This window comes from Musca autumnalis, unplaced genomic scaffold (genome assembly GCF_047663935.1).
Source record: "Musca autumnalis isolate F117 unplaced genomic scaffold, ASM4766393v1 scaffold_2, whole genome shotgun sequence".
NCBI classification, from domain to species: Eukaryota; Metazoa; Arthropoda; class Insecta; order Diptera; family Muscidae; genus Musca; species Musca autumnalis.
This window is the reverse complement of record NW_027411755.1, coordinates 127,937,233-128,081,411: the sequence shown is the minus strand read 5'-3', so window position 1 is coordinate 128,081,411 and position 144,179 is coordinate 127,937,233. Positions and strand designations below refer to the sequence as shown.

Here is a 144,179-nt window from a genome sequence, read left to right as displayed (position 1 = left end):
TTTTATCTATCCTAGTATACATGATTTTACAAATACATGGTTGTATTTTTATCGTACTAAGTTTTATCGATATTTGTTTAATTTATAATGGGTGTGTTCGTTGATATTTCTACTACAGCTCGGCCAACCTGATAAGAGTGACCGCCCCGGTCACATAGGGGTTAATTTAAACATACTGAATATAGTGTACTTAATCTATATGACTACATACTTATCCTACTTAGTCTACTACTATGTGCAATCAATCTACTATTACATATACTACTGGGCAGAGCAGCCCTGGGTTCCACTAATGGGATCACCGGTCTTCCATAGTCTCATGTTGCAGGCCTCTATCACTCCATCATAAGGGATCTGAGTGATCTGGCAGTTTTCAATATCGCCGACGACATACCGATCATTTGGTAGCACCTTGCGTACAACGTAAGGTCCCTTGAATTTCGGGATCAACTTTTTGTTAACCCCTACTGTGGTGTCGACGTTCTTGATAACCACGAAGTCACCTTTTTTGAACGTGTTTACCTTACACCCCTTTTCTATAGCCCTCTGCTCATTATACTTTTGCGCCCTCGCAATAGCCGCCTCCGCTTTATCTCTAATTTCCTTAATGCCCTCCCCCCCGGGGTGCAAAAAGTTCTCCTCAAGGTATTCTGACAGTTTATCTATTATTTCCCCTCTTTGATTAACTCCGAATAAAACTCTACTTGGAGTATCGCCAATGGACCTATTTACTGTATTGTTAAAAGCAAACTCTATTCTACTCAGTTGCTTCACCCAATCAGAGTGTGCTACTGGCTCACTAAGCTTAGCCAGCATTCCTACAAGTGTTCTATTTACTCGTTCAACCTGACCATTTGCCTGAGGTGAGTGCACCGCCACCTTTACGTGGTCTATATTTTTCTCTTTCAAAAATTCCTCGAACTCTTTTGATGTAAAACAACTCCCCCTATCTGTTATGCATCTAACTGGTCTGCTATAGTAATCAAAATACTTCAATAGTGCCGCCTTTACTTCTTTGGTACTCGTTGTGAGAACCGGGTATAATCTGACAAATTTGGTAAATGCGTCGATAACCACTAATATGTGTTTTCTTTTTGACTGTAGTGCTGGTAATGGGCCCAAATGATCTAGATGGACTGTGTGAAAAGGTCTAGGTTTTTTCGGGATACTGTGCAGTGCCCTCGCATTAGGTCTATGGGGGGCAGAATACATCAGAATACTATCCTGGATAGTGCATCAACATGCCCCATTTTCGCTCCGGACCTGTGCACAATACTGTAATTATAGTTTTCTAATTCTAATGCCCATCTTGCTATTCGGGTATTAATGTTTCTCTTGGCCAGTGTCAACGTCAATGAATTACAATCAGTCACAATTTTAAACTGTATCCCTTCCAAGTACGCTCTAAATCTCCGCAGGGAATAAATTATAGCCAAAGTCTCCAATTCAAAACTGTGATAACGTGTTTCGGCGTTTGTTGTCCTTTTCGAAAAATAAGCTACAGGATGAAAAGCACCATCGTCCTGTTTTTGCATTAAAACAGATCCGAATCCTACCGCGCTGGCATCACAGTGTAGCTCTGTTTCTCTCTTAGGGTTATATATGGCCAGTATCGGGCCCGATGTCAGGCGTTGCTTAAGGATTTCGAAGGCCTCTTTACAGCTGTCCGTAATTATGTATTTAACTCCTTCTTTTGTTAATTCGTATAATGGCTTCGCTATAAGAGAAAATCCCTTCACAAATTTTCTGAAATATGAGCAGAGTCCTAAAAATGACTGCAACTCTCTAACAATTTTAGGCATTGGATACTTTCTGATTGCTTCCACATGTCCTTCTGACGGCTCTATACCTTTTCTAGAAACTTTATAACCTAGATATTCGATCTCGGTGTATGCGAATTTACATTTTTGCATCTTAAGCTCCAGTCCATATTTGGCTAATCGATTCATCACTCTTTCTAGTAAGTTGACGTGTTCTTCCAGTGTCCGAGGCTATCACAATATCGTCCATGTATATTACTATTTCATTTTTTTCTAAGAAGTCCTGGAAGATTCCCGCGATAAAGCGTTGAAATACCGCAGGCCCATTCTTTAGTCCAAATGGTAGCCTTAGAAACTCGTATTGACCGTTTGGTACTACGAAAGATGTGTATTTTACCGAGTCCTCTTCTAACCTCACGTGGTAAAAACCCGACTTCAAGTCCATTATAGTAAACCACGACTTCCCTTCTAGGTACTCCAGACAGTCCTCAATCAATGGGAGGGGGTAATTATCCCTTACAATAATCTTATTGAGGGACCTATAGTCCACACACATTCTAGTTTCTCCGCTTTTCTTCTTAGTGAGTACGATTGGCGACGCGTACGGCGAGTTACTGGGACGTATAATCCCTTTACTTAATAGGTCTGAGATAATCTTACTCACTACCTGCTTTTCCGCGAACGAAAGTCTCCTGGGTGAACTGTAGGTCGCATTCCCAGAGTTCACCAAGATCGACGCTTTAAATTCAAACGTTTTCGGTTCATCCTCCAGTTGTGCATAGTAATTTTCTCCGATTAGGTTGCGTATCTCTTGTCTTTTATACGTGTTCAACTGTGGATTGATGTCCCATTCTTCCTCGGCATACTCTTTGTGTACTCTACCTATTGCCTGCAGGTTGTTAAAATTCCCCCCCTTTTCCACCTCTTCAATAGCGCACACGTTTGGCTTAGTTCGTAATAGTTTGAAATCTATTTCCCTGTCATCCATTTCCTCTTTCATCCCTTTAGGATGTTCTATGGTCCGCAGTGGGTTAATGTCCATTACCCCTTTTATACCTTCAGGATGTTCAACGGTCCGCAGTGGGTTAATGTCAATTACCCTTTTTATACCTTCATGAAGATCTACGTTCCGCAGTGGGTTAATGTCCATTACCTCCTTTATACCTTCAGAATGTTCTACGGTCCGCAGTGGCTTAATGTCCATTACCTCCTTTATTCCTTCAGGATGTTCAACGGTCCGCAGTGGGTTAATGTCCATTACCCTTTTTATACCTTCATGAAGATCTACGTTCCGCAGTGGGTTAATGTCCATTACCTCCTTTATACCTTCAGAATGTTCTACGGTCCGCAGTGGGTTAATGTCCATTACCTCCTTTATTCCGTCAACGTTCCGCAGTGGGTTAATATTCCCTTTTCCTACTGTTTCCCCAAGACGCTTTACCACGTGTTGGGAATCAAACCCCCCTTCCTTTTTCCGTTGATTAACCCCAGCCAAAGCAATGCACAGTTTATTTTCTTTTTCATCGTTTATTTCTAACGGCCCTTTTTTGAATTCAGGTTTTGGGTCCGTATACAAAAATAAGTTTACAATATTTTTCCCGGATCTTTTCGAAAGTCCCTCTGGGTCCGGATTCTCATTCTTAACACATAAAATAATAGAAAATGACTTTAAGAAATCTCTACCGAGTATCAAAGTACACGGGGCACTACTAACTAAAACAAATAAATTCAGTTTTTCTTTTTTTCCTCCAAATTCTACAATTGCTGCTATTCGCCCACACACCTTTATCCTCTCTCCATTCAAACTTCTAAACTGCGAAATAGTTTCCTCCTCCAATCTAATCTTTGGGCACAGCGATCGAACCACAGCACAGCTAACAAAACTACAAGGGCTACCAGTATCAATTAAGAAATGAGACGAGAGTTAGACCCATATATTGTAGAACCCAGAACCACTCTTACCTTTGTATCCCAGTTCAATTCTCCTTCTTCTTCCGATAGGGCTGCAACCGCTCGGAGCGGGCAATGCATGCGCAAGTGGCCAGTTTGCCCACATTTGAAACAGGCTCCCATAGGCCGCATCTCCTTTCGGCAGCTAGTTGCATAGTGTCCGTATTGATGGCAATTAAAACATCGCACCTTTGCCACAGGTTGGTCTGCTGGAATGGTCTTGGCTTGACGCTGACTTCTCTCCAAAACCATTTTTTCATATTTCGGAATTAACTCCTTGAATTGTGCCAATGTTGTTACGCTAAAGAATATTGATGCGGCCACAGACTTATCTTGCATTCCGTCAACGATATATTCAACAAGTTCTCGTTCAACTATCGGGGCATCTTCTGACAGTTCCTTCATTACTAAAGTATATCGATGCAGGCTCTCGGTTGCCTTATTCCATTTGCGAGCGTCCAGTCTTTTTAACACCTCTCTTGTTCCGACAGGTTTTTGAAACTCGGCACGTAGTTCTATTTTTAGCTTTCCCCACGTATCGGATTTCGTGCTACGTAGGAACACGGCGGCGCTGCCTGCCATCATACGTCGGGCATAAATGAATTTTTCAGAGGGGCCACAGTTCATTACATCAGTCACTCTGTCAAATTCTGATATCCATTTTATAACCGGGTATTCGTCATCGCCCGTGAATTTTTGCAGTACTCCTTCCACATCAGCAAAAGTGGCCACGCACTTTTTCTGGCCTTTTTGCCCTTCTAACTCCATTATTTCTTTCTCTAGCTTTAGAATTCTCAATCTAGCCTGCAGCTGTCTTTCAATGGCTTCTGTTTCGTCCAACTCGGCTAGTTTTTCTTCTTTTGTATGTTCTGCTTGGGCGTGTTCAGCATGTTCATTTGTATCTGCCGTTTCGGCTCGTTCAGCCCGTACATTTTCTTTTGCATGTATATACACTTTTTCACTTTCGTTTGTTTGAGCCGTTGACGATGCTGGCAGCATCGCCGCTGCTTCTTGTTGTAGTGGTGGTGGTGACGCTGTTGCCCCCACCACTCCTCTCACCAATTCCCGTAGCTGCCCTATAGTTGCCGTTGGGGGAAAATCTATTCCAGCTTCTGTTAATTGATTCACCAGAGTATCACGTACCATTTTATTTTCATGTGTTCGCTATACCACCTTTAATAATTTTTCAGCTCAATTTTTTCCGTTTTTTGTTTTACTTCGCTGGGTATCAACTGCTTTATTTCTTTTTTCCTTTTATTTCTTCAGTTTTTTCCTCAGTTTTTTTTTTCAATTTAACATTCATTCACATAGACATATATTTTCCAATCTTCAGTTTTCTTTTTCTATTTCACGTTTCAATTACTTATACGATTTTCAGAACTTTTTCTTCTAGGTTGGCTTTTCCTTATTTCACAATTGTATTTGCGTAGTTATTGTCCACACCTGAAGCTGAAGCAGTCTTCTTCGTTCGCCGGTTACACAAGTAATGGCTTGTATCTTTATTTCATTCTTTTTTATCTATCCTAGTATACATGATTTTACAAATACATGGTTGTATTTTTATCGTATTAAGTGTTATCGAAATTTGTTTAATTTATAATGGGTGTGTTCGTTGATATTTCTACTACACGATCAAAATTGTACCTCATCGAAATGATGGCTTTAGACCCCATGTATGTTTGAAAAAATCTGTTTTGGACAAATTTGTGTTGATTTAGCCATGTTCGTCCGTCCGTCTGCCTGGTGCGCGCGATAACTCTCGAACGGATCAACTGATTTGTTTCAAATTTTGGGTATCGTAATATTTTGTGCAAACTTAGTTTATGTTTATGTTCGAAGATAGGCCATGTCGCTCTCTCCTTTCCCCACAAAAGTAAAAAAATTTACTTTAAAATGGTACGCCAGACAACTCTCGAAGGCAGTATCGATTTGGTCATAACATTGCATGTGTTGGTATTACGGCATACTCCTTCGTGTACCGATTGCGGATTTTTATCGGTGGCAAGTCCATACTTCCTGAGATAACGGCACGAAAACTCCAAAAAGCCTGCCGGCATGAAGTAAACTAAGTAGTCCAAACGTTGTACATCGGACCACTCTTTCGGGTACCTCCCACACAGAGTTTGGAAAGAGCGCAGTTCAAGGACTCGTCTGGGATCGTTTTTAAATTTCTGGCAACATGTTGTGTATGCGACCCTAGCTAAGACGGTACCTTTTTTCTGGGGCAAGTCCATACTTTCTGAGAAATTGGCCCAAAAACTTAAAAAGGCAGTAAAGTAAACACAATATTTCTGAAGTCTATAGGTCAGAAATATTGTGTTTACTCATTTTCTTTAGGTCCTAAGCTGAGGGTGGCTGATACTTTCTTACTTTTTAAATATCGGAGATATTAAATGGTCTGTTCCAGTACTGCAAGAATCTACTAATTTGCACTATTTTTTTCGATAACATAAAGGAAAACATTTTATCGTAGTTAAAAAAAGTAGCTTCTTGCAGGTTCTGGAACAGAGTATATAAGACACTAGGTTATGGTAATTGAATTAAAATTTTACAGTGATCGCCGCGTTAGATCTCTTTATAAGGCATTTGCCATGGTTGATGGCATTATGGATTGATTGATTGATTACATTATGGATTCACATTTCCTCATGTAAATTCAACCGACAGCTTATTGAGCATGTCGAGATGTCGAGGACCAGAAGGCATCTAAAGCGTTGAAATCTGACCCAAATGACAATGTTGACACAACATGAATCGGGAGTTGATGTCCATCCGTCTGGCTGTTGCACATGTGCAGCTAATATGGTACAAACGTTATCATTCATGAAATTCCAATTATCCCAGCCTAACCTAATGTAGGGACTTTCAATCATACAAAAAATTCATAGTTTCATCGATTTTATGTATTGATTTGTTTATATTATAATTTATTTAAAATTTTTAGAGAATGTATTTTACTTAGTGCCTCAATTTATATTTAATTATTTAACTATTGTTAAATATATTTATTATATTATAGTAGTTGTGCATTTGCTTCTGTTAAGTAGACATCATTTGGAACTCTGTGATAAGCTATGTATAGGTATTCACTTAAAATAACATTATTATGTATGTATGTGCTTTGTGTTTAGATAAAATACGGGCGTAAGTTATTGCAGAAATTTTATATAAAAAAAGTTATTCGATAAGAACCTTCTTCTTCCTTCATTATGTAAACAATTTCCGAATTTATTACCCCCTCCGTTTGCTTTCGACATACGATCGATGATTGGCTGCTGCAACAGGCCAATATTATCCTCGTGCAGGTGGTGGTTGTAATCGACGGCGACGCGCCTGCTGGCGATCCTAGGTTCTTAATCAAATGTTATCCTCCAAAAGCAAGTCATTGTCATCGTTGCGATCTGGCAAACATACAAAGAATTCCAATAGATTTAATATGGGTCCACGCGAGAAGGGATTCTGATAACGTCCACGTTTATCACGCAAATAAGGATAACGTTTGTAATTGAACATTTCATTGGTGGTGAGATTCATGCAGGCATGTAAGATCTGAAAAAATCAATAAAGGAACGAATAAGCCACATTAAATCTTCAAAAAAAAAAAATATATATAACATTCATACCGAAGTACAAGTCAAAATCCATCCCAAACCGCAAAAAACAACTGCCTCTATTAGACCCAAAACATACAGCAATGTAAATCCTTCAATCATGACACAATAACAAGCAAAATAGATGGTAAACGAACAGTTGACGGCCACCGACAAGACAAACAGGAAGAACCACATACGATTGCGCAAACCAACACAGTTGTAGATAAAGGGACAATGATGATCGAAATAAGAAACACAACGATTGCAAACACGACAATGTTTAGCCCTCAAAGGACGTAGACAACGACAGCTATGACAGAGTCGTGTTAAAATCACATTACGTTTCTTGAGCTTATCAAAATATGGTATCTGCTTAATTGCCCTATAATAGGCATCCGAACTTAAGGGAATATAGCCGGGATCACGACGATTTGCAATAATCCAACTAATCCACATAACAGCATTCCAATATATGAAGCAGTAATGGGAACGTCTTAATATGTTCCATGTAATGGGTATGGCCTGTGAAAAAAGGAAAAAGGAATCCGTAGAATTTATTACTTATAATTTGTTCAATTTCAGTTTATTTTCAATTTTTAACGCCCAGTCTTTCGATCTTAGGGCTGTATGCTACATTTTATGTTAAAATAACAATTGTATGACTTAAATATAGTAACTTAGAAATATTAAGGACGGGATTCTAAACTACTCCAAAGCAAACAAAACACTGTGCATAATTAAAAGTAAAAAGAAACTTTTTTAATTTAAAATGAATGAATCAAACCTACTCAAGGAAGGAGTGAGCGGAAGGGATATTAAACTACTACAAACAGAACTTACTATGTTTATGAATAGTGGTAAAAAAATTATAAATTAATAATAAAATAATAAAACACTGTAATACATAAATATTAAAAAACCTACATAATAAGAAACAAACTTTATCATTGAGTTTTTTTTTAATGTGTGTTCTGTACTTACCCTTATCATATACATGGGATATCCCCATAAAAGAACCGAGAACAAGAACAACAGCAGCGGCCCCTTAGAATCGCCTGCCCCTCCAAATAGCCAACCCCAAATTTCCGATATTGATGGTATCCAACGTGACTTCTTCTTCACTTCAGTATAGAGCAGTCGGACAATATCCTGATGCTGATGGGCTTGGGCCAACATCATTGGTGTTTTGCCATTTTTATCCCTTGGTTCCAAATCCATGTTGGATTTTTCACACAACAAACGTACACAAGACATATTTCCCGATAAACAAGCCAAATGCAATGGGGTGGAACCAAAGTTGTCAGTTTTTTGCAATTCCACTCCAGAATACATTAGCAAACGCATGAGATCTGCATGGCCTTTATAGGCAGCCCAATGCAAAGCTGTATCACCATTTATATCTGTCAAATGATTGAGGGCACCCATACCCAGTAGATATGCGGCAGTAGCTGTACGTCCATACATACAGGCCACATGTAATGGAGTTAGGCCTTTGAAATCTGCCGCATTTACATTTACGCCTGCCTGTAGCATTACCTGCACAACAGCTGCATGACCTTTGCGACACGCCCAATGTATTGGACGCGGTCCTTGGGTTCCCAAACACGGTAGATCGATGGGTGCCAATCTTTCGATTAAGTAACGCATCATTTCAACATTGCCATTCAAGGCTACCCAATGAGCAGGTGTGTAACCGTGACGATCACGTGCCGACAAGCATTCTATGCCAAATTTTTCCGTTAGCTTTTCAACATCACTAACTTCTCCATTTTTAATGATATCGAATATATCATCCAAATGGGCCACAGAACCATCAACTCCTTCAAAAATCAAAAGATTTTCATCCACTGCACCATCATCGCGTCCACCTTGGCCAACACCTCCCCCGGAACCATTGGGGTCACCTACAGCACCATCTACTCCTCCGCCAGCGCCCACTTCCACTACACGTGGTGTATGGGGTCGACGTGGATCAACTTCGTGGTCAGTGTGTGCCCCATCTTCCTCAACCATGTTGCAGCTATCATAGGTCAGGGGCAGGGCCCACACACTACGGGCTGTGCCTATAACATAAATGATTTCATTGAATTTATTTTATGACAACCACCTATACTATACTTGCTATACTACATACCTGCCCCACTTGGATGAACTTTACTGTTTTGCGTCCTGATGCCGTCCGTTGAAGCCACGTTAAAGAAATCGTTACGCTCCACAACGACGTTGGACGCCGCCGTTAATAACGTCGTTGATGATGTCGTCGAGACCGCTGCTGGTGATATTGCTCCTCCTACTTGGTTGCTGTGGAGTAGCAGCAACGGATTTTCAAGTAAGTGTGAAATTTTGTAGGCTTTTTTCTCGCACACCTTTTTAAAATTCCTCTAACAACACACTTTTCACAGTGTCGACTTCCTTCGTTCTACTCCAAATAAAATGGACTTGATTCCAATAATGTTAAATATATTTTCTTCAATTTTATTAACTAGTCGACGCAAAAGAAGGCCAGTGAAAAAAATTATGTCAGCTTTCTTCTATAAAAATCGATATCCTTCTCGAAGAGAGAATTCGTAAGGCAAATTAACGGTTTGTTTACATCATAAAAACTCTCTCTGCGCATACAGTTCGCCTAAAAGTATGCCACATCAAACCATATGTCAACTATTCATGTGAATGGTCATTGTTTATGATGCGAAATTCCGTCAATAGATGGCGCATTGTAAAACTACTGAACACATCCCCCTCGGATTCGTATGATTTACTAATACTAAGTCTGTCTGGTTACTTTCCCAGCAAGAATTTTCCAGCAAGAACTTTCTCAGAGAGTAAGGGGTTTTTATTCTCTTTTGCTAGAAAATTGTAAAAAGTAAACAGACATTTTCCCAGCAAAAACCAGCAAGCAATCAGCTGACTTGCCAAAACAGAACAATTTGTCCGCCAATAAAGAAACCAAAGGAAGCAAACATGTTGTATTTTATTAAAAATAAAAAAGAAAATGAAACTGCAAAATGATTTTTCCACTTTGCAAATTTGTTCTTTAAAACACAATACAATTAGGCTTTGCCAAGGTACATTTATAGAAGGTAGAAGTGACAATCAGCTGTATTCTTACTTTTTTTGTAAATTTAGTTTTGAAAATGTAATAGGGTCTACTCATGAAATTTGAAACATCGAAATTTGCCTCCATAAAATACTGTTTTTCTTCCTAAACTTGTAGTAAAAATGACCTACGACAGTTCTGAATGCTTTATATTTTCATTGTCATATTTTCATTGTCATTTGTTCTATTTTGGAGCATTTTCAAAATGTATTTATGTTTTTCCTGAGAATATTTTTGGAATGACCCTATTATTCAATATTTTCGTTGACAATTAATTTTCAATACCAACAATGTTGTTTTTGTAAATTTGTTAGTTGTTGTAATTCATGCACATACCTTCTATAAATTTACCTTGGGCTTTGCTAATTCCACAATAAAATTGTTTTTCATTTTCACAAACATAAATCAACAAAAAATTAAAAACAGATGATTGATTGTTTTCAGGAAGAAGAAGAAGAGTTGCAAATGTTTGCTAGAAGAAATTTTTCCAGCAAGAATTTGCAAACTCTCAGTGAAAGAACTGTCAAAATGTCTCTCTCGAATCGCTCTCTTTTGCTGGTTTTTTGTGTTAACAGACGACTTCCAGCAACAATTGGTACAAATTGTTACAAATTTTAGGGTAACCAGACAGACCTACTGATGTATTTATTAATTTAGAACAACTACACATTAATTAATCAATCCCACGGCAGCGGGTTCTTTCGTACCGGATTGACCCGGAACCAAAGTGTTTCGGCCAGCGGCTGCCAACCCAGCATTAAACTTATGCTTCTACGTAGGTTTAAATGCTGCTACAACAACAACAACACATTAATTAAAAACTAAAAACCATCAGGCAAAAATTGAATTCAATCATATTAGGCATGTTCGATAACTTTGCAAGTAAAAAGTATTTGCAAGTTCTTGCAACTACTTCTCATTTCTCTTTTAAGCATAGTACACACGGTCCAACAAAACTGACAGTCATCGAGGTTTATTTCGTTAATATCAAAGTCTAGCTGAATAATTACTTTCCTAATCACTAAATTATACCTTAAATGTTGTATTTCAATCATTTTTAGCTAGGTTAGGTTAGGGGATGTGCAGTCACTAATTGTGACTGCGTCACTCGGAGACCTTCCGGTCCATTGTGATCATCCAGTAGAAAAGAGCTACAGGAAAAAAGGAGGTGAAAAAAGGGAGGATAGGGGAAAAAATAAAAAAAAAAGTTGTTAGCGCAGTGAAAGAACGAGTAGATTACAAGAATGTTTAAGAGTGGAGTGAAAGTTTTAGAGTAGGAGAAAAATTTATTTATTTTTTATTTTTTTTTAATGGTAGGCAGAATAGTTGAATTTATTTACGCGTTCAGGTTGCGCTGTCCCAGCCACTTCAGATTTTTGATGATGTTGTAGATCACAGCAGGCTCCACAGTTGAGTAGAAAGTTAGACACGGTGGGAAGTGAGCACCTACTAACCTATGCCGTCTACCAGCCATTGCTGGACAACGACACAAGATGTGCTCGATCGTCTCTAACTCCTCCTCGTCCTCACAGAGTCTGCAGTAGTCAGTAACATCCTCATCCCATTTGTTGGTATGGGCCCTGATGTAGCAGTGTCCAGTAATGACTCCCGTCGTTACTCTAACTTCAGCTTTACTCAGGTTCAGCAGAGAGTTCGATCTTTTGACTGACAGAGCGGCCATATGGATCTTGCCACAATGCACCTAGGTTCATTATGCCACAATTCAATGGCTCTTTCGTCAGAGAACGTTTTAAAATTTTGAAAGAAATGACAAATGGGTGGTTTGATAGAGTCAGCGATAGCTAGGTCTGTGGACTGCGATCCTCGCCTAGCTAATTCGTCTGCTCTTTCATTACCCAGATAGTCGCGGTGTCCTGGTACCCAGCATAGCCGGAAGCCGTTAGTTAGCGCTCCCAAGGTTGATCTACACTTAAGGACGACATCGGATTTGATGTTGCAGGATTTGATGGCTTTAAGAGCCGCTTGACTATCCACAAAGATAGTCACCGGTTCAAAGATTTCTGCATCCAAACTTTTTATCAATTCCGCTGCCCTCCAAATCGCGAAGACTTCAGCCTGGAAGACACTACAGTTGCTGTCTAGCCTGTAGGTGTACTCAAGAGATAGCCTTTCACAGTAGACGCCAGCCCCGGTACCTTCCACCATCTTGGAGCCGTCTGTAGAAAGCCAGACCGTCCAGAGGGGGGTTACTGCGGTTCCAGTCATCTCTACTAGGTATAACGACGTCTATATCGTCAAATCTCAGGACTGGTGATATATAGTCGCTCAGTTTTCCGCGTTGGTTCACATTTATGCCTGATTCATTCAGGATACAACCATGCCCATAGGCACAACTGCGCCAGAGATCCTGTTCATGCAGCCGTAGGGCACTGCGAGTTGCCTGACACTTAATGCTGAGACTCAACGGTTTTAAGTTCAGCATTGCGTTCAGAGCAGCCTGTGGTGTGCTCCTTGTGGCTCCAGTTATGAGGATCGAGGCTGCTCTTTGTACCTTATCGAGCCTACCCGATGTCGATTTTTGGCGCAGTGGGTGCCACCACACAAGAGAACCATAGGATAAAATGGGTCTAACCACGGTGTTATACAACCAGTGTATAATCGATGGGCTTAGGCCCCAACTTTTCCCAATGGAATTCTTGCATGAATAAAGTGCAGTCAATCCTTTCTTCGCCCTTTCCTCAGCATTCCTGTTCCATCGCAATTGACAGTCCAGGATAGTGCCGAGGTACTTTGCCTCAGGCGAGAGCTGAAGCTGCACTCCATCCAATGTTGGTGGTACAAATACGCCGAGCTTACGCTTTCTCGTGAACATTACCAGTTCTGTCTTGGTTGGGTTTACTCCAAGGCCATTGGCCTTAGCCCAGCGCGACAGCGTCGATAATGCTCCTTGCATAAGCTCCGAAATGGTTGACGGAAACTTACCGGAAATCAGTAGTACAACGTCGTCCGCATAGGCGACAACTTTTATACCTTGATTGTCCAGGTCCGTCAAAATATTGTTTATAACAAGTAGCCACAGTAGCGGTGAGAGCACCCCTCCTTGGGGGGTGCCTGTAGTTACTGTTTTCCTAATTTTTATCTCCCCAATGCTGGAGTTTATAATTCTGCTTTCTAGCATATTATTTATCCAGCAAGTTAGGGGTTCAGGTGTGTTAACTTTCTTAAGTGAGAGTTTTATGGACTCAAGTTCTACGTTATTAAAGGCTCCTTCTATGTCCAGAAAGGCAGCCAAGGTAAAGTTTGAGTTTTCCATATTCCTCTCAATGAAGCCAACCACCTCATGCAAGGCAGACTCCACAGATTTGCCTTTAATATAGGCGTGTTGTGAGCTGCTTATAGAGGCGGTGTCTACATGACTCCTTATCTCCAAATCGATCAGTCTCTCGAGAGTCTTAAGGAGAAAGGATGATAAACTAATGGGTCTGTAGTCCTTTGGTGCAGAGTGACTAGGTTTCCCCGCTTTGGGAATGTAAGTAACTTTTACCTCTTTCCACAGACCCGGTACAAATGAGAGTGTCAAACACGCCCTATAGATCTCCTCCAGGATTTGATATAAAAGTGGCGCTGCAAATTGAAGCATCGCCGGCGTTATACCATCCGGTCCAGGTGACTTATATGGCTTGAAAGTGTTGACAGCCCATTTAATCTTATTTCTGTTAACCACCTTATTAATGAGATCCAAATCCCTAGGCTCTTGAATTTGGAGGTCGTCACATTCATTATTGACGGTGTCCGCATCCTTACAGCCTGGGAAGTGGGTCTCTGCCAGGAGGTTAAGAGTCTCGGTAGCAGAGTCAGTCCACGCACCATCTTGCTTCTTGATACTTCCAATGGATTTAGGGTCCTTGGAAAGTATCCTACGAAACCTAGCTGCATCGTTGACTCCTTCTACTGACTCACAGAAATTCACCCAAGATTTTTTCTTAGCTCGCTTGATCTCACTCTTGTATTTATTGAAACTCACCTTGTAGGAGTCCCAATCAATGTCGAGTTTAGTCTCATGAGCCCTGTTATACAGTCGCCTGGTAGTTTTTCTAAGCTCGCCAAGTTCCTTGTTCCACCACACTGGCTGAGATTTCTTCCCAAGATAGGTTAGTGGACAGGATTCCTTATGGCAACGGAGAAGAACGTCTGTAAGATTTTTAACGGTCCCGTTAAGATCCTCAGCTGTTTCCACATTAATGTTAAGAGCCAGTTGAGAACTCGTTAGTTCCGTGTACTTATCCCAGTTTGTTCTTCGCGGGTTCCTATAAGGCATTTGGCGACCCCCGTCCAAAATGACATCAAAAGATGTCTTCATATGATCCGAGAAGGAACATTCTTTAGATACCCTCCAATTACATAGGACGGAGTCATCTAGATTAGAGAGGGTTAGGTCGATGACCTCCTCCCTATCCCTTATTTTAAAAGTTGGATTATTACCCCTGTTACATATTCGTAAATTATATGATAAAATAAAGTCGAATATAGACTCACCCCTTTTGTTGGTGTCCTTGCTGCCCCATTGGAAATGGTGAGCGTTTGCGTCGCATCCCAGGATCACGTTACAGGTACCCATCATGTCATCGAGCAACCGTCGGACATCCAAGTTTGGTGGGTCTGGGGCCTCAAAAGGCATGTATACGGATGACAGCAGTGTGGCCATCCCCGTACCATGCTCCAGCCTAACCGTGCACATGTCACCGTTGCTGTAATTAGATAAAAAGATTAGATTTAAGCTCTTTTTACCTACTATACAAGTCCTCACCTTGTCCCCCTCGGACGCGGCGAAGATGTCGAAATTGGCATTGCTTAGTCCAGAAACCTTATTTTTATAGATATACGGCTCCTGGACTAAGACAATGTCTACTTCAGAGGTCGTGAGGGATCATCATCATCATTTTTAGTTAACAAAAAGTTTTTATTTGCCAGAAAATTGTCGTAAAAGTACGTTGACTGTCAGTTTTGTTGGACCGTGTGTACTATGCTTTACTGAACAAGTTTGTTATCGAACAGCATCTTGTAAAAGTTTGTACAAATTTGTACAAACTCTTGGGTTATCGAAAAGACCTTTTATATACGCAAATTGCAATGCTTTTGAAGTACGTTTAATGACAATGTTGTTCCTGACAGCAGTTTTCATGCATTTTAGGTTAAACATTTCGAGGTAGGATAGTTAATCATGATCCCAGAAAAATTAAATGGAAGTGGTTCCATGTGAAATAATGATTTCACTGGTTCTTTTGTATGAGTTCAAATGAAGTCGTGAAATATCAGATCTTTTTCAATTCAATTTTCAGTTTATTTCAATTTTTAATGCCTAGTCTTTCGACCTTAGCGCTGTATACCACATCTTATATTAAAATTACAAATTTTATGACTTAAAAATAGTAGCTTAAAAATATTAAGGACGGGATGCTAAACTACTCCAAAGCAAACAAAATACTGTGCATAATTATATACATATGTATGTATGTAAACTGAGGTGGCAGCCGCTGGCCGCGGGGCCACATTCGACACTACTTTTACGTCGTGCGCGCACGCCACAGGCATATCAAGCAGGTTTAAATAGTATTCCCACGGATGCAGTTGCTAAGGCCATAAGCAAATATAGTGTGAATAAAGTCTTCGAAATACATCCCCCATCTATTGCAGCTGAGGAGTGTCAGCTGCCACGACAAACTAGAATAGTTTTGGCTCAACTACGATCGGGATATTGCAGTCGCCTAAATTCTTATTGGGCGGAAATCTACCGCGCCGTGCAAGACATCTGCCCAGTATGTGGCGTGGGCACGCACGACACAAAACACCCTTTTAACTGCCCAGCCAAGCCTACTCATCTAACTCCAGTGGATCTGTGGCAAATGCTTGTTTTTTCGTAATATTTATAATTTCTTACATACAAATGAACTGTTTTGTAGGATCTAGAGGGGGGCAGCTGCCCCTCCCTAGCTATTCCTGGCTACGCCCATGCCCACAGCACAATTTCTTGGAATATTACAATAAAAACAAATTAATAAAATTGCTTAATACAAAAGATTTATATTTCGCGTCTTTTACAAAACACATTGTTAATAAAATTGCACGATTTGTTCCTTTATTTTTGTCTCTTATTTTGGGAGGAAAGTAAATAACCTAAAAATATTGTGTATTTTGGTAGAAAATACAGGACAATAAAATTTATGTATTTATTGACCTGGCGATAATGTGCGTTTTAAAATACGTTTATAAATGATAACTTTGGCATTTCACATTTTGTTTTTTGAGATGAATTGAATGAAACTAACGTTTAAAAAAGATACATACTTTTGATCGATTAGAATGTTACAATAGGATAAATACTTTTTTTCTGTGGAATATATGGTTATAAATACTTTTAATTTTCAAAACAAAAATCATAATTTTCTGGATCTTCGGGTACCGGTGGAGGATCTTTACTAATATCAACACCTTCCGTATCCAATAGCCGCAATTTAATTTCCATTGAAAGTAATGTATCGAAATCATCTTTCTTTTGTTTGCTGACCATTTCTTGGCCCAAGAGAGCATTTATACCATCAGTCCAGTAATTGAAAACGGTTTCATCGGGGGCCACAAAATCTATGGTTGAATGATCCATGTTTTCAAAGGTTATAGAGAATGCAAGATTGACAGCTGATTTGCGAGTACGCATTTCTTTCATATGGGGACACTCCTTGCCCTCCAGTAATTGTTTGATGTCAATTACCGAAACCTTGTTGGGCAATTCTTCCAGGGTAGGTATTGTTTTTTCATCACAATCACCATAATGTATTACCTTATGATTTGGTGATAAACGTGCATACCAAAATTTATCCTTAGATCGCGCACCTCGCGAATATTTGGAAAAGCGTGTACCTTATAAAAGAAGAAGAAACAAATGTTATTTTTATTATTCCAACATGAAGGTGTGTGACATACCCTCCACCAAAAAAGCCAATCTCTGTTGTTTTATCAAATCCAAAATGTGAGGTGATATTTTCTCCTTCAGTTTTACTATGGCCGATGCTGTGGAATCACATTCCTCCTTGGAGGTCCTTTCCTGCTGTCTTAAATTCGTTATTGTCTGATACGTGAAATGGGCGATTTTTCCACGAAAATCTTCAAAATTGTCTGGCTTTTGTTTTAACGTACGTGTTATTTGTTCACGTACAACACTGAACACCTTTTGAAAATCCTCACCTGTGGCACGCATATCCTTCCACGTACGATTCAAGGTGATTATACAAATGCAAAAGAACTCCTCAAAGGGATGGTCATGATTAAAAAACATCGGTTGAAAATCCACCGATTGATCAGAAGGTGGTTCTCCTATCCGTAGAATGTCACACAACAATTTAACCAACTCAATGGAAGTGCGTCCAAAAGGGCATTCATGTTCATCACCCCGACATGAGTTTTCGTGGACAATTTTCGTATATTGTTGGGTAAAATTTCGTGCAAAATAAATCATACAGTCCAGCGCCAAAATACCCGGTGGAGTTTCCATAAAATCTTGGGCTGGATTCATGTCACATTTAAATCCCAGTTTTTTATAGTATTGAGCAAAATTCACATTGCCCGAACCGGAGCAATTATTGGAGTTACCCGCCATGCCGGACATAATCCCGGAATAATCATCAAAGGCAATTTTCCTCAACTCTTTTATCTTTTCATGGGCATCTTGATCTTGATTGGTGACTTTCATGCGCATACGTTGCTCGAGCAAACCCAATGTCAGTGTCTGCAATACGTACAATTGATGGGTCATTTCTGTTGTGGCCACACAACTATTTATAAGTGCCAATCGATATTGTTTGGCGCTAATGGTGTGGGCAATTAGTCTCTTTCGTCCATCATCGGCCTTCATAAAGAGAGCATTAATTAGGGCAATGGCATTTTGCAGAATCACAGATGACTTGGCATCTTGCAACAGCTTCAATAGGTCTTGCAGAGTAACCTCTTGCTCCACCAAAGTATATTTGGAACTATTTTGCACGATATTTTCTAAATTCGATAAGGCACTTTCTGTGCATTTGGGATAATTCAAGAAATTTCTCACAATATGTATGTTGCGTTGCACAAAGCTACTCTGTAAAATTTCCCATGAAACTGTGCCGTGTTCCATCAGTTCGACAAAACTCTTTAGGCTATATATTAGAATTTTATCCTCCTTCTCGTCGGGATCTTCAATCATGCTAATTATTATACCCAGACCTTGCTCTTTAATAAATTCCAATGCAAACGTGACATCGACTGAAAGTGTTGCAAGTTTTTCCAAACATTCTGCCTTAACACAAGGCGAGCCGGCTCTAAGCGTTTCTAAAATGTCATTGGCAGTTTTCGATGGTGAGTATTGCAGCCGTAGAACGGAGCCATTCTTAATTTCATTACGATTCTTTTCTGTAACATATTTCAAATGATTGGCTTCGCAGAATTGCAGAGCATAATTTTCTGGATCAGCAATGCCCCAGCAATTGCAGATTTCTTGTATTTTACCTGAAAAAAAATCAAAATTAAACAATTTTGAATTTAGTAATATTTCGCAATGACAAATGAATATTTTATCAATAACATGACACATTAAATCCCAAGACAGCAGGTTTGACGACACCGAATTTAAACGAAATCAGTCATTATGTTTGTTTTTGGCTTGATTGTCTGTATTGGGAGCGGTACCCCGTACCAATATAGACGAGTTTGATTGTTCAATGCGTATCTGACTAACAATACTTCACAGATCATACTGATAGCATTACGTTTGGCAAGAGGAATAAGGATGCTTTCACTGAATAATTCTAGTTCGCCAGCTATGGGGTTCTGACAAACAAAATCACTTGACTTCATCCATGTATTGAATTCACTCATTTCTATTTCCCTATTATTAGAGATGGAAAATTGGTTAATATCCAAATGGTAAATACCCATTAAAATGGTTAAATTTGGTAAAAATTTGTAAATATCCAGAAATTTACTTTTCGATTCAATATTATAAAGATTATCTTATTTGCATATGAAAAGAGTTTAGACATGACCTATTTTGGTCCATATTTTGATAAAACTCCCAAAATAGCAACAGCACAATTTCTGGTATATTAGACTATTTAGAGCAGTTGGTTGAAATGCTCCTTTCTGGAAAACACCAATGTTGAATTACGCTTCATCATATTCCTAATATCAAACGGTTTTATCCTCGATTTCAGTTGATTATCTTGAAATTTGGTCATCTTCGGTAAAATTGAGATTTTTTGCAGCTTACATGTTTTTTCACGTCACATATAAATTGAAAGCTCTCTATGAAATATGGAAATTTTCAAGATAGCGGATTTAAACCGTTTTTCTAGTCTTCTTGTTGCATATTGGATTTTCTATATGACAGAAAAACAAAATGTTCATTTGAATATATGTATGTACATTTTTAAATACCCAATACACAACCAAAAAAGGTATTTATTAGTATTTACCTGGTTTTTACATATGCTTTGGGTAAATACCGGGTAGAATCCCATCTATACCTATTATAGTTTGTACCAACAGATCGACCGACGTCGTCACCTTTGAACACAGTACTTTCATATATCCTGAGAATGCTAACTGTCCGAACTACAGAGAGTATGTCAATCACCGCTTCAGAAAACTTTCCAATTGTTTTGATGCAGGGTAGCATTACGAGACTGCAACCCGTCGCTATATACATGCATACCTGCTGGTCGAATAACAGAAATGACGCCCGATTTTCCAGCAGAAGCTATCGGCAAGAGAACAACAGCCGGGTTGACACTGAAGCAGATTTATTTTCTGAAGTGTTAAAATATTAAAGCCACCATCACGTTATAATAGAAGAAAAAAAGGGTTGGTCACAACTAAACCCTTTGAAACCGCTAACCATTTCAAACTGTTTGAGGCCATATATTTGAGGCACTGGATTGGGCTAAAAGAAATCTTAATTCGTAGCCAAATTTGTTATTCGAAGGTATACTCGTCACACTGATACAACTATGTAAGTCTAAACAGGATATCCTTGATGTCAATTATAAAAACGGTACTTTGATAAAGCTGGCGTATCATGAAAACAGGAATTGTGTGTGTCCTATATATAGGAAATTGGGATATTTGGGTTAAAAAAGAGAATTTTTTTAATAAGCTAGGACGTAAAGCTCATCTGCTTCATTCATCGCTGAATGTCGGAATTTAGATTCAACACAAATGCATACTCCGTGTCACTTATCGCCTGTAAACAATCACAAGTTGCAAGGGATATACAATTTTATGACCCGCTTCCTTCCTGTCATGTATGCAGAATATTAATTAATCACGACGTATGTGGGTACGTATGTTGTCAACAAAACAATCGTCGGTAGTTGGTATGGTTGAATAAGGGCGTTGTCAATCTGGCTTCTCACAATTTTACAGCTCAGATTTATACAAAACGAAAGCTAAAACTAAGCTGCTTAAATTTGCATTTAGGATTACAATTTTATGAAGAAATCATGAAAAGAAAATAATTTTACCTGTCAATGGTTGTCGTTGGTCCAAATTTATTAATTGGGCCATATGATTCTCGAATTCTACTGCAATTTTCACAATGTGTGCATCCTTTACGGGCATCTTTTTTGGTATCATTTTGATGCCGTATATTTGCCGTATTTATATCAAATAATTTATCTAATTAAATTTTTATAGTTTCCCTTAATTTGGTGGACGAAAAAATCAATCTCCGCTGTATTACAAATACAAATAGAAAACACTGACAGACAAATACAATAGTTGTTATTTTCATAAACATTCAAAGTTGTAGGGACAAGGTGATTCGAGTAAAACATATTTTTTGAGATGTCAACGTGTGTGACCCTGTGTAGTTACGACACGTTACTGCGCGTTTCCTTACTAGACGTTTACACCAGACAGTTTGTCTTCAAATACAACTCTGATTTACTAACACATACATACATTTGTAGGCTGTCTTCCAGCTGTCCATCATTTTTTTCATAGACAGTCGGTTTAACAAATTTTTGACATTTTTGTAAAAATAAATGAGACAATAATTGAAATGTGTTGAAAACAAAATAACATGAACAAAGACAAAATATGTGAACGGAAAACAAACTGTTTTTGCAGATGTCTGGACGCCTACGCACCGTTCGAAAACATCCCAGTAAAAAATTTTGGAAGTTGTGCAATTGGAGTTATGATTTCACAACATCTTTCGATGTAGTCCAACAGAGTTATGAAAAATGCACTCCGTTCGATACGTTCTATAAGCAGTTGCTGTAGAGATCCCTACAGAAAAAACAGTTGGTTGATCCCTACACATTTCTTCAAAAGATAAACAAGAGTGTATACCTTACGAAGAATTCGTTATAAAATAAAGAAATAACAACTTAAGTTGCGAACATTTTTGCGGTATGTTATGTACCGCCTAATGCGGCTTTGTTGCGGGTATCTTATCGGAGGTTTAGTTTTTCAGCTTTTCTTAAAAAACACTAAACGCCGGCCATGTTCAGAAACGTGGTAAATGAACCAACCGGCAAGTTGAAAATGAGGAGGAAACGGTTGTTGTAGAGTCCACTAGAAAATGAAGTGTTGCCACTTCCACATTGATTTTTCTTGAGTTAGTGGACAAGTAACGCACTGTGGAAAATACAACACTGTCTCGTCATATGGGATTTTGGATAGGGTGAAGCAAAATGAATAAACAAAAAAAAAACCCATGAAAATCCATGAAAAGCGCGAAAATAAGCGTCGGATTTTCCGAATATAAAAGGCCTGCCAAGCAAGAAAAGAGGTAGATTGCGAAACAGAGCTTAACCAGCAAAGTTATCCATATTGCGTTTCGATAAATCTTTGCCGTTTATACTTACTAGATAACCAGATACATACCAAAAAATATATAAAGTGCCAATATAAAGAGAAATAAGGATTAAATCGACCAAAACTTTATTAAAAATCAAGAAAAATTAAGTTTTATTTAAAATATATGTTGTGGGCGCTAGACCAGATATGTAAGTGTTGCGTAGTTATGTTGAAGTGTTCAAGTGGTAATCGTTATGTGTCAATTTACTTTAAGATATCGCCAAACGAGACTTAATTAAACCGCTGGTCTCCCCCATTAGAAGTGGCGCAAGGGGGTCGGCTAAGAATTTTGGGAGAAGATCCGAATTTTCCGACTGAGTGCCTTTTGATGTCTGGAAAGAGGCATTTTTTTTTATTTGTTGAGAGCCTGGATGCTTATAAAAATCCTCTGGAAGGTAATGTCAGGAAACCTGTAAATATATAGAGGAAAATCCTGCATTAATATTATCCTGTGTTGAACAAAAGGTAACAAAGCTGAAACAAACAAAAGATTAATTAACTAAACGGCGGAAAAAGAAAGTTTGAATCAAATTAAGAATAACTAAAAAGGGCAGTGCCCCGAAACTAAAAAAAAGGAAACCCGAAGCTATGAACTAAAAAAGTTTTAATTAAGAATTAATTTAATGAAAAAGAAAATTTTTTATACCCCGGATACACTATTGAAGGTTAACCCACTGGGTTTAATAGATCCAGTGGGTTAATCTTTGATGGTTACACTTAGCTTTTCGAGGATATAAACTGTCAGCTGATGTTTGTTTACGTATACATACAAAATAACTAATAAAGTCGTGTTTAACACTTTACAATTTCTCGCATGAGATATCGTCCCCTCTTTGCTCATATTGGTATATTTTACACACAGGGATACATTTTTGTATCAAGGTATCAAGCGTTCTTTTTGTTAAAAAAGTGTCTAATGTAAAAAAATAAATAATTCTATGATTTTCAAATAACTTTAGATTTGTTAACTCCATAAAATCTCATGCGACCAATCGTAAACGTGTAAAACACGACAAACTCTGTTGCAAAAACAGTTGCAACTTTTGGTACTTTTTGAGTAGAGTTGGATTTTTTTGCACAAATACCGAATACAACACTGTATTTTTGGTGGATTTATGCCGGATTTAAAATAAACCCAGTCGTGAGAGGATTTAATTTTTGTATGGCAAATCTGGTCAGATTTGACCAGATTAAGCAATAATTCCTCAAAAAGTGGGTTAACCCGGCAAAAAACTGTAGTGTAACCGCACTATTACGGAACAAAAAAAAAGAACGACTTCGTGTCTTTAGATTTAAGTTGTGTTGTTAGTAGATAGTCATCTAATTTTTGTTTGTGTTTAGTCTTGATTTGTAAAGAATATTAACTCCAGAAAGAACACGAGTGTAGGTTTTTCCTGTGTCAACATTCGACGAAATTATTAATTCTTTCTTGTGGACTCTAAATTAAGGTCCGAAAGTCCCCATCTAATAGAGCTCTTTTAGGTAGGCGTGTAGTGTAACTTTATTTGGCCAGATTGGCGTCGTCCTCAAAATCGTGAATATGATATAGGTTAACCCGAGTTAATGACTCGTTTAATCAATTACTGGTGTTAATGTTTTAAAAATATTTCTTTTTGATGTTGTCCAAATAGGTTTAAGATCATAATGAACAATTATAATAAATTATTTGTATGTTTGATTGTTAGCATTTTAAATATGTGTTGAGTTTTTTGTAAGAGAGGAGATTAAGTGATATTGTTGTGAGGTAAGTGTCAGTGGGTAACGGGGCCCTTAGAAAATGATGTCTAACTTTGGATTTAAGGGTCAAGGTAGGGCGGGCAGAGTGTGGGAGGAGATACACCAACCTCCCTTGTCGACGATGTGCGCAGTGTTGTTTGTTTGTTTCTTTTTGTGTTCATTTTTGTTTGCAGTCACACATTAATTGTTAGTCCCTTTGGGCTGTCAGTGGTAGGGTTGGGATTCCCCCCTGAAGAAAAGTGTGCCGTCCTGAACTAGCTGCTGGACCACTACAGCGCCGCTTTTACGAAATCATAACAATATGGCGCCCAACGTGATGTTCCAGACATCAAAAGGCACTCAGTCGGAAAATTCGGATCTTCTCCCAACATTCTTAGCCGACCCCTTGCGCCACTTCTAATGGGGGAGGCCAGCGGTTTAATTAAGTCTCGTTTGGCGATATCTTAAAGTAAATTGACACATAACGATTACCACTTGAACACTTCAACATAACTACGCAACACTTACATATCTGGTCTAGCGCCCACAACATATATTTAAAATAAAACTTAATTTTTCTTGATTTTTAATAAAGTTTTGGTCGATTTAATCCTTATTTCTCTTTATATTGGCACTTTATATATTTTTTTGGTATGTATCTGGTTATCTAGTAAGTATAAACGGCAAAGATTTATCGAAACGCAATATGGATAACTTTTCTGGTTAAGCTCTGTTTCGCAATCTACCTCTTTTCTTGCTTGGCAGGCCTTTTATATTCGGAAAATCCGACGCTTATTTTCGCGCTTTTCATGGATTTTCATGGGTTTTCTTTTGTTTATTCATTTTGCTTCACCCTATCCAAAATCCCATATGACGAGACAGTGTTGTATTTTCCACAGTGCGTTACTTGTCCTAACTCAAGAAAAATCAATGTGGAAGTGGCAACACTTCATTTTCTAGTGGACTCTACAACAACCGTTTCCTCCTCATTTTCAACTTGCCGGTTGGTTCGTTTACCACGTTTCTGAACATGGCCGGCGTTTAGTGTTTTTTAAGAAAAGCTGAAAAACTAAACCTCCGATAAGATACCCGCAACAAAGCCGCATTAGGCGGTACGTAACATACCGCAAAAATGTTCGCAACTTAAGTTGTTATTTCTTTATTTTATAACAAATTCTTCGTAAGGTATACACTCTTGTTTATCTTTTGAAGAAATGTGTAGGGATCAACCAACTGTTTTTTCTGTAGGGATCTCTACAGCAACTGCTTATAAAACGTATCGAACGGAGTGCATTTTTCATAACTCTGTTGGACTACATCGAAAGATGTTGTGAAATCATAACTCCAATTGCACAACTTCCAAAATTTTTTTCTGGGTTGTGCTATGAACGAAAATCAGCTGACTGCCATTGAAATCCTCCAAAGGTATATCTAAATGCAATGAGATTTGCACTGGATTTATTAAATCAGTTGAGGATTTAGGGTTAGTCTAAATGAGCTTTATAGCCCGTTTAGACTATACCCTTATACGATGATTAAGGCCATTATCTCGATTTAAGTGCTTAATCCACCCAAATCCACCCTGATTTACCATACAAAATTAAATCAACTCAAAACTTGGATTTGTTTTAAATCAAACTTTAAATCGAAATATTTTGATATACAACACTGTTTTTTGCTCCTAAAAATGCAACTATTGCAGTCTGTACCAATATTGGCAACTGTGTTCATGTGTCGTTTATTTACTAGGGTTATGACTTTTTGACCTTTATCTCAAAAATGATTTCCTGTAGCGAGAGTAAATGAACTTTTGGCTATTAAAAATTTGCTCCAAATTTTTTTTCATGTTGCACAAATAAGTGACATTTTGCCTATTAATGACTAAAAAAAAAGGTCCCGCACAAAGCACTTTCAATTTATGTGATACATGGAATAAAGCTATATATGATATAAGATGATATATATGTAATAATATGACGATAATATTGGTGAAAAACAAAAGCTTATGTCATTCTGGATATGTTGTGTGGCTTTAACGATTGTTTTGAGTTATTTATGTGCTTAAAGTGACTCCATTTTTTCCAAATAGCTCATCTAGAAAAAACTTTAAAAGCTTTTTGTGCGTGAGCTTGTAATTAAGATTTTATCTAATCTTATGCAAAAGCTCATCAAAATATGACACGGATGTGGGGTTGTAAAAAAGTCATAACCCTATTATTTACATTTTTCAAATAACTGTACACAAACACACAAAAACAAACAGAAGCGGAAAAATAGAAAAATATTAAGTAAAAATAAAATGGATGTAGCTTTAATTTAATATAAATTGTAAACAACATAGCAATTTGTCAGATTATTTTTTTGCAGTATTCCATTCCATTTTTAATTTTCAAGCAATTCTTTTTGCAAATTCGCGTATGTATACGTAAACAAAGATCAGCTGACAGGCATCTTATACCATTTTAGGCTAGTCTAAACAACTAGGATTTGAAAGTTGGATTTAGAAATCGAGTCGATTTAAAATTGCTAGTCTAAACGGGCTATTACCCCTATAAACAGCATATTATTTTTGTATTTGAAATCTGGTAGATTTTGGCTGGATTTAGCAAATAAAAGCTGATAATGTGTTAAATCCGGCTAATGAAGTCATATCTAAAATAGCTATAAATCCTCGTATTGAGTGGATTTGTTTTAAATCCGGCATAAATCCTCGTATACAACTCGGTTTTTTGCAACATGTTGCTAAAAAATACAACAAGTTGCATGCTGGCACAAGAAACAAGGTAGATGCATCGGTGAATTGCTATAACAAAAATAATTTAAAATGTTAAAATTTGTAAACAAGGCGATAAAATTAATTTTGCTTTGATATACAAAGTTGATTTTAGTCAACCAAGACTAATATCTATGATGTCTAAACGATAAAATTAGTTTTTATTTGCTCATTAGTTAGCATTAGTAGCATAATGTGCTAACATTTTCAATATTAAACAATAAATTTGTAATTTGCCGTATGTTTTTGAGAGGAAATCAATTTACAACAACTTCTTTTGACGTTTCAAATACGATCGAATGGGCTGATGCAACCTGATGCAATTACCTTGGTAATCAGCTGACCGCCATTTAAATCATCCAAAGGTATATCTAAATGAAATGAGATTTGTACTGAATTTATTAAATTCAGTTGAGGATTTATGGCTAGTCTAAATGAGCTATAAGATCGAGTTCCATACTAACCCTGCGTTTACAAATGACAGGACAGTTGACTTCATGTATTGATTGTCAAAATCCCACAACTTGCCTGTGTGACGTAGGCGTCCCGACAACTGCAAAAACAGTTGTAAAATTTTTAATGAAATCATCGATTTCTTTTTGTTTTCCGTTCACATATTTTGTTTTTGTTCATGTTCTTTTGTTTTCGACACATTTCAATTATTTGGTCTGTTCCTTTACTTCTGAAAATGGTAAAACCGGCAAAAGTAGTAAAAGTTGAAAACTGCTCCCATATGAATTGTATTGTGTCTGAAGTAAAGGAACGCTTTTCGAGTAAAAAGTTGTAAAACTTGAAGATTCTTGAACGTAAAGGAACAGGGCTATTATATTACTTACATGGTATAAGTAAAAAGGTAGATTTAAATGAAAAAAATCTATAGAAACCTTGTTTTTCTTGAATTCCTAAAACTTCAAAATAAAAGCAACAAGTGGGTTTGTTTACAATGCATTTTTTGAGCATTTTATAAAAACCCCGAAAAATGAATGAAGAGTTAAGTTTGCTCCTCATAATCGAGTTGTGAATATGATAAACTGATAGTTTCAATGCAAATCTCACCAATTTCTTCCATACAAATGGTCTAAAAACAATTTTAAAAATCATTGAATTCGATTGTTTTTAAAATTGTTTGGCATATTATTCAAACACCACACACACATACACAGTTTGTTTATATTGTTTTGAAGTTTTAGGCATACTCGAATGAAAAAATTTAAATTGACATACAGCTATGGCTAACCTTTCTTATTAAACCATGATTACTTATTTTTACAAAAATGCCAAAAATTTCTCTTCCCTTCTGTCTGAGAAAAAAATGATGGATAACTGGGAGACAAACGACAAATCTATGCATGTGTTAGTAAATCAGAGTTGTATTTGAAGACAAACTGTCTGGTGTAAACGCCTAGTAAAGTAATTTTATGAAATTCTTGGTCTGTTCCTTTACTTTTGAAAATGGTAAAACTGGCAAAAGTAGCAAAAGTTGTAAACTGCTACAATATTAATTGTATGGTACCTGAAGTAAAGGAACGCTTTTCGAGTAAAAAGTGGTAAAACTTGAAGATTCTTGCACGTAAAGGAACAGAGCTTGTGTGACAGCCACCTAGTAGCTGTGATAAGTCCCGGTCCACACTAGCGTGAATTTCATTAGGTGTTCTTAAATCGAATTCCCCACTAGAGCAATTTTATGATATTACTCTACCATGGAGGTCGATCTAGAGACGCATAATTTCATGCAACTTTTTCAATGAAATCACTCTAGTGTGGACCGGGACTAAATAATCCAGCAACATAAATCATTTTTTTTTTTTTTTGTTTTATTTCTTTCACTTTTGTCTTCCTTTCGTATATACCCAACAAATGATTTCGGTGTTGTGCATGTGGAGTTATGATTTCATTACATCCTTCGATGCAGTCCACACTGAGTTATGAAAAATTCAGTCCGTTGGATACATTAATGATACACTTGCTAAATGATACCTATAAAAAATCAATTTTTCAAATCATTTGTTCCATAAACAAATAAGTCCCGGGCCACACTACAGTAATTTCCTTGAAATTTTGATATGAAATTATGCGTCTCTAGATCGACGTCCATAGTAGAGTAAAATCATAAAATTGCTGTAGTGGGGAATTCGATTTAAGAACACCTAATTTCATGAAATTTTTTAATGAAATTCACACTAATGTGGACCGGGACTAAGAGTACAAATTTCTAAGAAATTTTTATAATAATAAAAAAATACATTTTTTGCGGTAATTTTCGAGACCGAAATTTTTAATGGAGTGGAGTCCATGTCGAAGGCTGAAGTAGTGATGGGAAAGCAACAGAGCAGCTTATGTACGCATGCCTTAAGCCCTCTGCACATACGGCGCGTTTAGCGTCGCGTTACAACCACATTAAAACTTCAAGAACAAACTTGGCATCACTTACACATTTTTCATGTGGTTGTTGTTTTCAACGCGCAACGCGTGACACAACGGACCGTGTGTATTTGGCCCAATAGGGTGATGAAGCAAAATCTGATGCGCTTCGATTAAATGGAGAACGAAGGAAGTAAGCTCAATTGCGATAGAATTTAATGGATACTTCTTTAATTTGTGTTTATATAATAAAGTTCTTTGCATTCTTGTTTTACACCAATAATGAATGCATTTTATTTATTCTGGTATATTGCATTTTTATTGCATTTTTATTGCATCTTTAGACGATTAAAAAAAACACAATTTGAAAAACCGTGATTTGGATCGGAAATGGAGTGCATCCTAGATGTGTGCTGTGGAAGCAAAAAATATCGAAAATAATTGGTGTGTTCGTTCAAAGACATAGTACAAATAAGACTAGACAAAATGCATGCAACAAAAGATGTTTGTGAAACAATGTACAGCAAATTTTGCTGGCCCAGCAAAAAAATTAGAAAATTATTAGAATGTAGGAGTTATGGAATTATTCCCAACCACACAAAACATACAACAACAAAGGTAAAGCACTTGTTTCCAACTAACACAACAAAAAATCAATACTTGAAAATAGAAAATAATTTTCACACCAAAATTTTAAACTTGGAAATCACACAAACCAATGTAAATATCAAATCAACAAACAAGATAATACAACGATTGGATCAAAACATACAATCCATACTCAGCTCAGAAGATCATACAAAATTAAAACAAAAGCAACAAAATAGAATTTGGGCGAACAAAAATGTGCAACATGTTTGTCGGCTTCTGATTGGTTGATTCGGCGACTTTGACATCTGTTCCAGTTTTTCACGCTTCTGCCATTTTTCCGTTCCCGTACATTTTGGAAAAATGTGTATGTGCAACTCATTTTCGACAGTTTGCTCTTTTGACCTTTTATCATTAAAAAAGTACTGGTACGAAGCTTTATGCTTGGTTTACATTTACGAAATCCACTCGATTTCAACTGCCAAATCCATAGGTTAAACGTCAAAAGGAATCAAATGGTTTTAGATGAGATTTCATTTGACGTTTGAGCTATGGAATTGACAGTTGAAATCTAGTGGATTTCGTAAATGTAAACATATGCTTGGTTTACATTTACGAAATCCACTCGATTTCAACTGTCAATTCCATTGCTTAAACGTCAAATGAAATCCAATGGATTTCGGATGAGTTTTCATTTGACGTATGTGCAAAGGAATTGACAGTTGAAATCGAGTGGATTTCGTAAATGTAAACCAAGCATTAGCATTAGTCGAGCAAAAATGTGCAACAATGTCATGGTACAATTAGAAAGGTAGATGCCTCAGCCCAGCTGATCGAATCTAAAACGTCAAAAAACTATGAATTCGCCATGACAGATCAAAACAAAAAACCATATGATTCGGTAAGTAAGAGATAGCATGTCTACACTTTATAGACAAACACAAGCGATAAAAAGAGACAACAAGAGACCATTTGGCGAAAATTTTGACAGTTTACATTACAAAAAAAGTTGCTTTTTTGTAGCAATTCGCCGATGTTTCTACCTAAGTCCCTGTTTATACAGGGAAAGTTGATGGGAAAGAAAATTGAGTTTATGGGCGAGGGAGTAGAGAGGAATAAGAGGGGGTACACACACCTCTGTACTGGCAAATTCTGTTTTGTTTCGTTTTTCTTCGTATACAACCTGAAGTTGGCTGCAGATTTGTTTTTGCATTTTCTTTCATTCTATTTTCTCTGTCGAGAAACAAACAACAGCGGAGACAATTGAAAAAAAAAAAACCATTTGGAGGAAAAACTATTTTTCTAAGCAAAACAATTCGAAATAAGTAGAAATATCAAAATTAAAATGCAATTCAAGGGTTCCTTTAATAATTAATTGTTTATCACACACGTCCATTTTTACTTTTCATTACAATTTTGCCTTGGCTTTGTTTTTGAACGGCGCAATGAGAAAATCATGGCATAATAATATAGGTAAAGTCATTAGAATAATGACAATACAACTCTGTAAATCTGTAACTCATCAATCAAAAAAAATACAAATACAGCGATGCGTATATGCGTCATCGTTTTCAGATATGACAAGAAATGACAAAAACAACATCCAATTGTAAATAAACAAAATACTGGCAGAAATAATTTGTAATGTAATCATGTATGAAATTGGCTCCAATTACTTCAATGGTGTGTAATAATAAAAATTGTTGGTGCTCAAGTCATATAACTTTGAAAGTAAAATTTTTTTGCAACAAACAATAATACAAACATTAGTATGACATGTGATATATGCATGTAAAAAAAGTGAAGGTGTGCAATTAATCGCCTTTAAAGCATCTAAAATATGTATTTGGTGGTTTCAGACATTAAAAACCCAGTAGATATGTTTGCACCAAATAAGTTTGGCGATAAACAATGAGCAATGTGTAGTATTCTGGTATTCTACCTATTTAGGGGGTAAGATGTTTGTAATTGAAGTCAATCTAGTGCATTTAAGTCTGAATTTTTAATAATTTCGTTTGTAGCTCTATTGGGTTGATAACTGCGACAATGAAACAGTAAAAAACTCCATCCATACGTCCCGAGATATGTGCCTCTGAAGTTCCGAAATTTCCGTTGTTTACTTGGAATAGAAAAGTTTGTTCTCATGTCCCAGATTTGCACCTGTCCATAGGAGAAAGTCTTACATCCCGGACCGAAGCCCGACAATATAGATATACATTCATGATACAATGATACAAGGTAACCTCACGCTCACAGCTCGCAGAGTTGTATTCGCTTTGCCGTCCCTTCATTGACAAAATGATTCCCAGTTGTTCGGGTAACTAGGGAATAACTAGCAATTTTGCTGGCTACTGGTAAACACAACTAGTTACCACCCAATCTACTCGCAATGCTATAGACTGGTGAATTTAACATGGGGATGTCATAGGAAGGGGTCTATTGTCCCTTCACTGCATTACCAGTAACCACCCAATTCGATAGTCGTGTGAGAGGCAGTCGTCTCTTCATTGCATTACCAGTAACCAGTCAAATCGATAGTCTTTTGAAACCCAATTGTCCCTTCACTGCATTACCAGTAACCAGTCAATGCGGTACTCAGAAATGATAGCCAAAAATACTAGTAACTTGAAGTCATTTATTTTATTACATGGAGTGCAAATATTTTACAAAGGACAATATAACCTTTTATACATATGTATATATCTTGATGCTAGATACTGCAACCAGTGTATGTATGACTACTTGATACAGCGACTTATGTTTATTTGGTCCTCGAAATGTTTTTCTCGTGGGTCCTTCAGATCATTCAAATTTTCCTGGAATAAAATGTATAGAAGTTTAATGAAATGGCGCGATAATGAATTGTGTCAAGATATGTGTCAATACTTACCACATATATATTATATATATTCTTCTTAAATTAATCATTCCTTCTATGATTTAGCTCATACCACGTTCTTTTAATTTTTTTCACAACAAACGCATGAATATTTTTTTTTAATTATGACTAAACAAAATGACAGAATATTTTTTTCTATTTTGTTAAAAAAGAAATAATGTTGACAAGAGATTACAAGAGAGAAACATTGTCGATTACACTATCCATCGGTAGTCTATTAAATAGTCAATATATTACATGCCGCATTACCTGTAACTAGTGAATTGACCTGATAGGCAGGGAAGCCCATTTCATGTGGCAAAAGCAGGCTATAGGCTATTTTGTGTGCCATTTTTGGGTGTAAAGTAACTAGGATCAATGAGTAACTAGTTACATGCCTATGTCAAAGTAGACAATTGCTATTTATTGAACAACTGGGTTTTGACTAACTTTGTATGTATATGTTAAAATATACATATGTATGTATGTCAGTTCCCAGTTGCTCGGGTAACTAGGGAATAACTAGCAATTTTGCTGGCTACTGGTAAACACCCCTAGTTACCGCCCAATCTACTCGCAATGTTATAGACTGGTGAATTTAACATGGGGATGTCATAGGAAGGGGTCTATTGCCCCCTCACTGCATTACCAGTAACCAGGCAATTCGATAGTCTTGAGAAACTCAATTGTCCCTTCATTGCATTACTAGTAACCAGTTAAATCGATAGTTAGAAATGATAGCCAAAATCACTAATATGTTTTGATCAGTTAAATGGGTAAATGCTTAACGTGTAACGGATATTATATCAGTTTAAAAAATATAATTATAACAGTTAATCTGTATATGCGCTAACCACGCTTTATTTAATTACAAGACGTGTATATACATACATATATCACAAAGGACAATTTAATGTTAATCTTTAAATTCCTTGATATTGAAACTTGTGCGTGAATCCTTGATACTGGGACTTATGTTGCTTATGTTTATTTGGTCCTGGGAATGTGCATCTCAAGTGTGCTTCAGATAATTCGGATGTACCTGAAATAAAATGCATAAAAGTTTAATGAGATAATTAAAGAATGTATTGTCCCAAGAAAGTATCTATACTTACCAAATATTCTTTTTTTAATTTAGCCCAATAACACGTTTGTTGCATCTTTATTTAACAATAAGTTTTTGCACATCAAAAGCACCAAAAAACTTTTTTTTTAAATTCGGAATAAAAAATAAAATTTATACAAAATGACAAAACATTTATTCTATTTGGTTTTCAAAAAGAGAAATTATGTTGAAAAGAGATTTCAAGAGAGAAACATTGTATATTCCGCTATCCATCAGTAGTCTATACAATAGTCAATATATTACACGCCGCATTACCCGTAACTAGAGAATTGACATGATAGGCAGGGAAGCCCATTTCAAGTGACAAAAGCAGGCTATAGGCTATTTTGTGTGTCATTTTTGGGTGTAAAGTAACTAGGATCAATGAGTAACTAGTTACATAACAATGTCAAAGTAGACAATTGCTATTTCCTGAACAACTGGGTTATGTTTACATTTTCAATATCAAACCCACTTTTATTATTTCAAAATATTCAATTCAAATTTTTCTCGTCGATTATTCGTTCGTCCAGACTGATACCTGCCAGAAGTGAAGCAACTACCTACTAGTGGAAGAGTCCACTCACACCACCTTCTATGCCCATGGAATCGGAAGAGGAAAAACAGCAACAAAAGGAGCAACTTTACTCGAAGCAGCCAAAGACTCTATGAGTGACGAAGAAACACATGCCACATCTACTGCTGCCCTCAAGCCTTGATCACATCCGGTTCATTGAGTGTCGCGTTACAACAACCACATGCAAATTTCAATAACAAATTTCGCATCTTGCTTACACATTTTTCGTGTGGTTGTTGTTTTTGACAAATGACAACTCACAACGGACCGTATGTGCCGAGGCTTTAAGCGCTTTTGAGGATAAGTTAAAGGCTTAATTAATGGGAGGACGTTTCCGTTTTCTCAATGAACAACCCCAAAATGACACAATGTTTAGGGCCACTCCTTCATATATATCTCGCACTAAAGTTTTTTTTTATTACAACGCTATAAATGCATTTTGTTTATGTTCATTAGGCCTGTCAATGGAAAAATTAGGCCCGCTGTTATAATGCCTACCCCACAAACGTATAAAATGACGGCCACGACGGAAGACCTTGTTGCGTGGGCCAGGGAGCATCTTGCAGATTTAAGAAGGCGAGACAAATCGATGCAGTCCATCTTGGGTTGAGGAAGGTTGTATCATTCTTTAAGATAGAAACAGATATCCAGCTATCCCAATAAAAACGCATAAACATTTTTAGAATTAATTTTTATTAATTTCTCGTTGGACCTAAGTTGAATAGTCAAGATTTTTACAAATGGAAATAAAGATAACAAGTCAACTAAAAATATCTTTTGTTGTCTTTTCCTTTTGTCCCTGATTCCAACGGTGTACAAAATGTATACTTCCCGAGATATAGACCTCGAAGGTTCCGCAAAACCCCTAACAAGAACTTAAGTTACATGTTTTTACTAAATTGGAATCGTTACAAATTTTGTTATTACAGGTATGGCTTCTCCCCCGAACACAGCAATATACAATATGCATTGTCTAAGTATAAGTTGGAGTTTTAGACGAACTTTCTAGGCATATATCTCGGGAAGTATACATTTCCGGAACAAAAGTTATACACCGTACCGAATTATGACCGAAAGGACTACCTGTGGTGATAATGCCGAATTAATCCGCAAGGTGCACCTAAAGGGACGATAAGCCAACATCTTCTTACATGTAAAAGTTCAACAGACCCATAGTTTCAAAGCCGGGAATGTTACAGAAGGCACAATGAACACAATGAGAGGTGTACGACGGGAAATGCAGTAGTTTCAAAATTAAAAAGCCATTCCCAGAACAGAATTATCTAAAAGTAGGTGGTGTTTTTATCTTCGTGCGTCTGGTTAAACCTTTAGATTGGACTGGGGTGGGACGACAATAGCAGCAACTGCAAGACCAAAGCGTAGCGGAGCCGGTTTACATTGGCGATAAGTCTTTGTAGGGACGAACACGCTACCACCACCGCACATCCTAACGAAAGCACCCGGACCATTATTCAGCAGGGTTTCGGGACCTGTAACAAGCAGCACACATTCAATATAAATATAATCATCACTCTGGCACAATAACTTACCAGCTTGTTCGCTGATAACATAAGGTTGACGTTTGTTAGATATAGTTGACATCAGGGCGAATGGGTTACTTGAGCACTGCTGGCAAGTAAATGTGGTCTTCCTTGATTTGCTTATTATTTTCCGAATATACGGAAAACTGACCTTGATGGCGTTGGCTGAACTCTTCAATAACGAAAATAACAACATAAAAACAGTTTAATGTTGTATTCCACAATTTCATTTCGTGTCGTGAGGATACAAAAACTGAAAAACGAAGTGTCGATCTGCTTTTACATTTAGCTTTTATTTTAGCGAATTTTCATACCGTTTCACATTTTTCTTGGCAATTCCTTCCGAGCTTATGAAAATATTTAATTTTGCAGCCGCAGAAACGTCCTCAATTGACCAATGAGGGATGGAAGATAAAAACTTAACACAATTTCTCCAGAATTACGACCAAATATTTCGCTTGACTTATTAATTTTCGCAATCGTTAGATTTTATTCAATTATGTACAAAATATAAAAAAAACGTAAACAAATTGTTATTGACACTTACAAAAACAACATTTATGTATACTGTTTCGATACAGGGTTGTATTTGACAGCTCAAGGACGGTTTTTTCAAATGAGATTACCTTGTATCATTGTATCATGATATACATTATACTGTGTATGATATTCCTTAAAGTTTACGATGGTAATCATATTACCAGTTTATGTCGGTAACGTGAAAACGAGCTAGAAAGAGTATTTTGTTATAGTTTTAATGTACACAACAACTTCGCTTTTACAAACTCATGCCATCAATGGCATACAACTAAATAGACATGAGTGCTAAATATATAGAAGATTAAGCATTGTTTGACGATTCTTTATGATGATTTTCGAGAACCTTCAAATAAGAAACTCACTGAGTGAATGAGCGATACGTTGAAAATTTAAATCACATTTGACACAAGGTATTGTCATGGATATGCTGTTATATGAGACTTCAATAAAAATATCTTCGTAGAACTAGTTTAATTCAATGGTGGGGGTATAGAACGTCTGTAGGCCATATGTCCGAACATGTATGGTGTAAATGGAAGTCTGAATATTTCGTGGTAGATGAAAATTCGACAAAATACATGAATTTAAAATTAATTCCGCGTGACACCATTATCAAACGCACGTACCTCTTCTTAGATTATTTTAAAATGAATGCCAACAGAAAAATTTTTGGTTTTTATATACATATAACATTTTAGAACAATATATTTTTATTTAATTTTCAACAGTATTTCATATCGGATATTTGTATAGTTTATGCGTTAGATGACAACATAAAATCCTAACCGTACATTTGAAAAGTTTTAGTAGTTTGAAGATAAATTTAATAACGATTATAGTTTCATTTTTGCCAATTTTGAATATCCTTTCAATTTGCTTTTTGCTTTCACTATTCCTAAATTGTTATTTAAATGTCTAATTCTAAAATGCATTCGGCATTTAAAAAATAATTTTTTTACCTTCTCTGGTAAATTTACTTGATTGCTAAGTTGCAAAAGTCTACGCTGTAAATTGTTATTATGATCTATTTTTGAGCCATTAATAGATGCAAAGACGTATTCAAGAACTCTTGATTAGGGTTTTTAAGGAAGCCCAAAGAAATTTGATCCACCCATGAGCCGGTTTTCTCGTGATCTTCGTATTCATTCAAATTCAGTTTCCAAATAACGTACCCAGCCATTTTTTCGAGAGCGTCTCCCTGGAGTTGCCCGACATCTTCAACTGGTTCTCTTTGTACATCTTCAAAGCCCAACATTTCGTTTTCAATACCTTCGAAAATAAATGGATCAACTACACTGGGATTGATCTGAACATTGGATTCTAAAGCCACCAGCTCGTTTTCAGAACTTTCACAAAGCAAGGGATCAATTTCACTAGTATTCATCTGATCATTGAAACATAAAGCAACATCTTCATTTTCAGCCTCTTCGAAATTCAAGGGATCAATTGCAATGGGATTGACCTGATTATTTGAAGATAAAACCACGCCTTCGTTTTCAGGCTCTTTGAAATTAGGAGAATTCATTATATTCTGGTTGATCTGATCATTGGATCCTAAAACCATAAATTCAGTGGGGTCATTTTTAACATTTTTAGTTTCTTGAAGAATTTCTGTATTTCGAGCTGGAATAATAAATGACGAATGATGTATTATAGTAAACAAGTGTAATGGTACACAATCAGGGTCGCAAATGAATATTTCAATGCGTTACAAACGGAAAAACAAACTTAATATACCCTCCATACTCCACCATAGTATGGAGGGTATATTAAGTTTGTTTTTCCGTTTGTAACGTGTGAAAACAAATAATAAAGACTAGTCGCAGAAATATAATTTTAGTATACGCCATAGTGACTTAGTTTGTTTCGATGAAGACAATGTCATCGACATAAATAATCATGTTTTAAATAAATATTTACCCATTTTCAATTGAGTCAACGGTATCATTATTTTCCAAGAATTCACGTTCCCCATTCATACCCATAAAACATTCCGTATTTTCCAAGAATTCAAGTTCATCATCTGAGCCCATAACATTTTCAGTACTTTCCAAGATTTCACGTTCTTCATCTACGGCCATAAGACATTCACTAATACCAAAAAATGCTCGTTTAATTATTTCTTTTCTTGAAATATTTGTAATCTTACTCATGCTCGTCATATCCGGATGTAACAACAAATGGTACGGCAGTTGGTAATAAATAACATCCTCTGGAAATCTTTAAAATATCAGATGGCAAAAAGTGGTCTCCGCATATAAATTCCACATGCTTCTGACCACTTCAAGCGCATTACCTCATCTGTTGGGATGTGGTCCTTTTTTTTCACACAGAAAGCAGTGTCTCATTTTGAAAAATTGAAAATATTTCGTTTGAAATCACAATTTGTAAATTCATATTAATTTTAAAGTTAACTGTCATAAAAGTATGTATACATAAATACTATTTGCCACAATTGACAATTGCATGTTTTCATTTCATTTGAAAGTTGAGTGTTGTCAAAGACAAATTTTTAAAAAAATTGTAATCATATGTTTGCCTGACTTTACCTCTCTTATTATGCCATGTGAGAAAATTAGTGTGAAGAAGAATAAGAAAAATTATAAAATTGACACAAACATGATTTCCGTGTCTAAACAACAAGGAAATTTTAAAAGAAATTGAGAAGAAAAATTTTCTTTCCAGTTTGAATGTCTAAACACGGTCTAAGTAATTGTACCATGCATGGTACAATAATACAGGTAGCATTATCATGCCAGCTGATGGTAACATAATGTGTCAATTGCATTGAATTGATGTCAAATTTTGACATCTTATGTTGCCAACAATTGCCGATGCGGCTACCTGTGTATTTGTACCATGGTACCATGGTACAGTCATGGTACAATTAAAAAGGTAGAAACAACGGCGAATTGCTACAACAAAGCATCTTTTTTTGTAATGTAAAATGTCAAAATTTTCGCCGAATGATCTCTTGTTGTCTCTTTTTATCGCTTGTGTTTGTCTATAAAGTGAACACATGCTATCTCTTACTTACCGAATCATATGATTTTATGCATGGTACAATTACTTAGGTAGATGTCTCAGCCCAGCTGATCGAATCTAAAACGTTAAAAAACTAGGAATTCGCTGTGAAAAATCAAAACAAAAAACCATATGATTCGGTAAGTAAGAGATAGAATGTGTTCACTTCACATTACAAACACAAGCGATAAAAAGAGACAACAAGAAACCATTTGGCGAAAATTTTGACAGTTTACATTACAAAAAAAGTTGCTTTGTTGTAGCAATTCGCCGATGTTTCTACCTATGTAATCATGGTAGAATGATAAAAGGTAATCTCATCTATGAAATGAATGTTTATGCAACTCTGTATGTCTGTACAGGACCGTGTCAAATAAAGAACAACAAATATTTGACATGACATTTCGTAATAAAAATAAAAACAAACTACATTTGTTTCTGATTATATTTTCGTTCTTCAAAAAAATTCATTGAAAATTTTAGTAAATCCGCTGGCTGGTAAGGCTCCCTTATAAAATCCACTTTTGACACCACCGAATTTCAATATCCCGCCATTATAGATACTATGGAACAACGAAATCTGCAGGCAACAACACCAAAGGTATTTACCAAAAATGAGTGCCTTTGCTGAAGTCATTGATGACATTAATTTTAGAAACACACGAACTGTTTGAAAAATCATGCAGATGGGGATTCACGTTAGTGTGATTAATATTGTAGCAGAAATAACGACGGAATTCTGAGAATTCTATTTGCGACAAGATCGGAAGGAGGAAGAAAGTGCTTCAGTCGCTGGTAGGCAATATTTGGGATGCTGATAAAGAAACCTTGTTAACCTCTTATTAAGGCGGCCATCAGACCATCTGCTTTTTCGTATGTATGTTGTCACTTTGGGTGTACTAATATACAGACCAGCTGATTCATACATGTGAAAAAGCAGATGGTCTGATGGCGGTCTAAAGGCCTCTGCACATACGGCACGTTGAGTGTCGCGTTACAACAACCACATGAAAAATTCAAGAACAAACTTGGCATCACTTACACTTTTTTCATGTGGTTGTTGTTATTAACGCGTGACGCGACGCACAACGGACGTATGTGCCGGGGCCATAAGCAATAGATTGGTCTGTGGTATGCAAATGTTAGCGTCACGCAATCGAAGAATATTCAAACCTGCCAGAATGCAGCTCCGACTGCAACAGGGTGGATCCTCATGATACCAGTGGACCAACTTGTTAAGGAGACCAAGATTTCACCAGTACATAAACAAAACAAGATGTTGTCGATGCAGTAACTGCCTGTGTGTTACCTCCTTAAGCATCACTGTCACTATCTATAGAACAGACTACCCCCGCTTCCATCAATCGCAGCAGACGAACGCCAACTGCCCAGACAGTTATGATCCGGACTATGCAGCCTCAATAGACATGGCCTACATGTGGATTGGGACCGCCCCCAATTTATGGACGCAGCCAGTCCAGGAAGAATTGAGTCTACACACAGATGAACAGGTCTTGTAATTTTAGTTACTTTTTTATTAATAAAAGGTTTTAAACATAACAAATGATGTTTCACTTCTGTTAAATTTATTACAGATATGGTTTAGTTACACACTATTGAAAGAAACAGGGTTTCTTGATGTCATCCAAGGCTTGGGTTTCTACTCCGAAATTCTCGTTGACAACAATGGAACTGCTGTAAACGGCTTGCATTCCTTACCACTTTTGCCGGTCTGTGCATTCGCCAAATTTCTTTTCGTGGTGAATGACAATTTCTTGAGGTTTAGTCCGTCATAACTCAGCCAGAATTCCCAAAACAGATTGATGTTTGTCCGAATCTTTGCATGCTGGTTGGGTGAAAATCATGACCAAGCCTCTTTAAAATACCTAGTTCCCCTTTGCACATTTGTTGCGTACCGCCTAATGCGGCGCTATGGTGGGGTTCCAACTGCTCAGTCGGGGCATCACTTCCAGGGGGATTCATAACCCTGCCACCATCAGCCCTAGGGGTCGAACAATAATGAAAGAGGGACTCAACATAAAAACAAACAAAAACAAAACGACACAACACTGCATACAACCATGATGAAGGAACTTGGTGTTATAGTTCCCCCACTTTGCCCACCCTGCCTTGACCCTTTCATCCTGGCATCTTGTCACCATAACATTTTTTTTTTAAAGGGCCCCAATTTCCACACACTCTTACCTCACATTAGCATCCTCCTATTTCCCTCTCTTACGGAAAACACTTAGCAATTCATATTGAAAACAATCAAACATAAAAATTATTTATTCTCATAGTTAAGGTTCTTAATTCTAAACAAACAACAATCATGTCAAACACTGAATTCCTAACTGCCTTTCTCTTAGTGAGCCAATCACTCAGGCTACCACCATTTATCAACAGACTATTGCCAAATCTGGCCACTTTAAAACACTCAACCCCTTCCTAAAAGAGCTCTCTTACGGAGGAATAGTGGACGTTACCATATGTCCACACAAGAAAACAAAATAGTCCTATTGTATTTTTGGGGTAACCCTACACTCACGCACTGTTCCTGGCATTAGAAATTCTTACAAATATTCCTTAACTTAACACTTATATTCTACAGAATTACTAAGGACGTTCACACTTAGATTATTTTTATTTTGTTAGATTAGTTATATGGTTTTTATCTATAAATTTTTTTTCCTTTTTAGTTTTAACTTATGTCATCATTAATTAATAAATTTATTTCTTTTCTCTTTTGCAGTTTTAACAATCCTTCTGGCGCACAGGTTAATGGCAAAACAAGAACACACTCGGGATGAACAAAATATCAAAATTTTACCTGGTTGCTGACATTTCACAAAACAAGATAATTTTTTTGGTTTTTAAACGTTACGGCATCTTACTCCGAGGACCTTCTCTCAAACAACAGGGATTTTCTCCACTAAATATCGACCACAGAAATATTAAGCCGTCTCATCAAAAATTCACCAGGCAAAGGCTGCCGTCAACAAAATTATGCGTTTTCTCTTCTCAATTAAGAAATATCGGATTTATATCAACATCAAGATTTTTTGGCCAATTTGAAGTACATCAATAAAAATTCCTCAATAAACGGTGCTGACCTCCTCCAGGCATATACTTGGAGGGGTCAGAGTTCCTTTGTGTTTCTTTGCCGATAGAGTAGGCGAAATCTTTAATAAGACAAAAAAAAGGACACATTCAATAATAAGCCATAAAATGGCAAAACATTTTTTTCTTGTCTTACATGTTTTGTTTTTCGCAACACAGCCAAATAAACTGGCATCACCAAAACACAAATAAATTTCGCCACTACTTTGGTATAACAATTAAACTGTTTACACTATTTCTTTATTCTTTTGGGGTCTTTTTTTATATTTATTCAGGATGTTTAAAACTGGTTCCTTGCCACAACCAAAAGACAAATAGGAGAAATATTTTCCCCGTTATGCCTTTTATACTGCCAAAACCAATGCTGATTTTCCCATTTTCGCGGATTCTTCGACATTTATCGATTTCATTTTAAACCAACCCACTGTCAATCTACAGACACCTATTGGCCCCCTCAGTGTTGTATTTACCTGCCTCCTGCTTTTAAACTGGCAACACTGTAACTTTATGTATGACTCGGCCACATTCTGTATCCGGTTCTCTCATTTTTTTATTCGCCGGCAGCAACGAACCACATCCATGGAGAAATGCTGCCGGTTTTTGTTAACTAATAAAAAGAAAATTAATTTTCGTGCCACACGCAACACATTTTGAAGACCAAAAAACATAATGTTTAAACAAAAATTTTTCATTTCAGTTTATAAAAACAAATCAATATTAAAAGACTGGCACTTGACAAACACACATACATACGTACTGTGTCAAATTCAGAATGACAATGAACGTACTTCAAATTCAAAATTTGAAAAAAAATTAAATCAGTTGTTAGCATGAAACTACCTTTATTCTTGTACCATGCTATGTAATTGTACCATGGTTTTATGTTTTGATTTTTCATGGCGAATTCCTAGTTTTTTGACGTTTTAGATTCGATCAGCTGGCCTGAGGCATCTACCTTTCTTATTGTACCATGGGTACAGCATGGTACAAATACACAGGTAGCCGCATCGGCAATTGTTGGTAACATAAGATGTCAAAATTTGACATCAATTCAATGCAATTGACACATTATGTTACCATCAGCTGGCTTGATAATGCTACCTGTATTATTGTACCATGGGGTACAGTGAAGTCATGGTACAATTAGAAAGGTAGATGCCTCAGCCCAGCTGATCGAATCTAAAACGTCAAAAAACTAGGAATTCGCCATGAAAAATCAAAACAAAAAACCATATGATTCGGTAAGTATAAGATAGCATGTCTACACTTTATAGACAAACACAAGCGATAAAAAGAGACAACAAGAGACCATTTGGCGAAAATTTTGACAGTTTACATTACAAAAAAAGTTGCTTTGTTGTAGCAATTCGCCGATGCATCTTCCTTTCTTATTGTACCATGAGTGAAGTGAAACATGCTATCCATGGTACAATTAAAAAGGTAGAAACAACGGCGAATTGCTACAACAAAGCAACTTTTTTTGTAATGTAAAATGTCAAAATTTTCGCCAAATGATCTCTTGTTGTCTCTTTTTATCGCTTGTGTTTGTCTTTAAAGTGAACACTTGCTATCTCTTACTTACCGAATCATATGGTTTTTTGTTTTGATTTTTCATGGCGAATTCCTAGTTTTTTGACGTTTTAGATTCGATCAGCTGGGCTGAGGCATCTACCTTCTTAATTGTACCATGATGCTATCTCTTACTTACGGAATCATATGGTTTTTTGTTTTGATTTTTCATGGCGAATTCATAGTTTTTTTTTTGGCGTTTTAGATTCGATCAGCTGGGCTGAGGCATCTACCTTTCTAATTGTACCATGTTCCGGCTTCTGATCGGCTCATTTGACATTTGTTCAAGTTTTTTTTTACGTTTCTGCCATTTTTCCGTTCCGTGAACTAGATGAATGAGATGAACGGATGAAACTAGCTGAATGAAAGAGTTCTTTCGTGGGAATAGTTCATTTGAACTAGTTTGTTGTTCTCCAGACGACAAAACTCTATTTTTTACCGCTAGAGGTTTTTTGATTATTTTTGTTGTGGATTAGATTATTGTTTAAAATATAATACATTTACGGAAAAAACAGTATTAAGTATAAGGCGACATTCGCAATATCCAACAAAATGCTAGTAAGTAAGAATGCGTAGCGGCGTAGGTACGAGTCAAAGATTAACTAACTCAACATCCAAACTAGGCACAAAAAGTCGAGGAGGCACTCAATGATATAAACAAGCTCCACATAACTGTTTTGGAACATGCGGCAGAAATTTCACCATTCGTTCATGGGAGATCACTTGGTGCTGATGTTGAAAATAAGGAAAATTCGGCAAAAAAGAATCATTGTTCCAAGGAGGAAAGTGACAGCTTGTCATCTTCATCAAAATCTAGTAAAACTCCAATCAAACAGCAGCAATCACATTCTTCCAAAACGACGATACCAAGCAACATTGATATGTTGGAATTTAATAGTCTGCAGGTGGGAGCAAAACTACAATGTTGTTTTAACAGAACTTTATAACTATCTGGTTTATTTCTTTAGAACTTGGATGTCAATGCGGTCAACTCTAGTATTTTGTTACGTGAAGCAGAGGAAACCCGAAAACGTACAATACGACAGCAGGTTCTTGAGATGCATGAAAAACATATGACAGTAATGCACGAGTGCCTCAAACCCATTGAGCAACAATGCAAGGAGGAGAAACGCAAATGGCTGGAAAAGAAGCGTCAATGCGATGTCAACATTATTCTTAAGGCTAAAGAACAATCTGAATTGGATCTCAAAGAACACCAACGACAATTGGAGGCACTGCGTCTTCAAACTCAAAGACAATTACAGGTAATATCGTTCCAAGGAATTGCCCAATACCAATCAAAATTTCGTAGTAAATATGAAGCTATAGTGAATTTACTAATGTCCATTGATAAGGCGGTGTTAATGTCATGCAATGAGTATAACAACAAACTTAAAGAACTCATTAAAATGTTTGAACAACTAATAAATAAAATAAAAGGTGGTACATGTGGTGGAGAGGAACTGAAGACTGCTGATAATCTATGTAAATCACTGGCCGCTTTAGAGATTGGCATATTGGAAGCTCTAAAACAGGAAAAAGAAAAACAAGAAAATATCGCCAAGGAACAGCAAAAAGCGCAGAGCGTAATTGCTGCAAGCGAAAAAGAGCCTGGACAAGATACGAAACAGGAATCACCACAACCAATACAACAGTCACAGCCACCGCCACCACAACAACAACAACAACAACAAAGTGAACCACAATATACTGAGGCTTCCGCACCAACACAACCCCACAAAGAAAATCCACCCACCACAGCATCTAAACCCACCAATGAAACAGAAACAAACCAGTCGAATATTTCCTCCCAGCATGTTAGTCAAGAACGTTTTGAATTTTATACAAAAATCAATACGTTTTACTTGGAAAAGGTGGAACGAGTAAAAGTTCTTCAATCCGATGAATCTATGAAGAAATATCGTTTCGATTGCCAGAAATCCATCAATATACCCGTCAATGCCATCTCGGCTGTTAGCCCCCAACACATACAGGACAAATTTGATAAATTATATTCCTTTGTTAGTTCCCAGCCAGCACTGGGGCGTGACTACTGCATTCTATTAATGGCTAAAAAGTTTGTGGGTCAGGGAGAAACGACAATTTCCAGTAATCCTCAGGCAGCATTTCCTGTTGCTTCGGTTATTGTTTCTCTATGGAAATGTATACCAGAATTTGGTCAACTGTTTCTGGCCTATTGTTTTAAAGAGTGTCCATTTCTGGTGCCCTATTTTATACCGCAGAAAAAGGATCAGTCACCCGAAGAATATTCAAAAGTACTCGGCTTTCGCATGGTTGATGGTCAGCCAGAAAAACAGGAAATGTATTTAAAACGTCAGGCAGGAATAGCACGTCTATATGCCGCAGTAATGGTAACAAATGGGCGCAAACAAGATGATGGTACACCACATCCGTATGGTTTGGAAAATGCCTGGCGTTGGCTGACAAATATGATGGATATTGCCCCACTGCCATTTCTTTCGGCCACACTTATAATGGAAATTCTTCAGATAGTTGGGAGTGATATGTGGACCACTTATGGCAAACAATTTGTTAAGCTGTTAATGTACATTCAGCACCATTATTTTGCCAAACTGTCCGATGGTGATACGGGTGGACCAAAAGCAAGGCTGGAATTATTGCTGAATAGCTTTTTGAGAGATGGTCAAATACAAAAACCAGCTGGAATGTTACCTGTGGGATTTTGGTGAAATCATGCTACATATGGTGAGAGAGAAGATGTTTTACTAATGTTAGTGTTACAAAAGTGTATATTGACAATGACATTAAGAAAATATAAAAACAGTTATTTAATTATTACACGATATTGGCTTTTAATTCAAACCATCAGTGAAATTCTTGGAAATATACGTAAATATGTGTGTACCTCCCTAGAAAAAGATTTCTTAAAATATCATAAAAGATGTGTTGTGTTACTTCTATTCTTAGTAATGGAAGTCCGAATGGGTGCCCGCGTAATTGAATACAGATTTGCTGATAACTTTACAGATGCCAAAAAGTATCTCTTTGCTTTGCTTTGTAGTGTCCGTTTTCTAGGCCTCTGTTCTGCTACCGGACCAGTTTCAACACCTCTGCCACATACGAATCTGGAGGTGACACCCATCTTGTGGCTGCAACTAGGCAGTATGGGTCGCGACCAGCTTGCAGCCCTCCCAAAGTGAGTCAGAGTCATTTATTGTCTGGATAAGGAAATCTTTCTATTCCTTATCCTGACAATTAATGGCCTGACACACAGACGTGACGGATGCCCTGCCAAAGCCAGTCCTCCTCGTCGGAAGGTATGTCAACTCCCCGTGAGTTTTCTCACTTTCTCCTTCAAGGGGAGTTTACATTCATGATCGGACTGATGACAAGACAGTGGAATCCTAGCAAATGCGTATATGGTTGGGATGGCCGTAGAGAAAAACTGATTAGACAGAAAATCGTTTTATTATAAAACGAATAAGATCCAGAAATGCTTGCTTATTTTGCATATCGTGCATATTTTGACATTTTTAAATATTTGCATAAAATGAGCATATGCAAAAACATATGCAAGGATTTATATCCCACTGAAATTTGGTATTAAGACTTCGATGGGTCCACGTCTTCATATAGCCCCCATAGAACGGAACCTCCCGATTTCCGAACATCACCCCGAAATGACTGAAATTTGGTATTAATGGGCCGATTCCGTACAGCGAGGCGAGTCATGTCGCGTCGTCTATCGTCTCTGTGACAAAATTTAAAAAATGCACTACGTACAGCGATAGAAAATAATCGTCGATAACAAGTTATTTTTATTTTTTTTTTTTATTTTTATTCGTTAGTAAAAATGTACGGCGACAGCTAATTTGTTGTCGCCGGAACATTTCGGCGACAAAATTTGACGACGTCAGGCGATATTGCCATACGGAATCGAAAAATTGCATTTAGCAACGCGACACGACTCGCCTCGCTGTACGGAATCGGCCCATAAGTCTTCGTTGCTGGTATAAAACTCTCCACCTGAAATTTGTCGGTATAGGTCCACGTCTTCGTATAGAACTCATAGAACGGTACCTCCCGATTTTCGGTATTTTGAAGGTTGTGGCTGTGGTTGTACATTTCTCTATTTTATTGACTTGTCTGAATAGAATTTTAAACAGAAAAATTGTATACACAAACATTTTTGTACCTATTATTGAAATGTTTGTTGCACATGTCAATGTTTCGATTGCAATTTAATCAGTCCCAAAGTTTGACATAAATCGGACCAAAAATAGGGGTTGCGTAAATTTCCAATATGCAATCATCCTGGCAGATCTGGGTGTAAAGTCCTCTCGTTAGAAGTTATGACCTTCCTCATACGGCTTTTCACCAGCAAACAATGAGCATAAAATTAGGATCAGATTTATCAATGATTGCTACCAGGTCATCTGGTCCTATCATCCTCTTAGCACCTGGCTGTGGAGCATGGGAAGACCTCACTCTCTTTACACACACCTGTTGTGAAGTGGTAGTCTTCAGGCCACTAGCCTGCTTTAAGGTTGATGGACCGTCAGTGGTATCAGCAACTTGACTTCCCTCATCACCATCCTTCCTCCTCAAACCTTTACTGTTCTTCCCCGAGGAGCTGGAATTTTTGGGTGCCACGGAGTTACTGTTATCGATGTTTCGTCTGTGTCTGCCCCTACGACTTCGCAGCGGGAGCCACCTTAGTATAGTCCGATCATGTCGTTGCGGCTGATTGAATCAAGATGGCTGGTTCACCGGTTTTTCGAACTTGATAGTCTCCGGTGTAGTCAACGCAGTTTTGGATTGGTGACTACCTCCGGACCAGGGAGCGGAACCCGTTCGAAGAGCCTCACTAAGCGAAGCTTCAACCTTGGAGGTTATTCTGAATGAAAACTTCCCAATGTGACAAAACTCACGGGGAGTTTTCATTCAGAATAACTCCTCCTTATCTCCCGGAATTCCACCTGTGAAATTTTCTCTAGGGGATTTATACACAATTTGAAGCAATAGTTCACAGCTGTTTATAGTCGTGTTTGTCCTTTCTCTTCCGTGCCTTACTTGATTTGCTGGTTGGGGATGTGGGAGGATGCCTGCAAATGACAGGTTAATCGACAGCGACCGATGTTCCATCTTCTGAGGGGGTTGCTCCCTGATCACCTGGATTAGTGCTCCCTAGACAACCGCAGGAAGAAGTGTGTATGTTTGATTGAAATGGAATGACCGTGGTGTAAATCTTATCGTCCAACAAATGGACATCTTCCAAGTTACTCGCGGTAAATTCACTGCTCTGCGTCTCAATTGAATCACTCACAGCGTCCATAGTCGGTGTGGAGCAACAGATCTGTGGTCGTAGGTGGTCTTTAACGATGGTATTTTTTGTGTTTAATTTATGGGTCGATTCCGTATTGCGACCCGAGTCATGTCGCGTCGTCAATCGTCTCCGCGAGAAAATTTAAAAATTGTACTACGTAAAGCGATATAAAATAATCGTCCATAACAAGTTATCGGTGATGTAGCGGAGCTTTTTTTGTTTTGATTTGAATAAATCAGAAAAATATCAGAACAAGTTGTACACAAAAGTTATAGTTTTCTAAAATGATAAGCTCAGTGGAACTATTAGCATCTATCAGGAAACACTTAATATATAAATCGAATCCATTGGAATTGCCATCTGCACTGTAAGTTGAAATTCATGTTGGGAAAGTCTGTATAATCAGTATATTATTTTAGGTTTAAGGGCCAAACCTATAGCTCTGCGTGTTGGTTGTGCATTCAAAAATACAAAAACAAAATACATGTATTTCAGTTTGAAATACAAATAGTCAACAATTGTTAAGAAAGTGTTTTTTCTTTCAATTTTACTTCTTGTTTTTTCGAAAATATTCACTGCAACTGAAAATAACTGGTTGCTGAAAAATAGCCGGTTCGTCCACTTAGATTCGCAACTTCAGTTGAAGGTTGCCATACATAAAGTAATTTTGACAACTGGCAACTCCACTCAACGATAATTGCTATCGATAATCGACCCCCAAATAGTACTCTTAACGCATTTAACTTTCGCATCGCAATACAGAGTAACCCCCTGAAGATATTTGTGTCGATAGACGCCAATCTAGGAACTGCTCCTAGGATCAATGATTTATGCAACTGATTTCTCGTACGCGTTTTGTCGATTTCCATATTACCCAAACCGAGTCGATTTTTGTCGATCGTTGTCTTATAGGCATTAAGGATTGTCCTCCCCTCTTAACTTCGATTCTGTCGGCCGATGTCTCATTTGAAGTAGTGGCCTGGCTCTGTTAAATACCTTTCCATCACAACTACATACTCATACATTTCGAACATAAGAATAATTTAGTGATTATTTATTATTATGTGTGTATTGTAGAGTACAATTAATTTGATAAAGTGCATAAAGTTCATTTTGCAACAACATTGAGAAGCAGTTCGTTTATGTTTCTTTTTTTTAAGCCGATCTACTTAAAGAACTTCTTTTCGTTGCTCAAAACAAACTCTGTTACAGGATTAGTAATGAATTCAATATTAATTAGATATTAGTGAAGTGCATATTTCGTTTTTAAATCGTATATCTTTCGTGGTGTCTTATTTTCAACCTCTCAACCACTTGATGTTGAAGAAGAACCGGCTGCAGCAGCAGCAGATGATACCGTTGTAGGTAAAGTAGACAAAACATCCTCAATAAAGTTTTGGGGATTTTCGATATCGCCAAAGAGACCTAAAAAGAATAATAAACCATTTTTGTTAGTTTGAGAAACATCTCTCCATACAATTCACCAACTTACCAGCAACATCGCAAAACTCCTCAAATGACGTACATGGCAGGAAATCATCGGTAAATGTCTCCAATATCGAATCGGTATGTTTCAACATAGTTTCATCGTTTTTGCGGATGTAATTGAACAACGAGATCGACCAGTCTTCTTCTTTGGGAGTTGCTACTGTTTTGAACAGGGTGCTATAAAGCAAATCCAGCAAGGCCCATATCATAAGGTAGGGCTTGTAAACAGAATATTCTTTTTCTTGGCGGTCGGCAGGTGATAGCAATGCTTTACACAGTACCGATGGAGATACATGACGCGCCTGGGCCACCGCTATTAACCGCTTCAAATGGGCTGTGCGATGCTTTTGCCATGTTTCGTGTGAGTGCAGGGCAAGCGAAACGGTCAACATGTAAAGAGGACCTTCAACATCGTAGGCACTTTCAAGCCATTTTTCAGATGGTGCTGCTGTCAAGTAGGAGACCAAAGTCTTACTATCCCTCGCAGCTGAGCGTGAGGAGAGCAGTAGATAAACGGCATAGAACAACAAGTATGGGACAAAGTGCATATTAGATTGTGGACCACCACCGCCGGCATCTTCATGGAAACTTCGTTCCCATGCAAAACGCATTAGCAGCAGTTTCAAGTCATGTATGCTATTGTTATACGATATATCGCAACGTTGGGTACTCTCTTGCATATAACTGGCATGGCGGGTCATGCATGCCGAAAATGCCGCCTCGGAAACCTCAGGTCCCCAAAGTGGCAGCAGACCATTACAGCGGGTATTGGCATTTTGCAAACTGGCTCTCTCCCATTCATCGCGACCACGCGCTAAACGAATTGCCGAGGTGTGACAGTCCACATGGACTACATTGAAATGGGTAACAGTGGTGTAGCCAATTGTCTTGCGCGACTTTATTTCAAATTCCTCCACGTTACAACGTTTGGTGAAAGTATAAATACCCAAAACTTTGGTGGGTTGACAGGCATAGCCTTCGCGACAAATGAAACAGGTGAGACCGGTTTCATCCCGTAGCTTTTCAATTTTTTGTAAAATTGAACCCTTGGCCGTCACTTGACCCTTTTCATTGGTACGCATACCCAAGGCATCCAATTGCTTTTCTCTGGTGGCCATGGCCAAACGTTTCTTTTCAGCCCGTGTAAAGTCTCTGACCTCTTGTACCCTCGATGCTGTAGCTGCATCGGTGCACAATGCCTCTAGGAGATTTTCTGCCAAACTGCCGACATGTTCATCACTTGACACTTGTTCCAAACGATGTATTATGGGTATAATATCTTTGCTTATTGCCAGTTGGGTAGCTTCATGTTTGGTAGCCAGCCCGGTAAGGAAACGCAAAATGTATTTAAGGCTTGGTCGGGATATAAACTCCTTCAATTCATCGGAGTCTGTTCTCAATAGAGTTGGTTTGACGCAGGGTGCATAACGGGTAATATATTCAATAGCCTTTTCCACAATGCCCAGACCCACGATATAATCCTTGAGGGTACCTCCAATACAGTTATGTTCAATTTGATTGGTTAACACGCAGAACAATTCCAATTTGAATTCCTCTTCAGCGGTACGTTCCGCATCGAATTTATCAAAGTCCAGGGTGTCTTTAAAGTAGTCACAAAGCAAGGCCATTTTAACTTCGTTGCCGTATACCAAGGCGGCCAAAACTCGAATAAGATGTCTTAGTACTGATGGATTATTGCGAACATTGGAACATTCGGTACATGAGATAAGAGCGGTGACATATTCCGGTCCACCAAATGTCAAAGAGAATTGTAAGAAAGAGTCCAGCGTATCACTTGCAGCCTTTGATAAAATCGTCTCCATGATTTCCAAAAGTTGTTCGGTAACGGATGACTGTATGGAATCCGGTTCGGATTGTAGACACATTTGCAAGACTTTAAGTAAAGTGTTGACCGCACCCAATTCCGGTTGGCAAAGGACATCTTGACAGCGTCGCACTTTTACACAAATTAGGAATAGTTTCAGCAGGACTTGTATCAACTCTCGAGATCTAGTTATATTTTGAAGGCTACCAATGCGATCAAGCATTACCTTTAGGCCATTACAATCAGCCAAAACATTTGCCAAACGGAACAATTGTTCTGTGTCAACTTCCTCCTGTGATTTGTTATTCAAAGTCTCGACAAATTCTTCGGTGGCATCACCCAACAGACCACGCATACGATATACGATGCGCATGGCATCCCTTTCACCACCTTCGGCTAGCCAAATTTTCTTATAGACATCTTTAACCGGTAAATCGAGGCTAATGATTTTGTTGTTAACCAACAATTCCATGCCATTGTCATCTTCCAGCAGGGCAATCAATTCACAGTCGGTGCAAATTTTATTTTTAATATCACGCATTAGTGGTCCCAGACCTTGTTCGGTGGAAGGATAGGGATTACCCAACATGCGCCCTTGTAAGAAATCTTCCTGCTGGGGATCTTTTTCGAGTGTCATGAAAAATTCCGATTCATCATTTTCTTCGGGGTGTATGATCGAGTAGAGTCTTTCGAATATGAAAACTGGCGTTTTTATGTCCTTCATGGGCGTCTTCTCAACAGTGTCTATTAGAATTTCCATAAAGGCCCTTGTCTCCTCCTCAGTGCCACTGGTCATTTCTTCCAGCATATCCAATAGCTTCTCCTGGGCATCATCAATAAGACGGGTTCTTTGTACCACCAATTTACGCAGAGACAAATAACCCTCAAGTACTGGACCCAACAGGCGTGTCTTGTAGACCTGGCGTATTTGTGGACTGTCTAAGAATAGGGCCAGCAATTCAACAAATTGACGCAATGCATAACCTTGGGATAAATCCGAAGAGAGGGTGGTTTCCTCCAGACGGTGTATTTTTTTGATTTCTTCAGCCAAAAGCTGGGATATCTCCACTAGAACGCCTTTAAGGGCCAAGTATTCGCGCCAAGGTGTATCAACGGCCAACAAACGATACAAAGACAAGAAGTCTGTACTGGCTTCGCCAGCGTCACCCACATGTTTCAGGAAGGTGGTAAGTAAATTGAGAATCTCACGTTTACGATCATGAGTCCTACTCAACACAGTAATCAGTGTGCAGACCAGAGGCCTTCTAAAGCGGGAGTTATTGTTGAACAAAATGGGTTGCAACCATGTTGCTGTCAATTGCAAAGGTTTGTAGGGTTGACCACGATTAAGATGACGCAAACGCCAACGTTGTCCGTATTTTTCGCGCAGATAATTTTCCCGTAATGTTTTTCTACGGCTCTCTCGACTTTCAGTCGTTCCGCTGCCAGCATTGACATTACCCGAACTAGCCGACTCATTGGAAAGTTGCCTTTCCGGGGTAGGTTTATGGGACGACGACATTTGCTCTGCATGCTGAACCGATTGCAGAACAGCAGCTAAGATATTTTCGTCCTGTAGAGAATTTTGTGCGGCAGCAGCAACAAAGGCTTTGTAGCTCTTCGATTGTTGGGCCAGAGAACTGGAGGGCATACGTGATTTCCAGGCCTCAAACGAATGTTGGGGATCGTTTTGTAACCATTTCTGGAAATCAACACTGAGACCTTCTACACAACTGATGGATGATAGGGTGGAGGGACTTAAATCACGATTCAACTTCGTTGAGGGTATTGTTGGTGATATCAATTTAAGCATAATGTGTAGACACGGTTGTATGACCGAGTAGACAGGACCTCTGGGACAACGACAGGTATGCAAGAAGAGTTCAAAAACTATTTTCAATTTCTGTTCCCAACAGAAATCGTCTTGTGATATTAGGACTCGGAGCAATTCCATTTCATGGTAAATTGCTGAATCTATGTTGGTTAGTGGTATGGACCCTAGCAAGGCTGATTTAACACGATCACTAATCAATTCCAATAGGTTCATGCAGGCATCTTTATTGTTTTTAGTTAGCAGTACAAGCAAATTCCGTACTTCATCCTGTATTTGAGCAGTGCCGCGGCGCAGATTATGCTGTGCCAACTCCTCAACCAATCCCTGGCTGTACAACACCAATCTGCATTCATAATTTGATGCCATGGCCCTAAGCAACGTCAGGCATTGCTCGGTTGAGGCCAAGGCACAACCATAACATTTGTTGATATTAAAGTTGTCACGTTTGTCGGGGGTATGAGGCAGACTGCTTTGATCCATTTGACTGCGGTCATAGGCCACCAGTTCACTGCGACAGGCCTTGACTTTTTGCACAATTTTCGACAGCTCCTCAAACGATGAACGCGATTCCACACAATATTTTTGTGCCAAAAATTGTATGATCTTATTAACCTGTGAATTGCTATGTATGGTGCCCAAACTTTCATCCATCAAACGATCCGATGATCCATGTTCGGCATATTTTTGCAAAAGCAATTCCAACATCTGTTTGTTAGCCAAAAGTTGGCGATAGATACGATCTGCTCTCTCCAAAGAAGAGTGTATAATGTGTACAGTTTTGGCTCGATCCTCAGCCGATTCAATGGGATCCACGGCACAACAGATGCGACCATAAATACTAAAATCAAATTTCGCATATTTGCAGAAGCCGCATGAGTGACACAAGAAGGGATCTTTCTCATCATAGTTAATGGCTCGACACTTGTGGCATTGGAATACATTTTCACCACAATTAGCACAGACACCGGGATATGAGGGTACGGCTGCACTACATCTGGGACACTGGAGATTTTCCGAAGAACCGGTAACAGTTTCATAGAAATCGGCATATTCAATCATTAAATTACAAGCCGTAATGGGTAGAGGGAAATCCACCTTAACTTCAGTCTGACCAGATTGCAAAGTCACAGTGCGTGCCTTATGCCACATGGCTGGTTTATTCTTGAGCTCCACAACAGCTTGCACTGTTCGATTGTTGTAGTAAATATTAATGGTCCTCACCATTTTGGTACGTTTCAAATCGGCAATACGCACTATGAGCTTCGATATGGTGTGACATTGTACCAGTTTTACAATCATCGTACAGGTGGTGAATTTCGAATCCGATTTTATTGATGGTAATTTGATATTTGCCATTGGTACCTCGGGATTATTGCAAACCAAACATGGTTCCGATTCCAAATAGTAGCCATTCATTTGTAATATTTGTTCCAACGAAGTGTAGATAGAAGCATTCGGATGTTTGGATAGCAAATCGTTTTGTTGTCTCAAAACTTCGACAGCCTTTTCGGTGAATTCCGGTAAGCGTTCCGTTATTGTTTTTGTGCTTAATGTCAAATAACCCAAAATATCAACGAATTGAGCTGTACGTCGACCAAATTGTGGCACCAATGGCCACATATTCCACAAGATATTAATCAGTTTCTCCTTCTGCCGTTCATTGGCATAGTCATAAATGGCATAGACCAAGGAATGGGCTTGCCATCTAATCGAAGTAATGTTGGTTTCCAATAAAAAGATACGCACAAACTTATTCAGAAGGGAGTCGGAAACAAAGCGGAATATTTGATGGACAAATGTTGAGCAATGTGTTGAATCGAATTTCGAATCGAAAGTCATTTCTATTTCCTCCGATTTGTCACGATCGCCACGCATTTTAGGACCCGCAACACTGGATGAGCTGCTGCCATTTTCAGATTGCTGTTGTTGCTTGACAGCTTGTATATTATTGCAGAGAGCAGCTTGTAATAATTGCAATATAATTGGAGATACACCATCATCCAATTGGTAGCAAGCAATTTCAATAAGAACCGGAATAACATCTTCATGAATGAGACAGAATTTCTGCCAGTTTCCAGTACGTATTTGTGAGATTTCTTGGCATGTACGCAAATGTTCAGTTAACTCAACCAATGAATCATAACTGAGGATGGGAATTGACTGATTTGTTAATACCATATTCTGGAAAAGAGGAAAGAAGAATGCAACGAGATAAGTAATCATAATACCCATTACAATTTGAATCCGAACTCACCTTTGTATTATATAGATTACACAAATCTTTGACATAGTTGAAGTGTACATCCAATGAATGACCATCTCGGAACATTCTGAACTTCTCCTTGTTACCGCAAATGTACATCAAGAGTTTCCTAACTTGACGTCTCAGCAATGCATTCAAATTCAACATCATGTATTCACACAATGTGTAGGTCATATTTTCACAATAGCTGTGATACCAATCATATGTGCCCGGATGTGTGGCCGATAAACGTAGAATTTGATAAGGCAAACGTACAGATATTTCAGTAAGCAGAGCATCATACGATTCAAATATGTCGGGATAATTTTTCAAATAATTGTGGGGTATTAATGTTGACAAATCTGGTTTGGGGCCATAACGAACTGGCTTCAGTAGACTATTCTGGGTTGGTGTAACGGCCGAGCCGCTGACAACGGGTGTACTAACACTATTGCTAGGACCTGTGGCAATGGCACTAACCACACCACTAGCTGCCGCAGCAGCAGCTGAAGCTTGATTTTGTTCACTAGAGACCCGTTTCCAGTGTTGCAAAAGAGATTCCATAACCACCAGGCAGAATGTAAAGGCTCCATTATTGCTCAAGATGCTAGCTGTGGTACTGGCCACAAACGATGCATTATCCTTGAATTGATGAGGGGGCGACGTTGTACCAGCCTGTTTGGATTTGGTTTTACCCATCAGCACGCCAAAGAGGGACAACAAGGCCAAACGTACTTCATTTTTGAGGTTTTTATCTTTCATCTGGAATGAAAAGAATGATTTTGAATATCTAATTCAATTGTTAGACTTTTATTACACATACCTTTGAAGCATTTGAAATGGAATCCATTTCAACATATTCAACCAGAGCTATTAGCAAGTCATTCAAAATCTTTTGGTCACGTTCATTGTTACCATTCAAATCTGTGGTAAGCATTAAAATTACTTGGATCAATGGTATGGCCTGCAAACCATTACAATCATCAAGGGTCTTGATGTTGGCAATGATACTACCCAAAATTGCAATTCTAAAAAAAAAAAAATATTTGCTAAATTTTAAAACTTATATCCCTCTTTCGTTTAACATACCTTAAATCATGTAATTTGGCCAATTTGTCATCTTCACTAGCATCGTTGTCTTCTGTATCATTGCTCTGACTAGCCTCTAAGGCAGCCCGACTTGTTGTTGGCATATCAGTAGATGCAACAACGTTGGTTATGGCAGTTGCTCCGATGGTTGATCCTGCTGCTGCCCCCTTGGCAGAACTACTTCCTCCGCTAGTGATGCTACCACCAATGGCGCGTGGTGGTGAAGCGGTAGCACCACCACCATCACCTTCATAGGTACTACTTCTGCCCGAGGTGCCACCAATTGATTCAACACCACTGCCTCCACTTTCTGAACCCCCACTTCCTACCGGTTCAGCTGGTGAAGTGCGTAGGGTTGAACCATCTGTTGCCACATTGGAACCTTCATCATCGGAGCCAGCAGCTGAGGATACTGCTGCACCACCGCTGCCACCACTACCGCCGCCAGCGGCAGCAGCCACAGCCTGTAGTTGTTGTTGTGCATGTTGTAATTGAGCGGCGGCATTACGCATTCCCTGTAAATTCGAAAGACCTTGTTGTAAATGTTGTAATGCCGGTTCGGCTCCACCACCATCGTGTTGTTGCAAACTCAAGGCAATGGCAATATCCATTATGGCTTCATCATCAGCATCCTGTTGAAGTCCCAATAGTTGTGGGAATCCACCACCCATAAAAGCTTCCAAAGGATCGACCAAAGCATTGGGATCATTTGCTACGGCACCGGGAACGGCAACATATTCTGCACTACCGCTGCGTTGCACCGATGAAGGAGGCGAAGAGCTACCGCCACCTCCTCCACCAACACCAGCTGTCACGGGATTAACTATGCTGGCAGCTTCATCCAGGCCATCATCTTCATTGGCTACCACAGCTGTGGCATTAACCATGGATGCAGTAGTCGATAATGCTGGTGGTGTTGGTGTGGAACATAAAGTTGGTGTTATAATTGCCACTTTTCTGCGCTTAGAACGTGGACTCAGCAGCAAAATAACAGCTTCCTTGGCACTGTGTGATATAACACTTGATTCATTTTTCAATAGTTTTATAAACATCAGTGTAACTCTCTCCACTTGAGAGATATCCGCCAAAGCAAAGGCATGCATTATCTCAACCAGACAATGTACTATAGTCTCAGTATGTGATAGACCTTGGCGAACAATAGAAGTTGGCTCATCTATGGCTGGCGTTATTTCGTATAACTTTTCTACAAATTCCATTAAATCCGCCACTATTTCAAATTTATTATCCAAACATATTTTTGTTAACGTCATTGGTCTTGTTGTGGCAATTCCACGAACCATAAGAACCAAACGATAGAAGGCTTCAGGATCAATATCTCTCAATGTTTCACGACTGGCTAACTTGGATTTGAGAACCTAAAATATAGAACGCATGCCAAAATCAGCTACGATATCTACTATTTAAAATACAAGCAACTTACCTTCAATTCATCATTGACATAGACCAACATTTCGTAGTCCTTGTAATTGTGATAGGCTTGGCGATTGCCAAAGAGTGTGGCCAAAACATATCTTGATTGCACCTGCACCTGATTGGCGGTTGGCAATAACAATAAAGAAGTAGCTGTATTTGTGGCCTTTTGTTTTATGGTACCCGTCAAGGCGTTGGTACCCAACAGACTTAAAGAACAATCGAGTACTTCCAGAAGCATTGTAACCATTCTATCCAATTGGGTAATTGAGTTGTAACCCTCATAGCATGTACTGGACGTGCCCATAGCACCATATGATGTAGCTGTACCCGAACCAGTACCGGCAACATTCGCCGAAGATGATGGTCCGCCAGCAACCTCATCTGTATCGTCTGGCCAACCAACTAAATCTTTAGATTTACCATATACCTCTATGGAATCAAGCATACACACATTGTCAGGATCTCTTGATTTGCCAAATACCACCTTAAGGCATTTGTCACATTGCAACATTTCTTCTCGAGTCAAGGGAATATCAAACCATCTGGCACGACGCACTGGCGTTGGTATTGTTCTTCCCAGTATTGTTACACTTTGTGGTGCACGATGTGGATCTTGGGTGCCCAATAGTACTCGTATACCCACAATGACCATATTATTCGGATCATTGTTATATATTTCCAATGTAAAGCCGGTAGCCTTTGTGGAGGCAACATACATTCCGGTGGAGAAGAGGCGAATTTTCAGTTTCTGTTTGTTGTAGATCTGCAACAAATCGTTGCCGCCAAAGTCTACATCCGGCAACATGGTGCAGTGTTCAAAGAAGTCAATGGGGAAAATGGGATTGCCATTTGGTCCTGTAGTCTTTTGCTGATGGCTTGACTTACGCTTCGATTTCTTACTGGCTCCACTGGAACAAGAGGATTTACTGCTCAAGTTTGAGGTGTATAATTGATTGGTTAATGGTTGGACCTGAGGTGATAGCCAAAATGATGTTGTCTCTTGATTGGCTGTAAAAATACGCAAGCTTCCATCTTCACAGAGCAATATCAATGTGGTCTTTTCTACTCCCGCCACCGTATGACGTATAGCAACCATATCCATAATTCGAGACTTTGATGACTGAGCTTTTATTTCTTGCATTAGAATACGTTCGGGTGTAAACATGAAAATGACTGGATTGTTTGATGTGTGCATCATGGCACAAATAAGACCTGGATGTCCGGGTATTTCTGTCCATTGACATAGAGGCTGTGGAGGTCCCTTGGAAGAATTCTTCGACGAGCCCGGTGAGATTTGTAAGTGAGTAATGCACTTAACTCCCTTGTTAACATCCGTCAAGGGGGCAACAAAACTTTTACCCACCGAATAACTGAAGAACAACAATTGTAGGGTGTGGGAATAGTAGATGGAGACACCACCACCTCCCTCCTGCCCATTGACATCTTTAATTTGTGTATGGTTCAATTCCAGTGTATTGGTAACATAGAAATCTCCATGCTTGGCCAATGATTGATCATCAAGTTTCTGATAGTATATATAGCCTGATGAGGCTATGATGAGCATGTAATAGACACCATCCTGGTACACAAAACAGCAATCGCGAATCTTGCCAACTGCTACTAGGAAGTAATATTTCGGACTATAAGCATCCTCCGACAATTCATAGATTTTCACATAGTCTGCGGTGACTAAAGCCAGCATTGTTTGTGATCCTGGCAGCCACAAAGCTTTCTTAATAAAGTTTCCGTTCTCCAGTTGAGGAGTTAAAACAATGTGCTCACTCGTGGCTCCCGTATTGGTAAATGTAAGTATATGACATTCTTTTAAGCCACATACTGCCAAGCAATCTTCATTTGCTGGATTGGCCGTCAAAGAGAGCACGGTACATGGTATGGGGGCTGAAGAGAGTTGTGTCAATGTCAACTTTCGTTTGGCAGCATCCTGTTTAAGCAAGGCAGACAGCTGTAGAATTGTTACTTTGCCTTTTTCATGTGACACAGCCAAATGCTGGCGTTTGCCATGTGGTGAAGACAAGCAGCACAAAGCCACGCGGCGCACCAGTCCCGATGATAATAATTGCTTAATGGTCTGGCCTTGATCACCAGAATAACTCATGCGTACATTTTCAAAGGCACCCTCCTGCGAACCCAAGGTGGGTAACATCAATTGATCGGTATGTTGGAACGTCTGTTCACCATGCAGGCGTAAAAGAGCCGCCTTTGCTCTACGATGACAGCCCACAATCGAAAACAGATCACAATTCTCTTTAATGGCTGGCATTATAACATCAAAGAATTCCAAAATGCATTTCACAATAGTGGTCCATTGCTCGGGGTTTTGTAAGGCTTCCTTGGAACCCTCCAATAGTTTGGAGAGCAAAGAAATGCGCTCGTTTGTCGCAGAGGAGGACATTAGGAAATTATTTGTTGTCAATTGCAAAGCTGAATTGGAATTTTGTTGTTGTTGCTGTTGGTGATGTTGCTGTTGTTGACTGCTTTGACTTAAACAGCTCTGAGAGGGTGGTGTTTGTGCACGTTTCGATTGTGACAGAACGCCACTCGTTCCACTGCTATTGCTACTGGAATAAATTCCCGATGTTGAATAGTCGCTTTGTTGTCCGCCGCCACGGCCTTCTCCGGCCGTTGTACCGCTAGATACACGCCTTCTCAGCGCCTGACAAGAACCATCCTCTTTGGCACCACAGTCACAAAAGAAATTTCCATATTTAGCATAACTAACGTCGTGTCCCTTGTGACAAACTCTGGCACATACCGAACAAACCCCGACTGTATTGACCATATTGCAGGTGTGGCAATGATACCAATGCTGATTCATAAATTCCTTTTGGGTCAGCGAGAACGTACAAAGCTTATTATTTAGACTATCCTCGTCTGAGTCTTCAACAAATGAGTCGTCGTCTCCCTGTTGATCGTTGGCAAGATCATCCATTAAATCTTCCAAATCCGTTTGAATATCATCATCCCAGGCAGGTTGCTGCTGATGTTTACTGCCCCTATGGCCCAAACTTTGTAATAGCTCATGCAAATACTTCAGCAGGGCATTGACATTTTCCAAAATGTTTGATGACATTATGAGGGTGTTGTGTAGATTTTGTGTCTTTTCTAATATCTGGAATTTTGTAATTTCCAACCACATAATGGTGGCATTAAAGAGTGTTGAGTGTCCTTTTCCTTGGGCACAATCGGCCAGGCAAATCATTATTTGTAGAATATCCGAGAAATCATTGGCCTCGTGTGATGAAGGGGAAATCAAAGTTTGTCCCAGTTGTAATAAAGATTGGAATAACAGCATGGCCACAGCATTATTGGTGGTTGTGTTGGCTGTTTTGCCATCGTGGACTATGTGCTTGATGACACTTAGTAGTAGGGCGCCATTTCTTTCGGTTTGTTGTTGATTTTGTAATTGTTCATCTTGAGTGGTAGACAAAGGTTCCGACTGATTGGTGGCCAAGAAACTGCTGTTACCTGCAGTTGTGGGCTGTTGAGGCCATATACTTAAAGATTGTGCGGCTGCTGAACTGTTTTGTTGGGTGTTGGCTGCCGCCACTGCCCCGGAGGGTTGATTGGTGGCATTATCTTCATCTATTGCCTCTGCATTGTCCAACGTTGACGATTGATTGCCAAATTGTTCCGATAATGAGGCTATGGCAGAGATGGTAGCCATATTTGTGGGTGTCTGGGCATTACTGGATGAAGTGCTGGATGTTGTGGCTGGCACTCCTGTAGCCGAAGATTGCTTTTCAACAGGCGTTTCAGTCTGTTGAGACAGTACACTTTGTGGGCCATAAATAACATGAGTCAACCAACACTTGATCCGTTGTTGCTCAACATGTGCCAACTCTCCAAAACAACTTCTTAATTCGTCCAGAGGGAATGCCGAGTCTGGCTGTTGTGAAATTTGGAATAGCTTTTCAACAAATTCCAAAAGCTTGCGAGCATAAGACATTGACAGATTAGTACCAGTGAAAGACAACAATAAATCTACTAAACTGGATTTATTCACTGCTGGTGTGGCAGACAGGTCGCTGCTTTTCTGTGTAAAGAATTGACGTATGGCCTTGATGCCCATGGGTTTCTCCAACATAGAAGACATTGATTTGACAACCGCAAATAATAGCGATTCATCGAAAATCAAACTTTGTTGAACCGAAGGTGGGAAGTTCTTTGCCTCTTCGGCATACTCCATTAGGAAACGATAATGATATTTGAGTAAGTAGTTATATGACATGAATTGTTGCTGTTCTGATGCCTGATCTACTCCCTGCATTAAAGTAAGCAAACATTTTTCGGCTATGTCGAAAACATATTCCATGCGTGCATCCATCATTGTCTCTATGAGCATTGGTTTCAGTTGTTCTTCAATTAGAGACTTACATGCACTATCCTGTTGCCACTGTTGTTGTGATGACGTCAACAGGAGATTCATCAAACTGAAGAGACTCTTTAAACAGTGTTTGAACGAATTCAAAGTTGAATAATAATTGTCTCTTGTCAACTCAGTAATATGGGCTTCAATCACGGTAAGTGTATAAATGTCAGCAGCATATTGCTGCTGTGACGATTGCTGGCCGTTGTTGGATTTATTGAAAATAGCATCAGACACCGGCAACGATTCACACCAATCACCAGTTATGACTTCCTTATTTTTGTTGTCCAATAGTTTCAAGAATTGCGAACACAAATCGGTGCAATAAGAATTATTTGAATTTACAATTGCCAAAATGCATTCTAGAATATTATCTGGTGTTACATTGGCCAATGGTAGAACTTGCACCATTTTGTGACGCAGCGTATCACGCAGTACCTTGTATGTGTTGACTAACATTTGAAGTAATTCTTTTGTGGATTGATAACGTTCCTGTAGAGCTATAGAGTTGCTTGCATCAGCTTCACTCTTTTGTTCATTGTTGTCGAATGATGTTGATGCGTAGGACGAATCATCGGTACCTGCACCAGCTGATATTGGAGTAGAACCAGTAGTTGGACTTGTTACGCCTGTAGCACTATTAGAGGAAGTAAATCGCGCTTGCTTAATGCCTTCTTTTTCGGTCCATGCAACGGCTTGCATATGTGCCAACAAAGCATCCAATAAAATTATATATGAGAGTGGTGCATTGGCTGAAAATAGAAAAAAATATTCATCACATTCATTCAAAAAACCATTCAGATATGTGATGAAAACCGAATCGACTCGATTTGCAGAATCGAAATGGTAAAAATTTGGGGTGCCTTTGATGATATATATAGTTTTACTTCGCAAACGCTCCTTATTTGAATAATATTTTTAAAATCCATTTTCAATTTCAATAAAATATTCACCAAAATTCGAAATATACGATTTCGATTTATAGCAAAACGAGTCGAATCGTTTTCCATCACATACCAGATTCTTTACATTTACAACTTACCTTTGTTAATATGTTCATTGCATGATTCTATGCCCAACAAGGTCTGTTTCAAGCTGAAGCGTACATCAGTGACACGATCAGTAATTGTATTCCACAATGCTTCGGCAGCTTGTGTGTACATGCCCTGTTTTACCAGACTGTTTATAATAAGATAATGCGAAGTTGGACAACGAATCGACCACAGAAGTGAATGCAAATTTGGTTTCTTGTCAACTTGCAATTGTTCGACATGTACTGTCGATGGTGGTAGACCCAATAACAACTTCCAGCATATACTAAAACAATAACGAATAGCACATAAGGTATGGGTGCTATCACGAGAATGCCATGATAATGTCATATCCGTAATACCCAAAATGTCAATGAGAGCATCTACCAATAGGGGATACTTTAATTTATCCGGAGTGCACAGTATGAAATTCCATGCCAAGCCATCTAATTTAAAGTCTTGATTTGCAAATGAAGTATCGCCCACGAGTGTTAGCGAATAGAAGGTAGGTCGTATGTCTAGAAATGCGGAGATACATTAAAAATATCTGTATAGAAAAATATATATCTCAAACTTACTTGACATACAATCTGCAGCACTCCTTCGGAATTCATCTTCGATATCTTTACGTACAAATGATGTTAATTTCGTTTTATTGTTCAGTAAATCGGCAATTTTTTGATTTTCATGCATAGTACTTATGCTGAAAAGATTCCAACGCACCGAATCCAATAGCTCTGGAGGGGCATTGTACAGATGTTTCATAAGGTATTCCAAGAAAAGTAGTAAACGGGATAGTAAAATTATTTGACTATTCCTTATGGGTTTATCACTGGAGATATCACGACAAACTTCGGCACAGCGTATAACGCCACCAGCTGTTAGAAGTAATATGGATTTCTTTTGCATCAAATTCAATGAATGGAAGAGGAATAACAATAGCTGGGCATGTTCCATATTTAGATCTTCATAGTCTACATTTGTTGGAGGATTTGTCGGGGAAGAACCACAAACTCCCTCTACCAGTGTGTTAATCAAACGATGCCAAACAGAAAGGCATGCTGCTTCTTTTTCTTGTGTGGGTTTTAACAGTAAAATTTGCACCAGCACCGATAGGGTACTTGGATACACTTGTAACGGCCATGTATTGGTCTCACCGGACCATGGTGATACTCCCAGATGTTGCAAAAGATTTGACTGCAACGATTCGCTTAACAGAGAGGCTGATACCAAATTGTGTAGATAACGACCAACTGCTCCAGAAAAACGTATCATTGCAGATTGCCATTTGTTGCATGTATTATTTTCATTTTCATTTCCTCTGGCTGAATCACGATCAAGATCTTTCAGTATATTTGCCATTAACATCATCTGCTGATCAGATAGACCAGCCTTAACATATCGTTGTAGATAGCTGTGTTTTTGTGAGAAAAATTGATCCATAAAACAGAAGATTTGTGCAGCCAAGTCCAAGTACTCATGCGGTTCATCCAAGGCTGGTACCAAATTAGATTTCTGACCTTCATTGTTTTTATCCATGTTTTCAACAGATTGATTCTCATCTGCCGATTCAGGCTGGAGAGTTTCTTTAAACCAATGACCTAAATAACTTTCGCTATCGTCTTCTTCCGAATTGTCGGAACACGAAAGTGTGTCGTTAAAATAGGTTGTAGAATCGGAATAGCTTATAGGCTCACATTCAGTGCGATCTTTAGTATTTGCCCGTTTTAAATTACAGGCTTTACGATAGGTAACTGTGGCCAAAAAGGTAAAAAGCTGATGTAAAGTGGCTGTATTAAGGACACGCATAACTCTTTGCAATGTTGTGTAGTTTTCTAATACATCAAAATTAGCAGGTTCCGGTAAAGGAGTTGTGGAACCCAGTCCTTGTTGCTGTTGTTGTTGTTGTTGAATGTCCATAGATGAAGTTGTTTCGATTTTCAAATCGTCTATAAGTTCTGTCAAAAGTTTGATACAGTGATTAGCAATGGCAGCATTTAATACACCAAAGCCCTGTTGAACTTTAAAAAGATTTACACGAGCTGAAGCTGTTGGTTGGGTACTTTCACCTGATTTACTTTTAGCTTGTTTTGCCAAATCATCTTTGCTCATACTTGTACTGGTACTACCTGAAGCTCCCAGAGCTCCTTGGATACCACTCACCAAAAGCCAAGCACCGAAGCACAAATGATTTTGATAAATATGGGATCGAGCGGATTCTTTAAACATTTGACCTATAGTTGTATATATTTCCAATGCCTTATCAACTACTGTACGAGCATTCTCTTCATTATCATCGGCATCTTTGCCGGAGGATTGTGTTGATAAAGAAGCAGTTGAGCCACCAGATGTTGCTGATTTTTGTGTACTTGCTGTGGAGGACATGTTCAAAACGCTGCTAGCAATTGAAGCCAAAACAGCACAATATAATGCCGAAATAGCACATTTCGATAGTTTGGCTATTCGACTGGGTGTCAATGGTTGTAAAATTGGTAAAGTCAAGGCTTGTGACAATATGGATATATCGGTAACCATATGTGTTAAAGTGTTGCGTATTTGTGTTGCTTCTACTTGTGTTAAAGGCAAATACAAAGGTTTGCCCACCAAGTTAGCAATGGTCTCTTGGTATTTGAGACGATAACGTGTCAAAATCGGCAAGGAAGAGCAAACATCCAATATAATGTCTGCACCATTTAAAGATTGAAGATATGCTGTGTTTGAAGCAAATACCTCCTGAAAAATACAAGTTTGGTAATAAATATAGCGATATTCATTTGTTCAATTATTACTTACCGAACAATCTGTCAATTCTTCACTCAGAGGAGCCCATGTCATTTTACCGGGTTCCAATGGAGCTGTTAGTTGATGTATAATTATAGAAGACAAATCGGAACGTGATCTCTTTATCTCTGATTTGGGAGAATCTTTTTCGCCAGCATTGCTGCCACCACCGGTTGAACTACTTGCAGTGACAATACTTTTTGTAGTTTCAGGATATTTGCTGCTTTTCAGCACAGCTGCAACAGCATTATAATCAAATTGCAAAACATTTGCATTACCACCACTAGCATTTGAAGAGTTTGCATTATTACTGCCTGCAGTCGATCCAGCATTGCCGGCCCCAGCTCCACTAGCTGCTGTAGATGTTGGCTTTGTTTGTGAGGACGTTGACGGTTTGCCTTCGCAAAGGCTTTTCAAAGCCGGCAATAGCCATTTAATCTCATACACACTGACCTTGCCCAAACGCAGCAGTATAAAACGTATGAGTATGGAACATGCCTCGTGAATTTGTGTTTGAGAAACTATAAGAGGAGGATGAAATGGTGTTTAAGTTGGTTTTGGTATGCAAGATATATATCGTCACCAGGAATGCCCGGAAATGTTACACTCATCAATAATGAACAGTGGGCGTCATCGCTTATACGACGCTCGAAAACACCACCATTTGGTAATTAATATGGTGTTGTAGGCAACGGATTTTGGGAAATTTCAGGTGACGATATGTAATTCAAAATATATTTAAAAAAATGCAATTAAATGCATATTTGTTTTGTTATATCTATAACTAACTAACGAGCTAATATGACTCCATTATAACATGTTTTTTCATGATCATAAGTATCCCATCCCTGCAAACATTTCTCAAAATTGTGGAAGATTTTTTGGCTTTTAACTTCACTTCGACCCTTAGACCACAACCGCTACCACCATAAAGCCACAAAATGGTGCAAAAGGAGACGGTAAAGATCCAATACTAATTCTGCAGACCTAGTCTGCTATTTGTTTAATTCCGTTGTCTTCTTGTTTTACGTCCACGCGTTGGTGTTGTTCCGGTGATACGATTCAGTTGTATACTTGTAGCAGTTTGTTCTTACGTTTCTTCCTCCGCGAAGAAAACGTAACTTGTATGGGAATTATCCACTGGTTAATAAATGTGAGACACAGTCTCCGTAATCATTAAATTAATCCGATTGGACTTCACTTGTTACGACTTTGCGTTGGTTAAATAATAATTTTCAGTAAAAATTTCAAGGCACACAGCCATTCAGTTTATACGAGTTCTCCCTCGAAGAAAACGTAGCAATTTCTGGAACGTATCCTTGGTTAAAAACGTTAGACACACAGTATCTGCAATCATTCAATTAATCCGATTGGATTTGTTACGACTTTGCGTTGGTTAATAATAAATTTCAGTAAAAGTTTCCAGAGGCACACAGCCATTCAGTTTTCCAATTTGTGGAACATATCCTTGGTTAAACACGTGTTTGTTAAACGACTATTTAACAAATCGCCATTTTGTATATTTGTCTTTTTAAAGCCCGTAGGCGTAAGTCACAATTTAAAATAGGTCAGCTTTGTGAGCCGTCCTGGGACGAACTGAATGCCATGCTTCTTATGTGTCGAGGCCTTAAGGAATAATTAAAAATCATAAGACAGAAAAGAAAACAAAAGGGGATAATAAAACTCAAAGACAACAAATGAAAAGAAAAATCAAAGAATAATTATATTCTTTTTTTACTTTACATTTTAATCTTCTAAAGATCTTCCAGATGATTAATCTGTGATGAGAGAGTTTGAGATTCGCAGAAGATCTTTAGGTGCGATCTTCCGCGATTAAATTGATCTTCCCCGCGAATAGCAGATTTTCATTAAGCGATTGAAAATTTAAAAAAAATGTTTGCAGGGATATTACGTATTGTGGATACTGCGAATTCTGTTGTGATTAATAATAACGGTGCATTCATCAATATCCAAAAAACACCCTGTGTGAGACTTTCATATGCAAACACACTCACACACACTATTGCATATACACAATTTTTTCTAGTAAACCACTTACCATATTTGCATTGGCTTAATTTATCCGCAGCTAGGGCAGCAAAAGCCGTATAAAATTGCAAATAATTATTATCCTCATCGAAAAATTCATTTTCACTGTAAAATAAAACAAAAACACTCATAAAAATTTAGAATGAATTTCGCAACAAATCGCAAATCATTCGAAGAAAAATTTTCTTTGTTCTGCCGACGCATACACACAAACATACAAATTTTCAATTGCTTTTTTCTCCGTATTTACAAAAGATTTTGACAAAATTCTTTTTGACTTACCTTCGCGTGATGGCTTTAATTATATTAAGTATTTCATTTTTATTTGTTAATGCGTAGCGGTTGTTTAAAAGTGGTTTTACCACGGAGCTCCATTCTCCGGCCCCACCACTATGAGCAGACATTTTTGATATTAATAAAAATAGGAATCACAAGCAGAGATGGAGGCGAGTCAATCTTCAGTCGGCGGCGCGCCGCCAACACTGGTTTTTAAAAGTCAGCCGCCGCATATGTAAAAATCGCCGCTGTCAACTTGACTGGAGAAGGCGCCCGCCGATAATAAAAAATAAAAAATCCATTGAATTTTCTTACAGTACGTTAATATTTACGAAATCGAGTGGATTTCAACTGTCAATTCCTTTGTGTATGCGTCAAATGAAATCTCATCTGAAATCCATTGGATTTTATTTGACATTTAACTAGGCGTTTACACCAGACGGTTTGCCTTCAAATACAACTCTGATATACTAACACATACTCTAAAGCCACACGCTGAAACTTTCATACGAAATTTTCCCATTATTTTGGCGTTCTTATGGGTACTTTACACGATATGTATTTTACATATGGGTTGTCACTTTTTATATACAAAATGTATACGCAAAGTGACAACCCATATGTAAAATACATATCGTGTAAAGTACCCATTAGGTCGAGTTCCCCAATACAGTCATTTCATAAAATCACTTTAGTATCTCTAAAGCGTCGTATGAAAGTTTCATCGTGTGGCTTTAGAGTATGTTTACATTTATGGGTACTTTACACGATATGTTATTTTACATGTGTGCTGTCTCTTTGCATATACATTTTGTATATAAAAAGTGACAACCTATATGTAAAAACATATCGTGTAAAGTACCCATTACGAAATCCACTCGATTTCAACTGTCAATTCCATTGCTCAAACGTCAAATGAAATCGAATCGATTTCAGATGAGTTTTCATTGACGTATTCGCAAAGGAATTGACAGTTGAAATCGAGTGGATTTCGTAAATGTAAACATAGTATAATATAATGTACTATACCACCAATTACATTAAGTCCCAATTTACATTAGGCGAGTTTACTTGCGGCAATTGTCAGTTTGATGGAGAGAGAGGTGAGGCATATGGTAACCCTTTGCCTCTCAGCCCCCTCTCTCACCTACAAACTGACAATTGCCGCAAGTAAACTCGCCGAATGTAAATTGGGACTAATTTGTCGAAGGTCACACCAAAGAAGTTCCGTAATAAAATTGCGTTTAATAGGTGTTTACACCAGACAATTTGCCTTAAATAGAACTCTGATACTACCACATACATACATTTGTTGGATGTCTCCCATGATACAATAATCTAGAAGGTAGGTCAGATTCGAACAGATTGTGAAAAACAAGGCCTGGGTGTATTTGCTTATAGTACGTTTATATATAACCGGATTTAACAAACCCACTGGGTTTCAAATGTCAATTCCTTTGCGTATACGTGAAATAAATCCTCATTAAGACGGTTAACCCTGCAAAAGGCTATAATATAAACATGTTATCGAAAAATAGTAAAAATTAGCAGATTCTTGCAGTACTGGTGCTCAATTCTGTTTCTATGGTATGTACAATGTACATACGCAATGTACATACGATACGATTAAAAAGGGGATAGGCCATTACAAGAAATTAGGGATGCGAGTTATAGAATTTTTAAACATGAGTAGGGAACATAATATCAAATTAAAAGTAGAAATTACATATTTTTTTCGTGGGAAAATACATAATAACTAAAAACGATAATAATAAATAATAACTTGTTCCCCAACACAGTGGGTTTGGATTTCAAATGTCAATTCCATAGCGCAAACGTCAAATAAATCCTCTCGAAGTGGGTTAACCCGGAAAAAACTATAGTGTAACCGTACTATTACGAATTTGAACACAAAGAATAATTTCCGGTTACAGAACCTTGTGTACAGAGTTTCACCCCCTAAACTCATTTTCATGTTAGACCGCCATCAGACCATCTGCTTTTTCACATGTATGTTGTCACTTTGGGTATACTAATATACAGAACAGCTGATGTCATACATGTGAAAAAGCAGATGGTCTGATGGCGGCCTTAATGAAAATTTTCATAGTCTGGCATAACCATGCGTTTACAAGTGACAGGACAGTTGAGTACATGTATTGATTGTCAAAAACCCAAAACATGCCTGTGTGACGTATGCGTCCAGACAACTGCAGAAACAGTTGTAAAATTATGAATGAAAATCGTCGATTTCTTTTTGTTTTTGATTCAAATATTCTGTTTTTTTCATATTCTTTTGTTTTCAACACATTTAAATTATCACATCACTTCTTTTTAACAAATATGTCAAAAATTTGTTAACCCGACTGTCTGTGAAAAAATGACGGACAGATGGAAGACAGCCGACAAATGTATGTAGGTGTTAGTAAATCAGAGTTGTATTTGAAGACAAACTGTCTGGTGTAAACGCCTAGTAAGACTTACACCGACCATATGACCAGTTGTCTACGATACGTTTCCACTATTTGTATGGAAACATACATGTTTGTCGTGTTGCATTGCTGTCAGCCTTTGGCATGTTCGCATGTTCAATGTTGAGAAATGTTTATTTTTGTTTAAATGAATTTTTACTGAATCCTCTGAAAAAAGAATAAAATAATGAATTAAAAACCAATGAAGAACTTTATCTTCTTTAGAAAAAGCTAATATTGGATCAGGTGCAATGGAATCGACTGCAGAGCCTGTACAACAATTGCAACAAAAGGTATTAATTTCTTGTTTTCTTGAAATTTGTTTAATATTTTTGCTTTCTTTTAGAATAATCCACATGCAAGTATACTACCTCAACAACCAGCATCCGCACCAGTTGAAACCAATGAAGCACAACATGATGTGAAATTACAGTAAGAAAATCAAAATCTACATTGTCAATGATTCACCATTACAATTTAACAATCCTACTTGCTTTTAGGAATGTTGTTGCCACTGTCTCTTTAGCATGTGAATTAAACCTTCAGGACATTAACAACCGCACAAGAAATTCGGAATACACCCCGTCCAGATTTCATGGTGTTGTAATGCGAATGCGTGATCCTCGATGTACTGCTTTGATATTTAGAACCGGCAAAATAATATGTACCGGAGCACGTAATGAGGCCGAAGCATCCCTGGGTACGAGGAAATTTGCTAGAATTATACAAAAATTAGGATATCCCATCAAGTTTACAGATTTTCGTTTGCAAAATATTGTTGCAACTGTCGATTTAAGATTTCCAATTCGTTTGGAGAACTTAAATCAAATTCACGGCCAGTTTAGCTCATATGAACCAGAATTATTTCCAGGACTTATTTATCGAATGGTTAAACCACGTATGGTATTATTGATATTTGTTAATGGTAAAATTGTTTTTACCGGTGCCAAGGCAAGAAAGGATATTTTGGAGTGCCTCGATGCAATATATCCGATTTTATTGAGTTTTCGTAAGAATTGAGTAGTTATGAACATTTATTTAATTAATTTAATTATAAACACTTTTTTATATAACAATAATCTATTAAGTATTTTACAATCTGATAAAGGCAACATCTTGAAGTTGTATATAAAAATATAAATTATGTAAAAAATAATAATTTGAAATATCATCTGCATTTTGTTCATTAAATCCATAGATGGGCTTTCTCGCACGCCAGCGTTGCTGTGGTTTGTTTCTCTTTTTCGTTGTAACAACAACAACATTTTTAATAACATTTGTTTTTTTGTAATGTTTAAGATGCCGCCCGTTTCTTAAAAATATTTAAAAAGTAAAAAATTCGATCAAAAACGCTGTTTTAATTTTTCCCTTAAAACATATTTAAGAGTATTTTTGACCATCTATGATTAAATCACACTTTTGAATCAATTTTTGCTCTTAGACGGGTTTATGCTTGGTTTACATTTACGAAATCCACTCGATTTCAAATGTCAGTTCCATTGCTTAAACGTCAAACGAAATCCAATGGATTTCAGATGAGTTTTCATTTGACGTATACGCAAAGGAATTGACAGTTGCAATTGAGTGGATTTCGTAAATGTAAACCAAGCATAACTCTATGAGGTTTATAAAACGGCATTTGCATTACGCTGCAGTTACACATGCCAGTAAATTGGGGCCAATTAAAAGTGTTCGAATGGCATGCAGTTTTCTTGTGTGTTTACACATGCCAGTGCAAGTTCAATTTCAATATTATTTTATGCCGCATATAACACACAAAATTGCATTATATTTCAGATTTAAAACACAATTCACAACATATTTTATTATTTCTATTTTATTTCGTTTTAAAAAGATTGTTTTCAACCATAAACATATGGTCTGTTCCAGTACTGCAAGAATCTACTAATTTTTCCGATAACATAAAGGAAAAAATGTTACCGTTGTAAACAGTAGTAGCATGGTATAAGTAAAGAGGTAGATTTAAATGAAGAAAAAAATCTATAGAACCCTTGTTTTTCCTGAATTCCTAAAACTTCAAAATTAAGCAACAAGTGGGTTTGTTTACAATGCATTTTTTGAGCATTTTATAAAAAACGCGAAAAATGATTGAAATGTTAAGTTTTCTCCACATAATCGAGTTGTGATTATGATAAAATGATTGTTTCAATGCAAATCTGACGAGTTTCTTCCATACAAATGGTCTAAAAACAATATTCAAAATCATTGAATTCTATTGTTTTTAAAATTGTTTGGCATATTATTCAAACACCACACACACATACACAGTTTGTTTATATTGCTTTGAAGTTTTAGGAATACTCGAATGAAAAAATTTAAATTGGCATAAAGCTTTGGATAACCTTTTTTATTAAACCATGAGTAGTAGCTTCTTGCAGGTTCTGGATCAGACCAATACTGAATCTGGTGTTGCCGTGTTTTCAATATTATTTGTCAACAGATATTCTCATGAAAAATATCAAAATTATGTCTTTATTTACCACTAATATATGGCAGCTACCGAGATGAATAATTTGTATTTCATAACCTTTTTAAAAATACCTTAAAAATATGCATGCATAAAACAAACAAAAATGTATATGGATTAAAAAATAGTCTCGGCAACTCTTTTTTTCATTTTCGACATATAACTGTCAGCCAGTTTAAAATTTTACTGGCATGAAAAATCTAGTGCCAGTGGAGTCGACAATACAAAAAATGTATTTGTGGTAGTATAATATTGTGTATGTATTGAATTTTTCGAACTGTATAAACGCTGGGTTAGAGCTTTTGCTGGGTTAACCTTCTATATAAGGATTTATGTTACATTTGTGCTATGGAATTGGCATTTGAAACCCAGTGGATTTATTTAATCCGGTTAAGTGCAAACGGGGTATAAGCCTTGAATAAAAAGTTTAAGTGGGTGCCGAGAATTTTTTATGAGGAAACTTAAAATGATGTTTAAACAAACTTTTTTCTCTAAAATGTATAGTTCTCCTGCAACCGGACCTTCTTTTAAAAGTGCAGAAAACGTTGAGGGGTAAAATAGATATACTCTATCATTCCTTGGTTTTTGATTTAGAAAATACTCTTACTACATTCCTAACTAGGCGTTTACACCAGACAGTTTGTCTTCAAATACAACTCTGATTTACTAACACATACATACATTTGTCGTTTGACAGTAAGGAAGACAAATTTTTGGCCTTTTTGTAAAAATAAGTGAGATAATAATTGAAATGTGTTGAAAACAAAATAACATGAACAAAAAGAAAATATGTGAACGGAAAACAAAAAGATGTCGATGATTTTCATTCAAAATTTTAGAACTGTTTTTGCAGTTGTCGGGACGCCTACGTCACACAGGCAAGTTGTGGGATTTTGACAATCAATACATGAAGTCAACTGTCCTGTCATTTGTAAACGCAGGGTAACAAACCTCTGACTTTATATGAATGTAACAATGGGTGTGTTCGTTTACTCAATAATTTGTACAAATTTGTAAAAGTCCAGTAACTTCTTGCAAACGACTAAGGTATTTTACATTGTACTGTAGAGTAAACGAACAACATCCAGTAAAAAATCATACAAATTTTGAGTTAACGAATATACACAATAGGTGTGTTCGTTTACTCAACAATTTGTACAAATTTGTACAAGTTCAGTAACTTCTTGTAATCGGCTAAGGTCTTTTGCATTGTACTGTAGCGTAAACGAACATCATCCAGTAATAATTTGTACAAATTGTTACTGGATGTTGTTCTTTTACTCTGCAGTACAATGCAACAGACCTTAATGTGGGGTACACACGATCAGTATTGACTGTCAGTTTTGCTCAAACTATCGGTTGCTTGCCAGTGTGGCCGTTCATTGTTGTCAGTCATCATTTGTAATTCGAATTGTTCCATTTGTAAATTGAAATCGATTTACAAATAGAAAAATTCAAATTACAAATGGAAAAATTCAAATTACAAATGAAATAATTCGTATTACAAATGAAAAAATTCAATTACAAATGAAATAATTCGAATATCAAATGGAATTCTCAAATTACAAATGAAATAATTCGAAATTCAATTGGAATTAACAAATTACAAGTGAAATGTTTCGAATTTCAAATGAAATAATCAAATAATTACTGAAAATCTTCGAATTACATGTGAAAATGGTCTAGGATTTCGTTGACTTTGTTGCGGAGACCGTTCCATTTGAATTGCAGGAATAACACATTTTTGAATAACAACCTGTGATGTTAGATGCTGCGTTTTTGTTATCGGGGGTGTCTCGTATTCGGACGGCGAAGTTGGAGACACTCTGGGAGAGGAAATGGCGCAGCAACATAACTTATATCCTCCGATTCAATCCGATGCATAGGGTCGATAGTGCAAGGCATTGGAAGTACTGTATTCAAACTCTATGTTCATATTTGCATGGTAATACTTTCCGATGCGCATTTTGTTAACAAATTTGGGCAGAGATTTCATTGGTGTCGCGCTGTTAATGATATTTAGTATTGATTTTTAATCAACTGATTAAGAAACTGGTGAATAAGGGGTCGATTATGGATAGCAACAGAACTGTAATTGCGTTGCCCGAATAGAAAATCATGCAATTAAAATAAGTGAAATTAATTAAATTGTTAATTTAAATGTAAAAAAGTATGAATTTCATGCGAAAATGGAAATTTCTCTTAATAAATTTGTTGTCGGCAATGCAACTGTAGTTGGCTTGCTATCCATAATTGACCCCTAAGAAAAATAATAGCCAAAAAATCAATTAGAAATATCAGATTAAAGAGGAGTGTTGTTCATGTTCCTTGTGCATCTATAGACCATTAAAGAATAAAAAATGTCATAATTTTTTAAAAAATATTTTTTATTATTTTAAAAGTTTTTGTATAAATTGGACAAAACAGTTTTTCTTTTAAAAAATGTATTTATATATTTTTATTTGTTTTTTCTTTCTATATATGTATAAAAATAATTCAATTATAATAGGACGGAAGGATTTCAATTGCCTTATTTCGCAAGACGGTAAGTAGTTTGCAATTAAACGATATATGATTTTACTCTTGTTACAGAACGTTTGTGGTTCATAGATATGTGGATATATATAATTCTTTTGTAAAAAAACTCTATAGAAACATTTAGATTAAAGCTTAGCAACTAAACTACATACAGTACAATACAAACAAATATGGGATATGGAGATTCGTTTTAAATAATCATATACGATTAAATGTGTTTGGAAAAACATTAAGATATTCAAGTTCTTTGCAATAACATTTCAAATTATTTTTTATCTCTATGTGTATATAGTAAGAGCTATGATTTCTAAAATCTAAGGCATATGTGGTAGGTTTTGATTTGTTTTGTGTATGGAAAAAATTCGAAAAATAAGACACTTGTGGCATATTATGATTTGAGACGAAAACAAAATAGAATAAAAAACGTTACAACACACTTCGTGTGTTAACAAAATAGATAGATAAGACACGAAACACAAGTAGTATTTTTTCATGGTTAAAATTTTGTCATTATAAAGCTTTCAAAAAATTGTGAATTTTACTTGTTTTATATACAAAAAGATTTTAGAATTCGAAAAAGAAACAGATTCAAAAAGCGATTATTCAAAGACATTCACCTTGAGGTGATACAAAATCCCATTTTCTGTGATTTATGATCTCTGCATTTTTAAATATTCTTTTGAATTATTTTGTACATCTGAGATTTCTGTTTTTGTTTTTTTTTTCAACTTGTTAAGAACTTAAAACTAAAATTTATGTTGTCGTTTTCTAAAATATATAGCTGCAAACAATCTGGACGGATATGTTTTCAAATTTGCAAGTAAAAAATAATATATTCGAGATGGAAACTTGTTTTTGCATTACGATTTTGCAGTAATCGTTGGTTGTTGTTGTTGACTTTTTGTTTCTTAATCATAAGTTAATAAAAAAAAACTAATAATACACTTGATTTACTACTTCTTGGGAAATTATTGTGGTATTTTGGACTGGCTATAAATCGGCTAAACGCCCATTAGATGTATTACATTGAGCAGAACATGTGTACGACTGCGCATTAAGTAGACAAACACGCTAAACAATATCAATGACACAGACATTGAGGCTCGCCATCCCATATTATATATGGAACAATATGGACACTGCGAACTTCCACATACTTCACATATATTTAAGAGGTATGTTGGTAGGGCATCAAATATAGTTTCATTAAAACGTTCTGATGATGATAAAAGAGAGAAAAAGAGATTTGGAAGACGTATTAACTTCATGTTATAGATTGTGAATAAACCAATTTCCAACTTACCAGGAGCATAGTAATCATAGACACGTATGGGCAAATATCTTGACATATTGGCAACGGGGTACCAACGTTCTATTGTGAAATTGACGCAAACATCTTCTTGATCGAGCTGAAAAAAAAAATATTATGTATATAATGTTATCGATCTGGTACGATATCAGTGCAAGGAATATTATTTCTTTCAATACTTATTGCACCTACATATAACAAAAATTTTTATTTTCCCAATGGTGATCATGAATTCGAAGCGATTTGGGGGAGGGGGGGCTTAACTGGTTTTGAAATAAGTTCATTCTCCCAACGAAAATCGTTCTTTATTTAAAAATTTTTACTGCTAGGGAGGAGTTCATTTTAATATTAATTTTGATTAATTTTTCGTTGGAGTTGAGCTGAATTATCGACGTTTTTTGATAGTGAAAAAGAAAACCTGAAGATTTGAACCCACACAATCACCAAGTAGAATCTTCGGCTTTCCCTTTTCTCTTGCCAAAAATAGTTCTTCTTCGACGAGTTTTTTTGCTGATATAATTGGTTACAACACCACTAACGGAATGATTCCTGATATGTCTGGTGGATCCATTTTATATATGGGTTCTCTCTAGACCTTTGAAATATTCCATTATGTACCTTGTCATAGACATTTTGTTGTGTTGACGAATTGGCAAGACCTTCGATTTCTATATACATTTTTCAGTGGGATCATATTATGGCAACTTGTTGCAATTCGTACTGAGAAGGCAGAATTTTTTTCAGTCGATAGGGTATTAATCAATACGCGATCATAACACATAACATAAAATCTCAATTTATCCCACACAGCATCCAAATAACTTGATTGAAGGCAATTGTGGTCGTACAAACGATTATCCGGGTAGCGGGTTCATAAAAGAAATTACACTATCGGCACATCTTGAATGTTCCTTCAGATTGGGATTTCTCACATATCTTACATAGAACCCACGGCCTTGTTACGTTAGTACGCTTAAATGGGTATGGACGGGTCATTCTAAATCTTCTTTTGTTCAACCAATTTCTTCCCTATCCTTATCATTGTTTTACGTCAATCCATGTACCACTTTCCCGTTTCCCTTTCCTCTTCTTTTCTGGATAAACACAATGGACCTCTGGTCGCCTACTGAAGTAGCTGTCAACAAGAACGGCAGCAGCGCATTCTACAATCCAACTTCAATCCCATGGCGGCCCATTATATACAGAAGAACCCCGGGCCATGAATCTGTTCCGTTTGTCATATCCGCATCCACCATATGTTAATATCGTTGAGATGCAATGGATTTATGGAATGGGTGCTCTTCCGAGTCTGCCCAGGCCTTAGCCGGCTCCAGGACTACTGCGATAAGAGTTATGATGCTGCTTGCTGCCCCAGATCATCTCCCAGCATGTCTAAAACTACAGATCCTCGGGTAGCTGAGTGAACTTTCCGGAAATCTTTACAGCCGCAGACGCTCGCCACATACCTGCTGGTCGAATACCCGAAATCAGACCGAATTTCCCAGCAGAAACTACGGGACCAGCAAATGAGCGTGATTAACTGCGTTGTCGTTAATACGAGGCCGCTTATATGGTATTATTCTCAGGGCGTAGAACTGCGTCCCTTCTCTCACTTTGCAAGTCGGAAATCAGAATAGCTACAGGGGTCATAACTGGCCACTGTAGAATAAGATCTTTGACATGTAAGTGGGATGATAACAACATTGAGTACTGTAGGTTATGCGAGGATGAGGAGGAAACGGAGACAATCGAGCACCTTTTGTGTAGATGCCCTAGACTTATGGTCAAAAGACATAGACTATTTGGTGTACATGTGATTGACTCTCTATCTTACTTTTCCTCTATTGACCCTACTATCTTGGTGACTTACTGCAAGAGCCTAAAGTGGCTCTGGGGCGGGACAGAATAATAACCTCTCTCTTCTTAAAACAATCTGTTTACTTTCCCTTACATTTACTCATTCTTCTTATTTTTTCTCTTTTATCTCATTACTTTCTCCTTTCCTCCTTCCCATCTCTCCAGCTTAATCCACCATCTCCTCCCACACAGCTCACTGTATTATTGCCAACAACCTCGCACCATCATCTGCAGGCTTACATCAACATCTAGAATATTACCATCAACACATCACACTTCTACCATACATCATCATCATTTGTATGTGCACACAACCGTACAGTCGCATCCGAATCTTCTCAAGTACACAGCACCATTCAAAACATCATCACCGTATGCACAAATCACCATATACTCATCAGACACACATCACCATAAGCTGCAGTCACGCAACACCATAGAGCCTCGCCCACAACAAGAAACATATCATACCTTCCACTACATATCAGCACCATCTGCACTAACACATCGGCATATAGCTGCATCTAAAATCTCGTCCTTAGTCTACAAATCTCACTCTTTTCAACACCATCCATCAAATCCATAGCCGATACAACTCTTCAACAATTACACATAGCCGCACTCTCCATCTACAAATCAATACCCAACCATCACAGAAACATCATCATCTTCGCCACAACACACACACACTTCAACAGTCAGGATGATCACAATGGACCACATGGTCTCCGAGTGGAGTAGCTGCCAGCACGGCAGTTATTCATCCTAAACCTAACCTAACCTATATGGTATTATTATATAACTTGGTATGTATTGTGGTGTCATTTGAGCCATTTTTTAGCTGAAAGTTACAGCATAAGAATGGTTTCAGGAAATGAAGAAGGTGTTGTCGTTTCGCTGTCGTTGGAAATCCCTATCCTTACAACACTGTCTGTCATGGGCGCATCTTTTATAGGCACAGTATATTAAACAAAAATATTATATATAATATATAATTGTTCCACAAACATCCCATAAGGGACAAGGGAGACTTCTCTCATATCAATGAGTGCACCCCGATTCATATTAGCTCAATGATATGGGACCTACAGTTTATCGCCGAGTCCGAACGGCGTGTCTAAGACACCACTTTGTAAAGAAGTTTAACATGGCTGAAATACTCAGGAAATGTCGCCAACATTACTGAGGGGTATTTTGCCACCGTTGAAAAGTGTTTTGATGTTGCCTGGCCGGGCAATCGAACCCACGACCTTATGTGTGCAAGGCGGGTGTGCATACCATTGCACCACGGTGGCACCCAAAAAAAAATATTATGTACTTACATAAATATTAATATACTGCAAAAATATTATATACTTACATAATCAAAGTAGAAAATAACTTTCGAATTTTGATATTTAGCCCGGCGTAGATTACGAACACGATTACTCAGGACATATGAATCTAATTTTTGCTGTTGTATCCAATAACCAGTTGGTATGGTGACATCTAAAACAGCCATGCCTGAACGTTCTGATTCTTGACGATTAATCCAGCTAGAAAGAAGAGGGAGAATTGGAAAAATTAATAACTTGGTTTGTTTTGAAACCGTCAACTTGTTCTTACTTTTGACATGCCAAATATGAAATATGAGACTGATTTCTACCATGGAATAAAGGTTTAACCTTCAAACCAAATGCGGGAACCGGTGGTTTAGTTTGGAATTTCTCAATATCGACATTGTATTGGACATGCATTTGAAGAATGGCAAAACCGGCACCCTTGGCCTGTACCTTCACTGTACCCCAAGCATCGGGAATCTGTGGAAAAATAGACAAAAATTATTAAGGAACTTAACTGTATGGTTTCAACGCATTCAAACCCCACCTCTATCGACTGTAGTTGGGCCAAATTCTTATCATCAATGTGCAAAGTTTGTGTTTTTCCACCTTGCGAGGAGGCTTCTATTTCCACGGTCAATGAAGATACCTCACGAATACGTGAATGAACGGTGTATTCAACAAGTGCCCGCAAAGCAGCACTGGTATCCTGCGTAGAGGCCCAGCCTCCATCATTCAAACGTTGAGCATTCAACCAACGTGCTATTGGGTCTATAATGAATTCACGTCGTGACACATACACCAGTAGGGCATAGGCCGTGGTTTCTATATTAAGTGAATCGTATTCATATGGCAACCTCGGCAGTGAGAACCATTTTTGATTTTCCAATTTTTTAGGTGGTGGCGGTAGTTCGGTATTACCCCAATACATAAAATCACCCACAATCCGTGCATGCCTTTGCAGAATGCTGAACACATGTTCAGCCATTGGTGACTTGTTCAGAAGCAATGCATAAGCGGTAATGGCCACATCAAAGGGTTCCGGTGTATCCTGCAGGAATTGCATGTTACGTTCGATCCATGAAATAGCTCTTTGTTGGGCCAATGCAACACGAGCTCCCAGCGATCCAGACAAATCCTTGACTGTGGCCAGAGTTATGAGCACATGTGAGGTCAGTGTTATATTACGATTTTGCAAAGCTGTATTATTGGCAAAATTAGTACGATTCATTTTACGATCCGGCAGCCATGTGGTTTCATAAAAACCACCCTCAGGTGTTTGATGCTGCAACAGCCATCTTATGTTTTTCTCAATAATTGTCGAGTCAATGTAGATAAAGTTTTCCCATTCATAGAAGGAGGCTTCCTGGAAAATGCGCACACAATACGCAGTCAACCATACCGAAGAGGCTGAATTATTCCAATCGGAACGGAACAACGAAAATGAACCATCTGGTTTCATATAGCTCAGCTGGCGTTGATAACCAATGTTCATGTGATAGAAGGCATTCTTCTCTAGAGTTTTGTTGCGTTGATTGATGAGACGCATGTAGAGCAGGGTATACATATTCGCGGCAAATGAGAAAGCATTTTGTTCGGCCGATTCCATAGGCAAATACAGCAAGGAGGTGGCATTTACTGGCATAGTGGGGAAAATGGGACCCACAACATCACCCACAACTGAAATACGTGCCTTATTCGAACCATAGACAAAGTAACGATCGGCCTGGTAGGGAATTTCGGGAGTTTGTGTAACATTGACGTGCATATATTCAAAGACATAGGCACGATTGGATAGATCGAGTAGAATAGATTGATGACGATATTGGGGTAAACCATCAGCTTCAACATGTAGACGTCGCGTAATTTCATCTGTACCCAAAAGTGTGGCCGCATGCAATGTGACATCAATATCACCCAAACGTTGCGGTACAATTGGTATGTATACAATCGAGGTACCTTGGGCTTCCAAATATATAAAGAATTGATGTTCTCCAAATGAGGTACGTGGATTATAGGATCTTACAATACCATTTTCTTCAACATGGACAAATTTATAATCCGGACTGCCGTGTAACACCACAATGGCCTCAGTGGGTGTGGTCATGTAATTGAAGACAGTAACACGTATACCAATCTGTTCACCCTGACGACAATCTGTGGGCATTTCTACATTAATGAAGAATGGTTGTACACCCACATATTCGATGGGTTGTTTGGATATACCAAAACCTTTCGAGGGACTGACACTAAATGCACTAACCATCCAATAGGCCGGTCTATCAGGTACTTCAATGTTAAAAATGTAGCGACCATGAGGACCAATATTCACATCACGCCACAGCCAAACGTTTTCATAGTGTCTGAGTACGCGATTAAAGCGATATTTGCGATAATTCGCCAAATCAGTATCGTTGCGTACATGGCAACCAATTTCATCGGTACCATCATCACAATCGAACAGACCATCACATTTCTTTTCCAAACGATAACAGCGACCGGACAAACATTCACCATACCCGAGGGAGGCATTGCAGTTGTCAAAACGCCTGGGCACATAACCATCGGTAAACACCACCAAACCAGAATATTCAAAGGTGCGGTTGGCATCAATGCCAAACGAAGAGGCAGGATAGTAAACTAATTCGTCGGGATTACCAGCATGAGAGTGCCATATTTGTTTATATGTTCCATTGGTTTGTTCATCAAAGGTAGACATTTTGGTAATGACTTTGGCATAGGTCAATTCATTGCCTGCCTGCATGGTATAGAAAGCGGAATCAATACCCGATAGACCCACATAAGAACCAGGTTCACCAAAAATGGCCACTTCCACCTTTTCACCAGTCCTTGCCTTGCGATTATTGATGTAAACAGTGAAATTATTTCGCGATATACCATTGACGGGGAAGGTCAGCGAGTCTGCAACAATTTGTCCCTGTTGGGTAATTTTCCACACAACAATTGTGGCTACTGGAGCCATTTCGGCACTCAACACAACTGCAATGGTCTTAATACCTTCACGTATCGATTCACGATCATTCATCAGTATTACACCCTTGGACATGATCAAATAGTGGAAATCTTCCAAAAAGAAATTTGTACGAACATGGAAAATGATATACTCGCCCACGACTGGTGATTCGGTACTTGTTGTCACCTTAATATGTTGATTACGCGGTGAATAATGAGCCACCAACAGCAATTCACTTTGAGCCCTTTCACCTCTGGGATCCACAAATTGCGCCTGTAAGCGCATTTGTGAAACACCGTTGAGGAAATCTCGTGATTGTGCTCTTTCATCCAACTGAAGATCGTGGCGTAAATCAATTTTAACTTCCCAAACACCCGGTGATTGGGTCATCATTTTCAATCGTTGTGCTGGCCAATCACGTCGTCCACCAGACTTGCTTTCCACAAAACCATTAACCTCCATAAAACCTTGACGCAATATATTCTCATCAATGGGTGATCCATCATGATATTCCACCGTCACATATGTCGTAAATGGCATAGCCGGTTTAAAGACTTGCGGGGAATCTCCCAAGAATTTAGCACGTATACTTGAATTGTATACTCGAGCAATGGAATATCCGGAAATGATTTCATCATAGAACTTCTCTCCCACGGTGGCGGTAATCAATACTTCCATATTGGCCAAGTTGGGCACCATTGCTTCCAGCTCCCGCATGGGCCATTTAAAGTTGAATGTACCGTTGAAATAGCGCAAATATGGCAATGTCTTTTTGTACTCTCCTGTCCAGGTATCGAATGTTTCCGGTACATCAGGTTTCTTTACCCAAAACGGCCATTCTTCATCGAATTGATAATGCCTTTCGATGACATATTGATTGAAATTAAACTGTTGGTCTTGTGGCAATTGTGTAGGATATTCGGGATTTATAATATTCGGATTATATTGTGTGGGATTGTAGTTTTGATTGTAACGCAACTGATGTTCATGTTCGAGTGTTGTTGACATCTCCAACGGGGATCGGCCCAAACGGAATTTTTCATTTAAGGCCTGATTACTAAAGTAACCAATGGGTCGTAGGGATGCCTTTATCGTCAGATTACCCTTAACTGGTGCACCACTTGTAAAATTGGCCATAATTGTACCGTAAATATAGGGATCTGTATTGAAAAAGTATGCAGGCATTGTTACATTAACTTCAAATCGCGTTTGATAATATTCCTCGACCGTGAAGTGACTCTCTTCTGTTTGACCTTGAGCAATAGCACGGATTGTCCATTCTCCATAGGTTGGTTGATCGGACAGTTTGTATTCCAAAGAGACGGAACCCAAATTTGATTGTCTGTGAAAAAATTGATTGAAATTTAACTTAATTTTGGCAACATGTGGGTGAAGGGATCATGGATAAATTTATAAATAGCTATTAAATACTTTTAGGGGGTTTTTATTAATTAATACCTCAAAGGCCTTCCATACTATAATGTTAAACATTATCATTTATTCTCCATTAGACCCCTAGAAATCAAAACAGGGATTTTGTGACGGCGTTCCCATCGATTTTTAACGCACTCGTACCATCACAGTTTACGATGACTGAAGTTGCAGAGCGTTTTGGCTGTAGATGGAATATCAATGGTAATGCTTAGGTAAATGGATGTACCCACGGTCGAGTATCTAACCATTGTCTTAGTCGCAAGCATTGTATGTACCTTAAGTCAGGAGTGTAAACAGAGCTTTCCCCTACTGGTGCTGGGAAATTTGGCCACCAGAGGTGAATTTTGGCCACCAGAGGTGTTAGAGGCGGATACGCATGACGCATTACTCCTCCCATGATGAGAACAAGTTTCAACAACATTAGTGTTATCCAGGACTTTCTACACCACGAAAAGTATTCGATGAAGAAGAATTCGAAGCGCAAGGTGAAGTAGAGAGCTTTCAAAAGTGGGGTGAATCTGCGGTACTGCTAACTTACACCTTTCAGATACTCCGCAAGCACCACATGGCATAGAGACCCACCCATACAGTATCCCAGAACTTTCAACCGAATTTGACTTATATTTCGATACCGTTAACTACGTCCTCCAGACTCAACTTATTTACTTAAAGACTTTTTGCATTACTATGTCCCAATTTACATTAGGCGAGTTTACTTGCGGCAATTGTCAGTTTGTGGGTGAGAGAGGGTGTTGAGAGGCAAAGGGTTACCATATACCTCACCTCTCTCTCCATCAAACTGACAATTGCCTCAAGTAAACTCGCCTAATGTAAATTGGGACTATGTATGAATAATAAAAAAAGCCAGACAAAGAATCGAAATGTTGAAATAAGAATTCAAAGGTCCTTAAGGTGAAACAGGAAGTATCCTAAGATGGATGATATTTTTGGAACTATGTTGGCCTCTTACAAAACAATAAAACACCACTTGCACAAACACAAAAACATCACAAAATTAAATGAAGCTCCCTCCTCCTGGCGCAAAAGACACAAATTTGGGCGGGGACGACTGCTTTACAGCCACTATGGACGCTGTGAGTGACCTCAATTCTTAGAAAAGTAGGTCTCTACTAGAGTTGGGTAATCTAGTTCCTTGTACTAGTTCCAAAACGTATGAGTAACATCATGAAATGTAACGTGTGATATTAAGTATACGCAGTTTGTTCAAAGAAAAAATGTGGGCCATTGGAACTGCGAAGTGAACGAGATAGTTCCATTTAGTTCCTTTGGCACAACTCTAAATGTGGGCCATTGGAACTGCGAAGTGAACGAGATAGTTCCATTTAGTTCCTTTGGCACAACTCTAGTCTCTACGTCGAAGTCGGGAAAGTCTCCAGTGAGCAACTGGTATCCATCTCTCTCGGACGATGAGAATTATACCACGGTCATCCCATCGCAATCAAACATAGAGGTGTCCTTCCCAGTTGGTGTAGGGATCACTAAGCCAGGCGATTAGGCAGAAACCCCCTCAGAGCATGGGAAGTCGGTCGGCAGACCTGTCAGGCAGGCAGGACGCCTTAATATCAAGAGTAAAAAGGCCCGGGAGAGAAAGGACGGACCAAATTTGACTCCAAATTTGTGGATAAATCCTCTAGAGAAATCTCACAGCCGGAATTCCGGGAGATGTGCTCCAAGCTTTGCTTCGTGAAGCGATTCGACAGGAAGTAGCCTCACGTTGTGAAGTACAGCCTCCGTTCAGCTTACATTGACTACACCGAAGCCAGTCAAGTTCGGAAAACCAGATCCTTTCGAATACCAATGGTGTCTGCGGCAAGGTCAGCCATCTTGATTCAGTCAGCTCCAACGACACGGTCGGACTCCACCAAGGTGGTTTCCGCTCCGAAGTCCCAGACAGTGTAACAGTTCCGCCTGTGAATTCTGCTAAAGGTGCTGGAGAAACAGGAGGTGGAAGTGTTCTGGGTCTCCGAATTTGTAGAAACCGATAACTGCAAACTCGATGGCAACGAACAAGTCCAGTTCCTCGGGAAAAAATGATCCAGATTCGAGGAGGAAGGGTGGTGCTGCGGGATATCAGGTGGCTGATACGACTGGCGGTCCATCAAGCTCAAAACTGGCTATATGCCTGAAGACAACCATCTCACAACAGGCGTGTGTGAAGAGAGTAAAGTCTTCCGAGGATCCACAACCAGGTGCTAAGAAGAAGGTGGAACGTCCATCGAAGTTGTGGCTTATATAGAAAAGAATATGAACAACTTGAATCACACCTTTGGCCGCATTTCTAGACAAAGATGGCGCGTTCAATAATGTCAAGCTTGAATCCATCCGTTCGGCACTAGAGCTACTAAGTGACCCCTCTATTCTAACTAGTTGGATTTAATTCTGTAAAGCAGACTAATCAATTCAGACATTGGAGAGAAATACGTAAGAAAGTCACTCAATAAATGCAACCCACAAGGAGGAGTCTTATCTTCTTTACTATGGTTTCTGGTGGTGAACTGGATACTCAAAGAATTTAAAATGACCGGGGGTGCTCCCTTACCATTGGTTAAGATAGAAGAGGAACTTCTTAGGTAAAAGCTGGTGTCTCAGCTGCATGTAATACACAATCTGCATAGGCGCTGTAGGTGTCATTACTGGTGACTGCGGCATTAGATCTATGACAAGTAAGTGGAAGAACAACAATATTGAGTATTGCAAGGCTGTGTGAGAATATTTAAGAGACTAAACAATCGAGTACCTCCTCTGCCAATGCCCTAGATTGTCAGACAAAAGGCATATGCTGTTCTTATGCCAAAATATCAAACAAAAAAAAACTTGGATGAAAAACTTCAAGTCAAAATCGGTAGGCTCGACCATTGTGTCAGTACCATTATGTCAGGAAGCATGGACTTGCCTGCTAATAACAGAATATTGCTGTAAACAGGACCACACAGGAATAGCTTCGGTAAAATATTCCATAGGATCCACAAACAGAATTTAAACTGTACATAAACAAAAATGCTAAACTTTTGTAAGGGAAGTACCCTAGGAGATATGACCCATTTTCCAAATTAAGCTAAGCTTGAACAAAATATTTCGGGATCCAAAGTTTGGACCAAATCGGACCAGCCGCTACACATGGTGGCCGTAGGGGTTTTCCATATTGCCTAAAACCGATTTCATCCAAACATACTTGGGGTCTTAAAACAATTATTTCGATGAGGCTATATAATCTCTTAAGCCTAAGCCTGAGGGTATAAAAAGGTCATAAATATGTTGCACTTTTTGCTTCCAACAAGTTATAATGATTAAACAAAAAACATACATACCTTGATAGCCAACGTCGTACAATGTGACGATTTGGATCCAACATATAAACATCAATGGCATTGTCGAAACCCTTCAAATCCGTTGTAATTGGTACGGTACGAAAACGAATTGTTTCACCTTGCATGTATAAGGGTTTGTCGGTTTGTATGAATATGGTCATTGACCGTTGCGAAAAGGTCAATCCTGTCTCATTGAGGAATGCCAAACCGCCAAAGACATTATTATAGAATCCTTCTACGCGCAGTTTATATTCACCGAAAACACTTGTGGGTGGAACTCGCATCAACAATGTTTCCGGCACACCTTCCTTTACTTCTTTCGATTCACCACTTATCTGGACACCATCACATGAGATACTAGCATGTACCGTGGTTGGATACTGAGCCTGCAGTATATTTACCGATACCTGATAGATAAGGCCAGGACGTACCATACGTGATGCAACAATAAAATAGGTGGGTTCTTTGGCATGATATGCTTCCAGAAATGATGTCTTTACATTATATGAAGTTTTGCCACGATTCAGCGAGGGCTCATCATCACCGTACGAAGAGGATGATGGACGTTTGCCACCATAATCTTGGTCCAAATCATTGACATTATTATTATCGCTACGATAACGTGTTCGATCATTGTTTATGTTGGCATTAATTGGATCATTGTTGGTGTAAATATCATAATTAGGTGAAGATTGAGAGGTTGGTGTTGAGTACTGGTTCTGTTGATAGAAATCTTGTTGAGCTGTTATCAGAGGAAAAATGCCCAACAGCAGCACTTTAAATAACAGCAACAACCGTATAAGGCACCGATGACGTTGCTTTGTCATATTAATTCAGTTAGAGTTCTTCCACTTGCCCTCCACTCTAATGGTGTTGTTTCTTTGGAAGAATTATCTGTAGAAGAAAGAAAAAAAAAAAAAACAAAATAAATGACATGTTAATGATGTGTTTTTTTTGTTCTTGGTGTAAATACAATATAGAATGGGTTAAGAGTGTGATGAGGTTTATAACGCCATTAGTGAAATGAAAATGAAGTGCTCTGCTGATATGTTCTGATGTAATCAACGAAAACGAACGTCAGAAATTCTCGACCTAGTACGAGAGTAACGAAGATGCTGCTGCCGTCTTCCGCAAAAGTATTCAAACAAATGATTTCATTCACAGCATCGACACTTCATTATTTTTCTTATTTAAAACCAAGAAAATTTGTATTACAAGTATGGGGCATTCCATGTACACACAAGTTTAGAAAGTTACTTTGGCTAAGTGCCAACAGAGGTACGGGCCGGGCCATAGTTATCAAAGACAAATACTCCCTGAAGGGTTCAAGTAACAACAGAGCTCCCTTCGAATCCGATCCGTAATTTGGTCGCACAATTCCGAGGCCTTAGGGACTTTAAAGTAGGAAACCACAAGATGTGGAATCACGCATAAAGAGGATATTCTCGACAAAGTGGATATTTTCCTTAGCATCAAATTCATGTTTTGGGAATTTGGAAGTAAGAAGAGAAATCAATCTATTGAATCACCCATATCTATCTAATGGTTATCAAAAACTAAGCCTATTCACCACATTTCCTCCCTCATTGTTTAACGAGCCAAAAGAAGACGAAGAAGAAAATGCAGAACCATAGACATTAAAGAAATACAGATGAATTGCATTTGTTGTATGTTTGTCACTCGCTGTGTGAACCAAATACAAAACACGGAAATCTTTTGTTACTCTAGAAATATATGTAATATGAATGGGTAGGGAGGGGTACACATATTCCATGCATCCAACTTTAACGACGAAATCGTACGCACATTTTACATGCCTTCTGGCAGAATAACGAAGAAGCAAGAACCCTACAACCAAAAGAGCAACATAATCAAATCAGGGCACTAAGTTAGTATTTTTAGTGTTTATTTTTTTTAGTAGAAATAAAAAAAAGTACGACAACAACAGCAACTGGTGAACTATATTGAAGGGGACAAGTTGGCGTGCGAACGTCGAACGCAAGAGCACCATGATTTAGGAAGATTTAACAAAAATGTGTTTATTTTCATTTTAAATTTTTATGGTTTAGGTTCTTTTGGCCACAGTGTTAGCGGCGTATTTGTTTCTTGACCGATATCTTGTGTCTTGATTTCAGCATAAAAAGCACGCACGGACTTTTTGACGCCGCCTAACATCTAGTGTATGTGGTTGGGCATGGTTGTGGTTATTGGTTCGTGTCTGTATGATGAAACTGTAGAGTAAGTGCGTTAATTTGATGTAATTAACGATGTGTGAACACAGTGGAACAAAATCGTTATAAAAAAAAAAAAAAAAAAAAAAAAAAACAATTAATCTATAGACAATTTCACAGGGATGCCCTTATTGAACGGTAACCAGTTTGTTTCTGTTGCGATGCTCAAGGGAAGAGAATCAACAATTATACTGACTGACCTAGCCAATGTTCCATCAATTAGTAAATCTTAGAGGTAGTTTACACTATCTATCAATGTCATATGACACGAAATAAAAACATTCCATATTTACCCACGGAGGCAATGTGGAGACGTAGTTTTTTTACATTTTTGCTGGTGTGGACGCACAGAGTAAATGGCGTAAGGAAAATCTCCAATATTACAGATATTAGCGAATATATAACGATGGAAAATTTCATGTCATATGACATTTACATATAGTGTAAACTACCCCTTAGATTAGTTAATGAGCAGTACACGATAACAAATCCCTTCGAATCTCAGGGTGAAGAGTACTACGTGGAATTCTACGTTGTACGGCTACTTCCAGTCGAGGAGATAACAAAACAATTTACATTGTATTAAGCAAATCTTGCCGTAATTAGGTACATATTTAGAAGTGCTTTTAAAGGGGACTTTCATATACATACATATATGCCTTTTTCACATGTAATTCGAAATATTCCAGTTGTAATTCGTAAAATTTGTAATTCGAAACTTTCCAGTTGTAATTCGTAAAATTTCATTTGTAATTCGATTATTCTATTTGTAATTCGTAATATTTTATTTGTAATTCGACTTATTCAATTTGTAATTCGAATTATTCCATTTGTAATTCGAATTATTCCATTTGAAATTCGAATGATTCTATTTTTAATTTGAATTATTCTATTTAAAATTCGAATTATTCCATTTGTATATCGAATTATTCAATTTGAAATTCGAATTATTTCATTTGTAATTCGAATTATTCCATTTGTAATTCGAATTATTTTATTTGAAATTACAAATGGAATAATTCGAATTACAAATGGAATAACTCGCATTTCAAATGGAATAATTCGAAATACAAATGGAATAATTCGAATTACAAATAGAATAATTCGAATTACAAATGGAATAATTCGAATTACAATTGAAATGTTTCGAATTACAAATGGAATTCTCGAATTACAACTAAAATGATTCGAATTACATCTGCTTCTCTTAAGAAGTCATTCATCAGCATAAGCTTCTATAAAGGAGTCTTCTAAAGAAATAAGCTCTTTTTAACACAGAAGCCAAAGCAGACGGACCAACTACGGATAGAAGCCCCTATAAAGACGTCTGCTATACCCAGAATATCCTTTAAAGGGTCCATTTTTATGGAGAATTCCCTCTAAAGTAGCCTTCTATAGCAAGACGTTCTTCTAAAGGCGACTTCAATGCAAGAGGTACCTATCAAGGTTCTCCTTCACATAGAAAAAATTCTAAACCACATTTATAATTTAGAAGCTAACCTAAACGGTCCTTCTACAGATAGAAACCCCTATAAACGGGTATTCTATATCTAGATGCTCTCTTAAGTAATTCTACATCAGAATCTTCTTTAAAGTTTTCTTAAGGCAGAATTTCTAAAACGCGTTCCAAAGATAAAAGCCACTTCAATCGGATCTTCAATGCATATAAACCCCTTTAGAGGCGGTTTCTATAGCTAGAGGTCACTCTTAAGAGGTTTTCAATATGTAAATGCCACTCTAAATGGATCATAAAGCCCCTTAAAAGGGACCTTTTATATGAAGAAGCTTCTATAAAAATGTCTTCTGCATCTAGAACCTCATGTAAAGGCGTCTTCTGTAACCAGAAACCCCTATAAAGTCTTCTTTATCCAGAATTCCCTCTAAAGTAGAAATACATATATAGCAAGACGTCCCGCTTAGGGGGACTTCTATACCAAGATTCATTCTTTAAATTTATATTCTATATAATATTCACTCTACTCTTCACACCTCTTCAGCTACTCATCTTTCTCATGTTTTTTTAAATTATTATTCTTAGGCCCATTATTATATCCTTTCTGTAGTTAAATTTTGGCCGGTATCGGACAGATAACACGTTTTATGTTCTTACAAGTTTCCTTTAATAATAAGTGTCAGATAAATTAATAGGAACTTTGTGTTCCTTTTAAAAATTAAAGTGCGCCCGAGAGTATGCTTCACCAAAAACGAGAATAATTTGAGATCAAATTCAAATCACCAATCAGATTTGAGTAAAATTGATGTGTACAGTCTTTTTTGCTTGATATTGCCATATTTTTACAAAACGTAACAGTTTTTACATTGACATATTTTTACATTGACACAGTGGGTAGAACAAAACAATTTTTAAAGGAAAATAAAAACGTCTTGATATTAAATGCAGACAAAGGGGGAAAGACTGTGGCGATGAACAAGGATGACTATGAAAATAAGATGAAAACAATATTATGGGACATGTGCACATATAGAAGATTAAAACGAGATCCGACATCGAACTTGCAAACTAAAAATAACAAATTAATAGAAAAGCTGTTTAGTATGAATATAATTGACGTTTCTGAGAAAAATATAATGACGACGAATACAGCCGTTGCGCCCCGAATTTATGGTCTCCCGAAAATCCATAAAGAGGGAATACCACTTAGACCCATATGCTCGTCAATCAATTCGCCAAAATATGGACTTTCAAAATATATAGTAGGAATTTTAAAAAACCTGACGAAAAATTCTAAATATAACATAAAAGACGCAATGGATTTAAAAGCAAGAGTTAAAGAAACCAGTATCAATGATGACGAAATACTAATCTCATTTGACGTTGTGTCTTTATTTCCGAGTGTTCCGATAAATTTGGCAATAAGGACTATATCAGAAAAATGGAATTTTATTAGCGAACACACAAAAATACCGAAAGATTTGTTCTTAGAAATATTGACTCTTTGTATAAAAGATTCAAGATATTTTTTATATACATAATGACAAAATGTACGAGCAGAAAAAAGGACTACCAATGGGATCGCCTGCGTCACCGATCATTGCGGACATCGTAATGGGGGAATTATTGGACGCTGTAATAGATAAACTGACGGATAAGCCGAAATTAATAACGAAGTACGTAGACGATATTTTCTGCATAGTGAAAAAAACTGAAATTGACAACACACTAAACAAACTGAATTCTTTTGACAAAAACATTCAATTTACCCACGAATTGGAAGAAAACCAAAAACTACCATACTTCGATGCAGTTATAATTCGACAAGGAAACAAACTATCACTTGATTGGTATCAAAACCCTACAGCAACAGGACGTCTAATAAATTTCTATTCTAAGCATCCACGACGAGTCAAGATAAACACCGCTACACACTTTATTAATCGGGTATTAAGTATAAGCGACGAGAGTTTCCATGCAGTAAATGAGCAAAAAATATATAACATTTTATACAAAAACGATTTTCCCCACAAAACCATAGAAGAATTAATAAAATATACAACGGAAAAACAAAAAGCACAAAAAGAAGACAAGAAAGAAAAAGTATACAAATCAATTACTTATATACCGGGCTTTTCGGAAAGGTTGAAGACCTCCAATATATACAATAAGGACGACTACCAGTTAGCCCTAAAAACGAGCAACAACGTTAACAGTCTTTTCAGTAAAACAAAATCTAAAGTTAAAAAGGAAGATAAGTGCAACATTGTTTACAAAATAAAATGCAATGGAGACGGAACCAACATATGCCAGAAGGTATATGTTGGTACAACGAAAACAAAATTAAAAACTAGACTTTCCGGACATAAGTCGGATCAAAAAATGGACAAACCCTTGGAACAAAAGACGGCCTTAGCAGCACACTGCACTTTAACAGGACATACTCCGAATTTCAAAAACGTAGACATACTAACGCAGGAGAATAATTACAAAAGACGATTCACCTTAGAAATGCTGCACATAATAATCAGATATCAGAATGAATTATAAAACCGATACCGACCACTGTGCACACATATATAGACATTTAGTACACAAGCACTCTCGACGAAAAGAAAGAACTTAGTTGCAATTAGTCTAGCTCAAAACGGCATCTGAAGCTGTTGCTTTTCTCATTAAATGTAAATTTTGTGTTATAATTGTTTTTGTTTTTCAAATGTTAATTTGCGTTTTTATTGCAGTTTATCCCTGAAGATGGTTGACGATGTCAACCGAAATATTGGAATAAAAATTTGAAAACAAAAATAAACAACGTTTTTTACTGACCTTAAGCCGAAAAAACATCAAACAAAAAAAAAAAAAAAAAAAAAAAAAAAAAACGTAACATTTATTTATAAATGGCATATGTAATAACAAATCTCTGGTAATGCGAACTTTATTCCCTACCTTTCTTAAAGTAAGGTATAACAAAACTGGACTTTAAAGGCAAGGTGTAAGAACGGGCCTTATTCTTATATCTGCGCAACTGCATTAGTGTGAATGCTATTCAGGCCTGCCTAATAGTCTCGTTGGTCTAGTGATTCTCGCCTGTACCTTTGGACATCTCTCTCTCTCTCTCTCTAGATTATGAAGATCTCTCCTGACGTGCCCACTAGCTTGTTGCAGAGATGCACGCGATAACTCCCAAGCAGTCATTGCATCGACAACAATCTTCGACTCATGAAGATGGTCCACTGGTATCATGAGACACAATTCTTCCACGGCGTGGCGATTGAATTTAACACGTTCGCGGACGCAAGCAAATTCAGAGAGGTGAAAAAAATGACACCCAATTATTTTCGAAAATAGTTTTTTTGTTTTTATTTATTATATATTGATTATTATTATTATTTTTTATTTATTATAGAATGTATCATGTTGAAATAAATCGTATTCTGTATATTAATCACCAAAACTTAAGATTGTATACAAGAAAATGAACAAAAATTGACGGACAATGTGAATGCTATAGCATTCACGTCATTTTGCATCGGAATGCTATAGCATTCACGTCCGCGAACGTGTTAAATACCACACTGGCTCACCACAGACTGGTATATTTCTTTGTAAAAGTAGGAGACTTTCCAGAACCCTCAGAACAATGCTGGCACAGTTCGAATCTCGATGAAACAAAAAATTATACTGAGCAAGAATTGTTCTGTGTAAAACGACCAATTTATATCCCACATCCATGCTTACAATTGTACACCCAATAACAAAAATTAGAAACGATCAAAATATATTAAAAAAGCCAATACATTTTGGATGGTCTTTTTGAAATTTTTGCTAAGACGACCAAGAAAATACTTTTCTCATGTTGATAGGCCAATTCAATAATAAAAATTAAGAATTTCGCAAGAAAAAAATTAATTAATTGTAAATTGATGTGGGATATTTATCTGACATCAATTAACTAACTGAAGTCTATTTTCACTGTTCGCCCATCAGGAGTTGTTTATTTACAACCACTTTGTTTATAAAATAAACCAATTCATTTAGATTTGAATTTAATTGTTTATTTTTTATATGTTGACCTTCAATTTTTTGAGAACTCCGAGGATTCCCCAAAGTGACATCAAAATCTTTTTCAAAATATAGAGGAGGAAGGTGTTGTTTATATAAAAAATATTTCATGAAATGTGAAGGTGTTGTTTATATAAAAAACAGTTCATGAAATGTTAAGGTCAACAATTAGTGTTTAATTGGAGATCTTTATACGAAATACCTATGTAACCTGGAATTTAGTCCAATTACAGTCAATTTTTAATGTCATTTTATGGACGTAATAATTTTTAAATTGAAAGTTTAAGATGTTTGATCATTGGATATGGGGTTCTAGTCTTTAATCGATGAGAAGGGCCGATGGAAGGATAGTACATGCCTCTATCCCGTTGTTTTCAGTACATTTTCAATAACGATTTAATAAAAAATGTCAATAAGGTACTGAAATCCGAAATGCGAGAATAAACTGTTAAATAAGCGTGTTGTAAAAGATATGATGCTAAATACCGCTGAAGCAACATGAAGTAATCATTTAAGAGTTTTAGAATGTTCTAAAGAATTGTTGAGAACTTTATTTGGAAGATTTTTGCAAAAGGTTACTTGGTTCAACTCCCAATAGTTTAGCCGATACTGACCAGAATATCAGCAACTATTTAAAAATTTCTATATTTTATCGATTTTGATGCCTTAAATGGAGTTTTTCTTATGTGGTCTGTTCAAAAGATAAGTTCTACTAGTTTAGAGCTACAATATTGCTAAAGACAGCAAGGCCAAATTCCTATTCGTTTCTGAGATAAAGGCCTGATACATGCAAAAAAGTGTAGATTTAGCCCGGTTTAGATGAGGCCATAAAATCCGAACTGGATCTGACAGTACAAAACCCTACTAGGGTAAATATGTACTTTTAAAAAATGCATAATAAAAGTTGTTTGCATTTTCAGTGTTGCATAGTGTTATTGTACGATCTTGGCGTCAGATACCTTCCCTTAGGTCATTTTGAAAGGCTGAACTTCTATTTGACTGATCTTACCACACGATGGTTATGCATATATCAGCCACCAAATCTTTTTTTTTTTTTTTTTTTTTTTTTTTGCTTTTCGAACGTTCCCACGCCTCACATTCCCACCCCTGCCGACCGAGGGGGCGACCTCCCTTTTACGTAGGGATCGCGTACACACCATGATCCGCATCATGATGGGGTATGAGAGGGAAATTGAAAACCAGCTACAGAATTTACTTCATCAGCTAGTTAGTTACTTACTAACACATTTTTATATACTATTCATTTAAAAATAAAATTATGTTAGATTTTATAAGGTCAAGGCTCATGCCAAAGTCTACATTACAATACATGGAATTAAAATCTACACACATTTTGTTAATAGGATCTCCCATAGAGTAATTCGTGCGGTGGAAATCTCTAAATAAGGGTTGATAGTTTCTAATTTTTCTACAAGGAACATTTATTCTAATAGATGATATTAAGAAATCCGAGGGAATATTACCCATTAAAATTTTATGCACCATCATAGTGTTTAACATTGTGCGTCTACTTTTTAATGTAGGTAATCGAATTAATTTTAACCTGCTTGTATATGAAGGCAAGACAAAATCGCTATTCCAATGTAAACCTCTCAGTGCAAAAAGCAAAAATTGTTTCTGCACTGATTCAACAACAGAACCATATTCTAATATAGGTCTTACAAGTGACGTAAATAGTTGTTTTGTTATATAGGGATCTGAAAATTCTTTGGCCCATCTTTTTATAAATCCTAAAACTCCATGCGCTTTATTAACAATAGAAATTACATGATTATTAAATTTTAATTTTCGATCCATCAAAAGGCCAAGATCAACAAATGATGCTACAGTTAATAATTGAGAACCGTTAATATTGTATTGCCTTATTAAAGAAGAAGATCTGGAAAAACACATATGTTTACATTTTTTTAAGTTTAAGTCCATACAGTTGATTTTACACCATTGAAAAAGGCTATTTAAATCACTCTGGAGAAGATCAGCCTGCTTTTCCGATTTATGAGTAATGAATAGCTTGACATCATCAGCGTACATTAGCAATCTAGAATGCATTATTGAGTTTGGCAAGTCATTTATAAATAAAAGAAAGAGAACCGGTCCGAGGTGACTTCCTTGCGGAACACCCGATGGCACGTCAATCGATTTTGAGACACATCCATCACTATGTTCACCACATGAACTACCACTAATTACCTAAATATTCTAGGAGACACATTTCATTTATCATTTCATTTATTCATTCTCACACGAGCTATAACATGATAGAAAATATAACACATGAGCAAAAAATATAACAATTTCCTAACTTAAATTGTAATATTACTGTAATTCAAAAATTTATAAAATCGTGACTAAATTTAGAATTTAAAACCTTATTAACGCACATTTTTAAAAAGTAAATGTAGGGAAAGACTGCTCATAAGTTTTTAGATACTGCCAGTGAAACCAGTATAAGATGCTTTAAAGTGAATTCTGGGAAAAATAATAAAAATAATATGTTCCCTCGTCCGCACATGCTACAGCTATCGGCGACAAGCTGAGATGTAGAAACAAAGTCCTCAAGGCTCAAACCGGCAACATTTGGGCTGTAGAGAAAGAAACCTTGTTGATTACACATAACGCAATAGGTTGACATGCGGTAAGCTATTCAGAGCAAACTGCCTAAAACCTGAATGGGAACAAATTTCATTTGAATCGTAAGATTTTCTTATAGCCGGGTGGCCCGGCATTTAAGACCTTCTCCTATGGACAGGAGCAAATTTCGGCTACTCGAACAAATTTTTCTGGCATAAGTTGAATATACGGATTGGATTCGGATCGATGATAAAAAAAATTTCGATTTAAAGGAAAATTTTGTTCGCGTTAGCCGAGATTTGTCCCTGTCCATAGGAGAAAGTCTTAAATCCCTGGCCGAAGGCCGGTTATATATGAAAAAATTCGATTTAAACTAAACTTATCGTCAAAACCAAGGTAATTTTTGAACTTTCGGAGCCTATATCTCGGGAAGTATGGACTTCCTGCCCATGATATATATATTGGCGTGATCAGCACTGCAAGCCCTACCTGTGATAAAAATTTCAGATCGATCCGAATCCAGTCCAAACATTCATCCTGGTCCATTTTTCTTAAATAGCAATTTTTTTCTGCGTAACCGGCCGGAATTCTGTAATTCGGTTTTTAAGATACCGATAAAAATCGTTAAAATTAAAGCGTTAATTTATGAATGAAAAGTTTCAACATAAGTTGAAAGGGCTCTTGATAGCGGTAGGACTCAACCGCTATATTTTGGTCGTTATCTTCACGAAAATTTTGTTAATTACCAAAATTTAAAGCATATTAATTTTACCGATTTTTGTCGGTAACTAAAACAATGAGTTACAAAATTCCACAACAGAAGCCCATATCTCGGGAAGTATTAATTTCCGCACAAAACTTATACACGTTGGATTCAGTATATTTTTCATAAGTGTCGTATATTTTTCATAATTAAATTCCTATAGGGCAAGGATTGATGACGTCTTTCAAAGCATCTGACCAGAATGCGACACAGGCACGCAAGACCCAATGGACCTTTTTCAACTGCCCATACAAACCTACTCAACTAACTCCAATAGTTTTGCGGTTATAACACGTCGGACCACACTCCTAGAACTGAAATTACAACTATGTAGGTATATCATTTGCTGTTAAAACAACAACAAAGCAGAATAATTATGGTCCAATTATTTTCGGAATGAAGCAGCAACTAAATTCCTAAAAGGCAAGGATCGATGACAACGAGTATTCGGCGTAGTCGCGCTCTGCGATATGACCGTCCAACGGTTCGAACTGGTGTGAAGAGTGGTTTGATCGAAGTCCTCACTGGCGTGCAAACTCCTCCTTGACAAATATGTGTAAAACTGACTTGATGTTGTTATACTGTTCTGCTTGGGGAGTCTATGTTGAATAGCTTCCTCTATTACACTGTGCAACATTTTTAAGGTGATCTTGTGCAAACAATTCGAACTGAGGATTTTTTGAAAGTACAGACCCAAACGACAAGAAACCCTAGTTTGGTTTTGTTGTGTCAGATTCAGCTCGTATTTTATGGCCCCATCTAAACATGGTTAAATTTTGAGTTTTTAAAGAAATTCGGGGCTATATCTCAAATTTGTAGATAAGGACAAGAATAAAATATTTGGGAAAATAATGAACTCGAAAAACTACATTTATTGCCTCAAATTTCAAAATATATGAAAAAATTACACAATTTTTATGCATTTCGCACCGTATCTCCAAAACCGTTAATTTTTTCTGAATATTTTCTTATGGAAAAATATTCCCTGGGATATAATATACAACTCTTCAGAACATGTCATTGTTGTAAAATGCCTCAATGCCGTTGTTTTCAGTACATATTTCAACGACGATTTAATAAAAATGTCAATAATGTAGTGAAATCCGAAATGCGAGAATAAACTGTTGGTGTGAACTGTGTATGAAATACGCGTTGTAAAAGATAAGATACAAAATACCGCTGAAACAACATGAAGTAAGCATTTTAGAGTTTCAGAATGTTCTAAAGAATTGTTGAGAACTTTATTTGGAAGATTTTTGCAAAAGGTTACATGGTTCAACTTTCAATAGTTTAGCCGATACTGACCAGAATTTCAGCAATTATGTAAAATTTTCTATATTTTATAGATTTTGATGCCCTAGATGGAGTTTTTCTTATGTGGTTTTTTCAAAAGACAAGTTCTACTAGTTTAGGGCTACAATATTGCTAAAGACAGCAAACCAAAATTCCTATTCGTTTCTGAGATAAAGGCCTGATAAATGCAATAAAGTGTAGATTTAGCCCGGTTTAGATGAGGCCATAAAATCCGGACTGGATCTGACAGGGCAAAACCCTACTAGGGTTTTTATAGCCTAAAAATGTACTTTCAAAAAATGCATACTAGAAGGTGTTTGCATTTTCAGTGTTGCATAGTGTTGTCAAACAACGCTTAAGTTTCCTTAAAACGGGCGACGAAATTAAAATTGGTCAAACTTTCCTGTTATCAGGATTCAAGAGCAGCTTAGCTGCTGCTTTCAACTTACTAGTTCCGTAACAAAAACTTCAGGGGTTCAGATAGTCTAGCAAATTTAAAACTTTAATAATAACTTCAATTAAGTCACACCTCATGGACTAAAATATTTTGGCTTTAGACTACATTATTATTCATCTTTGTCATAGTGTATCGAATACATTCCATAGGTCGCCACCACAAGCTTATAAAAATATCAGTTTTTTTTATTTCTTCGGTGATATTGGACAGCAGTAACACCCCAAGGCACACAGAGCTTATGAATGTTTGAAACCATGCAGCACGATACAAGAAGATAACAAAAAAAAACTAACAAAAGGGAGATTATGGTATCAACTGCACTTGACCGACAGCCGGCCAGTATAGCAGATACACTGCAACAATTTCCACACATGTAAAAAACGTAAAACCAACCAACATGATACGCTATTTGGGCACACAAACTAAAGGGCTATGGCATGGCGTTTAATGTTAATGAACGGACCTGAAAATGAAACAAAAATACTTACTACAAATTGCATTGTGGAAGGGAGAAAAGATACTCTTTCAGGTTGTAAGTTAGATAACAGAAAAACAACTGCAAACACACAAGGTGTAATAGGAAACTAAACGGCAAAACCAAACAGATAAGCACCAGTAACAATGAAGGTGTTGCAAAAAAAAAAAAATGCACCCTCAAACATGGAATTAACCAAATAGTAGTGCACATCTGTACAATATTCCAAATGTTGCTTACAAGCGGGACGACATGGTGTTGTAGGACAGGCAAGCAGCCAACGCCATTGACAGGCAAGACAAGAAGCCAAATTGTGTGATTCATAATTGATGTTAATTAACGACAGTACGCCAGACTTAAGTGTTGAGTTGAAATGATGAAATAAGAACGGCAGCAGGTTCAGGGTTGAAAGGTTAATATTGGTTGGGTTCCTCACTTCATGGCTTTATGCAAGTGTGCCATGGTAATTTGAAACCATAAATATTTCGAATATCCAAAAAAAAACAATAATACACGACTTTGAATGAAACAAGTGTATATGGCAACCCATACACAAGGAGTCATTTACAACAACTCCATTAAAAACAAACATAAGCCATATTAAATACTAATAACAACAAATTCATACATTTTTTTAATTCTTAAGTTGTAAAAAGAGAGTTATTTTTGTTTTGAATCAACAAATTTCAATAAAATATTTTTATGGTCAACGCCCAGTTGCGTTGAGACATTTTATTTGTCAAAAAACCAACAACAACATTAAGCCACTTTATACAACAACAACGGCAAACTTACTCACAACTCACGCTTACACCTACCACAAAAACAACAACTAAAGGTATTTTGTTTTATATACTTTGTTTGAAAGATCACAACCACCAGCTACTACCAACACAACAACAACATAACAACCACTTGGCATGTTATTCATTCTTCATTCATGCGTTTTTTTCTCTCTTAGGCACTTCATGTTTTCATAAATTTCTTACCTTTCTAACACTTTTTACACATGAATTTTATTGCCAACAATTAGTAAACATTATTTTCTTTCGTTTATGTTAGAAATTTAATGGTTTTTAAATAAATATAATTAAAATAACACAAAAAACATATAATTTCCACGCACGAAATCAGCAGTAAATAAGAAAAAGTCAATGAAACAACCGAAAACGACGACGAACTGAAGTAATGAGAAAAAAGAAAAATGCCAAGCCCAAGCAATGTTGCCACTATTTTCGAATTGTGACAAATGATCAACCTAAACGAAATGATAGCGCATGGCTGATGCTTTCATAATTGGTCATCAGCGCCGAAAATACTTCGCTTGTTTTTTTTTCTTAACCTGAAAACACATCCAACGTTTGAGTAAAGTTTTGTGTTGGGCGTTGAGAAAAAACAACAACAACAACTGGGCGACCCCGACACCAGATCAACGCGGGAGATCTGTTTGCCGGCATATATTTCAAATGAATTTGAATTTTTCGGCATCATGCCCAACAGTGTAAAAACGGCCAAAATGACACAAAACTTCACCCAAACGTTGGATGTGTTTCCAGCTTTAAATAGACGGCCTTCGGTCGGGGTTTTAAGACTTTCTACAATTTCTAATTTCGGGCACGGGAACAAAATATTTTTTTAAATTGTAAACTTTTCACTAAATTGGCTTTTACACCAGACATGTTGTCTTCAAATACAACTCTGATTTACTAACACATACATAGGTTAGATTAGGTTTAAGGATGCGCAGCCCTCTTTAGAATAGGTGGCTGCTTCACTCGGAGACCGTTGATCCATCCTGTCAGAGTACGTAAAAATACTTTAAATAACATTTCCAATCGTTTCGTTTCGTATTTTCCATAGGAACAATACAAAACGAAACATAACCCTCGTTGGCCGAGATCGCTGTTTAGTTTTGTTTTGTTTATATTCGTGAGTGCGAACAAAGCGAAAAGTACTCAACTCCACAAGAACAGATAGAAAACGGAATAGTACTAAACACATGTGAATAAATCAAAAACGTTTGGTGGTTGATAAAATTCACTGTGGTATGCTGATTGGTGGTTGATAAAATTCACTGTGGTATGCTGATGCTATCTTATAGGGTTGTTAAGCAATCACATGTGTGTGTGTCATTGACAATACGCACGGCAAACGTTTCCCAAAAATACTTCTTGTTTCGGTGGTGAATGAAACAACTCGGCAAAGCATAACCGAAGTTACATTTCCGCAATCGTACGGTTTCCATCTTTTTACATTGAAAAGTTTGTGTTTTTGTTTTGGTTGTGAGAATGAAACGATTCAGAGAAGCTGAAAAGTTTGTGGCTTTATGTGATTGGTACGGGAATCGTTTTGTTTGTTTCCGTTCATTGCATCCTGTGTAGGCTATTTAAAGATGCTGGAGATGATGATGTATGGGCACATACAGTCCGTTTAGTGACACGTTGGGACACGCGTTGTCCCAAAACAGTTAAATTATGTTTAACTTTAATGCGTCAGCCACATTGTTGTTTTTAAAAAAACTTGGCATCACTTACACTTTTTTATGTGGTTGTTGTATCGCAACGCACAACGCACCGTATGTGCCGAGCGCTTTACAGCCGCCTTGAGAAGTTGATTTACTAGGTTTCCAATATGGCATTTGAAAATCCTATTTTCTTTCTTGCAGGAAAATGTAAAACCGCAGTTTTCAAGTAAAAATATTAATTCAAGTTACTTTGTTTCCAAATCCAAAATGTTGATGGTTTTTTGAAAAAATCAATTCAATGAGAACAAAAAAGAAACTTTAGACAACAGCAGATTTCTTTACACATGATGCCGATAAGTTTAATACCACATTCTGCAGCACTTTACATCCGTTTATTAGTTGCCTGCAATTTTAATACGGGTGAATTGTAGCTTCCAACCAACTCGACATATTTCACACATTTTCTTGGCGTTTCATTGTCACAATTTTAGTTTAAAATTCCAATTTTGTTCAATGAAACATCAATACATACAAATACATGCTCTGTTCCAGAACCTGCAAGAAGCTACTACTTTTTACTACGATAACATTTTTTCCTTTATGTTATCGAAAGAAATAGTAAAAATTAGTAGATTCTTGCAGTACTGGAACAAACCACATGTTTAAAACATATTAGGTGTGTTCGTGGATGTATATTTAGGAACAATTCCGTTACTTTCGGTTCATCGATGGATGCCGTAGAATTAAAACCACCTTCCCCACGTTAAGTCTCTTGCAATCTGTCCACATGTTCCGGTTCAGAGTAAAATATTCTAAAATATTCGCTTACATATTAACTGTGCAGTTCAGTCACCACGCCAAATTTTACATCAGTATTATTAAAACGAACCATATCAAAATTGTCGCTATATTCTTAATGGCTAAACCTGAACGTGGAGCAAGCAATTTGGAACTTCTATTTGAAGGGCTTCCTGTACCGAAGCATTTCCATTGCAGGAACAACTAATTGGTATGCACTGCAGTACTTTCCATCCGCAAATTAGGTAAATCGGTGAAAATACATAAGGAAACAAACATTTCCTATATCTGCTTCACTGAAATCGTCTTGGGAAAACGTGGCTGATAATGTTGAAATCCAATGGCAAAAAATTCTCTGACAAAAAGTAATGCTAAGTTTACATTTACGAAATCCACTCGATTTCAACTGTCAATTCCATAGCTCAAACGTCAAATCAAATCTCATCTGGATTTCATTTGATGTTTAACCTATGGATTTGACAGTTGAAATCGAGTGGATTTCGTAAATGTAAACCAAGCATAATGACCATTAAAGTGTCGCAAGGCTGCTGATACTTCAAAGAAGTGTCCATTTAAGCACAATAAAATTTCTTGCACATTTTCTTTTTTGTTTTTATTCGATGTTGAATTAATTTATTTTGTCAACCTTGTCAGAAATAAATGTATACAAACAACCTCAAAACAATAGGAGGACTACAAGAAAAAATTGTAATCAGATGTTTGCTATAACCTACCTTGTAATGATTGTACCATGGTTTCTACCAAGGCGTATTTATATGTCGATGGACAGACTAACACGATTTCAACATGGCGACGTCAAGTTTATAGGTCCCGGTCCACACTAGAGTCATTTCATTGAAAAAAATGCATGAAATTATGCGTCTCTAGATCGACCTCCATAGTCGATGGTCAGACTAGCACGATTTCAACATGGCGACGTCAAGTTTATAGGCGAGGGGTATGAAGTAGTGAAACCCATGTACATGGTTTTCTGTGTTTGTTATGTTGCCTCTTCTTGTTTTTCGTTGCAAGAGTTTTTCTTCCATTTTCTTTCACTTTTATTTTCTCAAGCAAACGCTAACAACAAAACAAACATAAAAAGATGTAATAAAAACAGTTAATTAATGAAATAGTGAAAATTTAACTATTAATATTAATTTTTAATGTTAATTATTTTGTGTTGTTTTTTTGGTTTATTTATGTATTTTTTTGTTTTTATTGGCATGAGAAACACAACAAACGCGAATGGTAAAATAAAGAGGACACGCAAAAATCTTAAATTTCACGTTAACGTGTGTGGACACTAACGAAACTTGAAAAGAAACTTTAACGAAATTAGTTTCAAGAAACCTTGCTAGTCTGACCATCGACATAGTAAAGTAAAATCATAAAATTCATGGTACAATAATTCATAGGTAGGCCAGGTATGAGAATCGCCAAAAAATATAACCCTGTCTCTATGGCTTAAAACGTCAAAATTGTTTTGATGAATGATAACGGATGAGTAAACAAAGAAGAAGAAGAACGAAATGTTGAAATGAAAACAAAACAGAGTTGAATTTTTTGATCAATAATAAATATGAACTCTGAAAGTCAACACGGTATTGACAGATTAAGCCATAACAAAAAAAAAATTGTAATCAGCTGATAGCTGTGACCTACCTAAGAATTATTGTACCATGATAAAATTGCTGTAGTGGGGAATTCGATTTAAGAACACCTAATTTCATGAAATTTTTTAATGAAATTCACGCTAGTGTGGACCGGGACTAGGCGAGGGGTATGAAGTAGTGAAACCCATGTACATGGTTTTCTGTTTTTGTTGTGTTGCCTCTTCTTGTTATTCGTTGCAAGATTTTTTCTTCCATTTTCTTTCATTTTTATTTTCTCAAGCAAACGTTAACAACAAAACTAGCATAAAAAGGTTTAATAAAAACATTTAATTAATGAAATAGTGAAAATTTAACTATTAATATTAATGTTAATTATTTTGTGTTGTTTTCAAGTTTATTTATGTTTGTTTTGTTTTTTTGGTATGAGAAACACAAGAAACGCGAATGGTAAAATAAAGAGGACACCCAAAAATCTTAAATTTCATGTTAACGTGTGTGGACACTAACGAAACTTGAAAAGAAACTTTAACGAAATTGGTTTCAAGCAACCTTGCTAGTCTGACCATCGACTAAAAAGTAAATGCACGAATTACGACAACTAACAGCCAGTTTCTGTATGTCGAAAGAAGAATGTGTGCGAATGAAACACGTCCAAACTCTTGTGTGTTTTTCAATTTGTTTTTTTGTTTTGAAGCAAAAGCAAAGGGAAAATTATTTCGAAAACTAAAGTTTGGGCGTGTTTCATTCGTACACATTCTTCTTTCGACATACAGAAACAGGCTGTAACAAATTTTCAAAAACAACATTGTTGTTATAGAAAATTTAATGTCAAAGAAAATATTGAATAATGGGGTCGTTCTAAAATTTTTCTAAGGAAAAACATAAATACATTTTGAAAATCCGTTAAAATAGTACAAATTTGAATCAAAATGTAAATATATAACATTCAGAACTGTCGTAGGTCATTGTTATTACACGTTTACGATGAAAATAAGTATTTTATGGTAGCTAATTTCGAAGTTTCAAATTTCTGATTTTTGTTTCTAAATTTGTACGCGAATTTGAAAAGATGGACAAGAAATGAAAAGACATGAAAGAGAATACAAAATTTGCTATTATTTGAATGTATACTAGTCGCTAAACCGTTTACTTTTCATTCATGATTTGCAGTTTTTCTAAAAATGATGGGTTTCAAATAAATTTTTAAATTTTGTATTTTTCCTGTCATAATTAATTTATTTCGATAAATTCTCTCATTTGTTCGAGATGGGACATATTATATCGTCGTTCGGAGAGTAATTTATATTGAACAATGTACAAAAATCGTTGTTCGTTCTCAAAATTTTATCATGGTAGAACATGAAACTGAGCGTAAAAAAAGCGGCGTATTTCATTCTGTTCACACTTTTAATATATAAAATGTCTTATGGAATTTGACACTAAAGCCCTCGGCACATACGGTCCGTTTAGTGACACGTTGGGACACGCGTTGTCCCAAAACAGCTAAATTATGTTTAACTTTAATGCGTCAGCCACATTATTGTTTTTCAAAAAACTTGGCATCGCTTACACGTTTTTCATGTGGTGTTTTCGCGTTACAACAACCACATGAAAACTTTAAGAATAAACTTGGCATCAATCACACATTTTTCATGTGGTTGTTGTTTTCAACGCGCAACGCGTGACACGCGTGGCCCATTAAGCGCTCGGCACATACGGTGCGTTGAGCGTCGCGGTACAAACACCACATGAAAAACGTGTAAGCGATGCCAAGTTTTTTGAAAAACAACAATGTGTCTGACGCATTAAAGATAAACATAATTTAGCTGTTTTGGGACAACGCGTGTACCAACGTGTCACTAAACGGACCGTATGTGCCGAGATCTTTAAGCCACTTTTTTCATGTGGTTGTTGTACCGCGACGCTCCACGCATCGTATGTGCCGAGCGCTTAATGGGCCAAATACATACGTTCCGTTGTGTCACGCTTTTCGCGTTGAAAACAACAACCACATGAAAAATGTGTGAGTGATGCCAAGTTTATTCTTGAAGTTTTCATGTGGTTGTTGTAACGCGACGCTCAACGCGCCGTATGTGCCGGGGCCTTAAAGCCCTCGGCACATATGGTCCGTTTAGTGACACGTTGGGACACGCGTTGTCCCAAAACAGTTAAATTATATGCCTGTTCCAGAACCTGCAAGAAGCTACCATTTTTTACTACGATAACAATTTTTCCTTTATGTTATCGAAAAGAGTAGTACAAAATAGTAGATTATTGCAGTTCTGGAACAAACCATATGTTTAACTTTAATGCGTCAGCCATATTGTTGTTTTTCAAGAAACTTGGCTTCACTTACACTTTTTTCATGTGGTTGTTGTAGCGCAATGCATAACGCACCGTATGTGCCGAGCGCTTAAGGTAGAAACACAATTGGTCTGTTCCAGTACTGCAAGAACCTACAAATTTTTACTATTTTTTTCGATAACATAAAGGAAAAAATGTTATCGTAGTAAAAAATAGTAGCTTCTTGCAGGTTCTGGAACAGAGCAAATATGTGTGTTCCAGAACCTGCAAGAATCTACTATTTTTTACTACGATAACCATTTTTCCTTTATGTTATCGGAAAAAAATAGTAGATTCTTGCGGAACAGACCAAATGAAATACGCCGCATGGTACAAATACACAGGTAGCCGCATCGGCAATTGTTGGCAACATAAGGTGTCAAAATTTGACATTAATTCAATGCAATTGACACGAATGCTCTGTTCCAGAACCTGCAAGAATCTACTATTTTTTACTACGATAACAATTTTTCCTTTATGTTATCGGAAAAAATAGTAAAAATTAGTAGATTCTTGCAGTTCTGGAACAGACCAATTATGTTACCATCAGCTGGCATGATAATGCTACCTGTATTATTGTACCATGATACGCCGCTTTTTCACGCTCAGTTTCATGTCCTACGACGAGTTCAAATCAGGGATGCCAACTGTTCCGAGTTAAAAATCGCTACAGCCACATACGCACCATAGGTCTGTAGTGATTTTTACCTTAAAACAGTTGACATTCCTGCTTAAACAGTGGTTTTTGTACGTCAAAAATCACCACAAGTAGCGGGAAAACCACCAACTTGGCACCCCTGGTTCAAATATAACTAACGCCGACAAGGAAAACCAACATAGGTCTTTGATGTTCTACATAAAAATCTCTACCGCCGACTCTGGCAAAAAGTGGTCAGCTTCGTTCGTGGAGGATGGACGATGGAAGAATAGACGAGATAAATTTCTGTATTCGAATAAAAATCAATTTAAATTAAGTAAGGAATAAGCAAGAAAATCTACTAAAATTAAGCAAGCAAAACGTCAAGAATAATTCCTCAATGATAAACAAGAATTGTGCGTGCAAATAAAGAGAATCAATAGAAGTTAAAAATGTTCAGAAAAGTGACATCAAATATATGAAACTCAATAATGATGAAAAAATATTTTCCAAGAAGGAAAAAATTGCAAAAAAAGTTGTGGTAGTGTAGTAAAATAGTAAGAAAAGAAACGAGTAAAGATAAAAAGAAAAGGAAGAAGGAAAAAAGAATTTAAAGGTGAATAGAACGAGAGAAGAGAGAGAAAGATAGTCAAAGAGGTAATTTACACGAGGAAACAATGTTTCCTTGTTTCCTCTAAAACGTGTGTTCCGTTTTGATTCTCATTCGCAAAATTGGTCAGTGTTGGGAACAAATGTATAAATGATTGTACAAAAACGTACAAAAGGCACTTTTGGATGGATATGTGCAAGAAATAAATAATAATTTCATAATAATTTGTTTATTTTGTGTTGTAAAAAATGTTTCTTGTAATTGTTATAGTAAGGTATTTCATTACTTCATGAATTGATAGCCATTTTTTAACAATTTACGACAGGTAATACATGTATTTTTTACCCTCATGTGTCAATACTTTTTACGGAATTTTTAATGAATGGTTATTTTTATTATTAACCCTTTCTTTTTACCTGTTTTTGTAGTTTTCCAAAGAATTGTTTTTTGAATATTCATGTACAATAGGTAGATAATCATTTTTGGTAACTTTATGTAAAAACGTACGTCTACCGTTCAAAAGGTACGCTTGTTAAACAGCGCAACCCTGAAAATGCAATTACGAATGAGAATCAAAACGGAACACACGTTTTAGAGGAAACTTTGTTTCCTCGTGTAAATTACCTCAAATATTTTGTCAGAGTCAAAATATTTTGGGTGAGCAAGCAAATGAGTGATGAGAGAGAGTGCGTGAGGGAGAATTGAGAGAAGAATATCTGTCATTTATCCGTGAAAAAGAAAGAAGAAAACGAAAAAGGAATCATACAAAAGGCAAGAGATTGCCAGTGAGAGAGGCTAAAGTGCGGGTGTTTGTTATATTCTTTTCTGTCGTGAAAAAGTGCAAAAATATATAGAAAAATTATGAAAAAATTTGAGAAAAATTATTTCTTGTTATGAAAAATCGTGCAAAGGTTTTAAATTTTCTTTTGCCAAAGTTATAACGATTATTAAGCGATCCCTAGCCAACAATCGGCACAAGACAAAAAAAATAATTTTTTTAAATGATGACCGAATAATATTGTGTGTGAGTGTGTGAAAAGTTCGTCATAGCCAAGTCAGCCAGCAAGCAAGCATTGACATAAAGAACCAAAAAAGTTTGTTGGCCACCATTCAGAAACCGTCGTCATCAGCGTTCTTGAATCGCATTGTGCGTGCGTGTATGTGCAATTTTCCTTGTGGTGTATATTTTTTGTGTGTTCCTTTTTTGAACTGGTGCTGCTATTTTCCTCGTTGCCGCTGTTTTTCCTGTCCTGACCGCTACTCCATGGCAATCTATACCTCGTGAACCATTAACATTTGGAAAAATTTTTTTAAGTCAAAAATAAAGGAAAAATCTTTATACATCCAATAAACGCGAGTGTGTGTGCTAAATTTGTACAGAGTTTTTTCTCTTTGTGCTTTATTCTGATTTTCATATGTTTTTGGAAACTGAATAAGCATTTGAGCACAGCAAAATCAACATCATGTAAATGTAATGCAAAGTACTCTAAACTCATTTAAAGGAATTGAAGATTAATAACAAAATAAAAGAAGAAGAATCTGATTTTTAAAGCCATTTGAAATAGAAAATTTTCAATCAACCACCACCACCATAAACAGCAGCGCAAGGCAGCAGTAGCAGCAGACAACAATAATAAGCCAATCAATATAAAATAACATTGACAGAACGTTTACGTCATAACGTCGTCAACGTCGAAGTCACCATCATCATCATCACCCACCAACACACGACACGACAACGACGAGAGGATAACACTAAAGAAGAAAGAAATCCAAAGACGAGTATTTCCTCAATTTTTCGTCTATTCTCTTAGAATTTGTTCTTGGTTTTATTCTTTTTTTTTGGTTTATGTCATTACACTTTCCTCATTACTTTTTTTCTATTTTTGCTATTGAGTATCCTGCAATTAAAATATATATTTTTTAATTCATTTATGTGTGTCTTTTTTTATAAACAGCTTATTGTTGTTAATATTCAATTTTGTTTCCCTAAAACACAAACACATCGTTTCCAATTATACATGAAATTGAATAAAGTCTAAAGGAATTTCAGGTTAAGGGACAAATTATGTAAAGGAATTTCTTTTTTCTTCCCTTATCTTTTTATTTGACTTAATTGATTTCGTTTGTGTTCATCCACATATAAAACATGTGGATCTTAATGTATTTGCGAGACAAATTGAGGGTTGTTGTATTCAATAACAAGAAAAAAGTAATTTCAAAACAAGCCAATAATTGGTCATGAAATATTTACGAAGTATATTTAATATTACATGACGTTACGTTTGACTAACCCGGCTTTGAATTTATAACATAATTGGACAGTTTTTTTTTTCGAGAGCAGATGAATGTGCAAAATCAAACATAAAAACATATATTCTTTCTCACTCACTCGCACAACAAAAATCTTGTTAGAATTTTACTCAGAAAACTGAGACAATGTGCTACTTCTAATATACATTTAGTTGTTTCGGTGTTGTCAATTTGTCAGTTCTTAAAAAATCGCTAGAATGATAAAAGTTGATTGCCAGCAAAAGTCAATAAAGGTATGAATGAAGATCTGTAACTTTTTTTGAAAATTATGACCAAAAACATTAAAACGCCTGTTAGACTATACAATTATAACACGTTTAAGTGCATTATCTCGATTTATTTGACATATACTGTATAAAAAAATAAAATCGACTGGATTTGGTAAATCCACCATAGTCTAAACGTACTATAAGTCGCTAATTTTTATCATGAATGAAATTTTCCCGTGAGTTTGTCTTTCCGCCGTTGCAACTTAAGGGAGAAAGTGAAAAAATTCACGGGGAATTGCCGTTCCTGATAACCCCCACATTATATTTTTATGTGAATATTTGTGAAATTTCATAATACTCCACAATTTAATTTGCCCTCTGCCGGAATTGAACTCCTTATTTGTGTCTAAACACGCAACCTTAAGATCGGGTAAACGCTTACAAATACATCAACAACTTTTCGTACTATTTCTAACAAAAACTCATTGTACTCACAATTCTCCGATTTGTAGTCAGACACACACACACACACACACTTTCAGGCATGTCACAGAAACGAATTCCGATCGAAAGTGGAATTGATTCCGTATTTAGCTTCTTCAGAAAACGAAAAACGAAGAATTTTTCGGAATGAAACCACTTTTGATTTTGCTAACGGAATTGTATTTTTATTTTGTTTAAATCTGCCACTTTAAAACACTCTAAAAACACTTAGAAATAATTAAAATGTTGTTTTATTAACAAATTTACATTTAATTTCGCATTTAAAATAAATAATTAAGTTTTTTGACTTCACAAAATCGATCGGAATCTAAAGAAGCTAAGACAAAAACGATCGAAATGAAATTTCGGAATTGCAACCATTCCGATCGGAATCTGTGACATGCCTGTTTATTTAGATATAACCTTAGAAGCGACATGGTTAAAATGAGCAGCAAAAATCAAGTTTTCTGTCAAGTATTACACCAAGGCATCTAATTTCCTGAACAAACTACATCAACATCATCGAAGATATGGGCAATCAAACACATTGTTTTACATTTGAAAATATTTACAATAATTCGCCGTAAAAAATACGATGAATATCGTCAACATACAAAAAAGGAATACAACATGAATCAAGTATGCTACTAAATATGTCATTTATATATAAGACGAATAAATGTGGTCCCAAAATGGATCCCTGTGGAACACCACATTCCACAGGACAAGCAGTAGAACACACCCCATTTACAGAAACCAATTGTAATCGGTTAGATAGATAAGACGAAATGAGTCTCGAAGCAGGAAGGGAGAAATTGAAGTAATATATCAGTATGTTTACTAAGCTAAAGCGATCAACACGATCAAAAGCCTTAGATAAGTCTAGTGCAGTCAAAACACTGCATAACCCACTGCCTACAGATTTCCAAATGGTTTCTGTCAAAAGATGTAGATAAGAAGTAGTATTAAATCACCGCCGAAAATCGTGTTGGTGGGGACTACTTAAATTACGCCCATTAATATAATCTGTAATTGACGAGTTAATAATACGTTCAAAAATCTCTGAAAGTGCAGGGAGTATGCTAATTGTTCTAAAGTTATCAATGTCACTGGAAGTGCCCGACTTTGGAACGGAAATAAAACAAGAAATTTTCCATAATATGAAATTGATGTAGTGGGGAACTCCATCTAAGAACTCAAGTGTTTACTGGGACTAAGGAACTATAACATACTAAAATAGCTCATTGCATACTGGATGTGATCTCGCTTCTCAAAAGTGAACAATAAATTGAAACATATTATTCCGGGCCCTCTGCTTTCAATAACGTTTATAAAGTTATTGGCAACGTAAAATAATCACTTTCTCATAAGTTACAAAGGCATAATTTAATAATGGGTGTTTTTTTTTAATGGTATAGAACTTCAAATTGAAATAAAACACAAGAAAATCGTTTTAATGTCCATAATTTTGGCTTTATTAGAAGGATAATTTTATGCCATTAATGTTTAAATATGATTTCGGGCATGTGGCCGCCGCGGCTGGCTCGAATAAAGCCAATTCTAGAGGTCCAATTTTCAACCACTTTTTCGAGCATATGGGGCCGTATGTCGGCAATAACGCCACGAATGTTGGCTTCCAATTCCCCTAACGTTTCTGGTTTGTTGGCGTAGACGAGCGACTTCACACATCCCCAAACAAAATAATCCAATGGTGTCAAATCACACGATCTTGGTGGCCAATTGACAGGTCCATTCCGCGAAATTATGCGCTCATCGAATGTTTCCTTCAATAAATCGATTGTGACGTGCGCTGTGTGGCATGTAGCGCCGTCTTGTTGGAACCACAACTCATCCACATTCATGCCATCCAATTCGGGAACAAAATAGTCGGTTATCATGGCTCTATACCGGTCTCTATTAACGGTAACTGCCTCTCTTCAAGATCTTTGCGCAAAATCTTCCATAAAGTTGATGGACAAAGCTCCAATTGGTGTCCACGGTGGCGAATCGATTCATTCGGGTCCTCTTCAACACTTTGCTCTACAGCGGCAATTGTTTCTTCGGTGCGCACTGTTCGACGTCTCTGCGGATGCGTATTATCATATAGAGTAAACGTAGTGCGAAAACGATCCATGGTTAACCGAATTAATTGCTCCGATGGACGATTATGTCGACCATAAAATGGACGGAGCTTGCGGTAAACTTCGAGAACTGAACCATTATTTTCGAAATAAATTTGCACGATTTGCAAGCGTTGTTCTTTTGTCAACCTGTTCATGATGAAATGGCAAACCAAACTGAACATAAATGACACTAGAGTTGCCAGATTTGACCACAAAATGCCAGTTTTATCTCTATTCGAAAAACAAACCTGTAAAAAAACACCCGTTACATAGTTACTAATGGCCCAGATATAGCAAATATACTTCACCATCACCATTCACATACCAAGAAGAAGTATTACAGGCATTGAAGGCCCAAACTCAATCAGCTCGTTGCTTGCTTTCTTCGCTTTGCTCTAGTAAAAGAATAAATAAAAAAGGGCAGCCTAGTTCGAAGTGATCTCGGCGTTCTTTATCCTTCTACCAAAAATTAAGCGATGAAAGCAAGAAAAATCGATTGAGTTTCGGCCTTGAGAATCGAATATCAAATTGTCTGGATTCCATTTCCAACCACATTTGGATGTTTCTGCCGATTTCACTCAATAGTTCCGACCATTTTCAGTTAACAGTTAAATCTCATTTCATGAATAAGAGAAAAACTAGTTGCGTTGACGTGGCAATTCAAACTATGTCATGAATAACATTCCGGCTGCTGCCATTCAGTTCTTTACAATTGCTTTCAATAATTGGCTAAACAACTATAGGTTCTGGAACAGACATGTTAGAGACCATAAACGTTAAAAAGACAGAGATACATAGCAAGATTGGAAACAGAATTCAAATATCTGAAAAAAAGAGGATATGTATTGAAGATTTAGAGAAATTAAAGACAAAATTAAAAAAAAAAAAAAATTAAAACTGAGGTTTAGACTTATTAATATAGCATATCACAAAGGAGACTTCAATAGACAAACAAAAAATATATTAAAGGGTTTAAACGGCGTTTGCATTAGAACTTTTTGCCGGGTTAACATTCTTTATGAGGATTTATTTGACGTTTGCGCTATGAAATTGGCATTTGAAACCCGATTAATTAAATCGGGTTATGTGCAAACGAGGTATTAGAGATATTTCGGAGGTGTTACTGTTTTTTTTCGGCCAATACAGAATATTGAATCGACAACCAAACGGAAGGGAACGTAATACGATCAGTACATAATGGAAAACCCCAAGGAAAATGCTGTAGAATTAAATGGGAATTCAAGGAACAATCTAGGAATTAATATTTCTGTCCCGACAGTTCGTAGAGCAATCAAAACGAATGACAATAATAGCATTGCGACAGGAAAGCCCCTTAACTAAAACTTGCAAATATCCCAAAACGATTGGAATAGGCCAAAAATACGAATTTTTTTTTTTTTTAAAGGATCCTATATTCTGGGAAAGAGTGATTTTTTACGATGAATGTAAGTTCCTGGTAGTTGGTAGCGATGATCGCACTGAAACCTGGCGTAAGACAAATACTAAGTTTTTGCCTTAAAACATTAATTCCACAGTAAAACACTGAGAAAGATCTGTCGTGGTCTGGTGAAATATAGCGGCAAATTGGGTTGGAAAACTCAGATTTATAGAGGAAATAATGGTACATCAATAATAAGTACATCAATATTTAAAAAAGTAGGTACCTAGCTACGAGATTTGGAACTATTGGGTATGGGAAAATACCATATATCTCCAAGACAATGATCCAAAGCACGAAAAAAAGGATTTTGAGCTTAGGAAGACTGTAAATTTTGTCAATGAAAGCAAATTTAACCTGTTTGGGCTGATGGACAAAGTAAGCGATGACGTAGGACAAATACGGCATTGGACCCTAAACACACAATTCAAAACGTAAAGCACAGAGGAGGGTCTCTTATGGTATGGGGTTGTATCAGTGCTTCCGGTGTAGGGAATCTTGCCTTTTTTGAAGGAATTATGTATAAGATGTGTTATTTAAACATTCTGAGGGATAATTTAAAATGTAGGGCTGACAAAATGGGATGGGGGCCAACATTTCAATTTTAACAATGTAATGACCCCAAACACAAATCACACATTGTTCGAGAACGTACAACTGTCCCAGAATATTGAATCCTATAGAATATTTATGGAGCATTTTGTTATGACAAGTCATAACATTTCAAGTATAGGAACACTGAAAAATGCCATGAAAGAAGAAAAAAGGAAGAATTTATATTTCTTGCACTGAACATTTAGTTAAATCTGTGCCAAAAGGCTCAAAGCTGTAAAGGATAACAAAGGATATCATACCAAGTACTAAACGCCTAAAAAATACTTTTTGTTTAATAAAGCTTTTTGTGTGGATACTTTTCACTGTGATGTAGAAATTGATTTTTATTTTTTTATCTGAATTTAATTGAATATTGCTAATTTTATTTTATTAATTTTTTCTTAAGACACTAATGTAAAAATATAAACATGAACAAAATCACTTTCATTAATAAACTCTTAGCAATCACTTTTTTAATGAAAGAAACTCAAGTGGATTCTTTTGGTTGTTACTCACTGTATCTCGACGAGATAAAGCGATCTAGTTTTGTGTGTGTTTTCCATTAAAAATTGTAATAAAACTCCTGGCTTCAATTATGGACTTATCGTCACGAAATGGGGAGGTCCACTTTCGACTAGAAGAAACCCCATTTGGTGTTGTTAAAACCACACAGATCCGCCACTTTTGCATCAAGTTGAATTCTGCAACTCATTTTTTGAATTACGGACAAAAGTCGGTAAATAAGATATTCGACAAAAAGCAATAAAAGCTGCGATTTTTGTACAAACTTTGCAAAATGTGTTGTATTTGAAAACATACATCATTACAATTGGTGTCAAAGAAAAGTACAGCAGCGCGATTCCCTAAATCATTTTTTGAGTTATCAAAAAAAGTCGGTAAAATAAAGCACAGTTGCTGTCGGTAAATCTTTACAACTTTTTTTGTCACTCACTTGAAAATAATAAACATTTTAATTTAACCGATTTTTGTTGCTAACTCGAAAATCGATTTAGAGCTTCACACTACAGAAGTTCATCTTTCATAATCAGTGCCCTTCGTTGCAAAATGGAAATTATCAGTTTGTTAAGCAAAAGTTTGTTCCATTGGCTCAGCCAAATATCATCGGATTATCATCCAAAGACGTAGGCTGCTTCCTTGCAATGCACCACAACCATGGATGACGTTTTACATTATATCTGAACTACATTAGCTGTAGTATTCTTTCTTACTTACGACCTTTTCGTACTCAATTTTCTATATTTTGTGGACATACGATCTTTTCTGAAAAGGACAAAACATATAGAAAAACGCAAAATGATCTAATGTTCTTTGTCTAATGCGACGTATTTTCATTTTTACTTTCATTCAGTAACAAAAGCGTGGTTTTCAGAGAAAGTGGACTAAACTTTTGGACCTTTCTTGCGAGGCAGACGACGTATATAGTGACGATTTGTTATTTTCCTAAAAATATGCCATACGTATGTATAAATTTATGGTCTTGTTTGCAATTTAATAAAAATCGCACATCATCCAGTTAAAATGAGCCTTATAGCCTGTTTACATAATATATTTTTTCGGGTTAAATAAGGTTTTTAAAGCAGATTGAGGATTTATTTGTCGCATACATAATGGAATTGACATTTGAAGCCCAGTGGGTTTATTAAATCCGGTTATGTGTAAACGTACTATTAAATGATAATTTAGTTCTTGTAAGTTTTTCTTCAACATAATCATATTTACACATAAAATGTGGGATTAATAAATATGTTTACTCAGTTTTTGTAATGCATCATGATCTTCCTCAAAATTTGGCAACTATTGATTGAACTCAATTTATGGGATAATAGCATGTTTGTGTTATAGAGCTTAACTTAATGACTTTAACCTAATTCATGAGGATTTATTTGAGGTATATTCAATGGAGGAATTGTCATTTGAAATCGAATGGGTTGTCTAAATCCGTTTATATGTAAACGCACCATAAAATCCAATGATAAAATTCATATTGTCCCATAATTTGATATATTTCGTAATGTATATGACGATTTTGCCAACAAATCGCTATAACGAAATACACACACATTGGAAAAAAATCACGAAGTTGGCATCACTTTTTATACATTTCGCTCTCTATGTTCCTCTCTGAAACCGTATCATTCTTATCAGACAGAAAACGAGTAAGAAACTGAAAAGAGCAGCATATATTTAGGCTGTTGTTAAATTTTCAATTATAATTTATTTAGCAATTTTAATTTATTTAGCAGAGTTTTTCTGTTTATTTGGGGTCCCATACGATTTACTGCTTTTTTATTTTTCTTGTAAAAAAGTATTTTGGACATACTAATTTTGTTATTGTTTTTTGTGTGCTAGTAGATTTCAATTTAAGACATGACGTCAGATTTTCTGCACCTCAATGTGTCAGTTGTCATTGTGCAAATAGAAGGCTGGAGGGAGGGAGGGATGGAGTGAGATGTTATTGGAGGGATTTAGGGATGGAAAAAATATACCACCAATAATCATCATTTATTTGGTGTGTTAGCAAAACATTGATATTTTCAATTACTTTTTTTCTTAGGGGTTTGTGTGTTGGAAACATTTGTGTATCGTTATACTCTCTATGCTATTTGTAGGCATATTTGTTTGTGTCCCTCCTCTTTACACCAACTGGCTGGAATATTTGTAAAATAAAGGCATGTAATGTGGAAGTTTTCAAACGGATTTCTTTATATTTTGGTGTGAATAAAAAACTTGTAATGTTTTGTAGATTTTTTCAATGTTTTATTTTTTAATTTGTTTTCTTTTTTAAGAAATGACGTCAGTGCTATTTTTGGCTATAACACATGTTTTTATTGTCAACAAATACCTTTAAATGTGACTATCAACCGAAGAGGAGAGATCGGTTTACTTTAATAGAGTTTACATCATTGTCTTTTAAAAACAAAATGTAAAGTTTAATGTGTTTTTATTATATATTTGCTGTTAAATTAAGTGTTTGTTTGTTAGTCGTCGGTTGATTGGTTAAACACAAAACATTTATTTTCTCAGGTACTTTCACACTTGTGCTCTCTCTTTCGTGTGTCCCGTTGGTCGGTCGTATTCTCTTGCCATTATATGTTGTTGGTATTACTCAACCCCAAATAACCAAAATACTCTGCTGCTCAGCTAAAACACGCATTGATACACGCGACTCTTTTTCATCTTTTGTTGTTGCCGTTGTTGTATTACATCAACAACAATTTTGGTGTATTATTTTTTTTTGTTTTGCAAAAATTTTTACGAAAAACGAGAAAAAGAATCAAAAGGAGAAGCGAAGCTATGTATGTTGTAATTGTTGTAAAATATTAAATTAAAACAAGGTCATTTGTTTATTAGTTCGTCTTCGTCTTTGCCTTCTGCTTGTTGGTTGGTTGGTTTTTGGCCATTGCCTCTTTTTGTGATTCCTGCGACGACCAATTTTCTTTCGAAGACGACGTTACAATTCAATGTGTGTTGTGTGCGGCAGCGGTGACCATTGATTTTTTTCGGCAGCCAAGTTTTATGTTTTTTTTTTTTGTTGTAAATTCTTTTATTTGCTTTTCTTTTGTGGTTTTGTTGGTGTATTGTTATTTCTTTTCTGCTTCTTCTTATTGTTTTTTCCTTTTTTGGTAATAAATGACCATTTATTTTATTAGATGTTGTGCTGTGTGTTAGAAAAATGACATCAGGATCAAACTTAATAGTTTCCATTGGATGGTGGTTTAAATTAAAAGTTTAGCCAAATGACAGAACATAATTTTTGAATGTCGAAAAAGGAGATTATCACTTAAATGATACCCTTTTGGAGCGGTGTGACAGCAACAAAATGTGTGTACATTTTTATGACACCCCTTACAAAGTGTTCAGGAAAGATGTATCTACTAGGATAGGTTGTCCCCCATTTCGAGGGGGAAATTGTCAATTCCAATGGTTATATGATGTAAACATAGCGTAACGATCACTTTAGATGACCCTCTTGTTCCGTTCTGAAATGTCCACCACTGATAGCTCGTGTTGAACCGACCACAGCGGTGCTTACAGTACGTTTACATATAAGCGGATTTAATAAATCCACTGGATATCAAATGTCAATTTCATTGTTTCAAATACATCCTTATAAATGAGGTTAGCCGTTATTCTATTTGGGAAAATCTATACTTTCTGAGATTTGGGCTTCTGAGGGACTAGCGTGACAATTGATTAAAGCAAAGCCTCATGCCGTAATATCGAAGCAGGTACTGAATCGACAACATCTTGTTGTGTTGATGTACCGGTAAAATCTTCGTCTCCTCATCAAAATGGTCCACTGGTGTCATGAGAACGCCTTCTGGCAGGTTTGAATATTCTTCCACTGTGTAGCGCCGCTAACATTTGCATATCAAACTGGCGCCGCACAGCTTACCATTCTTTGTCAGCACCCCAAGTGCTGCCGACCAGGGACTTGAGAACCTTATTCCTACTTCTGCTCTTGTCGCAAATAGCAATGGCTTACGTTGACGACTTAAACATGCTTGCGAACGTAATACCCAAATATCATGGCCAGAATAAGGACCAATATATTCGGGCGGAGTCTTATTTCCGCCGTACAGATGGTGAACAGTTTTCATATTTCTCAGATGGAAGAACTGCACTAAGTCAGCAATGTAGACATTCAAACTATCACATATGTATGTTCATATGTCATCGACGATAGGATACATTGCCATCTAAAGGATGTGGAATTTGCAACCTACTTTGAAATTGACTCGGCCTTCTTTATTATTTTATTTTTATTATGCCAAAACTGAAGCAATGCAAGAAAGCCAGGCGACGAGGATTCTTATGTACCTAGGCCTTAATTCTTTTATTTTTATTATATTAGAAATGAAGCATGGCAAGAAAGCCAGGCTAGGCGAGGCTTCTTATGTATCGAGACCTTTAGATCTGACAATGTCTCTGTTCTACGTCCTGAGCTTACCTTTCCTTTCTTCTATATTCGTGATGCCAGATTCTTGCGGTTTTCTCATTGTAGAACTTGTTGAATTTGTCAAGGAAGATGCGAAGCGGTTGTCTTGGTGCACTCGTCCATCCGTAGGTCGGAAGATTGAGAACTCCATCTTGCTAGTTTAACAACTTCATTGTCCGCCTCATACCATCGGACATAAGTCCCAAAAACTTTGGGCACGAAATGCTGACACAACTATCAAAAATTATTCAGGAGTTACCACCGTTAGGAGTTTACGGCATCGTTATGTTTCTTGACTACAACTCACTCTTCTGCATAGTCTTAGATATCTTCTCAGAATCCCGGCTGTGTTAATCTTTTTCATATTCTATATCACTCTGTCAACTTTTGTTAAAGGATTATCAGGATGGTAACCAATGTTTTTTCGGGGGCTTGAAGCGTTCAGAATCGCCTTAAGAGCATCTTACTGTTACGCCTTTATGCTTTCCTTGCTCATCTTGAGTTTTCGACGTTGTTCCCCAGACATCCTTTATTTACCATATTTTGGGCATCCTCCGCCTTAGTTGTAATTTCCACGAGGGGTGTTTTTATCGCGTTCGAAATCTGAATTTCTACCTTTCTCTGAAGGTTTAAAGTTAAAATTTTCCAAATTTTCGAACGCTTCTCTTTCTAAATGTAGTTGTTATAAGTAATTTTCCATCATGGATGCTTACGTTTTCAGATATCGCTGTTGGATATTGCTGTAGGACTCTGTTTATCCCATAGCATGTGGTAGCTTGACTAGCGTTCCCTGTGCTGCTGCTATTGACAGTCAATTGATGTCCCGTGGTACGACATGTCGGATGGCCAGGCATTAACATCTGTAGTCCATCGGGATGTGCCTAGGTAGTGGATGAATGATGTCATGACAGGGGGTACTGTCGGATAACCTTGTCTCCTCATGTAGATGGTCCACGTTCGTCCGTCATCGATGCGACAATGAACGTCTTTTATTTCCTTTGTCCAGGAAATGTACAGAATGGCAGAGGATTTTGTAGGCGAGATAGTCAGCTTACGCTCCTGGAAATGTTGTGAACTGTGTCCAGATAGCTGTTAATTATGGCACACACATTTACGTCCATTGCAATTACAGTGCAATCATGTCCGACTGGTAGTACTGGAAGCTTTGCAAGGTAAAAATTGAATAACAAGGGAAAAGTAGCTCTACCTTGATCGTTGCCTAGTTCAAGCCGTTCGCAATGCTCGTAACGATGTCGTTGGGGCCGATTATGTTGCTGTAAGTTTTCCTGAATCCATGTTGTTGGCTGACGGCTTTCAGTCATGGTTGGGAGAAGAAAGTTGGCTTGTAAAATTCTCCGATATTAACTGATTTGTCCGGTTTTGGATGATGCCTTTCTTGCACGTTGGAGGCAGTCTTTCCTCCCAAGTTGATATGATGTGAGATCGATGTAACTCAGCTGCGGTTCTGTCACCGGCTTGTAGAGATTCCGCCGGTAAAACATCTTTTCCAGCTGCTTTGTTACATTTTAGATGTTCTATTTCCTGTTTTATTTCCTTCAAGCTGGGAGGGTTTCATTGTATATGTATTTAGCGTATTTTCCATTGGATTGCTATTTTACATTTCACAAATTTCTTCGAAATTTTCTCTCTATCTTTGAATTTGGTTATCGTTGTTCATTAGTAGCATACCTTTACGATCTTTCATTGCTTGGCCCCTGGTACACCTTCTATTCGTGAGGCTATCTATTATCCGGTATAGCTTTCTCATGTTGTTCTGGCTAACTGCTTTCTCTCTGTTCTTCTTTAACTGCATCTTAAGTTCCCCTCTTTGAGAAAATGGGTTCCAAGTGTCGTCCGATATTCAAATGTTTCTCTGTTGTTGGACTACGCAACTTGGTGATATGTTAATTTGATGTCTTCCCATGTATGGTGTTGATTTATTAGTAACTTTTCGCGTATTGTCGAGGCTAGGGTGTTTTTGGTTGTGCTGCTTGGAGCTGTTGTAGGCGTAGTTGCTTTCGTTTCTCGTGGTCACTGTCAATGTCAGCTCCTCTTTTGTTTCTGACGTCTGACGCATATGTGATCTATTTGTTACTAGCAAATATTCAAGTGTATTTATGAATTTCCTGCGGGAAGATGGAGCCACCAATGACCAGCTGGAATGTTTGACACAGTTCTATGAGCCTCTTACCGTTATTGTTTTTAGGTCGACATCCATTTTACTCCATCTCATTTCGCTTATACCTGAGACTTTGATCATATGCGATGCCATTTGCTGTGGGGTGGGGGGGTTTGTTGTTTGCTGAAAGGAGAGAAATAAAATATGATGTAGAAGAAAGGGAAATATTTAGGAGGATAGAATTGAAGTAGAAGCTGGGAAAGAAAATACTGCCAATTCTTCTTGCTGCAGCCATTTTAGACTCTTGGCAAAAAGAAGAAGACTTTTTGGTTCGGTTTCACAGAAGAATGAGAGAGACTGGATCGTGTGTTCACCCGTTATCCGTAGTCTTTTGCTCGTGAGCATTGGACAGCGGCACAGTAAATGTTCGATTGTCTCTAATTCCTCCTCATCCGGCGCCTTTCGGTTCTACCCCATTTATAAGACATTGCTCTGATGTTGCAGTGACCTGTGATTAGACCAACTGTTAGTCTGAGTTCGATCTTTTTCAATGAAAGTAGAGATGATGTTCTGCGTTTGGAAAGGAGTGGCCAGATTGCTTTGGAAACCGTACAACCAGGTTCGTTTTGCCAAATCGTTGCATAGAAACGACGCCGCCTTTTTTTATTTAAAATCCCTGGAAACTGGGACAGTAAAAGGAACAGGGGGAAGATAAGGTAGAGAGGGGCAGAAAAGAGAGGGGAATTTGCGAACTCTCTTTTATGACAGGTGTTGGTGGTACATAGCCACGAAAAACAACGCCGACTTTGATTTGTGCAGTGGTTAGGGTCCTCGCTTATTTAGTGGTGCCATTTTCCTCTCATTGGCGCTATAACCTGTCATTCCTATTTTTGTTTTATCCTCATGTCTTTGTGTTGATGCCGAGTTTGGTTACTGGGATTTCAGGGGGTTTCGTTTGGATTTCATCTGGAGGGGATGTAAGACTCTTTTTACAAGGTTCAATGTTTTGACCACTTGCAGTTTTATCAGTGCTTGACAAGATATTTGAAATTAAAATATAAGATAACATTTACAGCGTATATTAAGGCAAAACATATTATGTTTGCAAACCAGTTTGGTTTTAGGAATTAATCTGGGACACATTAAGGGGTCGATGAAGCATTGCTACTAAACATGAGATGCGTTGTCAATTGCCTGCGCGACAGATGAAATTTTGTATGTATTATTGATGTATTGGTTGATAAACGTGTTATCGATCAGTGTTTTTTTTCAAACTTGTCAACCCTACATTCAATACCAAACACAATTCGCCAAAAAAAACTATTTTAAAATGATAAGTTCAGTGGAATAATTTTTTTATCAGGAATATGTACAGGACATTGCATCTACATATTAGAAGAAATTTGAGGGACACGTCGAATCCATTGGAATTGTCATCTGCATTGTAAGCTGATGCTCATGTTGGAAAGATCTGTGTAATCAGTAAATTATTTAGGTGTAAGGCATATTTTCCATTGCCAGCGGATGCCGTAGTTTACATTGTGGAAAAGTTAAAGGATGACTTTTAAAAGTGTGCGCAGCGATGAGATTTTTTCCGGTGGGAAGTTTCCAAAAGCCCATTGGAAATGATTACATGGCTCAAACTACATTGTCGAACGCATTGAAGAAAGTTGTCCACTTGATAGAGGACAAGTTGTGCCAAAATTGGATCGTTTCGAAGTTAGCGGAGGAGGAAAAAGGCAAAATAAAAATCATTTTTATTCATAAACGAAATTCCCTGGTGTAGTTGGCTGTATAAATGGAACACATGTGCACATTGGATTTGCACTCAATTTATCAATTAACGACTGTTGTTTTGTCGTTATTTTCATCATATTTTTGATACACAAAATTAACTAATGATGCAAAAAATCAACAATTGTCAAGAAAATGTTTATTTTCCTTTTCGTTTGTTCGAAAATGTGTTCACTGTAACTGAAAATAGGTGGTTGCTGAAAAATAACCGATTCGTTAACTGAGATTCGCAACTTCAGTTGAAAATTGCCATACATAAAGTAATTTTGGCAACTGCCAACGCCACTCAACGATAATTGAAAAAATAAGATAATTACTATCGATAATCGACCCCTGAGTCTTATTTAATATTTTTGAACATGTCTGTAGTAAGTTGTATAGCTAGTTCAATTCATTAATTGATCGATGTAGTTCACTGAGCCCCGACCGAACGACTTCATTGACGCATGCAAAATATGATGCCGTCTAAGTTAACTGATGCCTTTTTAAAATGCATGGTACATTAATACAGGTAGCATTATCATGTCAGCTGATGGTAACATAATGTGTCAATTGCATTGAATTGATGTCAAATTTTGACATCTTATGTTGCCAACAATTGCCGATGCGGCTACCTGTGTATTTGTACCATGTTAAAATGTAAGTAACGAACGATTGAACTAAAAGAACGACCTAGTTCACTTAAAAGACCTAAACTAAAAGAAGCTATTAGTAAAATGAACTAGAAAGTACAACTCTAGTCTACAGTAGAATTGACGCAGGTTGTAGAGGAGTAGACAGAGTATTCTTAGATTTGCTAAGGAATTTGATTTTGTGGATCTTAATGTTCTTACTAAGAAGTTGCATTACATAAGCTTCGTTCCTGTACTTTTTTAATAATAAAAGTGGCAAAAGAGCGAACTATCAAAAATGAGTTCCACATACACATTTTTCCAAAATGTACAGACGTCAAAAAACTGGAACAAATGTCAACGTCGGCGTATCAGCCAATCAGAAGCCGGCAAACATGTTGCACATTTTTGCTCGCCCAAATTTGTCGTGTAAACAATTTCTAAAGAAAAAGCTATTCAGCTCCATTTTTTATACCCTCAGCATTTATGCTAACGAGGGTATATAAATTTTCATACGGTCAAAATGTGCCTCATCGAAATAATGGTTTTAGACCCCAAGTATGTTTGGACGAAATGTGTTTCAGACAATTTGGAGTCGATTGAGCAATGTCCGTCCGTCTGTCTGTCTGGCTGGAGCGCACGATAACTCTCGAACGGATGAACCGATTCGGTTCAAATTTTGGCTTTCGTAATATTTTGCCCAAACTTAGTTTAAGTTCGAAGATGGGCTATATCGGTACACTCCTTCCGGTACCTCCCTCACAAAAGTTCGAAAATGTTCGAAAAATTTGTGCGCACGATAACTGTTGAAGGGGGTAACCGATTTGGATCATACTTTGCCCATTGTGAAATGTGTACCAGACTTAGATAAGGTTTCAATATGGACCTAATCGGTCCACTCCTTCTGGTACCTACCACACAAAATTTCGGAAAAGTTCAGTTTAGGGCCATCTGTCGAATCGTTTTGATTTTTGTTTTAGCAACTTGTATTCACTGCTCCCTGTACGACGGTACAAGTTTCATCAGGGGCAAGTCCATACTCCCTGAGAAAATAGCCTGAAAATTGCATAAAACCCCTATGGCACCGTGTGAGGTGGTTGGAGCGCAAGATAATTCTCGAACGGACCTGCCGATTGGGTCCAAAATTTGGCCTTAGTAATATTTTGTCCAAACATAGTTTAAGTTCGAAGATAAGCCATATTGGTCCACTCCTTCAGATACCTCCCCCACAAATGTTCAAAAATGTTCGGAAAAATGGTTCGTACGATAACTCTTGATGGCAGTGACCTATTAGGTCCATACTCTTCACATTCCAATATATCTACCAAATATATATCTGGTTTGAATAAGGACTATATTTGTCCACTCCTTTGGGTACCTCCCACACCAAATTTTCGATAAGTTCACTTTAAGAACTGCACTCGAATCTCTTTGATTTCTGTTGTAGCAATTTGTATTCGTTGTCCCCATTACGACGGAACAAGTTTTTTCAGGGGCAAGTCTATAGTTCCTGAGAAAATGACCCTAAAGCTGTAAAACCCCTATGACATCAGTAGCTGGAGCGGACGGTAAGTTTCGAACGGATCAGCCGATTCAGTCCAAAGTTTGGCCTTCGTAATACTTGGTCCAAACTTGGTTTAAGTTCGAAGGTGAGCCATATCGGTCCACTCCTTCGGGTACCTCCCCCACAAAAGTTTAAAAAATTTCACTAAAACGGGCATGCCGATTTGGTTCAAGGGGATACAAAGATTTAATATTTTATCCAAATGTAGTTTATCTTAGAAAATGGTCCATAAAGGTCTTCTCTTTAGGGTAACTTCACACAGGCTGAGGGCATATCTCTGTCGGCAAAGCCGACTGATACGTTTTTACTTGTTTTTCAAAGAGAAGTGAACATTTTGCAATTTTTTTTTTGTGTACGGGAACACATTTTGGGGAGAAATGTGCAAAATGTGTTAAATGTGTAAAAACTGTTTAGTTCTGGAACGAAGCTATAGTGTTTGAAAATAAGATCTTCTTGTTTTCTTTGAATCTAGTACAAATTTGTACAAACTTTTGGGTTATCGTACAGACCTAATGTTAAATTTACTTGTTCTAGCATAAGTCCCAATTTACATTAGGCGAGTTTACATGCGACAAGTGTCAGTTTGTTGGAGAGAGAGGTGAGGCATATGGTAACCCTTTGCCTCTCAACAACATCACTCACCTAAAAACTGACAATTGCCGCAAGGAAAATTGCCTAATGTAAATATGGACTAAACTATTGATATTATTTTGTAGTACTTCCTCCTCTTTTTCGGTTGTGTCCTGATTAAACTCTATCAAGGGAAGACAGTTTCGTAATCCATTATAATAACCTACAAAATGTATGTACTTAGGTATATAAGTATTTCTTTGTACATCTACAGCCCTAATGTTATACAGGTTAATTGCTGACTACATATGTTAGCAGTTTTTTTACATAATTCTTTTGGCCCTCTCCCGTCAGTTTTTTTATATGTTTGAAAACCCTATAACCTCTTTTTTTAGCAGCTTACCTGGCCAGAGATGACGACGATGATGATGATGTAGAATAAAAATTGAAAATGGTGTTAATTTATATTTGTATCGTATCGGATATTTTTAGTATCACCATCAATGAATTGAAATAAACAAAACAGCATGATGTCGAGATGAAGAAGAAGCATAAGAGCAATGACTATGAACTACCACCTCCTATTGTCCATTGGTGGTGGTGTTGGGTCATGTTTTTTTTTCATTCTTCTTTTTTTATTTTGTTGATTTGCAGTTTCCAATTTAGTTTCTTATCTCTCACTGTTTAGGTCATTGTTATTAGTGTTGTTGTTGTTGTTGTATTTTGGGCCTGAGCTGATTGATACCTTATAAGAATGTTGTTCTACTTTTTTTCTCATTTACTCAGCAGCCTACTGTGGTGGATATGTGGATATTTAAGTTGGTGAACCCTTCTAATGGGGCCTTAAATAAATCCATGAAAATAATGGCATACAATAAGTATATTTGAATAAAAATTCCAGTTTTTTTTATGATGGTCATAAATATATTGGGTTCCCCATTTTAATTTGGGGAATAAGGAAGAACATTATCATGAGAAGATCCCAATCGACAATACCTAACCCATGTAATTTTTCTTGATTTTTGCATTTTACCCATCTTACTGTAAATTCTTAAAAGAATAAAATATATCCACGATGAATGTATTGGGATAGCTAGCCGCACTTGCTTTGTATCTGTATTGCTGTTGTCAATAAATTTATTGGTTTTAATTAGTACGATATCAAAACACAATGCAAGTGAAAAAAGGAACCAACAAAAAACGTAACTTATCTTGGCAATTTTATTGAATAGAAACTGTTCCCCTTTGAGATTGCCTTCATAGTTTCTCCTTCTTTGTCGTCTTATTCTTCTCGCCACCTGCCATTTAATAACCTTGTCTTATGACATCTATGATTTAAATTGATATCAAGGCATGGAATAGATTTTATTTTGTATTCCAATTTAAATAGATTCATACCTTAGCGCCTCTGATAGCAGCCGGAAAGCGTTTCTTATTTTTATCCAATTAAACATAAGCTGACATATGTCAAATTTCGATAAAAAAAAGAAGAAACGTATAGACTGAGGTCAACATTTAGGGAAATGTAGGTGTGAAATACCATTGACCTTCCGGTCCATTGTGATCATCCAGTAGAAAAAAGAGGAACATGCTGCAAAGAAAAGAGGAGATGGAAAAGAGTGGATAGGGGGAAGAAATAAAAAGAGAAAGTTGTTAAAAAAGTAAAGAGCGAATAAATTACAAGAAAGTTTAAGAGGGGAGAAATAGTTTTAGAGAAGGAAAAAAGTTTTATTTTTAATGGTAGGCAGAATAGTTGAATTAATTTACGCGTTCAGGTTGCCCTGTCCCAGCCACTTCAGATTTTTGATGATGTTGTAGATCACAGCAGGTTCCACAGTTGAGTAGAAAGTTAGACACGGTGGATGTGCTCGATCGTCTCTAACTCCTCCTCGTCCTCACAGAGTCTGCAGTAACATCCTCATCCCATTTGATGGTATCCTGATATAGCAGTGTCCAGTAATGACTCCCGTCGTTACTCTAACTTCAGCTTTACTCAGGTTCAACAGAGAGTTCGTTCTTATGACTAACAGAGACGGCCATATGGATCTTGCCACAATGCACCTAGGTTCATTATGCCACAATTCACTGGCTCTTTCGTCAGAGAACGTTTCAAATTTTTTGGAAGAAATGACAAATAGGTGGTTTGATAGAGTCAGCGATAGCTAGGTCTCTGGACTGCGATCCTCGTCTAGCTAATTCATCTGCTCTTTCATTACCCAGATAGTCGCGGTGTCCTGGTACCCAGCATAGCCGGAAGCCGTTAGTTAGCGTTCCCAAGGCTGATCTACACTTAAGGACGACATCGGATTTGATGTTGCAGGATTTAATGGCTTTAAGAGGCGCTTGACTATCCACAAAGATAGTCACCGGTTCAAAGATTTCTGCATCCAAACTTTTTATCAATTCCGCTGCCTTCCAAATCGCGAAGATTTCAGCCTGGAAGACACTACAGTTGCTGTCTAGCCTGTAGCTGTACTCAAGAGATAGTTTTTCACAGTAGACGCCAGCCCAGGTACCTTCCTCCATCTTGGAACCGTCTGTATAAAAAGCCAGACCGTCCAGAGGGGGGTTACTGCGGTTCCAGTCGTCTTTACTAGGTATAACGACGTCAATATCGTCAAATCTCAGGACTGATGATATATAGTCGCTCAGTTTTCCGCGTTGGTTCACATTTATACCAGATTCATTCAGGATACATCCGTGCCCATAGGCACAACTGCGAGTTGCATGACACTGCGAGTAGCCTGACACTTAATGCTATTCAAGTAAAAATTAACGGAATTTGGATAGCTTATCTTCTTGAAATCGTAATATAACAATGATGGCTAATGATAAGTTTGAAGCGGATCAACTTTTATTATTAGAATTTCCCTTATGTATATATTTTATTTTAATACTTTACGTATACGTTTTCACTAATTCAATTAGTATTACGCAACATATGTTTAAATATTTGAATTCAACGGTTAAAAATCCAACCATGTACATATTTTGTAAATAGTACTACTAATTACATCTTTGATCTTAATACCATTTTGTACGACTAATACTATTCGCGTCTCATCCTAAGTACTTAAGTAAATCAAAATTTCAATAAAATCGCTCTCATTCTTTAGCTAGAGTTGAAGGCTTTACATCACTACCACGCTTGCCCAAGTTGATGGACCTAGATGTTTTGCTGGAAATAATAGCTAAATGGAGAGTCAAGTACCATTTCAAATTAATTTCGTTGTTTTGTTCTTCTTTAATTTTAAAATTATGAATTATATTACTTTCCCTGCCGTAGGTAGACATAAAGGCATTCGTTTTGTTAACTAGTGTAGTATCTATAAATTTGAACTTCATCTAAATCGGCCCATAAGTAAGTTCAGTTTAAGGTCTATTCTCAGATGGTTTTGAAAATTTTGCCCATGTGGTCCTGACAATACAACGATTTATTTTTTATTCCGGAAGTTCAATCTTCAGGAGATAAGAAACTTCCCAAAATCCCTACAGTCACCAACCAAAGTCTGTTTTATTTGTAATAATAATAGTTTTCCTTGAACATCCCAGAAGGGACAAGGGAGACTTCTCATATATCAATGAATGCACCCCGATTCATATTAGCTCAATGACCGTTTTTCGTCGAGCCTTACGGCATCTCTAACGAACCGCCGACCTTCCGAGTGCAAGGCGGATCTGCATACCATTGCATCACGTTGGCAACCTTTTATTTGTAATAAATATGGGAATTGTTCGAGTTTTATGTGCTCTTACAATTTAAAAGTTTATTTCTTCTGGTACCTCCCCTCAGTAGTGCGATTCTCTAACTCATTTTTTGAGTTACCGACAAATGTCGGTAAAATTAATATGGTTATAATTTCGGTAATTAACGATATTATTCGGTAAGTTAGCGACCAATAAAACGTAGTCGAAAAGTTCTACCGATAGCTACAGTGTTGGCAACATTTTTTTTTTTTGAACTTTACATTCATAATTTTGCGATTTAATGTTACCGATTTTTGTCGGTAACTCAAAAAATGAGTTAGAGAATCGCACTACTGATGTCGTTAAATCTAAAATTAAAATGATTGTAATTTCGATAATTAACGACTTTTCCCCGTAAGTTAATGACAAAAAAACTTGTCTTAAAGTTCAACCGATTACAAGATTGTTGTCAACTTCTATTTGAACTTTTCATTCATAATTTTGCATTTTCGTTTTACCGATTTTCGTCGGTACTTGCCTTGGTCCCGGTTACTATTTTGTAAATCTTTTGCGGGTCGTTCATACTTTCTTATATAAGGGAGACAGAAGTTCCGAAAAAAAAAATAATTTAAAAAATTAATGCTTGGTTTACATGCGGCGTCGTTTCGTGATTTCGTGCGAAATCAGGCAAAATTTGCCATGATTTCGCATACAAAAATTAAATCATCTCATTTCGTGATTTCAGCGAAATCAACATCGAAATCATAGTACTCATAATATACAACCCTGTTTTTGCCTGAAAAAAGTACCAAAAGTGGCAACACTTTTCACGTAGCACAATAAAAAAGGTAGATTGTGCCTTGCTGCAACAAAGACATTTGAATATCAACATTTTGTAAACAAGGTGAATAAATTCGTGAATACAAATGTGTTCAATTTTCTAGTTCCCACTCGACCAAATTTTGTATAGCAGCAAATGGGAGAAGAGTGGTGTTATTCAGCGCCACTTTTTGTTTAATGGGAAGCGCAAGTTTTACTAGTTTTCGTGTTCAACATATAAATTCACACAACACATTTTAAACTATTTTACAGTGGGTGCGTTCGATAACTCTCGAAAGAAGTGACCGATTCGGTCCATACTTTGCACACCAAGACCCATTCTTTTAGCTACTTCCTCGGCAAAAGTTGAACATTTTTACGAATGGTATTTTGGAGGTTTCTCTAATTTGTGACACCTAAACATGCCAGTTACAAACATTTGCTGACTTCATAAGTGCAGTATGATGCGTCAAGTGATATCGTCGTGACTTCATAAATGCAGTCTGTCTTTTTATTGACATCGTCGCGACTTCACATTGCGCAGTAATTGAGAAATTTGTGCAGTGTCACCACTTGTGCTCCACAACAATTGTTATGCCAACTGACGTTTGCGAAGAAAACAAGAAAAATACAAAAGAAACAATTAGAAATGGCGGATCTGTGGTATGTAAAAAAATAATAAATTTATTTTCAATAAACTCCAAATTTTAAGAAACTAAAGCAATGTGTGCGTTCTAAAGTTGTGTAGTTCCGGAACGAACTAGTTCCAAGGAACTATACCGGTTCATATAGTTCGTTTTGTTTTTCTGGTTCCTTCAATTTAACGCCTACGTCGATTTTACGTTGTTACGTTGCTGGACCAGACCAGATCTTCCCGGCTTTACTACAGAGGGAAGTTGACATTATTGCGTCCAAACTGGTCGGGATCTTCAATGCATGCTTAAAACTTGCATACACTCCTATAGCCTGGCAGGAGGCAAGGGTAGTCTTTATACCCAAACTTGGCAAGGCAAGTTATGCAACACCAAAATCTTATCGACCGATAAGTTTAACTTCATTCTTACTCAAAAAAATGGAACGGACAGTCGACACCATGATAAAGAGTAAGATCCCCAACGATATGCTTAAATTCAAACAACATGCATACGTTAAAGGCAGATCAGTGGAAACCGCTTTGCATGAGGTAGTAAGTACACCACATAGAAAGAACCTTCGAAATGAAAATTTACACACTTGCTGTATGCATCGACATCGAAGGCGCTTTCAATAACGTAAGCAACGAGACACTTATCCACTCCTTAGACAAGTTGTAGGTAGACAGGGCCTTAATGAACTGGATAAACAACATGCCAAGGAACATATGGATAAGCTGCGGGCTATACGACGTTAAAATAAGAGACAAAGTTGGACAAGGAACTCCACAGAGAGGGATACTTTCACCTCTGTTGTGGGTTACCACCATAAATAGTCTCTTGAGGACCCTAACCGAAGAAGGATTTGATCCAGTCTGCTACGCAGACGACGTAATAATACTTCTGAGGGGAAAGAATCCGAATCAACTCTGTCGAAGAGCAGAAACGGCTCTAAAAATTGCTATTAACTGGGCCAGGCCGAGAGGTCTGAACGTCAACCCGGAAAAAACAGAATTATGTCTATTCACTAGGAAAATGAAAATGGGTCACTACGAGGAACCAGTTTTTCTAGATAAGACAATAAATATCTCTTGTACAGTTTAATATCTAGGAGTAATTCTGGAGAGGAAACTTAAATGGAAAAACCATATAAAAGAAAGGGCCAACAAGGCCCAAATATGTTGGTCAACCTGCAGAAGGGCGATAGGCTCAAAATGGGGGTTCAATCCTAGAATGATACACTGGCTATACAGAAGCGTAATTAGACCAATTCTAACGTACGCGTCTGTGGTATGGTGGACAGCCATGGACAAAAAATGCAATGTGGAAATATTGCAAAAGGTCCAAAGAACATGCTGCCTAAGCATTAGCGGAGCAATGAGGACCACACCGACTAGGGCTTTAGAAACAATTTTGTTTGTACACCCAGTAGATATTCAGGTAAGGTATGAGGCAGCCATCGCAGCTGTAAGGCTAAAGTCGATGAGCGAGTGGATCGAAAAGAGCCACCAAACATACCACCAAAACATATTAAAGGTCACAACGGGTGAATCTATAAATCAGGTAGTATCGGACCGTATACCTGAAACTAGTAAAGTAGCCTTGTGTGAAGTGTCAATACCTGACAGAGACATGTGGATCGGGGGAGTTCTAGCACAGATTCCCGCTGGAAGCTGTGGTTTTACGGATGGGGCTGTGCTAGGGGGGAGAACCGGACTGGGTCTTTATATAATGGAACCGGAAACGGAAATCTCCCTCCGTCTGCCGGATCATAAGACGATCCTGCAGGCGGAACTCCGGGCGATAACAGAGTGTCTGCTTTGGTTTGATACTCACACAAGGCCTACCACTGTAAATATCCTTACGGATAGCAAAGCAGCCATTAGAGCTATATCAACCAAGACAGTGAAATCTAGAACTGTCTTGGAATGTATTAAATCTATAAATAATTACTCCCAACACGGTAAGGTAAACATTATATGGGTACCAGGGCATACCGGGATTAGGGGTAATGAAATAGCAAACTCCTTGGCAAAACAAGCCAAGGAGCAAACCACGGTAAGTCTAGAAAACGCTAAGCCGTTTAAAGCTACGCGACTAGAACTAAAGACATGGGCAAAAATGCACATGTATCCCTCTGGAGTAGTGAAGAGAAGGGAAAACCACAAAAATCCTATGGGGAAACCCAGACGAGGACAAAACAAAAGAATTACTTTTACTAAGTAAAAAAGATATTAGTAGACTGACAGGAATCCTTACAGGTCACCTAGGTCTAAAAGCGCACCTGTGAATGCAGAGCATGCGGAGAGGATGACGAAACGTTGGAACATTACCTCTGCCATTGTCAAGCCTTCACAAATCTGAGAACCCAGTTACTAGGGAATGACATTATACCAGGACTCGACCAATTTGGGACAATCAAGTTCAAAAAGATCAGAGACTATGAAAATAGGACAGAGATCCTAGACTAAGTCAAAAAAGATAATATTACTTAACCCAAAATTAGAGCGCACAACTGGCCTACTTATGGCTTAAGTGTATGTCCACATGGGCATGTGGTGATCTAGCATCACCCCTCTTATCAACCTAACCTAACCATGTCAATTCATCCACCAAACCATGAAAGCATTTCGGTCTCGGAACTATTTGGAACGAAGGAAACAAAAATAGCGACGAAAGAGAAAGATTCGTTGAACTATTTCAATCTCGGAACTATTTGGAACGAAAAGAGCGATGAAAGAGAAAAATTCGTTGAACCATTTCGGTCTCGGAACTATTTGGAATGAAAGGAACGATGAAAGAGAAAGATTCATTGAACTATATCGGCCTCGGAACTATTTGGAACTATGGAACTAAATTAAGGAACTAGTTCCTTTTGGGAACAGGAACTAGAAATATCGATCCGCTCCGGGAACTAGATTGCCCAACTCTAGTGCGTTCCTAAATGCAGTAAAATTACATGTCTTTTTTGACAATGTCAGTGTTGCCACACATATTTACTTCGTCTTGTTGTGATGCTGCCAATATTTGCCATGTAAATATTGCATTTATGACGTCAGCCATTTTGATAAATTGGCGCCCAACGTCTTTTCCCTCTCTGTATTCATCCAAGCTAGATGCTCCACGTGGGAGTGTTGTTTTCATCTATGAATTTATATTTAATTTATGTAATGAAGTGGAAAAAAGCAACACTAATAAAAAATCAGCCAAGCAAGTGTTTTTTAATTGAACTTACACACTGAATTTCCGGGGCCGAATCTCAGAACAGACAGCATAATCACATATACATATAATGCTGGCAAAAAATCTATCAATGTAATGTAAATGATATTTCCTGAGTTACTAGCCATGTAAAACCCTCTCTCTTGTCTGAAGACACGCAGTTCGGATGGACGCAGCATACAGTGCTGCTCAAAACATTTGCAACTGGAATGACTACTTCACTTTTTATACAGTTCTGAGGTAATTTATGGATTTGAAGTGCAAATATTTTTGTAGATTGATTGTTTATTGACCGCTTTTTAAAGATTTAAAAAATAATTGACCATAATTGTACTTATTTTACAAAAATATACAAAACAAAGCTAGGACTCACATTTGGTCCTGCTCAAAACATTTGCAACTGAGAAAATTTGATTCAAAATCTGAAGATATTATTTTTGTTTTGATAATACATTGTGAGTTAAACCTTTTATTTATTATCTGGACACATCATAAAGGTATTCAGTTTACTAAATAAATTAATATATCCTTTGGAATCCTGTCGCTAAGGATAATTGTAAAATACCAAGGTTTTATTCGATTTTCAACAGTCTAGAGTGCAATTTAGGGCCCCTGAACCTTCTATATGATCTTAGATTACTTAATCTGAACGTATCCGATAAGAACACAAAAAATATTTGCAAAAATGGCAAGTTTTTCGTGGTTATATGTACGTTTAGTGGAGGTATTATGCCAAAACACCCTCTTATATGACACCTGTGGTATGTATGTGGTGCGATTTCGATATATTATAAGTCCGGTTAGTTTTTAAAGCCGATAAATATATCGACCTCATGCCTCCAGTGCCACCTCTGTCCACAAAAATACCTCCAGGTCGATATAAAACACCATATTCCTGTTTGGTCAACTTTTTGGTATAAGGGGACAAATTCGATTATCATTCGTCCTGGTGACCAACTACATTTTTTCAAGTCATATAACTCAAATATTGATTAAACTAGACAAAAAGTACTCTATTTTACAACTTCAAAACCGATTCCAAAAATTTTTTAAAAAATTTAGTATGAAAAATTGAAATTTTCCTGGAAATTACTGTTTTCCTAAAATGTGTCAATATTGGTACACCGATATCTATGGCATGTATCGGAGAGTTTTGTATATATTTATCGATGTAAAACCTTTATTTAACATCTGTTGATGGACTCTGAGAATTCTGCTTAATAATCCGCATCATTATTTCATTATCCCCTGCAGTAGATATATTTGTGCATTCACCTTCTTCCCATTTTATGGCGATTTTAGTACTTTTTACGCGGTATACAGCTCAATTTTAAATACTGTACTGTCCTTATGTTTATTTTTGGACTGCGTTGGATCCATAATTTTGAGAAGTAAACATTTTTGCATGCCTTTGATACAAATATCGGACCATAACTTTTGTTTTTCTTAGAAAATTGGAAATGTCTTGTTTTCGGCATACTTGTCTGTCAAAATTAAACATAGGCGGTATCAAATGTATCCCTTATGATAGCTTTTAGTCCCTTTTTTCTGACAAAAAACCATCTTATGCCGATCAATGCAAAAAACTCATCAAAAATTTGGTAACAGATATTCGAACCACGGAGTTGCATATGTTTTGAGCAGGGCAAAACACGTGATTCTCCGATATTTAACACATTTCTTTAAAGTAAGTGTTAAAAACTGAATAATCATTTTTAAATCTTGAAAGTAGGGTCAACAAAGAATCAAACTGCAAAAATAAATATATTTCAAAACACAAAATGTCCCCAAAAACAGGTTAAATGTGATATAGGCATCTGAGTTGCATATGTTTTGAGCAGCACTGTATGTTTTTTTGTAGACAATGTTGCGCCCAATGCATAAACTTCGGAGATTATCTTTTCTGATTTCTTTATCTCATGTATATCACTACAATTTAACCACACGTGGTGAAGTGCAGTGGTAAACACGTCCGCCTTGCACTCAGAAGGTCCGGTTTGTACCAAATAAAACAGGGTTCGTTTCAGATTACTTTTCTACAATGCTTTATTTACTTGATTACACTTATTCGGAACCGACTTTAATTACTAAGCACACAGCTTGTCTCTAGTTAGCACGCAGCTCTTCTTTAACCGATCTGTTCAGTTCAACGCTTAAAACACAACTAACTCGTCGTTGCTGATTCCACCTGTATCCCAAAATCTCCCTGTTCGGGAATTATCCAGAACATCGCACTAAGCGAACAACCATACTCACATATATGGGCGAAGATCAATATAAGTGGACAAGCACACTAATGACGTAATTACAACAACAAACAAATGCAAGAAATACAAGAAGTAGCAAACTAAAGTATAATTACATGATTATGGCAAAACAAACAAAAGCACATTAATGAAAGGTAAAGTAAGAACTAGAATGATGAAGAGAATTCTACATGGTAGTTGTTGTTGCTTAAATAAAGTAACTGCGTAATAAAATTTTACGTTACAATTCAAATTTTGAAATTAACGGAAATTAAACTAAATTAACTTAAACCTATCAGCTACATTCGTTATGCTAGTGGCAGTCCAGACTTGTGGCGTCCAATATTTTACAAATTATACGCATGTCTTATGATTTCAGGTCTTTGTTAACATGTTTTTTAATCGGAGTCCTAATTTTCGGCTAATTCAACGTTTTGTTTCGGGTTTCTTCTGACAATTCAGACTTCGGATATTTGCGGATTAATTTTATATGTTTTTGGGATTAACACAGTGCTGGTCTCCAAAAAAATTTTCCAATGTTTTCGACCGGGCCGTCGATTCTGGTTAGGTTGCCAACAAATAATTAAAAGTTACATATTGGCACAACCGATGTTTACAAGAACATCTGATATTCTGCATATCTTCTCCACATAGATTGTATAACCAAAATCCGACCAATTAGAATTGTTGGCCCCGTTTTCTAAATGCGAAACGTGTTTACTAGTTTTCTTAAGTTTTAATATTGTTTATTTTACTGGTAATTCCATTCTATTTCAAGTGATTTTCCCTTCATTAAACCATTTTGCCGATATGAAATTTCGTGGCGCCCAACATATTTATCATTCGCTTTAAAATCCACCGAGTTTGTTGCAACTTCTGTGAAGTGATACCAACAACCACGAAACTTTAATATTCTTATGAGTTTGTTCCTAATGTATGGTAATAATTATCCTGCACAAACAAGCTGGCATGACATAGACACGTTGAATAGTCCAATCTTGTCGCTCTGAGGATGGAAATTTGTTACTAATTTGCCTTTTCAGTAAACACTTCTGTCTATCTTTCAGTGTGGCGCCCAACGTATAACGATAAATTGTTGCATTTACCGTTCACTGTCTGCTCATGTTTATTAAAACTTCTATGTTAAATCATAAACTTGATTTTCTTGCTTATTAACTGCAAAGTCCATTCTGGAAATTTTCTATTCAAAATACTGATATTTTCTCATTTGAGTTCACTCCAGCAGTAGTGCGATTCTTTAACTCATTTTTTGAGTTACCAACAAAAATTGGTAAAATTTAAATCCTTATTATTTCGGTAAATAACGATATTTGTCGGTAAGTTGGGAACCAATAAAAAATAGTCGCAAAGTTCTACCGTTAGCAACAGTGTTGTCAACTTGTATGTGAACTTTTTATACCCTCAGCATTTCTGCTAACAAGGGTTTATACACTTTCATACGGGCAAAATGTGCCTCATCGAAATGATGGTTTTAGACCCCAAGTATGTTTGGACGAAATCCCTTTAAGACAATTTGGAGTTGATTTAGCCTTGCCCCTCCGTCTGTCTGGCTGGCTGGAGCGCACGATAACCCACGAACCGATTGGGTCAGAAATTTGGCTTTCGTAATATTTTGTCCAAACTTAGTTTTAGTTCGAAGATGGGTTATATTGAAATTGAAATTTCTACCAGACTTAGATAACGTTCCAATATGAACTCAATCGGTCCACACCATCGGGGAAAAGTTCAGTTTAGGACCTGCTCTCGAATCGCTTTGATTTTTGTTGTAACAACTTGTATTCACCGCCCCCCTCATACGACGGCACAAGTTTCATCTGGGGCAAGTCCATACTTCCTGAGAAAATAGCCTGAAAGGTACAAAACAAAACCCTATGACACCGTCTGTAGTAGTTTGAGTGCAAGATAACTCTCGAACGGATCGGTCGATTGAGTCCAAAATTTGGCCTTCGCAATATTTTGTCCAAACTTAGCTTAAGTTCGAAGATAAGCCATATCGGTCCACACCTTGAGGTACCTCCTCCACAAAAATTCAAAAATGTTCGGAAAAAATGTGCGCACGATAACTCTTGAAGGGAGTGCCCGGTTTGGTCCATACTTTACACATCGTAATATATCTACCAGATGTATGTATATCAGGTTTGAGTATGGACTATATTTGTCCACTCCTTCGAGTACCTCCCACACACATTTTCGGATAAGTTCACTTTGAGACCTGCTCTTGAATCACTTTGATTTCTGTTTAAGCAAATTGCATTCCCTGCCTCAATTACGAAGGTAAAAGTTTTATCAGGGGCAAGAAAACAGCTGGAGAGATGTATTCGCTGGAGAGCACTTTAAGTCTCGAACTGATCAACCGACTTGGTCCAAAATTTGGCCTTCGTAATATTTTGTTGGGTGCCACCGTGGTGCAATGGTATGCACGCCCGCCTTTCACACAGAAGGTCGGTGGTTCGATTCCCCGGCCAGGCAACATCAAACATTTTTCAACGGTGGCAAAATACCCCTCAGTAATGGTGGCGACATTTCCTGAGTATTTCAGCCTTGTAAAACTTCTCTACAAGTGGTGTCTTTAGACACGCCGTTCGGACTCGGCGATAAACAGTAGGTCCCATATCATTGAGCTAAATATGAATCGGGGTGCACTCATTGATATGAGAGAAGTCTCCCTTGTCCCGTATGGGATGTTGTGGAACAATGTTTTTTTTTTTTTTTTAATATTTTGTCCAAACTTAGTTTAAGTTGAAAGATGGGCAACACTTCCGGTACTTCCCCCCCCAAAATCATCTCCTAATATTTTGTCAAAATTTAGTTTAACTACTAAAATCGCCGATATCGATCCCTCAAAAAAATTTGAACCTTTTATCACTCCAAAAAAATATCAAACTATCTTTATTTACCGTCTCTAGACTATCACATCACCGAAAGTGTCCCCTCTCCATGGGGAACTGAGAATCATCGTAACCTGTTGCTAGTGTTAGTTCGACTGAACATAATGAATGCGTCAACTTCGTTATCAATTCTCATACTGCATAATTTACTGTTATGCCTAATAAAACGTGATAAGATTGAAAGTTAACATTTCTCAACATAACCTTCAAATATTTTCCGAATACATATAACATATCTAATCAGTGAGTGAATACTGCTTTATAATCTTTGTAAACTAAATAAAACTAAACATAACTAAACAAGTCTAAACAAAACTAAAAGTTTTTTTCTTTAAACATTTGGCAATCGCTAGATATGAATGCAGTTAAAATGAAACTAAAAATTTGCAATGTTTATGTGTTTTTGATATTTGACATGACATGATGGAACAACTGAGATAACTAAAAATAAATATGGATAAAATTATAAGATAAGTCACCGCTAGATAATCATGTTATTGTAGATAAAATAGTTCCTCATATGACAAGGTTTTCACTGTTATGTGATATCCATTCATCTGCAGTGTTATTGTGCTTTATATGATCAAGGA

The 144,179-nt window shown here is 37.2% G+C and overlaps 8 protein-coding genes and 2 long non-coding RNA genes across 12 annotated transcripts; 2 read left to right on the top strand and 8 right to left on the bottom strand.

The window, feature by feature from the left end:
* Nucleotides 1–3,267: 3,267 nt before the first annotated feature.
* On the bottom strand, nt 3,268–5,175 carry LOC141393079 (uncharacterized). Its single transcript, XM_073966030.1, has 2 exons — nt 3,723–5,175; nt 3,268–3,652 (listed from the first exon to the last, which is right to left on the bottom strand). Exons 1-2 carry the CDS (start codon nt 4,854–4,856, stop codon nt 3,644–3,646), a joined length of 1,143 nt encoding a protein of 380 aa, XP_073822131.1. The 5' UTR covers nt 4,857–5,175; the 3' UTR covers nt 3,268–3,643.
* A 1,432-nt stretch (nt 5,176–6,607) lies between these two features.
* On the bottom strand, nt 6,608–9,922 carry Patsas (palmitoyltransferase Patsas). The gene is made up of 4 exons (XM_073969210.1): nt 9,438–9,922; nt 8,285–9,366; nt 7,334–7,825; nt 6,608–7,259 (listed from the first exon to the last, which is right to left on the bottom strand). Exons 2-4 carry the CDS (start codon nt 9,314–9,316, stop codon nt 7,068–7,070), a joined length of 1,716 nt encoding a protein of 571 aa, XP_073825311.1. The 5' UTR covers nt 9,317–9,366; nt 9,438–9,922; the 3' UTR covers nt 6,608–7,067.
* A 6,500-nt stretch (nt 9,923–16,422) lies between these two features.
* On the bottom strand, nt 16,423–21,271 carry Ced-12 (engulfment and cell motility Ced-12). Its single transcript, XM_073969209.1, has 3 exons — nt 20,909–21,271; nt 17,340–18,896; nt 16,423–17,276 (listed from the first exon to the last, which is right to left on the bottom strand). The coding sequence occupies exons 1-3, from the start codon at nt 21,018–21,020 to the stop codon at nt 16,777–16,779; spliced, it is 2,169 nt and encodes a 722-aa protein (XP_073825310.1). The 5' UTR covers nt 21,021–21,271; the 3' UTR covers nt 16,423–16,776.
* Nucleotides 21,272–35,085: 13,814 nt separating this feature from the next.
* LOC141393078 (uncharacterized) lies at nt 35,086–36,216 on the bottom strand. The gene is made up of 3 exons (XM_073966029.1): nt 36,104–36,216; nt 35,799–36,042; nt 35,086–35,738 (listed from the first exon to the last, which is right to left on the bottom strand). Exons 2-3 carry the CDS (start codon nt 35,983–35,985, stop codon nt 35,569–35,571), a joined length of 357 nt encoding a protein of 118 aa, XP_073822130.1. The 5' UTR covers nt 35,986–36,042; nt 36,104–36,216; the 3' UTR covers nt 35,086–35,568.
* A 5,392-nt stretch (nt 36,217–41,608) lies between these two features.
* LOC141393077 (uncharacterized) lies at nt 41,609–42,896 on the bottom strand. Its single transcript, XR_012409993.1, has 2 exons — nt 42,610–42,896; nt 41,609–42,535 (listed from the first exon to the last, which is right to left on the bottom strand). It is a non-coding gene; the product is annotated as an uncharacterized lncRNA (long non-coding RNA).
* A 1,401-nt stretch (nt 42,897–44,297) lies between these two features.
* Gle1 (Gle1 RNA export mediator) lies at nt 44,298–46,864 on the top strand. Of its 2 annotated transcripts, none has more exons than XM_073966026.1 (3): nt 44,298–44,600; nt 44,666–44,947; nt 45,011–46,864. In XM_073966026.1, exons 1-3 carry the CDS (start codon nt 44,595–44,597, stop codon nt 46,751–46,753), a joined length of 2,031 nt encoding a protein of 676 aa, XP_073822127.1. In that variant the 5' UTR covers nt 44,298–44,594; the 3' UTR covers nt 46,754–46,864. The 2 variants fall into 2 exon arrangements, with proteins under 2 accessions (XP_073822127.1, XP_073822128.1); XM_073966027.1 differs by having other exon boundaries at nt 44,458–44,604.
* A 3,510-nt stretch (nt 46,865–50,374) lies between these two features.
* Nucleotides 50,375–69,989, bottom strand: poe (E3 ubiquitin-protein ligase-like protein poe). The gene is made up of 11 exons (XM_073969215.1): nt 69,793–69,989; nt 69,521–69,615; nt 67,474–67,982; nt 65,259–67,413; nt 64,692–65,198; nt 59,270–64,401; nt 57,829–59,204; nt 57,563–57,767; nt 56,752–57,501; nt 50,843–56,678; nt 50,375–50,775 (listed from the first exon to the last, which is right to left on the bottom strand). The coding sequence occupies exons 1-11, from the start codon at nt 69,912–69,914 to the stop codon at nt 50,657–50,659; spliced, it is 16,806 nt and encodes a 5,601-aa protein (XP_073825316.1). The 5' UTR covers nt 69,915–69,989; the 3' UTR covers nt 50,375–50,656.
* Nucleotides 69,990–72,295: 2,306 nt separating this feature from the next.
* Nucleotides 72,296–73,449, top strand: Trf (TATA-box binding protein-related factor). Its single transcript, XM_073966025.1, has 3 exons — nt 72,296–72,550; nt 72,604–72,689; nt 72,758–73,449. Exons 1-3 carry the CDS (start codon nt 72,509–72,511, stop codon nt 73,275–73,277), a joined length of 648 nt encoding a protein of 215 aa, XP_073822126.1. The 5' UTR covers nt 72,296–72,508; the 3' UTR covers nt 73,278–73,449.
* Nucleotides 73,450–77,172: 3,723 nt separating this feature from the next.
* On the bottom strand, nt 77,173–104,040 carry Mcr (macroglobulin complement-related). 2 transcript variants are annotated; one of them, XM_073969216.1, is made up of 7 exons: nt 103,821–104,040; nt 89,506–90,399; nt 82,316–86,084; nt 82,055–82,248; nt 81,810–81,984; nt 78,587–78,692; nt 77,173–78,499 (listed from the first exon to the last, which is right to left on the bottom strand). In XM_073969216.1, exons 2-7 carry the CDS (start codon nt 90,330–90,332, stop codon nt 78,285–78,287), a joined length of 5,286 nt encoding a protein of 1,761 aa, XP_073825317.1. In that variant the 5' UTR covers nt 90,333–90,399; nt 103,821–104,040; the 3' UTR covers nt 77,173–78,284. The 2 variants fall into 2 exon arrangements, with proteins under 2 accessions (XP_073825317.1, XP_073825318.1); XM_073969217.1 differs by lacking the exon at nt 103,821–104,040 and adding an exon at nt 90,598–90,676.
* An 18,045-nt stretch (nt 104,041–122,085) lies between these two features.
* LOC141394621 (uncharacterized) lies at nt 122,086–138,323 on the bottom strand. The gene is made up of 3 exons (XR_012410464.1): nt 137,786–138,323; nt 134,828–135,434; nt 122,086–134,547 (listed from the first exon to the last, which is right to left on the bottom strand). It is a non-coding gene; the product is annotated as an uncharacterized lncRNA (long non-coding RNA).
* Between the last annotated feature and the right edge of the window lie 5,856 nt (nt 138,324–144,179).

Coding starts and splice junctions, on each gene's coding strand:
- LOC141393079 (XM_073966030.1), bottom strand. CDS start 4,856: ATGGTACGTGATACTCTGGTGAATCAATTAACAGAAGCTGGAATAGAT.
- Patsas (XM_073969210.1), bottom strand. CDS start 9,316: ATGGTTGAGGAAGATGGGGCACACACTGACCACGAAGTTGATCCACGT. Junction 7,826..8,284: donor ATCCCATGTATATGATAAGG/GTAAGTACAGAA, acceptor CTTTTTTCACAG/GCCATACCCATTACATGGAA. Junction 7,260..7,333: donor GGATTTTGACTTGTACTTCG/GTATGAATGTTA, acceptor TGATTTTTTCAG/ATCTTACATGCCTGCATGAA.
- Ced-12 (XM_073969209.1), bottom strand. CDS start 21,020: ATGATACCAAAAAAGATGCCCGTAAAGGATGCACACATTGTGAAAATT. Junction 18,897..20,908: donor CCAACGACAACCATTGACAG/GTAAAATTATTT, acceptor ATTTTTTTTCAG/GTAAAATACAAGAAATCTGC. Junction 17,277..17,339: donor ATTGGCTTTTTTGGTGGAGG/GTATGTCACACA, acceptor TTCTTTTATAAG/GTACACGCTTTTCCAAATAT.
- LOC141393078 (XM_073966029.1), bottom strand. CDS start 35,985: ATGTTGTTATTTTCGTTATTGAAGAGTTCAGCCAACGCCATCAAGGTC. Junction 35,739..35,798: donor TGTTATCAGCGAACAAGCTG/GTAAGTTATTGT, acceptor TGCTTGTTACAG/GTCCCGAAACCCTGCTGAAT.
- Gle1 (XM_073966026.1), top strand. Junction 44,948..45,010: donor TGGAATTTAATAGTCTGCAG/GTGGGAGCAAAA, acceptor TTATTTCTTTAG/AACTTGGATGTCAATGCGGT.
- poe (XM_073969215.1), bottom strand. CDS start 69,914: ATGTCTGCTCATAGTGGTGGGGCCGGAGAATGGAGCTCCGTGGTAAAA. Junction 59,205..59,269: donor ATGTCAATGATGAATTGAAG/GTAAGTTGCTTG, acceptor TCTATATTTTAG/GTTCTCAAATCCAAGTTAGC. Junction 57,502..57,562: donor CCATTTCAAATGCTTCAAAG/GTATGTGTAATA, acceptor TTTTCATTCCAG/ATGAAAGATAAAAACCTCAA.
- Trf (XM_073966025.1), top strand. CDS start 72,509: ATGGAATCGACTGCAGAGCCTGTACAACAATTGCAACAAAAG. Junction 72,551..72,603: donor TACAACAATTGCAACAAAAG/GTATTAATTTCT, acceptor GCTTTCTTTTAG/AATAATCCACATGCAAGTAT. Junction 72,690..72,757: donor CAACATGATGTGAAATTACA/GTAAGAAAATCA, acceptor ACTTGCTTTTAG/GAATGTTGTTGCCACTGTCT.
- Mcr (XM_073969216.1), bottom strand. CDS start 90,332: ATGACAAAGCAACGTCATCGGTGCCTTATACGGTTGTTGCTGTTATTT. Junction 86,085..89,505: donor GTACGACGTTGGCTATCAAG/GTATGTATGTTT, acceptor ATTTTTTCACAG/ACAATCAAATTTGGGTTCCG. Junction 78,693..81,809: donor TTATTTTCTACTTTGATTAT/GTAAGTATATAA, acceptor TTTTTTTTTCAG/CTCGATCAAGAAGATGTTTG.